Below are 144,179 nucleotides of genomic sequence, written 5' to 3' on the forward strand. Positions count from 1 at the left end.
CAACTTCTACTGTTTACATTACCATATGTAGGTTTATCCACTAGTGCAGATGCCGAAACCGGGATACAGTCTTTTTGTGTAAGTGTGACTCGATGTATGCTTGTATTCCCAATCTTCATAAACCAGACATCAACTGGTTCGTTGATAAGCATTTGAGAACTGAGGTGTGAAGCAGAATCTGAAATCCAAAATAAAATACCCTATAGCAGGCGTTATACATAGATGGGCGTTTTTCAATAAAAACGTACTTTCTTGTCCCAGCCACTTTAAAAAAAAATGTGTTTGATCTTTGCAAGTAATTTGTGCAGTCAGTACATTGAATTAGATTTAACATTTTTAAGCAAAGACACAGTTTATTTTTTAGAGGGATTGATCAGATATTGATTCCTGAATGGTCCAAAACAACCAAATTGGCATGTCCCTAGACCGCCTGTTCAACATTCATACTCTAAAATATCGTAAAAAAAATGTAGAAATAAATGTTATTTTTACTTAATACAAGTTCTTTAATAATTCAAAAGTATGTTTAGAGCCAACATATTTTAATAAACAGCTTTTAACATAGGATTGTTAATTTCAGAAGGGGTGTCCCTGACAAAATGTCCACTACGAAACGAAGTCATTAAAATTTGCTAATAAACAGTTTTATAAAATCAATGTAATTTTTGTTTGCAAGAGATATAAACATTAGGGTCTTACAAAAGAAGTGATGCTTTTACAACGGCAATTAAATTGTTGGTAAGAAAAATTCAGCACATCAAATGGACCAGAGTGATACCGTATTTTTGTTAATGTCCACTACGAAACGGGTGAAATCTCCTTCAGTATCTGGTTTCAAAATTATGAAAAAAATATCAGTGTACAGCTTTATACATGCTTTGATGAATACAGTCAGTCTTGTTACTATTGCGATATAGGGATTGTAGGGAAAAATAAAACATGTGAATATGTCCGCAACGAAACGGTCGCCTAAGAAACAAGTATGGGAGAAAAACGTTTCGTAGTGGACACTACCACTACCATACAGTCTTTTTTTACTCTTTTTTCAATAATATTCGTGCAAAACAAATAACAAGGGTTAGTTTCGTGTAATTTGTATTATGTTTGTATTAACATAGAATAGGGTTGATGTCAACTATGAAACTTTCTGTCCACTACGAAACGGTTTTGTCACCTACGAAACGCATCAAAATGTCCACTACGTAACATAACTATCATTTTAGAGAGTATTTAAGATTGCACTTTTTGTTTACAAACAGGTCTATAATAGAGGTATTCAAAATAACTCTTGAAATTAAACTCAAGTTGATTTTCCATTTTTTTAGGTCTGAAAGTTACGCTTTTATTGAAAAATGCCCATATATATGAATATGAAGTTAACCGTTATAGGCGAATCGGTGGCGGATGCAGGGGGCGGGCCCCCTATTGTGGGAAATATTTGGTTGATTATATAGGGAATCACTGAAGCAGTCTGCCCCCACCTTTTATGTAAGTTTCTGGATCCACCACTGTAAAAGTAATGAAGAAACACCATACCGTTACCATCACTAACAACAATTAATTTGAGGACACGTATGTCTTCTTTTTACAAACGTGTAAGAATAGTTGTTCACTGTGCAGATAATTTGCATGGTTGACTGTACAAATTGCAAGCTATGTTTTTAGGTTGTTCAGTGAGCTCTTACGTGAAAACTTTCGTTCGGCATGCAATTTAATGAAGATATGTACCAAGTTTCAGGTTTAAGTGACCACAACTTCATGGAAACTACATAAACTATCATTAACACGGATATACCAGACAAACGAACGGACGGGCGACAGTATGGCAATAAAACATACTGCCCATTTCTATCGAACGCCAGCCAGATATTTAAAAAAAAATGTATAGTAAGGCAATGCAACTCAACGCTATTCTCCTGAGAAAAGGGAGGTCGATCAGATTACTCTGTCATTAACTTATATTAAAAACATTTAGCCAAAAAAAACCATATTATAGATTCAAACCTGGTACACAAGGTGAAGGTATATCTTCAGTTAAGTCTGTTGTTGTACAGTTCTTCCCCTCAATGGTCCATGTCTTTTTCTACGTAAGTCAAGGTATAAACTTTTGTAGTAAATATATATATACGGACAAATATTAAACAGGATATTTTTGTATAAAGATACAAAATTATATCATTAAAATATATGGTGTGTCTTAAGAAATAATTCTGTCTTTGTTTTATAATTTATATTTTAAAAAGCGTTATTAAGATATGACCATTTTCATGAAATCCAATCTGCAGATTGATAAATAAACTCAACTGAAACTGCGGAATCAAACTAACTATCGGTTTTTATGTTGATTTTTTTTTATATCAAAAGCAAACATTCCCCCCCCCCCCCCCCCTATAAAGCAACAATGTATTCAAAAACTCAATGTTGAATTTGCTTCCCCCTTGTATACACGCATGCAGTTACACAAGAATATGACGACGAACATATGGATCTTATAACTAATATGTAGATCTTAAACCAATCAAAAAGAATTGTATCTAGAATGACACATATCACTATGCTTATAAATGTTCAAATATACAAGACAAATACTTACTAAATTATAATCCATTATCTGTTTGATATGCGTTATAACAGGCTGATCGCCAGTCTCGTTTGTCACTGTCTGTACAGAAGCTATCTTCTTGTTTGGGAAGTCATAATACACTCTGTTGTCCACTTCACTTAATCCGTAAAAGTCGGCATCTATATTGTATTCTCCGACCACTTGGGCCACCGCAGATGTCCATTGTTTTGGTCCACAGCATCGTGAGAAGGCATGTGCCGAACAAGCAAAAAAGCCTATGAACAAAATGGCAGAGAATACTGCGGTCATTTTGTACATTGTTTGCATTGGGTGAATTATGGAGCAAGGATAAATTTCTGATGTTATAATAAGATAAATTTATCACAGATTTGTTGATTTGTATATGTCATTTTCTTTTTATCGCCCAATAATGTTTATTTTGTGTAGGTTTAAAAAGATAAAGCAAAATTGATATCGCATTGTAATATATTTCAACGACCCCAGCAGTATAGACAAACAGCTAATAATCGGAAAAAAAAGAACCGGAAAACTGTTTACTATGCAACTAAACTATCATAAAAGAAAAAAAAAACCAAAGGATATTGGGTTTCCATCCATGACACTAAATTGGTACACATACAAGCAAAACAACACAGAAAAGGCAAAATAACAGCAGTTTGCTGTTCTTTATCTCAAAGTCGTAATGAGGCCCTCAACACTGAGCGAAAGAATCATGCACCTCTTCAAAAAGTCGTAATATTATTGATCGGGTCGGTATTCAAAAAAGCTTTGCTACTGAATGACAAATATACCTTGAAAGATGGACGAAAGATGCCAGAGGGACATTCAAACTCATAGATATAGAAAATAAACTAACGTGGATTAAAAAGAAAAAGACCATCAGACAAATAATAGTACACAAGACACAACATAGAAAACTATTTAAGATTAAGCAAAACGAACCCAATCAAAAACTAGGGGTGATCTCAGGTGCTCCGGAAGGGTAAACAGATCACAGAAATTGAAGATTCCTGCTGACTTTCCTTATTTCTTTGTTCAGGTACTGTGGTCAACATTTTGAGTAGTTTGTATTACCTACAAGTACATGCATGCATAGTGCTTTAGTCACTTTCGTGTGAAGTTATGGAATAAAAAAAAATACACAAACACAAAACAAAAATATAACAGCCAAAAATCTCTAAAGTTCTGACTACTAGTATCAGAATTCAGACTTAAATGTCTCGGTATATATAAATGATATATATGAGAGAATTATTTTACCGTACATTTCCACACTGCACCACAACTGATAATACTAAATCGCTTAAATTTCTTGCACAAAACTTACGCATACTTATATTAACAATAATTCTGTAGTGACCCGTGTAAGCGGGTGCATATTAGTGTATACATAGATGTAATACCCACATAACATCTATGGTGTATAGCAGTGGTGGATCCAGAACTTATCATAAAGGGGGAGGCGCTGCATGACTGACCTAAAAAGGGGGGGGGGGCTCCAGTCATGCTTCAGTGATTCCCTATATAATCATCCAACTTAGTTTCATTCAATCATGTATATTACTAGTATATAGAAAGTCCCTGATAAATGGATAACATTGATTAATAAGTCCCAACCTGGTGGATTCCGTTTATTATGGGGGGGGGGGGCTTTTTTTGTCTATTCAGTTTGGACACCGGGGACTCCACTGTAAGTATTCTTCATATTTTCATTCTGTATTTTTAATCCACTTTTCTTTACAAGGATTTTAAAACTTTACAAACCAAATTCTTTATAGATTTATATAGAAGAAAACACAATACGGATTTCATTTGCCCGTCAGACATTCTTATATTGTAATCCTTATCACGTGTTTATTACTGGTTCAAAACTTTGAATATTGAGTGACACAGGAACCAGAAGATGCCAAATTTCAATCTTTGTTCCAAAAGTACTGAGAATTATCTGTGTTTTCTTCTAAATCTTTCAATCAATTTCACAACGGTTAATATCCTAAGGTAAAAATATGGTAGTCGACTTTGGTATATTTTTTACCCGTTATTGATAGGATTTCAAACTCCTGTGGTTTGAGTTAATTAATCTTTACTTTTTAAGAGATGATGAAAATAATGTCCAGATAACATTATTAGCATGCCGTCTGCTGAGGCACATGCAGTGCACTTGTTTAAACGTTGATAGTAGGTCTTCCCATGGATAGAAACAAGTGCATGAAGTGCCTGTATGCTGAGGGATGAGAATTTAAAAAAAATATACTAGATTAGGACATGTAGGATCAGGGTTTCCCCGGTATCAGGTTCCGTTCGCGCCCAATATACTATAGCACCCGTCATATAGGCACGTTTGCCTCGGAGGTCTGTTCTCACTCTATGCAATCGCACACTATTTTTAATCAAATTCCAGTTGAATTATCATGATTATTAAAAAAATCATGGTTGTATTCGTTGTTAACCACGTTGGGAACAAACCCTATATTTATAGATGGTGTTTATTAAACATGTTATACATGTTATATACCTGTTAAGAGGTATAAAATTATCTCTCTATAGAGGGGTATTTTTGTTAAGACTGGATATAAAGCAAAGTAGGGCAGCTTTGGCATTGTCTAGTTATGTTAGTCCGAGATTACTCTGACGTTCAACGGCTGTTTTGCCAGACAAGCTGGGGCCGTTGGACGTCAGAGCTCGTCCCATATCAAAAACTGGATATTTGCTCACCCAAAATAGATGCGCTGCTTCGTCGGTTCTGGTGCCGATTGAGGGCCTTGGAATTATATAAATCGGGCATCAATCTGTTCATTTTTCATTTATCTCTTCATTTATCATGTTTATGTAAGTTTCACCTACCTGCCAACCTTTATTTTTCCATATTTTAACAGTTTTCACAGAGACCCATCGATTTCTGCATTTTGACAAATGGACGTCAAGTTACAAGACAGTTCGTGGCCTCGAGACTCAAATATGCAAATATTTATATTTTTTTCACCTCCTTTATAGGAGATAGAAGCCAACCACGATTTTTCACCTCCTGTACAGGAGATTGGTATTAAGCATTTAGTTACGACCACGATAACAATCGGAAGCTCTCGAACTTGGACGTCAGAGTAATCTCAGACTAAGCTATAAACTATAGAATTATATATATGCATCAATAATTGCACTTAACAAAAAATTAGGATGCCCAGTTTTCTTCTAAAGTTACAGAACTTTCAATCTAATGTATACCTATCTGAACTCCTGATCAACAACAAAAGGGACACTTGACCCTCAATTTAATGTTAAATCTAACAAAAAAAATAATACAAAAATGCAGCTATACACTTACCAAAACTCGATAAGAATTACTGTATTTGTAAATATTGCAATATAGATCATGAAATCGTCATTTTGACTTCTTAGAACATGAGATTCATCTTCAATAAGTTTATTGGATTTAAAGGACAATTTCCTCATTTTTCATTTTTCTGTTTTGAAAAGCTACATCATGTACATGTACATTGTACTTATTATGTTCAAATATTCCCTGAGGTTTGAAGTTTGTTTGGATGAACTTCAAAACCCACTAATTTTAGCAACTGGGTGAGGTGAGGCTCAGGGGGTTAACTTTCTGTTATTTTTCAAATATTGTATTTATTATTTATTTTGCAGGTGATTTTACAATTAATTTTTGTGTTTTTTAGTGCCTGCACCAAAGTGACCCAGGTTTTTTTTTTATTCTAATGTCATGAGAACTGTTTTTGCTGTCTAAATCGCCATAATTTTTTCCAAGTCACATAGGTGCATGCAATTAAATTTTAAGAAACAATGGCCAAAAATTGTTATTTTTCCTTCCTTTGACGTTTTTGATGCCCTTTTACCCCCCTCACCTCACCCATTTTCTGAAGTTAATGGTTTTGAAGTTCATCCAAACAAACTTCAAACCTAATGGAATATTTTAACGTGATAAGTAACTTTTCAAAACAAAATTTAGAAAATGAAAAAATAGGGGGGCCAAAAACAGGCCTTATTGTACCTTGTACTTTCCCTTCTGGATAAAGTTTAAGACTAACTGACTAAGGGCATATATTTTTCTTACTTTTGAATATATTTCTTCATAATAAGATTTTTCTTTTCTGGACCATCGTAAACTATTTTTTGAAGTAAAAATATGTGAGTTGCCAAAATGATTTTAAACATGTTAAAGTACTATCTCAACATTAATTATCTATCGGTGATCTATATCAAAGTCAAAGGAAAACGTTTTAAACAGCAGATTTTTGTCGAGCCTGCAACTTTTGTTGCAGAAAGCTCGACATAGGGATAGTGATCCGGCGGCTACGGCGGCGGTGTTAGCTCACTTCTTAAAAGCTATATATTTTAGAAGGTGGAAGACCTGGATGCTTCATATTTTGTATATAGATGCCTCATGTTACGAAGTTTCCGTCAGTCACATGTCCATTGTCCTTGACCTCATTTTCATGGTTCAGTGACCACTTGAAAAAAAAGTTAATATTTTTTGTAATGTTAAATTCTCTCTTACTGTAAGTAATAGGATAACTATATTTAGTATGTGCGTACCTTGCAAGGTCTTCATGCCCGTCAGACAGTTTTCACTTGACCTCAACCTCATTTCATGGATCAGTGAACAAGGTTAAGTTTTGGTGGTCAAGTCCATATCTCAGATACTATAAGCAATAGGTCTAGTATATTCGGTGTATGGAAGGACTGTAAGGTGTACATGTCCAACTGGCAGGTGTCATCTGACCTTGACCTCATTTTCATGGTTCAGTGGTTATAGTTAAGTTTTTGTGTTTTGGTCTGTTTTTCTCATACTTTATGCAATAGGTTTACTATATTTGTTGTATGGAATGATTGTAAGGTGTACATGTCCAACTGGCAGGTGTCATCTGACCTTGACCTCATTTTCATGGTTCAGTGGTTATAGTTAAGTTTTTGTGTTTTGGTCTGTTTTTCTCATACTTTATGCAATAGGTTTACTATATTTGTTGTATGGAATGATTGTAAGGTGTACATGTCCAACTGGCAGGTGTCATCTGACCTTGGCCTCATTTTCATGGTTCAGTGGTTATAGTTAAGTTTTTGTGTTTTGGTCTGTTTTTCTCATACTTTATGCAATGGGTTTACTATATTTGTTGTATGGAATGATTGTAAGGTGTACATGTCTAGCGGGCAGATGTCATCTGACCTTGACCTCATTTTCATGGTTCAGTGGTCAAAGTTAAGTTTTTGAGTTTTGGTCTTTTTATCTAATACTATATCTCATAGGTCAACTATATTTGGTGTAGGGAAATATTTTATGATCTATATGTCAGTGGTACAGGTTTTATTTGACCTTGACCTGGTTTTCACGGTTCATTGCTCAGTGTTAAGTTTTTGTGTTTTGGTCTATTTTCTTAAACTATAAGCAATAGGTCAACTATATTTGTTGTATGGAAGCATTGTTAGCTGTACATGTCTGCCTGGCATATGGTTCAACTGACCTTGACCTCATTTTCATTGTTCAGTTAAGTTTATGTGACAGTCATAATAAAGCTTTATATTTAGGAGTATCAACATAATATCAATGATTAGTAAAGAAGGCGAGACATTTCAGTGTGTGCACTCTTGTTCTTCTTTTTGTCTGTCTGTCTGTCGGGCGTAAACATGTCACACTGTTATTTGAGAACAACTTATCCAAATTTCATGAACTTAACATAGTAAATTATATCATGTATATACATTTACATTGTTTATGTATTTTGTTAGCATGGTTAGCAAACTTGCATTTATATATATATTCATTGAATCATAATGTAATTGGTTAACACCCTAATATCATGAATATGCTAATTGACTTTTTGTTTTATTTTTCAGAAGAACATTAGATAATTCAGGATGATTTTAATTATTAAACTTGCTGCACTGATGCTAGTCATATTCCTGCCACCATCGTCAACGACACAGACGTGTGATGAATACCATTTCTTCAATTTAGAGACATCCGAATGTACTAGATGTAAAACTTGTCGACAATTTGAAGTCCTTTTCTCAGAATGTGCTAAATTTAACGACTCTATTTGTATTAGTCTTAATTATAAGAACACTAGTATCTTACTTCAAGATATCTCCAGCTTAGAATTCTGGTTTGACAAACTACCCAAAGACAGTAGCCTTAACACCAAATATAAAGGACAAGATGCAACAATACAAGTTCCTGACACAAAAGTCAACATAGCAAATTGGAAGACATTGTCATATTCTTTGACTGGTGTCCTTGGCTTACTAGGAGTTGTTTCGACATTGGTGCTCCTATATCTCTGGAAGAGGAGACAGAATAACATAAAAGAATATGATAATCTTCAGAACAGATTAGGTAATATATATATGATACATGCCTTGTACATCATGTACATGTCTCTTCTAGATCTGTTTATATAACTTACAATCGTGACAATAGAAGCAAGCAATAATAATTGAAATGCATGAATAAATATAAACATACAGTCATGTACATTTGTACATGAACATATTAGATAAAATAGATAGATGTTTATGTCAGAAACTTATCAAGTAGCAACTAACCTTGAGGCTCGCAACACAAGGTTATCAGAAAACTTAATAGACATTAGCCAAATCAACAGGACAAGTTTTACAATTAGGGTTTAAGCATGTTAAAAGTTTTTCCACAATTTTAATTAAGTACATTGAATATGGTAGTTGGATGACCTTGTACATGTACTATGTTTGAATGTGTGGGGAATAAAAAAAATCCCCCCATTCATGATATTGTTTTTTTTGTAGAATAATTCTTACATGCACAGGACCATGTTGTAAGTTGCATATAAAATATAAAAACAAGTTATAGTAATGTTAATCTATCCAGTGAACCAGGTTGTATTGTTTCTTTAATTATGGCTATATTTATACATATATATTTTCTTTCTTTCAATAGGGAATGCTGAACTTGGAAATGAATACGTAGTATTCAGTCGTTTACCTCATCACACATCTTACGATGAAGAAAATGTGAGTGCCCTCCTTCCAAGACCACTAACACGAGGCTGTCGTGTGATTGACATTAATGTCAGAAAATATTCTCGCTACTACCGGAAACGGTTATATAAGCCACAGAGGCGGCTTCTACCAGAGGGTGTTGATGACGTATTTGAATCGGAAGACAGCGCTGGATCTCGCAGCTTACGTCTCCACACAATACCTGAAAGATCTGACAGCGATATTGATGATGTTTTAAATGCTGACAAAAAATTAAGCAACACTTCCGACAAAGATGCCAAAAATCACGAATCTGTGAATGAAGCTTGTGTAAATTCAGGGAAAATGAGCAGTTCATCAAAATGTAGTAGATCAAGTATTGAACATGGTGAAGGATCTCAAAAAGATGAAAATGACAAAGATGGAAGTAACGTCTGTTTGAACAACTCTTGCAGTGACATCAAAAATACACTAGATTCAAAACAGAATAACCACAACACAGAAACAGAAAATAGGAAACACAGCTTGGTTAGTTCACAAGAAAAAGAAGATATTTAAACCTGTTAAATCGTGGAATAAATGAATAATATTCTGTAATGTCAAATTCAAAATGTACACCAACAGTCGTATAAAATTTACTACGCAATGTTCATTTAGAAATTATAATTAAGCTAGTTTTTTACACTTCATTTATGAAACTTTTGAAGACCTGTTAATTCATCAAGACTCTTTTAATTCTATTGAAGCTTGAACATGTTGAAGGGTTTTCAAAATGAATGATTTCCCCCTGTTATTCATCTGATGTCGAAAAGTAATAAGAAAGTTGTCATTTAAAGCAGGGATATCTTTTATTATCATGATTATTTCAAATAGATACTCATACATGTCATATAAAAATATCAATTTTAAAATATCAAAAATATAATTTTTTTTATTGTTACTCTACATGATTATTGATACAGCATAGCAATTAAGAAATACAGTTATTTCCCTTTTCCCAGTATGTAATCAGTAATTTTAAATAAACAATTTTTCACAGCCATGTTTTTTACCTAAAAGCTGATAAGTTGTTTGGTGACATTGGTCAATGTTGGTATTGCCTAATATTAAATATTAGTATGAGACCTCATTATAGAATTTGCAGAGGGTCATGCTCATGATTTTTATAAATAAACAAAGAAATAATGAGACAATTATAAATTACCATGATAACGGTTCTCTACCCAATGCCAAATTAATATGTGATAAAAAAAAAACAGCGTCAATGAAGAAATATTTCTGAGATTCTAAAAAACTACATTCACACTATTTTCTATGAAATCTTGATTCCTTTAAATCTGATGCAACTTTCCATATAAAAAAACATGACCTACAGTTATCAATTGTATTATAAAACTGTTATTCATATGATGAAAAATAAATAACAAGGTTGTGATTAAAAACAGGTATACATGTCATGTACACTTTTGATTTTCATAATTATTTATATTTCAATTCTATTCCAAACTGCTACATGTATAACTACTCAGATAAAAAAAAACCATCTTAAGAAGAGTGATAGAACAGAATCAACGTTAACTATACCTTTTAAAAGCTTTTAACCAAAAACAAAAGATTTTTCTTAGTCTTATTCTTACATTCATTAGGACACTGAGCTGTGTTTCACATGTGTTTCACCAAAAAACTTAAACTTATCATAAACATACTGAATTGTGAAAGACAGAATCAATTTTAGTTGTAAAATTTTCTTGTGAAATTAATTGTTTTGGTCTACCACAAATATTGTTTTATATTTGAATAATGTATTTATATTTTTGTTTTTTCAGTAACATCCATGTATGATATCATGAAAATTTGGGATTATATTAAAGAAAAATACATGTAGCATGGTTATGATGATGATTGTTATATATGTATATCAGTAAGAAATAATTATAAGTACATGTGCATATATTTTTTGAATGAGTATGATGAGTGTTCTCCTCAAGGCATTAAAGCCTTGTGGTACCTTGTGCTATATTTTCTACCATGGTGCTATCTTGGAAGATTTTATAATACATGTAGAATGTTAACATGGTTAAGGGGCCATGGTGCTATATTTTTTGGAAAACCTGTGCTTGAATATATAATATCCATAGTGCTATTTGAAAATTATGGGAAGAACACGTAATTATATACTTTTATTTAACATAGATACAAGTTTTGGAAACCATTAAAATGAAATTAAAGGCAGCTATATGTACGTGATATAAAATTGTCAAAATATATTTTTGGAATAGCAAAGGTAAAAATATTTTTTAAAACTGTTCCTGTAACCGAAACAAATTGTGGAAGTTTTGTTACTCTTAGTATTTGTGCTATATATATATTATATATTCAGTGGTGGATCCAGAGGGTATTTTGGGGGATTTGAACCCCCTCCATTTTTGATGATCAATGCTTTTGAACATGTTGAATGGAAACATATGGTTGGAATCCCCCCTATTAAAATGACTGGATCTGCCCCTAAAAAAAATAATGGTTGTAGCTTTATTTTATAGACTTTATTTTGTAATAACAAAGTAAATATAATTACATCATCTAACAATACTAGAAGCAATGTATAGTAAATGTGTTCAAGAATATGTGCAATACATAAGTTATATATGGTTCTTAATAAAGTGTTCATAAATATACATTTTATACATGTACATTTGTACATCATTTTACAAAAAGGTTGTATTTAGTATTCTTTTGTGCCATTTATTGTATTTATGTGTTCATCTATATGTGTTCTTAAACATAGCAGAAAAGACATCGAAAAAGTGTTAGTAGATACGATGTGTTCATATTAGATGTTGGTTGTATGTGGGTATTTGAAACCCTGATTAAGTTTTTGTAAATATTTATTATACAAGAATCATTTTTTTAATTTTTTTTTTTTAAAACATGTCTTTTTCATAACAAAACAGTTCCATTGAATAGAAAGGATTCTATTGCTCTATAATTTCATTTTATATACTGGTAAATTTAATTAAGAAAAAAAGTTATAATAAATGTTGATTTTGTTCATGCTAAATTTACTTTTTCAAAGCACTTGAAGCTTTAAGTGTTTAAGTGCCAGTCTTTGTGAGGATCAGTCAATTCAAATAAAAATTTAAACATTGTTAAGAAAATAACTTGAAATAAGGTTTGATATTAAATACAGAGTTATCTCCCCTTAAATGTTAATTTATAGTGGTGGTACATTTTAACGAATTTGCATCTTCTATTACCAGAACAGGAAATGAAAAAGAGAGTTATTTTCATGCATAACTACCTATATCACTTATATATATATATATATATATATATATATAGCTAGTATAAACTTAAACTAATGTAAACGTCAGTGGGTTTTTGTTTGTCATGTTTTCACCACTGCCTGAGACATACTGTCACTTTTATATATTTTTTTTTGTATTTATTTATTAATTGTATATGAATTTTAAGGTAGTAGAATGCTAAGTGGAATGAGGATACATGTTAGACACATTTGACACATTCCCCATTTCCATTCTCTATTTTAAAGATAAAAGGGGAATTTTTTTTTATTTTAAGATACTTAATAACTTATGCTACAAAATTGATTCTGGTTTAAATGGGTAACAAATAAATCCCCTGAAACTACGAAGAGATTTAAAGGTGTCTTGTATTCCAATTGTTTGTTCAGTAAACATGTACTTCCATATAAATTTGCATGTAAAATCAAGAAATTTTTTAAATATTTTAAATATTTGGCAAAAATTGTAGAATCTAGAGGTCTTTTTAGAACTCTTTGTCTCATTCATAGATCTGGAGTGCATTCTGCAGATTTCAAAATGCAAAAGTCAACTTCATTCTAAAATTAATTGCATGATTGTATAGGATAAAAACCAAATTGCTCTATATTTGATATTTGCTAGTCATGGTTTGTTGAATATTTAACTAGTCTTGTTGATGATAAGAGTATTTAAGAATTGTTTATGTTAGTGTTGGTAAAGACTACCTAGTCCAGAAAACAACTTTGGGAAAGGACAGTACTTCCTGAAATAATATAATATGATTTTAACAAAAAATAGTAAAGAAATACAGTGGTTTAATAGTATTATTGCTAAATATATACATTTAATACAGATAATCTTATTCCCACTGTGCTGGGCAATACTAAAAAAATGAGTTTTTGTCAATCTTATGATATGTTCCTTCTGGTTATTTAAGGTGGTACGTAACACAACAGGGAGATAACTCTGTAAAATCACCTAAAAGTGTTAATCACATTGTATTGTTAAGAAAGTATTAAGCTCCTCAATGTTCAAATATAGTGTTTGTCAAACTGCTATATATCCAATGAAATTTTTCCAAGAAAGTGTGTGGTTCAAGTTTTTTGAAATTTTTATATTTTTGTCAAGGGTCAAAGTAAATATTTTGTCAAAATTTTATGAAATTAAAATTAATTTTAGTCAAAGTGTTTAATACCACCTTAAAATATGTAAGGTAAATAGATCTGTTGTTAAGAAACTTTAATCTAGATGTCTTTTGGTTATTTGTGTTGTTTTCTTGTTATTTTGCTGTCTCATTGACTAATACTCCATTTATTCACATTGGCCTACTTCGATTGGTCCAAATCGGGTAACCCAAGTTACTCGCGTTGCAATCGAAGTACCTAAGTTTTATCATTTTACAACCCTAGAGTTAACTCGATATCAACCCTGGCCCTGACCAGGTTTAATCGAGTCATGTTAAATGTCAAGATGGCGACGAAAGAGACGAGTGCTTTTCGAAAAATAGTTTTTATACGACCGCAAAATTTGAAAAATTTTTCGTCGTATATTGCTATCACATTGGCGTCGTCGTCGTCGTCGTCGTCCGAATACTTTAAGTTTTCGCACTCTAACTTTAGTAAAAGTGAATAGAAATCTATGAAATTTTAACACAAGGTTTATGACCACAAAAGGAAGGTTGGGATTGATTTTGGGAGTTTTGGTCCCAACATTTTAGGAATTAGGGGCCAAAAAGGGCCCAAATAAGCATTTTCTTGGTTTTCGCACTATAACTTTAGTTCAGGTGAATAGAAATCAATGAAATTTAAACACAAGGTTTATGACCACAAAAGGAAGGTTGGGATTGATTTTGGGGGTTTTGGTTCCAACAGTTTAGGAATTAGGGGCCAAAAAAGGGCCCAAATAAGCATTATTCTTGGTTTTCGCACAATAACTTTAGTATAAGTAAATAGAAATCAATGAAATTTAAACACAAGGTTTATGACCACAAAAGGAAGGTTGGGATTGATTTTTGGAGTTGAGGTCACAACAGTTTATGAATTAGGGGCCAAAAAGGGGCCCAAATAAGCATTATTTTTGGTTTTTGCACCATAACTTTAGTATAAGTCAATAGAAATCTATGAAATTTAAACACAAGGTTTATGACCACAAAAGGAAGGTTGGGATTGATTTTGGGAGTTTTGGTCCTAACAGTTTAGGAATAAGGGGCCCAAAGGGTCCAAAATTGAACTTTGTGTGATTTCATCAAAAATTGAATAATTGGGGTTCTTTGATATGCCGAATCTAACTATGTATGTAGATTCTTAATTTTTGGTCCCGTTTTCAAATTGGTCTACATTAAGGTCCAAAGGGTCCAAAATTAAACTTAGTTTGATTTTAACAAAAATTGAATCCTTGGGGTTCTTTGATATGCTGAATTTAAAAATGTACTTAGATTTTTAATTATTGGCCTAGTTTTCAAGTTGGTCCAAATGGGGGTCCAAAATTAAACTTTGTTTGATTTCATCAAAAATTGAATAAATGGGTTCTTTGATATGCCAAATCTAACTGTGTATGTAGATTCTTAATTTTTGGTCCAGTTTTCAAATTGGTCTACATTAAGGTCCAAAGGGTCCAAAATTAAACTAAGTTTAATTTTAACAAAAATTAAATTCTTGGGCTTATTTGATATGCTTTATCTAAATATGTACTTTGATTTTTGATTATGGGCCCAGTTTTCAAGTTGGTCCAAATCAGGATTCCATATCAAGTATTGTGCAATAGCAAGAAATTTTCAATTGCACAGTATTGCACAATAGCAAGAAATATCTAATTGCACAATATTGTGCAATAGCAATTAATTTTCAATTGGAGTTATCTTTCTTTGTATAGAATAGTAGTTGATAATATATGTTGGAAGTTTGCCAGACATGACTATGATGTCATTTTCTATTTTTATTTGCCAATAACTTTATGTAAATAACTTCATTGGAAATTTGCCAATATAAAATGTTGCTGATGAAGCTTTTTTTCCTTATCTTATCTAAAATGTTTTTAGATAATGTATGTTGGAAATTTGCCAGACATGACTATGATGTCATTTTCTATTTTTATTTGCCAATAACTTTATGTAAATAACTTCATTGGAAATTTGCCAATATAAAATGTGGCTGATGAAGTTTTTTTTATTGTTTTATACAATAAACAATGTATATTCACTTTTACTACCAACCAATCTTTACCATTCAGTGATAACAAGCACTTTATTTTACATTTTAATATTTTATGATGTATTTAAAAGAGTAGTTATTGTTCCAAATTCCATTAGAAATTTGAATTGATATCAGTTTTGGAAAAAGGGAAACGGAGATGTGAAAAAAGGGGGGGGGGTTTAAATTTTTCTCATTTCAGATTTCATAAATAAAAAGAAAATTTCTTCAAACATTTTTTTGAGAGGATTAATATTCAACAGCATAGTGAATTGCTCAAAGGCAAAAAAAAACTTTTAAGTTCATTAGACCACATTCATTCTGTGTCAGAAACCTATGCTGTGTCAACTATTTAATTTAAGATTTAAATAAGTTTGAAGAAGAAATCTTTAATTGATTTGTAAAATCTTGACATTTGTTTTGTGTAAAAAAAACCATGTAATGTCAAAAATTTGATCACAATCCAAATTCAGAGCTGTATCACGCTTGAATGTTTTGTCCATACTTGCCCCAACTGTTCAGGGTTCGACCTCTGCGGTCGTATAAAGCTGCGCCCTGCGGAGCACCTGGTTTACGATTTAAATGGATTTAAACCATTTTATGTGACGAAATAGAAGTTTAAGTGTTCAATTGCAATAGTCACATTAAAACACCACAATATATATCTATTGTATTACATCGATGTTCATCAATTGTAAATATTCGCTAATATATACACATGTGTACCTTCATTATACTTTTCAGAAAGGGGGCAAGGTGACGTTTGACTGTTCTTGTGTTCTGGGCGTTTTTTTATTCATTGTTATCGGCTATTGTGAATATTCGTATTTTTTTAGCTGTTAACTGTTATTGTCAAAATCAGTTCACTGTTCTGCTCTTATTGGGACACTTAGCGGCTGTGCCCCCTTTCCGTAATATATCCTATTTGATCAGCCTACACACACCCTTGTTTAGGGTTGTTATAAGGAGTCTGATCCTGGGATGCCAGGGAGAAAATATTGAATCCCAAGATTCGAAATGAATGAAAACTTTGCATTTTCCTGCGGAGGTAAAATGAAAAAGGTCCCTGGGCAACAAAGTTGTCAATAATTTTATTGTTAGAATCAATAATAAACTGACATGACTGAATTGCCATCTTTTATTCATCCTCACTAAAAAAAATGTTTTAGTATCGTAAATTCATCCATGTTGTTAAGGTAAACAATGGACATCGAGTAATACTCCACCAAAGTTTTTGATTCGATTGATACGCTCTTGACGCATGTGCAATCAAACCCAAAAATTTAACTTGGGTAACTCGAGTTGGACGAATCGAAGTAGGCCATTGTGTTTTTTGTAATATTGTAAATTCAGAAATTGAATTTTTTTATTTGCTAGGACATGTATTGCGCTAAACAGAAAAAATTATTTCTGATTGCTTGATATATATCATATATATGTAGCATTTTCTGAAATCACAAAATATAGAAAACAGTTTTGTCCATGAATCAAGAATCTCAATAGTTTATGTATGCAACAATTTCTGACTTACAGTATTATTATATTGGTAACCTTTTGTTATATGTATTTGAACTTATTATTTTGTATTTAAGGAAAAATATTTGGTTTGTTAAGCTAGAAAATAGTTAACTAGATTTTATTATTTTTTCTTTGAAATATTTTTTGTTTTTTGTATTATAGCTGATTAATTTAATCAAATTAAATATGCTTTTGAGGTGCCATCTTCATTCACTGTCATTTACACTATATACATGTATGTATTCATTTAATAACCCTTCAACCTTAATTATCTTTCTAAAGTATCACCAAGGAGGATCTAAATTAATTCTCAAGGCTATTCCATTAAAATGTTTGTGAGAGAGTAGGAATTCAAAATATCCCTACAACAAGAAGCATTTTTTTTTTTATTATTTTGCATACCGGTAATGGTTATACAGGCAAACTGAAAAAGACCCATGTCTAACATTCAATAATAAAACTTCCCTCACCATCCTCCCACTTATATTTTAATGGAATAGCCCAAACACATTTTGGTGTTGATGGATGGGACTAGTAAATGTAACAAACTGTTTAAATTCTAAATTATCTTGTGTGCAACTAAGGATAACCAACATTTTTAATTCCAAAATTTAACTGATATGTGATGTCTTCCAAATTAAATGAAATAGTCACATTTCTTTCCTGGAAATTTTCTTTTTTTGGTTAAATTTCAGAGTGTACAGTAATCCTTAAAACCGGGTACTGTTAGGTGTAGGTAATTCTGATTAAAAACAATTTTGTTCTATTAAAATAACATGTGTATGAACAGTTTCCAGTGAACATCTCTTTTCTGCTGTTTTGGATATTCTCTGTGTTTACAAGAACTGATGCACACAACATTTTTATCTAATTGAATCTAGTGTATTGAATGTTTCATTAGTCCTCAAAGCCATGTTTATGTTTTTTCATCAGTATTACATTATTTTAATATAATTTTCATTTCATAATTTGCCATTTCAGAATCTAATGAATTCTGGGTAGTTTATTTCAAATTGATATATATGAATGATGTCATTGGTTAACTACATCCTAAATAATTAGATATTGGTAAAATAAAATATTTTTATTTTCATTTTCCTGAAATGACATTAAAATTGCCTACAAACTGAAGATTCTGAGTTGGAAAATTGTGTGCTCTTTGATTTTGTTATGTATTTAAAAACTTTAAAATAGTCGAGATGACTATAGATTTTTGTAACAAAACATTTTTATCTTTGAATAGATTAGATTTATTAAAACCTTTAACTTTCCTTTTAGCATTATCATTGAGTAGTTTTATAATGGGGGTAGATATTACTTAAAAAGGATAACAAGAAATATCCAAAAATATTGGAACTCACAAAAAACACATCAAATCACTAACACCATACTTGGACTGAAAATACATGTACAAATATAAACAATAACCAAGGTCCATATTTAGCCCGTTTTAAAGGCCAGCTGAGGCCCACCTCCTGGTGTGGGATTTTCTTGCTGCATTGAAAACCCATTGATGACCTTCAGCTGCTAACTGCTCTTTGGTACAGTTGTTGTCTCTTTGGCATATAACCCATTTCACTTCCCAATTTTATCAATGTGGTACAGGCACATCATTTGTTGTGATTTAACACTTGTTTTTTAGCATTTAAGTACATTTATCTGTCAAATGTCCTTGACCTCTTTTTCATGTTACATGTTGTTTGGTCATGTTGAATTCTCACTTTATATAACTAGTAGTGAAAGGATAACTATATTTGGTATATAAATTCCCCGCTAGGTTTACATGTTCTGAATAACCTACAGGACTCCCTGACCTGGACCTCAATTTATGGATCAGTGATCAATGTTAAAATTAACATGGTGGAGTATGTATCTTGGATACTATTTGCAATAGGTCACCTATATTTGGTGTAGAACATGGATGACTGGCGGGTTTCATCTTGTGTTGATCTCATTTCCATGGTTCATCGGACAATTTTTAGTTTTTGTGGTTGTCTATTTTTCAGATGCTTTGCCAAATTTTGTGTTTGAAAGAATTGTAAAGATTTCATGTTGGTTTGTAAGGTTTCATATGACCTTGGCCTTATTTTCATGGTTCATTGGTCACTAATTAATTTTTCAAGGTCAATTATATTTGGTATATGGAATGATTACAAATAAACTCATCATAGATACCAGGACTAAATTTTATATATACGCCAGACGCGCGTACAATTATACTATATGTAAAAGTAATGCATTATTGATATACCGCAACAGGTCTTTTAAAAGGGTCTCCAGCGCCATGAAACGTTGCCAAGAAATCCTCGCTAAAAATTACAGTCGACCTACGGCACCCATTAGTAGTTAAAAAGATTTGGTTTCATTCAACAAATTAATTTATGACCTTCATGTACGTGTCGTTTAGAATACATCAATTTACCAAATGGTCATTATTAATCATCCATGGATTCAACGGAAGCATTTTCTTGGCATTGGAGAAAGGAAGAAAGACCATTCACAATATGTCTTACAGTTGTTTTTCTCTCTTTTAATTAATTTTTTAAAAAATCTTTCAAATAAAGAGTTCATAAGAATATTCCCTTTGGACCACCTCCCCCCCCCCCCCCCCCCCCCCCCCTTTTTTATTTTGTTTCGTGCTGTCTATTTTCAACCCTCAAATTAACATTTCCGATCTATTCATGTACCGGACAGGCAACTTTCTGTATCAAGAAGAAAATCTACAATGCCATTATACACATGCATGTTGTTTGCTGGGAGTCCCCGCCCGCAAAGAAAGAAATAGCCCATCTCCAAGATACTATATTCCTGCATCACGTGATTTTTACCACGCGGAGCTTACATGAGAACGAATACCTAATATGGAAAGTGAAACTACACTTCATTACATAAAGTCACACATGCATGTTGTTTGCTGGGAGTCCCCGCCCGCAAAGAAAGAAATAGCCCATCTCCAAGATACTATATTCCTGCATCACGTGATTTTTACCACGCGGAGCTTACATGAGAACGAATACCTAATATGGAAAGTGAAACTACACTTCATTACATAAAGTCCTAAAGCACATATAGGAAAATGAAGGTTTTTTTTTGTCAACGGATGCTGGGGTAATCCTCTCTGTGTTTGAAATATATACGAAATATTTGCCACTGCCCCTTTTTCTGTTCTATAAATTCTCTCAGAGTTTTCTATCTCTTACTCCCGTGAACATCCACCGTGGATCCGCCAATGCAAAAGGCAATTTGCAGGAGCTCAAAACTATCGTTAAAGTACTGTTTATTCTAATTATTCTAAACCAGTTTACATAATCGCAATTCGCCCTCATAATCAAAGAAAAGATATTTCTTAATACTTAGGGAAGAAAAATTTCTATCAATAATGACCAAGAATGACTTGTCTGACCTCTCCAGAGGCAGATTGAAGGGAAAACCCGCACCTTTTTGTGGAAACTTTCTGGTTGTTAATATAGGGAAAGGGCCTCTTAGGCAACAAGTGCCCCCCCCCCCCCCCCCAACTTATGAACATTTCTGGATCCGCCGCTGCTCTCTAAATGTATTTATACGGTTGTATGCTGTTTCCTCATTTAAAAATACAAAATTGTTAACAGTTTTATATTTATATATAAATTAAATTTTGAATAAAACATCGAGATCTGCATATTGTATAAAAATAAATTATAGTATGGATTTATATTGATTCGTATACCATGGTCGATTTTCGTATTACGAATCTCACGCCGAGGTAAATAGCGGTGCTTCACATTTGCTGGTTAACTTATTAATAACCAAAAATAAATTGAAATAATGTATAATGAGTGTTATTTTTAAAACGAATGAATACAAAGAATTAGAATTATGAATTTTAAATATTACTTTTTTTGTTATCATAATTAAGAAATTACGTACTCAAAAGAGACAACAAAAGTTATAATGTCCTTGCATACTTGAAAAAGATTATATACATTTTACTATGTATTTTTTTATGGATCGATATGCGTCCTCCTACATGTATAATACTTAGTACATGTATAATAACTCAAGTTTTTTTTTACGTAGTATTACAGTAGGAGTGCCGAGGGCGCGTGAGTCGTTTACTGAATAATCAAAAATAACTTAAATGTCATATAAACGTGTAGTCTTTCTACTTTAACAGGGTGTATAATTTCTGTTAGTTTACTAGTATATAAAATTAAAAATGACATAACAATGTCGTTATCAATTTCCTTTTACACTGAACATCGAGAATGTGCATATTTTCGAATTTTATAATTTTAATTGTTTAAGGCTTGTTAAAGACGGAAATAATAAGTACACAGTTTAAAACGAGAACTGACATGGTTAGATCACTTCCTTTATACGGAAGTCAGGTTTATTAGAGATATACTTTTCAACGAGGATGTTTAGTATTATACAAACATTGTAGTATATTTTTTTTTAGTGAAAACTGTGTCTTGGATAATCTTTTAAACATCTAAATATGTCCAAACCAAAGATACGGATTCTAGATATTGCAGCTTTTGTGTTGACTATTTTAGCAACTATTGTTCAATTTGCTGGATTTTTTTTACCCAACTGGTGGAGTTATAAGTCTGATACTACTGAATTCAAATTAGAATATGGAATGCTATTTTCAACGGAGTGTAGTGCTGCTGGAGATTGCAAAGAAAACACAGCCGTTGTTATCGAGGGAGGAAAAGGTGAGAGAGAAACATGTGTTATTTAAAAATTATTTTGACTCTCTCTCTCGCATGATTCTTCCCTTCTTCCTGGTATGATCTCACCTGACATTATTTACGTATATTTCATTATTTTTCTTTTTTCCTGGTTTACGTGTACCCGGCGTTTTTTTAACTAATGTACTTACTTCATTTTACCATCTAATTTAAATCATCTCTATACTAAAGCAAATATTAGTAGTTATTTAGCCAAATGAAATGACTAATGGTTTAGTCGATGAACCAAATCAATTTCAAAATAAAACATCATGGACATTAAAATCATACGTAGAAGAAAAGACCAACAAAAACAAAACATAAACAAATATTTAGAAATTTAAAAGATGAACAATATTACAGAGATAATTATCATGATAACAAATAATTTGAAATTAAAGCTTTACACCTAAACTGAGTATTTGCTTTTAAAAGTCCAGCGGCAAATAGTTCAGTCATAATATTCAGAAAGGAAACGGGAAAATATTCTTTCTTATCTAAATATTAGTTTAAACTGTTATCTTATTGGTGAAATTTTATTTGAGGATAAGTAAATTCGCTTTAAACAAAAATTTTGGTAAATTGTATATCCATTTTTGTAAAAATAAAATAAACGTCTTGTTGTAATATCTAGAATAGCTTTCACCGCGATATTGTCTTTTTGTGCTGATGTGGCGTAAAGCAATCAACAATCAATCAATCAATTATAATCTAGTAATGTGTCTCCTATGATGAAAAGGCAGGAAATTTAAACTGGCACTTGAAAACTAAGTTAAAGGATCCTTGAATAAGGGCAGAAATTTAGTCTTAACACTATATGAACACCTCGAAAATGTTTTGCAATAGATCTTCAAAGAAGAGAAAGTTTGGCTCTTTCAATATGAAATGTGCTATCGAAAACAACACTTTGAAACAAAAAAGAAATAATAATAAATGGAATAGGTGATGCACAAATGCCTCATTTTATCAAAATCAAATCCACTTAGTGATTTAGGACAACAAAATGATGTCCTTGTATTATAACATTCAGATTAAAAGAAAAGATAATCGGATACAGATTTAAAAAGAGGCACTAGCTGTCAAACTCATGTACACCATTTTGACTCAAATATTTATATTTGAATTATAACCATATGAAAAATTATTCCAAATTATAAAAAGTCTAACATAAACAATTTACGGGGCATGGGCTCGATAATATGTAGCTTCGTTTTGTGTACTAGAGTCTTGAAGCCATCTAATTAAGTATTGAGTTGACCTCCAATGATCATATCAGCAATTTAAACATAAATTTAAACATAAATAGAAATAGAGATAGAAAGTGAAAGTGAACGCGTGCAATTGGTTTTTCTAGGTCTGGGTAATTTTACCTGCATAAGAATGATTTTTTTTGTGTGGATCGAATCAGTCAATCAAATGATTCACCTTTGTTTCACTTTCAATGTTGACATTCTTTTCCTTTAAATAACAGAACACGCACAATTCATAAGCTAAGGGGTTAAATTGAAGTTCACATGAATATGGATTCAATAAGGTTAAATTATTCATTTGCAAGTGAATAATTCATCGTCAATGTTTCTTAGCTTAATTTGACAAAATTTTACCATACTGGCTGCTAAAAGCAAATTATTATTCCACTATTTCACTTTCATTATGATTGAACAAAAAACTCATACTAGATTTTTTATATATCTCGTAGCTAGTGCAAACAAATAAACAATATGGTGACCTATACAGTTGATAATTTCTGTGTCATTTGGTCTGTTGTAGAGAGTTGTCTCATTGGCAAACAGTTCACATCTTCTTATTTTTATACGCGCAGAATATATCTATGTTTGCATTTTGGAAATTTCATTCACATCAGTGTCAATTTTAGGTTGCTGATGAAAGATCATGAAACATTCAATTTGGAACCTCCAGTTTGAATTATACGTGAAATATTCACAAATGCCCACTATATGAAAACACCACTCAGTCCTTCACAGCTGTTGTTAAGTGGATTGATTTTGTTCAATATTTGTTAAATTGAAGGAAATCCGACCTAACAAACGACAACACAAAATAATTCCTTTGTTTTTGAAAAACAATAAGTTTTTCTCTCGATAAATATTTGTCCTTGTTCCACGTTTAATACGAACTCGTAACTTAAATCTATCAAAATTGATGTTTTACTTTGATCAATTAGAATTAAAATTTGACGAACAGTTTATAAGAATGGAAATGTTTTGTCACAACTACAAAGTACATAATTATGTTGAGCATAGAAATACCGGTATAGATACTGTGAATATAGATTGCAGTACTTTTTCCCAGACTTGGAGTCTTTTGGACTTTAATTGTTGACGATATTATATGATAATTCAATATAAAACGTAAATTACATGTAACACGGATAAAATCTCATTTATTGATAATACGGTGGGTATAGTTACATGAAATTTTTAGCCACTTATTTGAAACCAATATATACTTGAAATACTTTGTAATACAAGTTAGTACATATCAAATCATTGCTACTACATGTACTTATACAGGAAATACTACTAATAACGGAATGTGGCCATATTGTTGAATATTGAACAAGGTCACACCGTTAATCATGTTAAACTATTATTCATAAAATCCACAGAAGTTAATTGTGTCGCTATTATCAATATCAACATGATAAATTCTTTCTCAAATATTAAACTGAAGTCTTAGAGATAGTCGTAAAATTGTAAAGTACATGTTACAGTATACAAATGGTCCACCATCATTAATATAAGTCTTGGAATGCATGGGACAGGAATTGTGATGTTTAAGATGGGGGCAAAAATAAGGACATGCCTCATTTTACTGGAATTCTGTAAACCATTTAGGACTAGACTTATGTCATGTATATTGAAGGAAATACCCAATTCTCATATATATCTTGACAATGTATGATTTTTAATTTGATTCGGAGTTAAGTATGACGTCCATTATCACTGAACTAGTATACATATTAGTTTAGGGGCTAGCTGAAGGATGCCTCCGGGTGCAGGAGTTCTTGCTGCATTGAAGATCCATTGGTGGCATTTGGTTGTTGTCTTCTCTTTGGTCGGGTTGATGTTTCTTGGATTCATTCCCCATTTCAATTTTCAGTTTTATACATGCTGTCAAGGGACAGTTCAATGACATAAACCGAATTGAGATGTTGTCTGTGTGTTTTTTTTCTTACCAATGAAATAAATTGAACTTTGTAAACGACGCATTTCTGTCTAACATATAATAGCTCCTTCCGGCAACTTGTCAAATCGTAACTTAAATTACGTAAAAATAAACATTAATAACTTTTTGTCGTTATATTTGTTTTACAATTATACTTTTTAAATAGGAACAAGTTTTGGAAGTTTTTAATTCTTTTTTAACAAAAACTTGGAAATAGATTTAAACGGAATATTCAATATGATTTAGGTTTTGAGCATTTCAATCATAATCAATTTACACCAGAAAACTCAAATATGTATATATTATACTCAAATATGAATAAGTTTAAATTGAAAACAACGTCGTTCAAACCTAAGATTGCGTTGGATAAAAACCACAATTTTTATACATGTACGTGTGCATGCAAAACAAATCTCTTGGTAGAGGGATCTAAATACAGAACAAACAACATTTCCCAAAAGACAAAACAGGGAAAAAAGGGAAAATGTAAACAAAACGCATTTGACTAACAGGTCGAACCACGTAAACCCTGCTGACTGTGATTGGCGATTGCCAAATAAACACAAAAATATGTAATATGTATACTGCACACATATATCTGTTGAAAAACATAGTGTTAGTTCACACGAAATAACAACATATATATAATTCAATGCTATTATTTATTGCGGGTATACTCTTCTTTTATTTTTTGTTTTATAACACTTGTGATCAGTATAATTGAATATAAACGATAAGAAGAGAGGCGAAAGATGCTATAAAGGGATACGCAAACCCATAAGTTGAAAAATAAACTGCATGCCAATGTACGTCATGGTTAACAACGAAAAACGACAAAATAACACATTTGACTCAATTGAACATATTAGTACAGTGACGCAAAGATGACTAGTTAAACCTCAATTTGTCAGTACTTTCATAATAAGTAGACCCTTGATGGATACTTAACAACTTCAATGTTATGTTGTCCTACCCTTTGTTTTCTGATCAACACTTCAAAGTCCACATTGGACGGATTTTAATCAACCTACACGTATCACCGCTATCTATTTTCCAGACATGTGGGGTTATGCATCTTAAAATTTTATCAGTTTACATCATTAAAAGTCTCTTTACCAAATTTCTGAAACGATTTGACATTAGAGAACAACTAATTGAAAACTCCATAGATAATGCCATTTTCTGTGACGATTGTCACACTTTATTGACATTATTAAGCACAATCCCAAGTGTGACTGGGGCTAGTTTTAACGGTTTGATTATATACGTCAGGGCTCAATGCAAGAGATGTAATAAGAAAAATGTCATGCATTAAATTTCATTTTAAACACAATGCAACAATGTTTATGTGGAGGGTTTCGTATGTAGCTAGTTGTAAGAAAAACTTGACCATTTTTCTCTATTTCCTATATGTTTGGGCCTAATTACTCAGGCATTATTGTTTGCCTAATTGGTCCCTTTTCTATAGACCACACCAAACCATTAAACATTTGCCTCTAGATGTTTAATAAACAATTAACTTCAGTAAAAAGTAACTGTCCAATTTACCTATAAATATAAAAAAAAATCGGTTATTTTCTCCTTTTATAGAACTTGCAGATAGAAAAACTTACAGACTTTGCAGGGGCGGATCCAGCTTTTTTCAAAGGGGTGGTTCCAACCAAATGTCCCTTTTCAAAGGCATTGATCTTTTGAAAAAAGGTGGTCCCAACCCCTGGACCAACAAAGACTATTAATAAAATATATTGATTTTTATATGCTTTACGCTCTAGTTTAATTTTATGAGTGGCTGTATCACTTGGTTTTCATTTCTGTATCCTTATATGTTTAAAAGACAGCTCTTCATGTTTTAATGCTTCTTTATTCTTTTTTAGAATGGCTGTTTCTTACCAGAATATTTGAAGCATTTGGAGTGATCCTTTGCCTAATAGCATTAATCGTACATATAGTATTTTTACCTACTAGGAAGTATGCAGTACGAGCTGCCTCTATTTATACACTAGGTGCTGCAGGTAAGTCGTTTATATATACACGTACTTAGATACACACATGCAAATGGTTTTAGACATCATACATGTCGTGTTGCTTATACAAGTACAAATTTGTTAATAATGATAAGTGACTCTCATTATGTAAAAATTGAGAACAAGAGGGCGGATTTATGCATTTTACTTTTTGTTCTATACAATAAAATTGTACTATTATCCACAATGACTTCAAATAATTTACGGATCTGCCTTCTATACCCCATCCATAGAAGGCATGCCTTTAATGAGGACACCAATTGAAATTTGTGCATATGAACAACATAAAACAGAACTTCGAAATGTCATAAAAGTACATGTCATGATTCCCTATTTTTAAAGGGGATGGTTTTAACGACCACGAGGGTCTCACAATGTCATGATCCATAAAGGAGTGTCAATTTTAACAAATGAAATTTCTCATGTTGGACTACTATTTATTATTTATTTTTATTACAGGTCTTTTTGCTTTAGCAGGAGCCTTCCTGTTTGTTGCTAAGTATAGTGACCTTGGTTCCCAGTTACCCACTGGTAAAGAAGGATCGCCTGGTCCTGCTTTTGGAATATGTATATTAGCTGGAGTTCTCTCCATTGTAGCGGCAGTTATTACAGGGGTCGCCACTGTTAAGAAAGGAGATGATTATTATGATTAAACATTTTCTTAAGAAAGGAGATATTATTTTATACAATTGTTAATTTCGTAGTGTATTTTTTTATAACATTTCTATGATCTATATATAAAATTTAGGACTAAAATAAATAAAGATATGACAAATTCCTTCTACGGCTATACATATAAAAAAAGAAGATGTGGTATGATTGCCAATGAGACAACTATCCACAAAAGACCAAAATGACACAGACATTAACAACTATAGGTCACCGTACGGCCTTCAACAATGAGCAAAGCCCATACCGCATAGTCAGCTACAAAAGGCCCCGATAAGACAATGTAAAACAATTCAAACGAGAAAACTAACGGCCTTATTTATGTAAAAAAAAAATGAACGAAAAACAAATATGTAACACATAAACAAACGACAACCACTGAATATACAGGCTCCTGACTTGGGACAGGCACATACATAAAAAATGTGGCGGGGTTAAACATGTTAGCGGGATCCCAACCCTCCCCCTAACCTGGGACAGTGGTACAACAGTACAACATAAGAACGAACTATAAAAATCAGTTGAAAAAGGCTTAACTCATCAGATGGACAAAAATATAAGTGGACGTGGCCGGGTACTTATACATCCCGACACAAAAAGATACAATGAACAGATCTGAGAGTACTCGCAGTTATCTGACAGCTAGTTCAAAGCCACTAACAACTAATAAAAAAAATCATGCATCTAAGACTAAACTATCAATCCGTACACATCCAACATCCAATGGATTTAGTGTAAAGACATCATAAACAGCCAGAGAAAAACATGACCTTGTGCAATGCCAAGCTACAGGTATCAACAGATTGTAGATCCATGAATATGTATATATATAACATACTAGTAAAATTTAGTTAGCTTTTAATCTACTGATAACAAAATCAATATTTATTCCAATAAAAACAATATTCAATGATCTTATTACAGTGTTGAATAGGTAACCTTTTAGAATAAGTTTTTTTAAAGGAGCGACAAGTTTACATGGATCATTTCTAAATTTCCGGGCACGGTTAACAACATTTCCATAAAAATGAGGATGTGCTATCCCGTTTGAAATACGTTTTCTACAGGTACATCCAAACTTCAAAACCAAATCTTTATATCTATGGAAAAATTTAGTAAAGGTTTTCAGTAATTTATGGTAACGATATCCCTGGTTTAAAAATTTACCAGTAATACATAGGTTGCGTTCGTTAAAATCAAAAACGTCACAACAGACACGGGCATAGCGAACAAGTTGTGAAATATAAACACCGTAAGATGGTGCCAAAGGAACATCACCATCTAAAAATGGAAAATTAACAATAGGGAACGAAAAATCGTCTCTTTTGTCGTAAATTTTAGTGTGGAGTTTCCCATTTAAAACAGAAATATCTAAATCCAGGAAAGGACAGTTATTACCGAATAAATTTGAATGTATATGTTACTAACACGGAAGAAAAGGATTTGAGCTAGAACGTATTTAGGCGGGAAAAAATAGAATTTATATAGAATTAACACTTTAAATCGGAAGAGTTTTAGTTAAGGAACAATTTACGCTAAAACTATTGATAGGTTATGGAGCTCCTTTTCGAGATATGTTTTTGGCAAACAGGCGAGAAAAGGCTGACTCGGACTTTTACCTTATATTTGCATTGGTATTATTTGGGCCTCAAATGCAAGTTGAAAGAAAAGGAATCTAGAATCTCCTTAAACTTAAAAAAGTGACCTTTTATGAGTTATTGAAGTCTTATATGAAAAGAAAAATGGGTATTATGGAGCAAAACATTTTACCCCATATCGTAAAGGGGGGAGGACACCCAACACGTCATAAAAAAGTGACCTTTTATGAGTTATTGAAGTCTTATATGAAAAGAAAAATGGGTATTATGGAGCAAAACATTTTACCCCATATCGTAAAGGGGGGAGGACACCCAACATCTGACACGATTCCCAAGCCTGACCTAAGCACATCCTTAAAACGGGTTTTATTTCTGTCTGAGTTATTTTACATATTTTTCGTTAAGACTCATTTAAGGACAGCTATACATGTAGGTATTTAATTTCAGTATGATCACACTGAAAAGGAAGTTCGTGTTGCTCAACCTGTGTTCTCTGTAAATATCGGAGCAGCTGACAGCTGATAACAAGAATTTGAATAAAATATTGAATTGTAGAAGAGACCACACCAACCTTCAAACAACCGACTTTCTCAGAAAAAAATTTACAAATAGACAAACAACGTACAGTTGTGATAGATAAATTTGGTACTTGCACAAAATGGGGGATTGAACTTGTTTCACGTACGCAAAAGCAACCTAACTAACACTAACACTGAAAACTAACACAATGAAAATCCTGCTCAATGGAATTAGATTAAAATTTTAATGACAGATTTGCCACTTACGGTAACAAGGAACTAATAGACGACTCATACTTAGAAATCAAGTTGAAAATGCAAGAATGGTTAACTTCTAGTTGTTTTAGGGGTACATGCATGTACATAAGTTATTCTAGTGTATACTAGTATTTTCTTTTCCGTTTTAGTTTAAATACTGTTTCTTCTTTGAGGCGTGCCGACTGTCTCTAATAGTAAAGTGTGTAATCTTTGAGGTGTGCCGACTGTCTCTAACAGTAAAGTGTGTAATCTTTGAGGTGTGCCGATTGTCTCTAACAGTAAAGTGTGTAATCTTTGAGGTGTGCCGACTGTCTCTAATAGTAAAGTGTGTAATCTTTGAGGTGTGCCGACTGTCTCTAACAGTAAAGTGTGTAATCTTTGAGGTGTGCCGACTGTCTCTAATAGTAAAGTGTGTAATCTTTGAGGTATGCCGACTGTCTCTAACAGTAAAGTGTGTAATCTTTGAGGTATGCCGACTGTCTCTAACAGTAAAGTGTGTAATCTTTGAGGTGTGCCGACTGTCTCTAACAGTAAAGTGTGTAATCTTTGAGGTGTGCCGACTGTCTCTAACAGTAAAGTGTGTAATCTTTGAGGTGTGCCGATTGTCTCTAACAGTAAAGTGTGTAATCTTTGAGGTGTGCCGACTGTCTCTAACAGTAAAGTGTGTAATCTTTGAGGTGTGCCGACTGTCTCTAACAGTAAAGTGTGTAATCTTTGAGGTGTGCCGACTGTCTCTAACAGTAAAGTGTGTAATCTTTGAGGTGTGCCGACTGTCTCTAATAGTAAAGTGTGTAATCTTTGAGGTGTGCCGATTGTCTCTAACAGTAAAGTGTGTAATCTTTGAGGTGTGCCGACTGTCTCTAACAGTAAAGTGTGTAATCTTTGAGGTGTGCCGACTGTCTCTAACAGTAAAGTGTGTAATCTTTGAGGTGTGCCGACTGTCTCTAACAGTAAAGTGTGTAATCTTTGAGGTGTGCCGACTGTCTCTAACAGTAAAGTGTGTAATCTTTGAGGTATGCCGACTGTCTCTAATAGTAAAGTGTGTAATCTTTGAGGTGTGCCGACTGTCTCTAACAGTAAAGTGTGTAATCTCTGAGGTGTGCTGATTGTCTCTAACAGTAAAGTGTGTAATCTTTGAGGTGTGCCGACTGTCTCTAATAGTAAAGTGTGTAATCTTTGAGGTGTGCCGATTGTCTCTAACAGTAAAGTGTGTAATCTTTGAGGTGTGCCGACTGTCTCTAATAGTAAAGTGTGTAATCTTTGAGGTGTGCCGACTGTCTCTAACAGTAAAGTGTGTAATCTTTGAGGTGTGCCGACTGTCTCTAACAGTAAAGTGTGTAATCTCTGAGGTGTGCCGACTGTCTCTAACAGTAAAGTGTGTAATCTTTGAGGTATGCCGACTGTCTCTAACAGTAAAGTGTGTAATCGTCTTTGAGGTGTGTCGACTGTCTCTAACAGTAAAGTGTGTAATCTTTGATGTGTGCCGACTGTCTCTAACAGTAAAGTGTGTAATCTTTGAGGTATGCCGACTGTCTCTAACAGTAAAGTGTGTAATCTTTGAGGTGTGCCGACTGTCTCTAACAGTAAAGTGTGTAATCTTTGAGGTGTGCCGACTGTCTTTAACAGTAAAGTGTGTAATCTTTGATGTGTGCCGACTGTCTCTAACAGTAAAGTGTGTAATCTTTGAGGTGTGCCGACTGTCTCTAACAGTAAAGTGTGTAATCTTTGATGTGTGCAGACTGTCTCTAACAGTAAAGTGAGTAATCTTTGATGTGTGCCGACTGTCTCTAACAGTAAAGTGTGTAATCTTCTTTGAGGTGTGCCGACTGTCTCTAACAGTAAAGTGTGTAATCTTTGATGTGTGCCGACTGTCTCTAACAGTAAAGTGTGTAATCTTCTTTGAGGTGTGCCGACTGTCTCTAACAGTAAGATTCCATCATTATTAGTGATTTGTGAAATTGAGTTCAGTATTTACTCACAAAAACATCACAGGTCAAGTTGATTGACGTCAAATTAAATGCATTTAATATGTAATTAGAAATAGGATTTTTTCCCAGCGTCAAGAAAACCTATTCAAAATATTCCAATTTGAAATATTTTAAGATAACACTCTGTTTCAAACGGTGTTCTTCTTGCTCAGTCTTTGTATCGTTATGAGGGCTTTTTATTGTCTTATCGTCATTTTTTGTAGTTTTGTCGGTTTTTGTCTCGCTTGACGGAGTCAAAAAGCGAGACATAGGTATGCTGTTTCCGACATCGGCGACGATGACGACGACGGCGTCAACAATGTATTAGTTTGTGATTAGTTCTAGTTTATGGTTAACCACTAGATGTAGGTCAATGATATTTGGTATGCAGTTGTATTAGTATTGGCACATCTCATTACCAGGGAAATTGTTTGACCCGCCCCTTCAGTCATGGTCTATTGAATTTGAAACTTTTGCTTAGTTTTCATGTATAACTCGATGGTATTTGGAATGCGTTGTATAAGCATTGCCCCATCTCATTTCCATGGAGATTGTTTAGCCATGTACCTTCAGTCATAGTTTATTGACTTTCGATATTTACAAATCTTACATGTTAAAGTATTGCTATTTTAATTACAAATTTTGATCCTGGTATTTATGATGAGTTTATTAATTATACGACTGTATTTCTATAACCATCTAAAACACAAATTTATTTAGTTTAGAAAAACGTGTAATTCAAATCAAATCGGTACCGCTACACTAACTTCGAGGTTGCTCGACATATTATAACACAGTGCTTCAAAAGATAGCATACAAATAACCGTAGTTAAGTTAAGTCATCAGATTGGTTAATGGAATTTGGAAACTTCCTGAAAGTTTTGCAAATTAAGCTAGGGCAATCTATTCCTGAGATAGAAAAGCCTTAGTATTTAAAAAATTCCAAAGTTTTGTAATATTATAAATATGACCATATTAATGATAATTCATGTTAACACAGAAGTGCTGACTACTGGGCTGGTGATACAAAAGGGAGATAATTCATGTCAACACAGAAGTGCTGACTACTGGGCTGGTGATACAAAAGGGAGGCGAAAGATACCAAAGTTACATTCAACTTCAAGCGCAAAAGTTGAAATTAAACCGGCAATGTCAGACAATAATAAGAAAAACGAGTGGGCTTTGCTCATTGTTGAATGCCGTACGGTGACCTGCAGTTGTTAATTTCTGTGTCATTTGGTCTTGTGGAGAGTTGTGTCATTGGCACTCATACCACATCATCTTTTATCTATACTCACCAACACATCTGTTAGTGATCTTAGGTACATGTATATTTCGAGAGGCTACTGTTTATATCTAATATTTATAAGACCCTTTTTTGATTTTCTCTGAAACGTGTGATTCATGATGATTTTTATATATGAGTCTAAAAGATTGTGTAACAATACCGATAAATATTTATCGGTATTGTTACACAATCTTTTAGACTCATATAATTTTTCCTGTTTGTGTAGTATTGTCAACTTTGATGATCCAATACCTATTAAGTTTACTGGTTGGTAGATTCTTATAGACTTTATATATATATCTAATTGGTGTATTGACTGAAAAAGGAATTGTTTAACATTCATCAGATTGGTTAATGGATGTTGGAAATCTATAATCAGTGTCTAATTGTGGTAAAATCCTTTATAAGTTGATACTTTAAACATAAAAAAAAAATATTTCAATATAAAACAGATCAAAAAAAAGAAAGTTAGAAATGTTTTCACCGTTCTTGACTTTAATATGGATTCTGTTAACAACCATTTCATTTTCTGCTGCGTTTTTTGTTGGGAACGGAACTTTTGTAGTTGAGACCAATAAAAGAATAGTTTCATGGAACACAATACTTATAGCTCCAACAAGGGCAGACTGTTTACTTTTATGTACCACCAATGGTGTCTGTTGTTCTGCCAGCTACTACGAGAAAACTATGTTCTGTTATTTGAACAACGATTGCCCACCCGAAATGGAAAATGATACCAATTCCAAGACATTTATTAGAAAATCAGGTATCTGTTTAAAATAGTTTTATTCCACTTTTTAGTTAATTGTTCAATCTGTACATATTACTTCAATTACATGTAGTACGCGTGAAATAATTATTTTTGTTAAATTTGAAAAAAAGAAGAAAACAAACGATAAACGTTTTTGTTTCGTAATATTATTGTACTTTATTGCATTTCTACTCTAATGCATCCTGGGTATTATTCTCAAAAGTGTTTAAACAAAAACGTTGCGATTGGTTAAAAATGTCTTACACAGTAACTCAAACAAATAACGTGACGTTATTTTCATTTCGGGTATGGATAATTGACAAAAGTCCTTTAGATTCTAAAACGGCTGCTTTGCCTTCTTTATGGTTGCCTTTTATGGTTCTATTACCTTGTATCATGGATCTTTATCAAATCATAGAAAAACAGATCGACCGTTAAGCATGAACTTATGTATTTCAAATGTTAAATGTTAAGCAAGTTGATTGTTGAAGAAGTGGTTTTATGCCCTAGCAACTGAAAATTTTGGGAAAAAAGGGGGGTTGCTATGGCAAGCCGTTCTCGTCAAAACTATGTTTAAACCCTTTTTTCGAAAAAAATACACACTGAGATTTAAAAACCTAAAATAACACACTGAGAAATCGAAATTACACACTGAGATTAAAAAAAATAAAAAACACACACTGAGAATTTAAAATTACACACTGAGATTTTAAAAAGACACACTGAGATGAAATAAATTGAAAAACACATACTGAGAATTGTTAATTACACACTGAGATTTCAAAAATACACACTGAGATTTCAAAAATACACACTGAGATTAATATGCAAATTACTAATGAATATTCATGAGATGAATAATTCAACTGATTAATATCTTGATCTCAAGAACTCTTGTCATTATAATGAAATGCGATTCCTTCAACCAACATTCGTAATAAATTTCAAGACTTAACATCGCTTATATTCATAAGTTAGTTTGTTGCCTATAATTCAGATCATTACTACCAGTAATTAAACATGGGTCTCCCAACTGTTTCCCTGATTTCGCTAGTTAATCTTTTATATTTTTGTTACGTTTATATGCTATAATAGACACTTGAGTAAAAATTTCACTGCATTCTTTTGCAGATTGTTCCAATGTTTTCTTATAATTTTAATAAAGTTTTTCACCATTTGGTTATATTTTGTAATAAAAATAAGTGGGTATTTTTCTTGTTCTTGTATTTCTAAAGTTTTTTTTATTAATAATTTGGAACCAAATCGAAGGACTAACGAGTTCTGTCCCCTTGTTGTTTTCCTTAAGCTTGTAATAGATTCAGATGAAGTATGTTAATTAGATATGTGCGCATAAAAAGTGCACACAAATCTCAGTGTGTAATTTTAAATTCTCAGTGTGTAATTTCAAATTCTCAGTGTGTGTTTTCAGTTTATTTATTCTCAGTGTGTCTTTTTGAAATCTCAGTGTGTAATTTTCAATTCTCAGTGTGTAATTTTCAATTCTCAGTGTGCGTTTTTCATTTTTGTAATCTCAGTGCGTCTTTATGAAATCTCAGTGTGTAATTTTTAATTCTCAGTGTGTAATTTTCAATTCTCAGTGTGTAATTTTCGATTCTCAGTGTGCGTTTTGAAGTTTTTAAATCTCAGTGTGCTTTGTTGAAATTCTCAGTGTGCTTTGTTGAAATTCTCAGTGTGTAAATTATTCGAAAAATGTTTTAAACATAGTTTTGACGAGAACGGCTTGCCATAGGTTGCATACTGTTTTACCTCTGTCCGTCCGTTCCATTATGGGTATATATAGCTATACCATACAACTGCCACTACAGCATTTGTACAAGTTGAATGCAAGGAAGATTTCACTTTGCTGTCTGTTTATACATATTTTGAAGGAAGGTGTGCATATGGTCAGGGTTTTAATTTTATCTTAATTAAATTAATATTTTTTTCCTTTATTTAGAGAGTTGTACTTCGTCCTTTTTAGAGTATATACTTGCTTAGGAGGTTAATAGCGTTTCTGGATAACTCCTCCTACAGTGACTCATATATACCTAATAAGCTATGTGTTCCATTGCTCAGCTTTGTATATTTTGAAATAACACTTTGAATCTGCGGGGACATTATCAAGAAACACCAACAAAGCTAGATAATACAATTAATTATATAATTACTACTACAATTTAATATTAATTAGTATTATAATTTTCACTGTTATTAATATAAGTAAGATAAGTCATACAAATCTAATCCTGAATTTCATACAAATCTAATCTTGAATTTCATCCAAATTCTTTCATAATTTTCGGGACACGTTTTAGAAATTTAAATGTAACGTCACTTTGGGCGTTGCATTGACTATGGCTAACAGGGCTGTGATTTTGTAATGTATTCGTTTTTATTCTATAGCTAGTCACCACTTCAGTTTAATCATGTATATCTATTATACAGTCATTTTATAAAATTTACTGTTTGCAAAACTATGTATTATTCTTGATAATAATGATGACTTGTTTTTGTCCCAGGCGGATCACCCTGGACTCACAACTTTTTGGAAATGTTGGTTCTCGGCGATCTTCAACTTTGTAGTTGTTATGGCTTTCAAACTTTTTACATCTGATCATAGTTTTGTGTGGACGTAGCGCGCGTCTGACGTATACAAATATTTTTTAACCTGTTACCTTTTGATGGCTATTATTCTTTTGTTTCTCTGTCCTATTTTTTCTCCCATTTATCTGTTTATTTTATTGTAACCCTGTCGTGTAATGTTGTCATTTTAATGTTATAATTAACACTGCCATTAAAGCGCAGTGGCGTAGCTTGCATGTATGCTCGGATGCTCAAGCATCCACATCATTTTGACAAAAAAAAAAATAAAAAAAATATTATATGATTGCATGTGTTCACAGCAGATACACACGAAGGTATCCGAATGTAACAAGGGTGAGGATATGAGAACAGCGTCCAATCATTTCCGAAGCAGTATGCGTGGTTTTCCCTTTAGGATCGTTTAGTTTATGTAAACAAGATGGATAAATTGCCGAAAAGTGCTTTCGACTTTTTCGTAAAACTTTACGTCGTAGCGCGCAGTCAGCTGTGGCAAGCGCAGATTGTGATGATACATAGACCTGTAGACTTGTTTGGTTTAAAATTGAGCCAAGCAAAGCGATGACATAGCAAGATTACTAGTAAACAACTAAACAATCATATCCCGATATCGTTTCCTGTGACATGAAAGACGACGATATAAAAACTCTACTAGTATTTACTGTAATGGAGTGTGATAAATTCCCATTTCTATTAACTTAAAGGTTCAAATATTTAATTTTATTTTCAATAGAATAATAGAGTTTCAATGTCCCGCATTACACATATTATATATATCCAAGATACAAGGGCAATAACTAAAAAAGCACTTTTTTTACATTTATTTTAATATCTCAACATGCTCAAGAGAAATAAAAGCTTCATCTAGCAAACGGGATAGGATTTCCATTATCATTTTATGTTTCCACGGGGCATAATTGGTAAAAAATATTTAATCAGGACTTATTTTAGTTAGTGTCAAAGACATTTCTGATATAAGTTTCACACAAAGCTTGCAAGAATTGTACACGCGTTAACAAGACAGGACGGACGTCCGATATTTCCATGACCCCTGTATAACGCGTTAAGACAAGTCATCAAACAACCCATGGGTTGGATCAAATTCCGCTTCCTATATTTCGAAGTTCCATAAATAAATAAGTGCCGCTGTAATGGGTCAGTTTATGAGACTGATGTCAAATATAAGATTCGGTGTGAAACTCTTTCATCAAATATTTCTGAATTAAATGAAGGTAGTTTCGAGAAAACAATAAAATCTTTTTCGAAATATATATATTGGTGGGTATTTTGAAATTAAACAAAAATTTAGCCAGTGTCTGATTCTAGGGTAGTACACATGCATACAGGGAAAATCATCCGAAAAATATAATTTTCTGCATAAAATGGGCCCAAAAATTTCAGTTTCGCATCCACATCTATTTAACCCTGGCTACGCCACTGAAGCGTGAGGTTTGGCATGCCACAAAACCAGGTTCAACCCACCATTTTTTCATAAAATGCCCTGTCCCAAGTCAGGAAAATGGTCATTGTTACATTATAGCTCGTTTCGGTGTGTGTTACTTTTCGGTGTTGTGTCGTAGTTCTCTTATACAAATGTATTTGATACGTTTCCCTCAGTTTTAGTTTGTAACTCGGATTTGTTTTTCCTCTATCGATTTTGGAATTTTGAACAGCGGTATACTACTGTTGCCTTACATTGTCCTACATTGACCTTGTTATAATTGATTTACTTTAGAGTGGAAGTTCTTTGATTATAGTTTTGATTAAAGTAAGGTATACCACCAATTTAGGACGATTGAGTTAGACATCACATTGAAGAAACAAACTAATACATTTATTAGAAACATTCATGAGGTAACGGGAAACATGGCAAAGTGACAGCAACCCGAAAAAAAGCAGGTTATTAGTATTGCTACAGTCGTATTGATTCTCAGTCAGCTTTTGGTGGTCATTTATAAGGGCATACGATACAGTTACAGGGGAGATAATGACGTTGCTAACGTAAATTATTATTTTCGCGACGTCAAACTATGACTTATCGGAAAAAGATTCAGTTTTCGACTGATTTTTATCACTCAAACTTATCTAACTTGAAAACGAGTTCATGGGCCCCTCTTTTTTAAAAAATTCCGCTTGGTTTGATTACGTTAGAAGAATTATGTGTGCCAATTTTCATGAAAACGTAAATAGTGCATTATTTTTAAATTTGATAAATTACTGTTTTTTTCTACATTCGTGATCATTTGATAAATATGAGTTATTTTATAATCAAATTGCACATTTTAAGGACATTTATATAAAACAGAATTTACAAATAGTTTAACAAAAATCAGCCTGTGTTTATCTTTTTAAACAAAAAAGTTATGTATTTCTGTCGAAAAGAAACTTACGTTCACAAAACCGAATTTTGAGCAAATATATAAAATTTGGACCTCATTTTACTCAAAAAGTAGCACATAAAGGTATATTTTTTGTCATAACATATTTGATTTAATCAGGCAAAAAATAGCTAATATGCAAATTTTCAGCAAAATTTAAATACGGGACCAAAACAGTATCGTATGCCCTTAAAGTGACTGATTTATACATTTATCATGACATTGGTTTTTCATATTCATCTTGTATTGTGTCCTCGTACATACAGTCGTGTTTATTTTGATAGAGTTGTATAAGCCACTTAGCTTTTAGGGGAAAAGATTTTTTCAGTCGAAACCTATTCCTCCCAAATTGTACCGAGTGTATTTACTAAGCTTAATTTGATTTTTGTTTAAAAGTTAATCTAACTTGACAGAGCACCAGAATATTCTACCATAAAGTAAGTAGGTAACCTGTCGAATATTTATCCACTTATAAGTCAAATATTGTTATTAAGAAAGTTATACTATCGCAAATGCAGGGCCAATGTTAATAAATCGTTAGTATGTCTGCTGTTCAGACCACAGGGGCGGATCAAACCATTTTTAAAAGGGTAAGTGTTCTAATCATATGTCCCCATTCAGAAGCTATAGGTCTTAAAAAAAATCGTAACTATCGAAACCCCACCTCCTAGATTCGCCATTGTTTTAAAGCTATCTGAATCTCTCACTTGTACATTTGTATGACAGTTGCATAAAATTCCATTAAATTGACAATGATGTGTGAACAAATCAAACAGACAAAAGAGCTAAAAATGTCAAAAATTATATTCATCGTGTTTGAATTGAATCTTTTAAGAGGGGTCTTTTAAGTGAGTTCTGTTTACTATACACTTAATAGTTTGCAGTTGACAAATGACCGGAAGCCAAACAAACCACCTAAACATGTAACTGGTATGCATTAAAGTATCCAATTTAATCAAATACATGTCAATTGTTTCAAAATAATACGACAGTCGATATAATTGATTAAACTTAAATTTTGTTTTCATGAATAGAAAAGTAGAATAAAAAAGACGATAAGTACTGTTACACTGTTTAATGACTTTTCCGATAGAACTACTATTACAGTTTGCATATTGAGATTTGTTTTAGATTTGAGTGTTTGTTCGATCGGTCTAACAAGACTGTACATACATGTACAGTACTGGTTCACGTTAAACACAAAATACGGATCTTGTCAGGCATCCGGTGAATTTGAAAAGGAACAAACACATTTAGGACAACCATGTTGGAACAAGGAATTTGAGGTTCTTAAGGGGACAATAAGGCATTATACAAGCGTATCGGAGATATAGGGTTGCTAAGCTTCGACAGTGGAGCGCCACCTATAGTACACAATTATATCATATCATATAGCTTAGCTGATACTTTCATCAGAAAATTTGAAAGTCCACCCTACGTATTGGCTATCCAAAAGACACACACAACCCGTTTAAGTACCTATTCATCACTGTTTTTTGTTTTCCATAGTTTAAATACCATACTTTTAAAACAAGCAATTTCAAGATAAAAATAGAAAAAAAGGCGGGAAAATCTAAATATTGAACGAAAGATAGAAAACATTTGATTTTTGGTGGTCAACATGTCATATACTTGTATTTTGCCAAACCACGTGAAAGAGGGATGCAAGATTCCAGAGGGGGAGTCAAACTCATAGATAGAAATTAAACTGACAACGCCATGGCTAAAATTGAAAAGACAGACAGACAAATAAATATAGTACATGAACAGAAGACACAACATAGAAAACTTAAAACTATGCAACACGAACCCCACCAAAAACTGGGGATGATCGCAGGTGCTCCGGAAGGGTATTAAGCAGATCCTGCTTCACACGTGGCAACCGTCGTGTTGCTCATGTTGTGACAAATCCGGTAAATTGTCTAACTTGGTAGGTCACATTCGTGGAAAGGGAAGGGTATTGTAGTAACGACATAAGGAACATATCCGATATCATCTGTGAAACGGTTATTCCATAACGGTCAACCAACTCGTGATGGCGTCCGTAAAATTTACGAAGGGATGATTTCAACTTCACCATTTGGAACTCTTTGTTTAATCGCTTCCTTGTGAGTAGCAATCCTCTATGAAGGAAATCATGATAGAAATACAAGCCCGGGAATATCGTATCAATTGGGAGATATATACTCCGTATCTAGGCGCTGCTGGAATGTTGCTACATAGGAATGGAAAGTTCACAATTGGAAAGCTGACATCATCTCCTTGTCGTAAAGTTTTGTTTTGAAATTTTGGAATGGGGAATACTTGTGTAAAGTGTAGAAAATTCAAATGTTTTAATACTTTTGCAAGATGAAAGAGTCTTAGATTTAATATACTCTAAAAGATCTTCTAATGTTTAGTATCCATGCACATCTGATTCACGCCACCTGTAGAAAATGCAGTTTCACAATAACGTTGCAGCCCGGCTTTAATTGCTGATAAAATAGATGTTAATAATTTAGAAAGAGGTTTATAGGGGCACTTGGAAGACCCATCAATATACCGTTGTTTGTCAGGACACTTATGTAGTTTAGGTATCCAATGCAGTGATGGAAGATCCAGTTCTTCATCTTTAGTTGAAATTCCAAAGGAACATAGAACAGACATGTGGTTATCAAGGATTTCCTCTTTGGTAAGTGATTGATTGTATACTGGGTTTTATAAGAGGTATGTGAAGAGGGGCGGTACGTATAGGAAGGGATGTCATCCCGAATTCCCACCCACCCCAAACAAAAACAATTTTCCCCCAGATTCTGATAAACAAATTCCTGAGTCTTGAAGTGTAAATCCCGACCATTCGTGAAACTAAAGCCTCAATCCCTAAGTCCCACAAAACAATTAAAGGCCCAATTTCGACGTTCGACCTAACTGCATAGTTTTTGAATCATCGGCTTACAGTTTCAGATATTATTTTGTCCTTTAGTTATATTTAACGATTTTTTCATATTTTTTTGTGTTTAAGAATGCGAACATGACGGATATATATATCATACGAAAGCTAATGCATGCTTGAGGTTAATAGAATCACCAGGAATAACATGGATGAATGCAAGAACAGTATGCTTGGAAAACGGCGGGGATTTGGCCAGTATAAAAACTGTGGAGAAGATGGATTATATGCTGGATTTTATAAGAGGTATGCGATTAGTTACATTTAAGTAAGTTCTTAAAATTGCGTCAAGGCACAAATCCGGAGAACAACCATTTGTGTACGATGGATTTACTTTCCGTATCGACAGAAGTCTGCGGATATTTCATGCCGATGCACTGTAAATAATTGTAAAGGTACTACAACAAATTCCCTATTTCTTAAATGTCTTTAAGCATCACTACCGTCAGTAGAATATTTGAGTACTACAAATGGTCCGGAAACATAATGATTACTAAAAAAGACCCGGAATCATTCCACGCTCACTGCAAGGACCGTTTTTTTTAGCACATCTATGTACTTAAATTTGTGCACGTTACTACATGTACAATCCCTACATTTAATCTTTAGATTTACTATTTTTACTTGTAAACATTTCGAGGACTTTTGATGCTGGAACATTTTAGTTAGAAATTAATGAATAAGTATAATCTACCTCGACAAAAATGCGAATGTAATCGAAAGCTATGCGCAAATTTAAATGACGTTAGCCCGCAATTGTAAAGCACCAACCCAAACAATTACAACACCAACAACAACAAAAATATTCAAGTTGAAAAAAATCCTTTATCTATATATCATTTTTTTCAAATGAAATAATATGCATTCATTATCTGTGAAATTAGTATTCATGTATATATGGAACCACAATTATTTCAGAAACCGACCAAGTTTGGATTGGTCTCAGACAAGGACAATGGATGACAGGAGATATCTTTATGAATGTATATAACATAACTGTAACATTGAATAACATCGACACCACATACACACAAGACAGTGATGCTTCATGTGGTTTACTTAAATCGACTAGACTGAGGGACAGAAGTTGTAACTTTCGAAAAAAAAACCACTTTGTTTGCGAGATAGTACTCCAAGCGTAGAAAAACATATTACTAAATGGACACATACTAAAGTTGCAAAAAAAAAATAATCCCCGCCTTCCCACACCCAATTATTAAAAAAAAAATACCTACAGCTCATTTGGTATATTGTAGGCAAAATCAATAAAAATGATGTAGATTTTTTCAAATGCACAAACATTTAAAAACCGATAAAGCGATGCATATTACTTCAAAAGCACGAACATTTATTTTCAGTGTCAATAAAATTTGCATTATGACAAAATAAAAAAGAAAACTTCACTTTCGCGCTATTGCTTTCGAATGAAGAAGATCTGCATGCATCGGATACTATCAGAGATACCAGCCAGGATTGAAATTTTATATTTACGCCAGACGCACGTTTCGTCTACAAATTATTCAAAGATTCATCTGTGACTCTCGAATAAAAAAAAAGGCAAAAAAAAAAAAGGATGAAGTTGAAACGCAATGAGGACCGAAAATTCTAGAAGTTTTTTTTTAAATACAAATAAGGGATCAAAGGGATACTAAATAAATATTGACTATTCTGAACGATCAGGAAAAAATCAATCTAAGTACAGTAATGCAAATTAGGGTAACACTAGTTGTACAATCCCTCACGTAAGCGGTTTAGTATTATACCATCATAAAATATATGGAAAGCATGGTATATATGTATCCACTCTTTTAAAAGTAACGAAAACGTTTACATCCAAAATAAATTAAGTCTGTGAAAAAACATAAAATAAACATAAAAAAATGCAAATGAATGTTTCTTTTGTCCAAGGGAATAATTATACCAACATTAAAAATTAATTGACGTTACATAGCAGCTCAGTTTTCAGTGCAGCTAACCGAGCCTTCATACAATGTAACTATTGAAATGGAGAATGTTTACATTGTCTTCTGAATCATTTATTTGTTTGTTGACTGTTTCTGTTTTGTCATCGTAGATATTTCATCACGGCAGCGGTCAGTACAGATGTCATATGTTACGAATTTTTCGCGTTATATTTAATAATTGAATGCTTCTTTTTGTAAATTCATTGGGGTGTAAAAGCGTTGACCGAAGTACATTTTGTATATTGCGCGGAAGCGCTTAATTTCGTGTTAAAACTGTGCACACTGTTAACGCTTTTACAACCCTATGGATTTACAAAAAGAAGCATTCAATTCTTATAATTACGTCTTTTTAACTAGGAGCATGAAAACACTATTTCTATCAAGTTTTTCTATAATTTACCTGTGCACTTTATTGTGGGACCTCGTGTCAACTTTATTGTGGGACCTCGTGTCATCATGAATGTTATATTTTATTGTGTAATGAATGTCAATTTCAGAAGGAGGCGAGATTGCTGTATGTAAATCAAAATAACATATCATCATAATACATTTACATGATATATGCAATGTAATTATTTGCATATAAAACATAAAAGTTAGGGGATTTGATATGATTACCAATGAGACAACTATCCACCAAAGTTCAAATGAAGTGGATGTAAGCAATTATGGGTACCCGTTTGGATTCAACAACGAGAAAAACCCATACTATATGGTCAGCTCTTTGGTGCGACTGTCATACAAGTGAGAGGTTCGTCTTGCTATAGAACCAGGTGTAATCCGTCATTATCTATATAAGAACATGCTTTTACCAACTTGAAAGTCAGGAATATGACAGTTGTTATCCATTCGTTTGATGAGGTTAAGCTTTTGATTTTCCATTTGATTATGGACTTTCCGTTTTGAATTTTCCTTGGATTTTTGAGATTGTTTGATTTTTTCTATTAAAGACCCCGACATGAAAAATATGAAACAATTAAATTGAGAAAGGTTTGGGAGCGCTCAATTCTCCCCTTATCTGGGACAGTGGTACGTGTAACAATACAACATAAGAACCAAACTATCAATCTAATGAAAAACGCAGATGGATACAAATAGAAATACATCTAACAAAAACACACAGTGGACGTTAACGGGTACTTATACATCTGAAAAACAAGAAGACACTAATTACCGACCTTTGAGTACTCTTAGTTTTTGACAGCTAGTTAAAAGCCAATAAAACTTAATGAAAAAAATCATGTATCTAAGACCATGCTTGTTTAATAAATCTACTAAAGTTAGCTGAACAACTAGCGAACTGATCCCAAATTGATAATGGTGTTTTTTTATGTATTAGTCTTAGTGTTGCGGTTTAAGGATTTAATACTTTATATTAGGTTGAGAAACGAACGAGAAAACACGGCATATTTATGTTTCTATTACAATTTGTCGTGGCTGCTGTGTTTTCAAACAACCCGCACCTGCAAACGGACACCGCTCATATACCGTAATGTTATTATTAATGACTGCATGTACAATGTAACACATGCATCTGAGTGTTCAAATAAAATCTTTAATTTCATGATGGAAATATTATCATATGAGGACTAAGTGAATATTTCTTGACTGGAAGATAGGTCCGCTGCTGTATGCCCTGAGGTAATCGGTGCCCTCAGGTAATCGTGGTAATAGTGCCCATATGCATAGTAATAACATGATCTAAAACATTTTAAAAATAGAATAAACTAAAAAATACATTATTCTACTTTCTATTTAGACTGACAATACACAGGACTGGTTTAACAAAGGTTACCTCAGGTAATATGTTATGTTATGGAAACTGGTTCAATAAAGTCCACACGAAACTTATGTATGACGAAAGGTTTAATAAAAGTGACTTTGATATCAAACATATTTTATTTATGAAGATGAACAACAGGCACATTAGTGGGAGATATTATGGACATAATTGTGCAAATCGTGATACATGTACAAGCATGAAATTTGGTATATTGGTGGACTAAATGATAATTAAAAAAAATCAGCTGAAAAAAATCATTTTTTTCAAGATGGCCCCCGCTCATTTTGCAAATGGCGTCATGTATAATTGGTTACATTTCGTAAATCGTTTGAAAGTTGCACCCAAACAGAAAAATAAATGAACAAATTGCTTTCAAATCGTATTCAAATCTCTTTCAAATCGTGATTCTGCGATTTGTTAGTACCATTTGCTTGCGATTCATTAAACAAATCATAAACAAATCAGAATTTTCCAAATTCCCTAAAACTGATTTCTTTGCGATTTCTTTCTGTTGTATGATTTGTAAGCAATTTGTTTCTGTTTTAGTGTGATTTCTTTATGATTTGTTTACTTAGAATATCGTATGAAATGATTTGAAAGAGATTTGTTAACTTTGTAAGCTAGAATGGTGAGATTTCGTTATGATTTGTTAACTTAGAATATCATATGTAATGATTTGAAAATGATTTGTTAACTTAGAATATCATATGAAATGATTTGAAAATGATTTGTTAACTTTGTTAGCTATCATGGTGTGATTCATTGATGATTTGCTACAATGAATAAAATGTTAATGCATTCCAATTTTCTTTGTTTATCTATCTCTCTAACTTCCGGTTGAGGTCAAATTCAAATTTCAAATACTGTTCTATATTAACTGAACAAAGAAGGTTGCAAGATAAGGAGTTTTATTAAGTCTATGAAAGATGACGGTGGTAAGGAATCTCTATATTGATAATTTCACATATTCAACTAATACTATTCAAACATTAACCTTTAAAATTTAGAAACTGTGCATTTCAGTATCTCATTATAATCATGATAATTTTGTACTGTAAGGATCAATTTTCAAAATAAAAATGTGTAAAAGATGTGTAAACATATCGAAACATTCATTTAAAGACTCAGGCTTCTAGAGCCAGCAGACATAATACACTGGCAAGTTTAATGTTTTAATTGTGTATGATGTTTACTGACCAGGTCCCGGGCAAAATGGGCAAAGCTATATTACAATGTAGCAGATTTGGACCAAGACTAAGAGCCATCACCTATTCGACATCATTCTACTAAGTACACGCGGTTGCCCATGTTTTTTCAAATTTCGTTATAGTCAAATTCGGGAGAGAAGTAAGAGAAACTTACACAGAGTGAACAATTCATCACCACCGCAATCAAAGATAGTATTCCTTTTTACAATTAGAGGAGTAGCTATTTAAGGTAAAATGAGAACAATTGCGCTTCAAAGTTTAGTGGTTTCAGGGGCAGAACATATGTTTGATCTGGATGTTGATAATTTAATCTGTGAATTGTTGATTGATGCCAATTTATTTACGATTTGCTTATGATTTGCTTAAGGTAGGAATATATGATTTACTTCTGATTTGTTAAAGATTTGATAACAATTTGTTAATAATTTCTTAATAATTTGAAAACAATTTGTTTATGATTTGCTTGAGGTAGGAATATGATTTACTTCTGATTTGTTAAAGATTTGATAACAATTTCTTTACAATTTCTTTACGATTTGAAAACAATTTGTTTGTGATTTGCTTGAAGAAGGAAAGCAATTACCTCTGATTTGTTAATGATTTCAAAACAATTTCTTCACAATTTGTTTATGATTTGCTTATGAATTGTAAGCAATTTGTTAGTGGTTTGTTATTGTGATTTGTTAGCTCATTTGCATGTGAAATTTTATCACTTTCAAATCACAAAGAAATCATACGATTTGTTTATCATTTGTTACCATGATTTGTTCCTCAATTTTTTTTGTTTGGGGGGGGGGGGGGGGGGTTAAAGTTATAATCCAATGTAAAATTTGATAAAACTTAAATTACTGTTCCTAAAGTACGAAAAAAAACCATACCTACATGACTTCCGGTCCCAAAATGGCGGCAAAACGTCGAAAATGTAAATTTTATCATTTCTATCAACTTAACAAGAGATATCAATGATTTTGTTAAGTTCAAATGCATATATAGTTTGTTAAAAAAGATAGGTTGCTTATCTTATAATTATCTGACAGTTACATGTACCAATACACAAACCTGTACACGGAAGGCCAGAACGGTAGCATTTAAAGTTACCAAGTTGAACACAGCTGAATTTCTTGCATCCACATTTAAAAAAATCATGACACGAGGATCAACGGCCATCAACGAAGTCCATTTTGGGATACAATTGTCATTGTTTTTTTTTCTTTAAATCAACTTGTGTTCATGACTTGGTACATGAACCTGTCGAATGCATAAATCTGGACGAGCCTAAACATGTCCACCTTGATATGGTTCTCTTTCGATGTGCTCCAGAAGATTAAAATCGTTTGTAAGGAAGCAGCGGCCTTATGCTGCTATTCCGCCTACCTCAGGTAATGATAATGATTTTGTGGTAGGCAGAATAGCATCATAACTTAAGGCCGCTACTTCCTTGCAAACGATTTAAATCGTGTCTCCTTAACAGCAAACGGTGATGTTTCCGTACATGATGCAAACAAATATCTCTATGATGTCCATGTCTGTTTCTTCATACAAAATCTGGCAAAAACGTCCGTTACATCTGAAAATACATCCGTCTGCCAAGCTGACCTCTTCAATTTCCGATTAAATGCGTGTCACACTCACTAAATGCATGGAAGAAAGGAAAAGCTGCGACACGACGACCAAACGCATTTTAAATGACATATGTACAGGAAGCCAACGAAAGTCTTTATTCCTTCAAAAACCTATCCACAATTTGTCCACACCTAATCTTGCGAGTACTGCAATTCCTAAAACTACTACATCTATATCATAGCTACTTAAAATTACTTTTTACAACTAAATTTCAGCATTATGCTTATCATGGACAATCATTTGTGTATCTGCCTTTTCATGGTAACAAGGGAATAGCTGGGAAGTATCCGTATTGAAATTGCAAAGAATATTTTCACCTTAAGTAGCATAAGCATGTGCATTAGTTTCTAAAGAAGCAATTCTGTCGGCAAGAAACTTGAATAATTCCGTTTTGTTGTCATCTTCGCAGAGGAAACTACCAGAACCAACAACTTTCCGTCTAGCACCATTACTTTGCCTTTTGTTTTCGTCCCAGCCTTTATATAATAATTAATTTAGTAATCATCAAATCTATTTTTACTCTTGGATACTGATCGAAGGACGATTTTATGTAAGGCAGTATGATATCATTTGCATAATCATCAAATATGTTTACCCCAAGTGGTGGAAATAAATTAACCATTGCTGCCCCACCGACGATAAATGCGTCATAATTCGGATCAGTTGATGGCAAATCGCAGAATGTTTCAAGGATGTCCATTGGCTGCTATCTAATACCACATCCGGACACAAAAACGGAGGAGCAGTTTAGTTTCATGGCTAAAGAAGAAATGAAAAGTCTAGAAACGACATTGCAATCAGTGTTCGGGTTCTCTAGCTTTGTTTTTTGACATAGAAGTTTCCATTTTCATTTAACGGCTTTTATATGGAAACATTCTTTTTCATCTGGTTAAAAAAAGCAGATTCTCCTTCGTTTCCCAATTGCTTCAAAAGATTGTACTGTTTGGACCCAATATCTTGAAGTTTATAAACATATCTTACCTACTTCTGAATCAACAATTTCCTTAAAAGAGTAAATTTTGTACAAATCTGACGACTCTTCTAGAAATGGATTTCCAAACTCGTTCAACACTTTAGAAAGCCTTTAAAAATTTTTCTAAGAAATCCTTTTGTGTTTTCGTAGAGTCTTCATGGCGTCGATCATCTGTTGTAGAATGACTCAAACCACTAAATCTTTCAAATTCATCTACCAGTCTACTGACTTCTAGTCCAGTTACCACCCATCGTCTCGACGGGATCTTCAAATATACGTATGGTACCAACATCACCGTTCACTTCTCATTATTCTGTGCCTGATCAATTTTAATATAAGAAATATACTTAATGGTCTTACGAACAGTAAAAATTACCATTTACAAATTTCATTGCCACCTGTGGGTGATGTTCTTGGAGGGAAGCCATATCTTGGAGATGGATTGGTAACCATCGAGCATAATTTACACGATCAAGACCAAGATTGGTATCATGCTTGATATGGACTGTTTGTAAAGAACGATATCTGATTCACGAAAAGAGCGTATTACCGGGCATATGAAGTTCTTTATTCATAATTGAACGCCAGAAATTAAACTGTGGTCGATATAACTCTCTTTCCTTACACCCGTTGATCATAACTTGAACGTCACAGAGTCATGAACTATATTTTCTGTGTTTACGCTTCCATAACGGCTGGCATTATGAATTCAAGCAAACCACATGCAGTTATCTGATGCGCGTGTTTATTCCTAATTACATTTAAACATACATTAAAAGCATCTACCATTCTAGCTGTTGCAATATCGGCTGCAGTGAGGGCACATGTCCATCCGCTATCAAGCAATATATCACTCAGAATTTTAAAACAAGTCATTTTAATATACAATCCACCAAACATGACGATAAACTTATGTTCTCCGTACAAATCTGGCCATTCCAAATGAGATTGCTTAGCCAATACCAAAGGGTTTATCCGCAGCTATAATTGATGTTTCCCCGATATTTGGAAAGTAAACCACCTTTTTCACCTTAATCATCGAATGCTTGATCATTGCAACTGAAATGGCGTGTTTTCAAACAGTGGCATAAAAGAAGTAACACTTTATACTCGAACAGAAGAGCCTAGATGCTTAGAAGAATGAATGACGACCAAGATATGTTTAAGAAATTCAAATCCTCATCTGTTAGGTGAACTACGATTTCCATCATTGTGCCCTTGTAGTGCGTGTAATTCGTTCTTCATTTATAAATAGTTTGCGCATGCGCGAAATTGTTAAACACATGTGTATCATAACCTTAAAAAATGTCATCAAACAAATTCATAACATCATTAGAAATTGGAAAGCGCTAAGCATGTAAGAAATAATTTCAAATGTTTGTGTGTGAATTTTGTAACATTTTCATGCATACGCAAACATGTCAAATATTTAGTTCTAGTATATACGTTACATGTGAAGAAGTATCCACTAAACCTGATAATATTTTTTACTCAAAGAAGGTCAAAGAAAACGTTTTCCAGAAGAATAAGTATTTCAATCTGGAAAAAACAGCCATTTTAGAAAAGGTGGTGGCAATCTTGAAAAAATGAAATTTTCTTATGGCCAGCAGTTTTTTTTTTTTATTAAAAAGTATATAATAATGATGCTTTGTGCTAATTTTCGTGCTTGTATCAGCAATTGCAGAATTGCCTTGATTTTGATTGCTAATATCTTCCACTACATCATATAAAAGCGCTCTCTCCATATTACATGTACAAGATATAATTCAATTATCAACAACTGTATTTCAAATAATGTAATACTTATGAGCACACACGAGCAAATATGATGTGTTTACAGTGTTACTTACTAAATGTAAAGTATATTCAAATATACTTCAGATTATCTGATTTCACTTTCTTTCAACCAGTCTTCATACACTACAGATTACCCGAGGTACTCTTAATAAAACCAGTCGTCATACACAACAGACAATTTAAGGACAATAAAAGTAACAAGTCAATCGACGATTTGCGTTACTTTAGGTGGTACCAAACACCTTGACTAATATTAATTTGGCTCTTTTAATTTTCATAAAATTTCGACAAAATGTTATTTTTACCCTTTGACAAAAATATAAGAATTTCACAAAAATTGAACCAACCTTATCAGAAATATTTTATTGGTTATATTGCAGTTTGACAAAAACTAATTTTGATCATTGAGAAGCTTAATATATCATCAACAACACAACGTGATTAAAACATTTAGCCGACTTTTAGAGTTATTTCCCTGAAGTGTTAGGTACCACCTTATTTCAACGTAGACCTACGACTTGTTGATCGTTTTTGTTGCTATTGGTTTTACTTGTCAATTATGGCATAATCGATAATTTATAAAATACATAATTGTTTAACAATTGACTTTTATAGATTATTTGATCTGTATTTGGCAAATTAAAACGTTTCGGATTTCCCCCCTTCATTCTTCAACAAGGAATCAATCTAGGAAAACTTATCATAGATACCAGGATCAGATTGTTTTAAACCAAACGCACAGTTTGTCTTCAAAAGACTCATCAATGATGCTCGAATATAAAAAAAATAAAAGGCCAAATAAAGTTCGAATAGAGCTGAATAGCATATAGAGGACCCACTATACCAAAAAAGGTTAAAACTATAGTGTATACTTATTGAACTGGGGTAGTAAAAATAACGTATAGTTGATTTTGGTTTGCTGATCCTTTATTTCTATTCAAAAACATTGTATATTTAATTCATATTAAAGCTAAAAAAAAAAAATCAAAAAATCTTTTAATCATAATTTCTTCTTTCGAATTACGTCATATATATGACACTAAGTGCCTCTTACTAAGTATATACGATTATGAATTTCTAGTGCTATTAAAGTAACCAGATGTTAATTTTGTTCTACTAATATAAGTACCTACATCCAGTGTATATTTAAAGCTTTATTTCCTCGTATATATACATATATGTTAATTTATGATGGTGCAAATGGGATTTTCATGCTTTAATCTAAATTCAAATCTTTCTATCTGTCGGTACTCAGGCGTGGCTCACCGGGTAAGATTTGGGGAAGGTGTTGTAGAGGTGATCATGATCAGAACAATTTGATTAAAAAAAAAAATGGCTTTAATTTTACCTGTAAATTTGGCGGTGGGGAAGTGGAGACATGTCCGAATCTGCATATGGTAATAAGACATTTTAAAATTAAGATGAATACAATTCGATGAAAGGTATTTACCAATTAGACAGCAACCAAACGACAAAACAAAACTCAAATATACATCAATACATGCACGGCAACATGTACAGGTATCAATATATATACATAGTCAAGCGTATGATCTTAACGTAATGATTATTATTTTTCTTCGCCATTTTAAACCATCTGAATAATAGAAAATAATTCTAATATGATTTGTATATTAGGGAATACGTTGATATGATTGGTCGAGAGGACTTTCGGTAGTTGATCTTGACGGTTGGTTATTTTTCGATAGACGACGAGGCCTATTCAATGGACATAAATATACAATTTACGTGTGATAGAGGTAACTAGTGTGGAAAAATATATTCCCTGTCTCCAATTTTAAAGAATCATAAGGATTAAACGCCTTTTTAAAGGAATTTATTGGTGTATAAACTCGACCAATTCACTCACAAACAAATAAAACTTTAAGTCCCTTTTTATAGGAATTTATTGGTGCATAAACTGGAACAAGTCACTCGCAAACATCATAAAAGTCCTGTTTGTGAGTGAATTGGTCGAGTTTATACACCAATGAATTCCTTTAAAAAGGCGTTTAATCCTATAATAACATAAAAATTGAAAATGACAATTGATTTTGCTGTGATGTCCAAATTTATTGTACAGATAAGAATTAAAATACTGACATCACATTATAAAAAGCACATATTACCGTTTTCTAATCAAATCACCTAATATATGCAATTTATACCGTTTATAGCCTCAGTTGATTCCCGGTTTAAAAAACAAAATCTGAAATTTAATTTGAATTGAGGAAGTACTTTCTCTTCCAAATTGGCATATATTATAATAGTATTTTGTGAAGGATACATAAATCAGCATTCTTTATTAAGAAATATCATACAAAAGTTAAAATAGCATGGCACCAAAACCAAAGATCAGACACGTAGATTTAGCAGCTTTTTGTTTGACCATTATGGCTACAATAGTACAATTAGTGGGATTTGGTATTCCGAATTGGTGGACATTCGAATATTTTGACGGAAGGACATTGATAATTGGAATACTAAAGTCAGACGGGTGCGACCAGTTCACAAGATGTGACAAAACTTTTGTTGACGTTGATAATGGTACAGGTATGATGATTTTCCAGGGATATTTTTGAGATAATTCATTTTAAGTTTGTTTTTACCGGGAGCAGGATTTTCTAGGTGCGTTGAAGACCTATTTATGACCTTGGGCCGTTTCTGGTCGGGTTTTTGTCTCTTTGACACATTCCACGTTTTCATTAACATTTTATATAACAAAGTTTGATCCGGCACTTTTGTCGACAATTGATGAACCGATGTTTGTCACTCAGCTCACTAGCGACTAGGCTGGTCCTCTCCCTTGCAACATACGGTTATCACAGAGCCAAACAGATAAAGGACAGAGAACCAGTCTAATTAGCGACATGTTGTCGTGGTCTTAGAAGTTTAGATACAAAAAAATAGAAGGTGTGGCAATGAGACAATTCACTTTCCACAGGACAACAAAAAGACATAGAAATCAACAACTATGGTTTGGCCTTCAATAATGAGCAAAAACTAAATGTATGAATTATCAATTAACCGATTGTGTACTATTCCCTTTCGATTGAGTATTGATTCACATGGTTGGTGATGCCTGCATAACATGAGAAACATTATCTGAAAATAATTTTTTCCACTCCTCTAATTGGCCAAGTGGTCTAAGTAGTTAATGTACAGCTATCACACACGGATCAGCCTTGATCTCGTGGCAGGTGAGTTCAAATCCTATAATCTCAATTTTTCCAGCATACAAAATCTTGTTGCCACGATATCAATAAGAGTGTTGAAAGTGACTTCAATGTTGGTCTTTATTTTCCAAAATAATTATTTTCTTCAATCTCATACTCTCTAACTGTCACTATTTGCAAGGGTTTTACCCCATGGATGATCCCAATTAGAATGTTTGAAAGAGCAATTTTGTCCAAACTACCAATGTACTGTGGTTATGTGATTGTAAAAGATCGAAGAAGAAAATAAATATCATCAAAATTAATTTAATGGCCCCTGTAAAGGTTTTGTAGAACTTTGACAGCCATCTTGCACTTAAAACCCCCTTGGGCATTTTGAAATGTTGGCAGGTATGCAATCTAGTTGTCGAATAGTTTTTTTAGAATGAATAGTCAAATTCAATTGTAAATTTAATGTGAAAAGTATATTGATTGAATATTATTGCACGAGGAAATAAATATAAACTGCACGCTTGAAGTATATCCTGAGGGTTTGACCTTGACCTTTACTATTTTGATTTTTTATCAGTTTGTTAAAAAATACTAAACTGCAAAAAGGAGGAAGACTTGTACAAGTATATCCCCCGGATTATATTATGTAAAACATTTAATATACACAACATTTAAATATAAAGCAAATTGTAATTCAAAACTAAAATTGATCCATTACCGGTCTTTACGTTAGCTTTTGTACTCTTTATGCGTGTACTTGTACTTATTTTCTTTCATTTGTACATCTGTTTCGTGGTATTTGACTCCTTATTTTGTAGAACAGTGCTTTAACAGCACATCATAAAAACAAACTGTAAAGACCAGTGTGCAATGGCTTGACCAATCAGATCGAAACGAAGCACATAAACAACTTTCATTACGACAAAATATATAAAATATCGACCTAACAAAAAAATAATATTTATCAATTACCCAGCAACTCGAATAGAAAGAGATGTTCTGATAAAGTCCCCGAACACTATGTTCCCCTGTGATATAATAGACACACACCTCCATCTTTTAGCTACACCATTGACGAAGCCTCAAATCAACCGTAAAACTAAAACGGTCGAAGAGAAAGTACACGAAAACTCTTCAATTAATAATCTCTACTCATTCGTAACAGGTACAGCATTGTTTTGTATACATAACGAAAGTTAACCCTTTTTAATTTGACAAGAAGTACATAAAAAACAGTGCATGACATGAAATTGTCATTTGTCATTTGTCTTTCAGAATGGTTGTTCATGACAAGGATCTTTGAACTGTTTGGAGTGATACTTTGTTTGTTATCTACCATTGTCCACATAGCATTTTTTCCAACCAGAAATTTCACCATTCGGTCTGTAGCCATATATGCACTTGCTGCTGCTAGTAAGTGTTTCTTAATAATTAAAGTATTAAGTCTAACATATTACTAAATATTGAAGTTAATTTTGAAAATGTGTAGGCTGACATCTCAATTTATATAAAGGTTTATCATTACATATGTATCATAACTGAATCGAAATAAGTCTTCAATAAAAAAAATAACATGCATGGTTCAGTTTATATTTTCGCACCGAAGTTTCAGCCCCAATAAGCGTCTTAAACACAAACAAACACACACACACAACCAACAAACATTGAAAGAACTATAAACGCGTATACAATAACAGTTTTTAACATAAATATTTTACAGTATTACAACTTACAATGCATGTATGATTTGGTGTACCACGTGACGAATTATGCAAATAACCTTGATCACAGATACCAGGATTCACGTTGTATATTCTTATTATTTTCATCATTCAAAAATCACGTGATAAAAAATGTTCCCTCCTTAAATCAATATAAAAAGATAGGCAAAAGATACCTATGATACATTCAAGCCAATAAGTAAAATAATAACTGACAACGCCATGGCAAAAAAGAAAAAGAAAGAAAAGAAACGGAGCATAAGACAGACAATAGTAATAAAAAGCTAAAGACTGAGTCACACGAACACCATCAGAAACCGGTGTGATATCGGGTGCCTTGGGAGGATAAGCAAATCCTGTTGTACATGTAGCAGGCATCTTGTTGCTCATATTAGTACAAACCCTGTGATAAGTCTAACTTTGTTGGTCACATTCATGGAAAATGTAATTATTAGTAATGTGTTGTTTTTTTCAATATACCAGGTATTTTCATATTAGCTGGTTCTATCATTTTTGCTGTGATGCATACCAAACTTGTAACTACTGTAAATGAAAATAAAGGTCAACAAACAACAGGTCCTGGATTTGGACTTTGCATGTTTTCGGGACTTCTGGCTATGGCAGCGGCTATTGTCACAGGAGCAGTCACCGTACGAAAAGGCGAAGACTATTATATTATTAATGCTGTTTAAAGCTGATTTAGCACACAGATAAAATATCTATATTTGAAACACTTGATTTGTTGTAGTTTGTAAAACATATATTTCCTCTAGGTTCTGATCCATAGATTCTTCGTATAAATCTTTATGCCGGTGGTAGTAATATTTCAGATGATAAAAGGGAAAATGCATTATTGTTTCAAACTCCATTTATAGGTCAGCGAGCAAGTGTTGTATGCAAAATTTTATAACATCTGTGACAAAGCCTATTTACTGCATATTGAACTTAAAGGTTGCCATTTTATGCAAGAAATGATTTAAAATGATCTGTTACCAGACTTTAGTGTTTGCTTGAAAACACTAAAGACAATTATTTCTATATTCTAAGAGAAATAACCCAATTATCATAACGCACAATATTAAAAACTCATAAAATGATTATTTAAAAACGATACATAACATATCGTATGTCGTTCTTCAGTATAAAATATAAGGATGTAATTGCCAATGAGAGAACTCACAACCAGAGATCAAAATGACATAGCAGTTATTAACTATAGGTTACTGTTCGGCCTTAAACAATGAGCACAACCCATACGGCATAGTCAACTTTAAAAGGCCACGATATGACAAATGTAAAAAAATTCAAACGAGGCAACCAATAGCCTTATTAATGTAAAAAACAATGAAAAAATACAAAATTAATATGATATACAGCAACACACGACAACCATTGAATTATACAGACTCCTGTCTTTCCTGCTGGCTGGTACGTCCGTATATAAAACGTTCGTATATAAAACAAGGCAATCAAGAGAACATTTATACAAAAGCGTATAACTAGCACCAATAACAAAAAAAAAAAAAAAAAAAAAAAAAAACGCCATCAAGATGGGACAACACACAATCTGCACTACATATGTGTCAATAAAACGTGACACAGTTTACTTTACTTTTAATCTTTTCGATTCTAAAAGGAGTAAGCCCAGTAAGACCGCTTCTTGGATTCAATATATAGCGTTTTTACAAAGTTGTTAAATTGGTGTTAACTTTTACTTATTTATTGGAAAGTAACATGTTTTTCTTACAAAATTATGGGCTGTTTTAAATAAAGCAATGAACTTGCATCAGGTACTACCATCGTCATTGCATGCAAAAATACTGATATCTTCACAATTTAAACATTGTAAATTAATTTTGTGCTAATTTTAAGACGTTTTATGTTAACCGTACCTGCTTTGCGAATAAATTAAACATATAATTGAACAAATAAATATATAGTTCAGAAATATCTATCATGTCCTTAGATAACTGTAATATGAAATAAATTATTTTATTTTATTTGAAGTGACGATATTATCAATTTTATATAGATGGATAAAATAATTATCCTACATCTCAATTTTACGGAAGCCTTTAAGGGCCATGCTAATTTACTTTTTACAATTTGATATAACAAATTAAAAAAATCCAAATCAAAAATATACGTTGAAACAAATTTATTTAAGACAAATGCAATGATGAATTGACGAATGTTTAATAAATCTTTTCATGTTCCTATTGAAATTAATAAAGCAACATGCCAGTTAAGCATTTTTTTTATCCTTGCATGTTTATATGTTCCTAAAAACACCAGCATCTCAATAGAACTCTTCATTTCGTTTTGACTTGAAAATATGCAATATATATATTGATCAAATAGACCCCTTTTCTCTTTTATATTTGTTATTTCTAAGGCACCAGGTCCCATATGTGAAATTGAGAAACTAATCCAGAAAACTGTCTGAAATAAAGGGGAAAGGGAAGAGGGTTGGTTATAGAAACATTAAACCTGTAAATTGAGTTTTGAAAATGCATTACGGATATTTGTCACTGGACGTCAGATGAACAATCAATAAATACACGAAATGCGCCAGTTCGGGTTATACAACTTGTAATTAATCATTATTGATAATTTGTTATATCAAATAAATAATGTGTTATATCAAATTTATAATTTGTTTAAATTATCAAATTAATTTTTGTCATATCAAATTGATGATCTGTTATATCAAATAAATAATTAAGTATATCAGAATTGAAAATCTGTCATATCAAATTGATTATTTGTTATATCAAATTTGTAATTTGTTATATCAAATTGATAATCTGTTACATCAAATTAATAATTTATTATATCAAATTTAATTGTAAAGAGTTAATGAACATGGCCCTTAAAAGCTTCCGTACAATTTCACCGGTCTTGTAATTTCAAACAGAAAAAATAATAGCGTTAAATCAAAATTAAAAAGCTCTTAGACAGTTAGATATGAAAGTAAAAGTTTTACACTATTAACACATCATTGGTTTTTTTTTCTGTAACGTAATATAGCAATTATGTCATGTATGTTCAGCGATCAAATTAACAATAACCACATAAGGTAGGTTATGTTAAAGTGGTCGAACGGAATTAAGGGCGGGCAATTTTACTCACGTAAAAATTTTGGTATAAAGGATAGGAACAGATGGACCTCTCAAAGAGTCGTTTCAATATGTCTTAACGTTCAGAGATTTTAATAATATATCGACGAAAACTAGAGGCTTTGCAAGTGGAACATATCTTTGGTTATATGTAATAAAGATATTCTACATAAGTAAAACAATTGCAAATCATATTGCGTATATTTTCAAAAGAAGGTCTTCATTTTTCAAACTTGTCTTTAAAACTTCCCTTTAAAGTAGGAACTTTCATCTTTATCAAAGAAATTATGAGAGGGAACGCAACCCTGGTAACGCAACCCTTCGGATATTAGCCTTGTAAACAAAAACAAAAAAAAAACAAACTAAGAAGTATTCAGTGATAGGATTTTATCTACTTTATCAGCATCTTATGTTTGGGGGAAATGCCGTTTTCTTTTCATTGTTCTTACAGCTCATGAATGAAGTTTGAATAATAATACAATGGCGACAGTGTCCCTTATCAAAATATCAACTATCTGGAAAATGTCAGTTTGAAGAATATTTTTGAATAACCTTTTGGTATTTTTTTTTTCTCCTTAAATTTATATGTGTTCATGATGCGACCATTTTGGTAATGCAACAAATTTGACTTATTTTTGATATATGTCTTTAAATTTAACAGACAACACTCATACCACATCCTCTTATATCTATAGTCTATGATACAAAATGTAGTGACGTTAAATATTGTTATACTATATAATTCTATGACACGAAGAAAGAAATGCAGATCGATGATAATGTACTCTAATTAGTTATCAAAGGTACCAGGATTATAATTTAGTACGCCAGGCGCGCGTTTCATATACATAAGACTCATAAGTGACGCTCAAATCGAAATAGTTATAATGCCAAACAAGTACAAAGTTGAAGAGCAATGAGGATCCAAAATTCCAAAAAGTTTTGCCAAATACGGCTAAGGTAATCTATGTCTGAGAGATCTATGGATATTGTAATCATCAACATCGGATTCATATCGTATTCGATATTACAGTAGAAATTATACTCTCACGTCGAAGTATTGTTCGGATCGATGATATTTAAGGTAGCACAATACAAAGATTTTTCATCCCCAATCAGACACCTTTAAACTGATGTAATTCCACTCATCTTTCTTTAAATTTTATAAATGAGGTACCAAAAGAAAGAAGAAGGATTAATCTTTCAAATTGTGATAATTTCATTATGACATAATTATTACATAATTAATTGTTATGTAATAAGTTGCCATATTGTGATGTCCATACTTGAATGAATTTAGCTTCTTTGTTATTCATAGCATCCCAAAATATTTTATAGATTCTTGCACAACACAGTTTGACCTTCAAAACTGTGTCTCAGATTTTTCCTATTGCATTTCATTCTCTCATAAATCTTCAATGAAGTTTGCAACATCAATTCATAAGAGACCACTAAATTCAATTGGGTGTAAAATTTGTTCTATTGATGTTTTTGGAAATCTGAGACACAGTTTTGGAGGTGAAGCTGTGTTGTACAAGAATCTATAAAATATTTTGGGATGCTATGAAGAACAAAGACGCTAAATTCATTCAAGTGTGGACATCACAATATAGCAACTAATTACATAATAATTAATTATGTAATAATTATGTCATAATGACATTATCACAATTTGAAAGATAAATCTTTCTTCTTTCTTTTGGTACCTCATATATAAAATATAAAGAAGGATGAAATGAATTACATCAGTTTAAAGTTGACTGATTGGGAGTGAAAAAAATCTTTGTATTGTGCTACCTTAATGTTAATTATTTTGAAATTTCAGGTAGAATTAAGTATACCCACAGCAATGTAACGTTGTTTAAAAGGAGAAATATCAAGCATTCTTTATAACTATTTTGACCTGAGCGTCACTGATGAGTCTTATGTAGACGAAAAGCGCGTCTGGCGTACTAAATTATATGCCTGGTACCTTTGATAACAATTTACATCATTGGGTCGATTCCACTGCTGGTGGATGTTTCGTCCCCGATGGTATAACCAGCCCAGTAGTCAGCTCTTCTGTGTTAACATGAATATCAATTATATTGTCATTTTTATAAATTTCCTGTTTTCAAAAGTATGAATTTTCCAAATCCCAGCAATAGATTACCTTAGCCGTATTTGGCACACTTTTTTTTGGAATTATGGGTCCTCAATGCTCTTCAAATTTGAACTTTTTTGCTGGCTTTATAACTTTTTTGATCTGAGCGTCACTGATGAGTATTATGTAGAAGAAACGCGCGTCTGGCGTACTAGAGTATATGCCTGGTACCTTTGATAACAGTTTTGCTTGTTGGTACGTTCATCGGAACATTTATGGAGGAAGGGCATGTGCTTAACAACATTTTTGTTTTTGAAAGAAATATATAGATGCTCGATTACACTTGTTTTTTTAAATTATGATTTAAGTCAACTTTCTCATCAGAGCGTGTTTGTCTTTTTTACTAATATGTATATATTTTGTCATAGTGTCATAAAAATAATTTTTCATAACTCAAACACTAATAGGTTTTACCCCCTGTCATTGATTGCCTTTATACAAACGTGACAAATGTTCTTTGGATCTTGTATTAGATAAAATACAAAGGTAACAAAGAAACAGGCCGGTAACAACCGTTGCCGGATAGTTTTTCTGCACGAGCAGTCAGGTCAAGGTCCGAGGCGATAGCCGAGGACCTTGACCTGACTACAAGTGCAGAAAACTATTCGGCTGGTTGTTACCGGCCTGTTTCTTTTGTTACTTTTGTTTTTTTATCTGACTTGTACGACGTTTCAAGAAAGTAATAATACATTTTGCAAGACTAAGATTTGAGAAACTTAGATAGCCATAAAGCAGTAAATGTAAGTTATAATAGTATAAACACATTTTTTTTTCATTTCCCTACAACCGAGATTTTTTTTCAAGAAAAAAAATCAAGAATCTAACAATTTGATAAAAAAGAACCATTTCAAGTAAAAGATGAATGTTGTACACATTTAAGAACTTTTAAAATACAACTTCATAAAAAAGTAACATATTAAAAAAATATTTTAGTGGTAAATAGGATAACGTTTGATTTTTATGGATGAAACGGAATGCGGGGAGGGAGGGGGCGGGTAATTCATTTTAAAATAAACAGGCTGTGATCTTTATTTTTGATGAAAAAAGGAAAGGCAGGATGTGCCATTCCATCCCCCATTCCCCCTTGAAAAATCGTAGAAATCGCGCGTTTGTTGCAAAGTACATGAATTTAATATTCAGTTGTGGGGGGTCCCGGGGGTTGGAACAACCCTTTTTTGGACGATCAATGTATTTGAATTGGGACATAAAATTTGACCCCCCTGTTTTGTCCTGGATTTGGACCTGGATCCGCCACTGATATAAATTCGATAACAATATAAATGTATCAAAAGAATGAATTTCCTATTTTATTAGTGAATGAAATGTTTATGAAAAAATCGATTTTGTCTTAATATAATATATATTCAGGCATATACTTTATTTCTTTTTTAAATGCATGCTTGTCTCTAGATCTGCAAGTGTTGATCGGGATTAAACACGTGTTACATTATGATCCAATCGCAGCTTACCGCCCAAAATTGATGACATAAGTTGAATGATTTTCCTCTAGATTTGCTGCTTATTTGGACGTGTATTACATGAACACTTTTTGTTTATAGAATCAATCGTGCATTGGTGAGTTGATGGGGAGTTTATCTTTTGATTAGATTTGATTTTTTTTTTACTTATTTCCTGTCTTATTTTTATTGAAATATACACGTCGGTATCATCATTTCATTACTTCCAGCATTGTCCAAAATACTATTCATGTCCATATATCGAAGAAAACATTTATTGACCGAATATTTTGCTTCATACAGGGGGCGGTATGTTCTTTTTTGAGTATATCAACTATTTACTTTTCAACGCCATCACCCAAATGTTTTTGTTTAAATTAGCACTATTTACGGTATTCAGAAAATCAGGAATCATGCAAAACATTTGTCATCTGCTTGACCATAATATTTTTTTTCTCATAAAATTTGGGATCAAAATATCTGTTTGAGGAGAAACCACACCCCCCCCCTTTTTGAAGTTAAATGTCTAATCCCTTAGTGTACTGATATGAATAGTATTTTACTGGAAATGTTTGAAAAAAAAAATATTGATGCTAACGTAAATATTTTGTTCAATGAAAAGACAGGACATAAAAGTCGGTGAACCAAAACGTTCAAATCTAGTTGAAAGTTAAAGTGCCCATGAACTTACTGATCATGCACGAGTGATTCTATTCATAAAAAGTGTCCGTGTAACAACTAAAAAGAGTCCGTGTATCATTTAAAAAGAGTCCGTGTAACACCCGTTAATGTACTGTTTTTCTATAGCTCTGCGGGGGGCAAAGTCGTACAACTTGGTATAAACAATTTTCCACTAGTACTGCATGACCATTTTTCAATTTCCATGTTGTATGCATTTAATACATGAGTGAAAGTATTTAATAGAGGCAACAGTAGTATAGGACGCTGTCCAAGAGTCATAAATCGACTGAGAGAAAAAAATATCCGGGTTACAAACTAATTTATAACATAAAGATGATGTTCTTTCACTAAATTATTCAAAATTTGGTGACTATGTCGAACGCATCTATCCCATTGAACTAGAGATAACGGATACAACAGATACAGTTAAGTCGGCCTCATATCTTGACTTACATCTTATAATTGACAATGAAGGTCGATTGAAAACAAAACTTTACGACAAAAGAGATGATGTCAGCTTTCCAATTGTGCATTTTCCATTTTATTAGTAGCAACATTCCAGCAGCACCTGCATACGGTGTATATATCTCCCTATTGATACGATATTCCCGTGCTTGCATTTCTTATCATAATTTTCTTGAAAGAGAGAGGGTTGTTGCTCACAAGGAAGCTATTAAGTCAAGAGTTCCAAATGGTGAAGTTGAAACCATCTCTTCGTAAATTTTACGTTCGCCATCACGAGTTGGTTGATCGTTATGAAATAACCGTTTCACAAATGATATCGGATATGTTCCTTACGTCGTAACTACAATCCCCTACCCTTTCGTAAATGTGACCTACCGAATTAGACTATTTACCGGATTTGTTATCTCACAAGCAACGCGACGGGTGCGACATGTGGAGCAGGATCTGCTTACCCTTCCGGAGCACCTGCGATCACTCCTAGTGTTTTTGGTGGGGTTCGAGTTGTTCATTCTTTAGTTTTCTATGTTGTGTCATGTGTACTATTGTTTGTCTGTTTGTCTTTTTTTATTTTTAGCCATGGTGTTGTCAGCTTATTTTTGATTTATGAGTTTGACGCTATCAAACTGACGCTATGTGTCGTGCAGAAAATCAAACTGACATTATGTGTCGTGCGTGTAAGACTTGTAATATCAAACTGACGTTATGTGTCATGCGTGTAAGACTTTAAGATCTAACTGACGCTATGTGTCGTGCAGAAGATCAAACTGACATATGTGTCGTGCATGTGAGACTTTAAGATCAAACTGACGCTATGTGTCGTGCAGAAAATCAAGCTGACATTATGTGTCGTGCGTGTGAGACTTTAAGATCAAACTGATTTTATGTGTCGTGCAGAAGATCAAACTGACATTATGTTCGTGCGTGTAAAACTTGTAAGAATAAACTGACGCTATGTGTCGAGCGTGTAGGACTTGTAAGAATAAACTGACGCTATGTGTCGAGCGTGAAGGACTTGTAAGATCAAACTGATGCTGACTGTCGTGTATGTAAGACTTGTAAGATCAAACTCACGTTATGAAAAGATCGGAAAATACTGGGTCAATCACAAACCAAAAAACATAAATGAGAAAAAAAATAACAACCTGACCCACAAAATCACCCGAACAGTGATAAAGCCCTAATACATGTATAAATCCTATGATATTTGTTCCCAGAAAATTCGGGGATTAATCGAAAGGGTTCACCCAATTTCTGCTAAACAGCTGCATCCGTTTGGTTGTTATTTGTAACTTTGAAAAAACGTATTGATTACCTTGAGAAGACGCATATTTCGATTTGAAAATCTTCTAAAAAAGTCTTGGTCCCAGAGGGACTTTCCGTTTTGAATTTTTCTCTGATTTCGAGTCATACCTACACTTCTAGAAAGTGGAAAGGAAACTTGTTGCCTATGAAATGAAAATCAGCTAGCGATCTCCTGCCAGAAAGTCTTTATTATCATGATACAGAGTTTTTTCTCATTTATACATATTACACACAGGGATTATACCATACCCGTCTGATAAAGTTGACAGTTTGGATATTCTGTTCTATACATTTTGACTTTTTATCTCTCGATTTTTTTGATAATTTTGATTTTCCAAAATGGTGATCTCTTCCTTACCCGAAGTAAATGACATGCATTCTTGACTAGCAGCACGTGATGTTTGCATGATAATTATCACATAGGTTCTGTGACTACTACAATGTACCACTGGGTTGGTCCCTCAAATATTGCACTATTAGTGCCTCCGAGTATCATCTGGCCAATGGCCAGCACTACTATATGTTTTGACATGGCGAAAATATATTTTGTGTAAATTATCATTCATTTATTATGTAACACCATTGCGTGTACTTCTGTTGTCCAATTCACCATTTACCTGTTTACACTTTTGAGGTTTTTGACCCGATTTATAATGAATTTGGCTTTACCATTAATTTGGTAAATTAAATATGTGAATTTGCAAATAATCATTCACAAATTATTTAATAACTTTTTGACTACGCGTGTAAGATTAATTTTCAGCATAAAAATGGAAGCATATGTTATTAATATATTACTTAGGGATACCATACGCATATTTTGTTCATAGTGAAAAAGGTAAAACAAGTTTCACTATAAAACGACAAACCAGGTAATAATAAAATACGAAGAAACAGATCAACCAGTATAACAAAACGGAATCAAACGAGGAACGAGTGATAAGTATACTTGAGTTTCTTATGCATATTTGTTGAATTTGGAGTTCCTTCAGACATTTGTCGAAAAATGTATATCATTTAAGCTATCAAACGATACACTTCTGCTCCAATTATACCCGATAAAGGTATGTCCTACAGCTTTTCTTATATAGAATTTCCTGGAGCATATAACTTGATTTTGATAAATTCAATTTCATTAAAAAAGTGACATAATTGCTCATTTGAACGAAGATGAGTCTTGGGCAGGGTTTCCCCTGGGTCAATTATTTTTTTCGTCACCTCTTTCGCCAAAATAATATATTTTTCGCCACTTTATTATTTTTTTCGCCAAGTAACAAAATTTTTCGTTTAAAATTTAACTTTTTTTCACCCCTCCCCCTCCCTTAAATAAGATGGTTATGCCCCATCGTGTCTATGATTATTCTCTCAAACGTTTTTTAGAGTGAACATTTTAATGAATAAACACTAAACATTTACTTTAAAACAACAGATTTTTTTTTAACTTAAAACTTTTTTAAATGAGGGGCCACTATACTTTTAATAATAAAGAAGATATAAGTCCTGGAATATAACAAAATTAATGGATATGTTTTGATTATGAAATACCAGTATAGTTCGTAGGGAAAGTTCCTTTAAAAGAAAAATACTGATGTACCCTTTTGTACTAAGAAGTGGTTTGTACAACAAGACAAAAGCTTTTATCACATGAAATTGGTCCCTCATTTCATGTGTAGTCATTACATTGAAGGGTTACTCTCATTCGAGGGGTTGTACGACTGTTTTCTTTTCTTGACCATCGTAAATGAAAAGATTGAGACGTAAAACTATGCCTGAAACACGTGTGTCACTAAAACGACTTTAAAGTAGTCTCCCTACTCAATTACCTATATTAAAGTCAAAGGATATTTATATATTGACATGAATTCAACAGCTTGGGTAATTTCTTATTTATTTTGTATTGCAAGTTTCTGGTCAGACATAGATTTGATTGATTTTCTATTTTTGTCCAATACAGTTTGTTTGTTTTCTTAGTACCAAACATGTTTTGTTCAGGTTCCACTAAAGTCAGAATATAAGACACTTCATAAACATATAAACTTTGCCTGTATTTTTCAACCTATAATGCGTAAAGTCCTAAACTATGGGAACATATGTTCATTTAAACATACTCTACACATACACACTGTGAAAGTTGTAAATAAACTTGAAGTTTTTATGTTGTGGCCAAACCGGTTTTGGGGTGAACACTAAATTTTCCAAAAAATCTGGAGGCTTGCGAGATGACTTAATTTGTTTAACATTGGTATGAATGAATACTGTAACAAATAATGCAGTACAAGCTAATGTTGATTTTTAAGAAAATGTATTGATTTACGAGTTTCAGTTAAATTCATGTATCTAAGTGAACGCATATCAAAGGTACAATACAGAAATTGGACAAAAATGTCATTGAAACATATTAATTGACAAATAAACACTAGCTTGTACTGCATTACATGTAACAGTATTCGTCTATACCAATTTTAAACAAATTAAATTATCTCATAGGCCTCCAGATTTTTTGGAAAATTTTGTGTTCACCACCAAAACCGATTTGACCACAACATAAAAATTTCAAGTTTATTTGCTATTTTTACAGTGTGTATATGTAGAGTATGTTTAAATGAACATATGTTCCCATAGTTTAGGACTTTATTCAATATAGGTTGAAAAATACAGGCGAAGTTTAGATATTTCTGTAGTGTCCTATATTTTGACTTTAGTGGAACCTTAATTTGAAATTGGGGTTTTTTGTAATCTTATCATGTGCTTTGCTTTTCTCGATTTATTTCGTTTTGTTTTACTGGTTACTCTGTTTCTCCGTATTGTTTCATTACGTTGTTTGTCTTTGTCTTATCAATTTTAAAGGTTTGAATATCAGTAAAATACAATCGTCTTAAATTATTAACCTCTTTAATTTCAATTGAAATATTCGAGGTAAACTTTCCTGTTGAACACTTCATTAGTACTAAAACTTATGTTTTATCTGCCGTGGCTATGGACCATGTTGAAATTGAAAACATTGTTTTGATCGCTATCATGCATAATTATTGTTTTTATATAGTAATATGCGTTGTATTATATGTAATCATTATTAACATAGTGAGTTGTCTTTCATAACATCATTTCTGATTGGAAAATCAATTTGAGTCGTCAAGACATATACACAGAAGACACGTATCAATAAATAGTATGCATTATAGACAAATCACATTAATGCTATATTTTGTTGCATCTAACCGTACAAACTGTACAAAGCATTTTGACTTAATATAAAGTACACATTGACAATTAAACAGGAAGTTTTACAATTATGTATATTCATTTAGCAGTCAACACTTTTCAAATTATACTCAACGAAGACAATTAAAGACAAATATCCGATATGTTTCTACAACGTTGGAAACTTTTATTTTACCTGACTGCACTGCCGGATATAGTTGCTTCCCTAAAATCGAATCAACAAGCATTCAGTATCGAAATAAATAAAATGATACTTTCACATCATACAAGTTCAGTAGATAGTTCCATCATAGCTTGTGCAGTGTCATGCGTTTCCGATTATAACTGTTGTTCTGCAAGTTATAACGAAGACAGCAAGGTCTGTTTGCTGGGAAACCAATGTTCACCGGTGATGGAAGACTCGGCAAGTTTCAAGACGTTGACCAAACAACCTAGAGGTATTATACGTTATATAACATTAATTTACTATTTTTCTTTGCTTTCTTTACTGCAATAATCTAGTTTTTTTTTAGTATTTATAGAAAGTAGAATTATAATGTTGATTGAGATTATCCAGTTATTGGAACAGTGCAATCTTTTTTAGCTTCAAAATTGTTTTCTAAAGGAGTACATTTGTATCAAAACTCGTATGTTCCATTGAGATAGAAACATATGCTCATTTTGCTCGATTAAACTTTTGTAGTATGTACTTCCGATTGATTGTGAACTTGTTGTTGTTGTTATTGGTTTTGGTGGGCGGCTTACTTATATAGTAATTGCGCCTTAAATTCATATAACATAAATATTATGTATATATACTTTCAGTCCTTAACTTATTTTTAGTATAACGTTTTGGCGAGTAATTATATGAAACTTTGACGAGCATGGTTGACTGAGTTACTAAGAAATATATATATGTTGAGAGACAAAAAAAACACATAACAGAAAATACATGTAATAGGAAAACGAAAAGAAAAAAAAGCAAATAATAGTCCCTAATGAAATGTACATTGTGAACTTAACTTTTCAATATTGTCATCACATAACGATTGTTATCAATTGTTTGATGGACAACTACAAATGGGACCCTACACAAAAACAATAATTTAAACACAAGCGTAAGATAACTGCGCTTAAATTCATTAAAAAAGGTTATTGTAATCATTTATTTTTACACAACCTATTATTTATTTTCATTTGTTACAATAAACATTATTTCTAGATGTTGCCTATGGAAAGTCAGCCAAACAAAGTTCAGTGTTACACAATCGCCCTATAAACATTGCATCAAGGGCGGTTGACGGAGATTTAAATACATGGATGCACACTAAATGGGAGAATATGCCATTTTTGATTGTTGACTTGGGCAAAATATATAAAATCAAACGAATTGAAATCTTCAACAGAAAGTCAGTTATAAAAGAAGTTGGTGAGTGAAGTAAACATAGAGTTTATTCTTCGCTGATACGTATTTTGAGAGTTTATCATTGTCACAATTATTGTAACATTAATAATCATTTGTTAAATGCCAAATTAGTGCTTATCATTCGTGAAAATCAGAACAAACCAAATAACCATGATAACCGTGTTAAAGAAGAAAGGAAATCCGAACATGGGATGATAAGAATACAGTGACATAAGTGAAACACAAATTAGTATTTGGTCCAGAAAATAAAGACGTATACCAACAACAGAATTACTAACATTTAAAACTCTTTCATTATTCATTGCATAATAAAAGAGGGACGAAAGATACCAGAGGGACAGTCAAACTCATAAATTGAGAATAATCTGATAACGCCATGGCTAAATACGAAAAAGACAAACAGACAAACAATAGTACACATGACACAACATAGAAAACTAAAGAATAAGTAACACGAACCCAACTAAAAATAGGGGTGATCTTAACTGTTCCGGAAGGGTAAACATATCCTGCTCCACATGTGGCACATAATAAATGTATATGTTATAATTCGAATATAGCAATGAATGTAACAAATAAGGAGATGAAGTACGAATGCTATAGAGATAACTTTTCCCAAGAGATAAACAAACGAAAATGCAAATGTTTGCACCTGTCCTAAGTCAGGAATCTGATGTACAGTAGTTGTCGTTTGTTTATGTAATATATACGTGTTTCTCGTTTCTCGTTTTGTTTATATAGATTAGACCGTTGGTTTTCCCGTTTGAATGGTTTTACACTAGTAATTTTGGGGCCCTTTATAGCTTGTTGTTCGGTGTGAGCCAAGGCTCCGTGTTAAAGGCCGTACTTTAACCTATAATGGTTTACTTTTTAAATTGTTATTTGTATGGAGAGTTGTCTCATTGGCACTCACACCACATCTTCCTATATCTATAGAGTATGCAAACCCCTCATTGCAATTCAATGTTCGTTTAATTTTGAATTAACACACCAAACGTCATATAAATAAAGGCAACAGTAGATTACCGTTGTTCAATGAGATAAAAAGGCGACAGATGTCAAAGGAACATTTGACTTCATTAATAAATAACAAACGTTAAATACTATGGCGAAAAAACTATCAAAGACAAACAACAATATACAATAGACAGAAAAAAAGAATGATTTTCAGCATCTGTACATGACTGATAAACACATTTATTTTAAATGAACCGTTTTAGTAGACACTTGGTCTAGTAAGTAGAACAATAAATATTGTTGTGGGCGTTATGTGGGATAGTGACGATTTACACATTGATGAGACATAACCCGTATTATTTAATTTCCCCAGAAAATATAAAACAAGTATTTCTAGATAAAAATGAATTCACCGCTTCTACATGTTATTTTTTTTATATAGTAGAACGTCTACATGACTTGGACATAATTGTTGGACCGAAAGAGAATGAACTGCTACTATGCACTCATTACGTAGGACCGTCTCTAAACGGAGAGCATCTTGTGTTCGAATGCAAACAGGAAAATACACGTTATGTCAAGTTGATGATTAATGGTACTGAATTTTTGCACGTTGCTGAAGTTAAAGTGTATGCATGGTAGATAAGTTTATGAATATACAAAACTTGCATAATGTATTTTTACTAGCTAACATTACAATGTGTATTAAACAAACGATTTAGCCGATTATGCATATTAATATGTAGAGTTATAATAAAGTATAACACACCTAGTACACTGTTATGTTTAAGAGCCAGCTGCATTCTGCCTCCGGGTGCGGGAATTTCTCAATAAGTTGAAGACCAATCAGTGGCATTTTGCTGTTTTTTGCACTTTGGTCTGGTTGTTGTCCTTTCACACTTTCCTCATTGCCATTATCTATTTTAGTACTGTAGTATAAAAAAAACACAACACTAAAGGCTTAGCAACACGACACGCTTAAAAAAGGGGGTACTATAAAAAATAAATCACAAAAACTGAAAAAAATTCAGTACAGAAAAGCCTTTATCAACACATCAAACGAATGGTTAACAACTATCATATTCCTGACTTGGTACAGACATTTTCTTATGTAGGAAATGGTGGATTGAACCTGGTTTTATAGCTAGCTAAGTCTTTCACTTGTATGACAGTCGCATCAAATTCCATTATATTGACAACGATGCGTGAACGAAATAAACAGACTTAATAGGTAAAAATGACAATAATACAGCAGTCAACAGTGTGTTATAACCCTAATCATTAAAAAACATACAAACATGTAAGAAAGAAGCACATAATGGCATACAGGACAAGCATATTAGTAAGAGTTAAAGACAATAATACACAAATTACCAAAGTTCAATAACAAAATGACGCGATGTTTAAGTACAGAGCAAAGTCATATATATAACGAAGAAACATAAAAAGGCATATATATATGTGTCCTATGTGTGAATATGTATATAAAATGTACTCATATAATGAACTTTATGACTTTCGAACAGCAGTACACTGTGAAAGTAATTTTATTCGTGGGGAACCAATTTTCGTGGTTTTCTTGGATGACTTTATCCACGAATTCAAGTGTCCAACGAAATATAACAATTGTTGTCCTAATCAAGACATGGAATTGAAAGAAACTCATATAGGTTTGACTACCGATATGATCTAGAGAATACATTGAATATCGGCAATATGAGACTACTATAATGAAGTCTCAGGGCAAATGCACTATGAACTACAATCGAGGCAAGATTATACCCATTTCATCTTTAAAAACCTAAACTGTACAATTTTTGATCTTTTAATTCTCATGAAAAATATTTTTGATCGGTGAAAGTCAGATTTCCGGTGATGATCTGCTATGATAAAGTATTTATTTTATATCCTCACAATTCTCGTACGGGGAAAAAAGAATTTCATGCTGGGCTTGCTTTTGTTAAGAAATAATTTTATACATTTAAAGCATTTGTTTATGTTCCTGTTTTCGGTAAGTGTCATGTTTATGGTCTAATTAACACCTGGTGATCTTTCGTCTGTTGATCACTCGATATCGGGTTAATTAGTGTCATCACAACGCTTTACACGAGTGCAACAATTTAAATGTTTACTTTGCAATTTCCTTCAATCTAGACAATTTGTCATCTTTGTTTCTAATGGCTTCAATTCTTCGCTCTATATTTTATTTTGAAAACTAAAAACCACGAATTAAAAGCCCACGAACATGTAACTTTTGCTTAAACCCATTTGATACCCACTAATTGAAAGTATTTTCACAGTACTACTGTTGCCTTTATTTAAAATAAAAAAATGTTTAAAAAAACAATCACCATTAACAATTTGACAAATTCAAAGGCACTTATTAGAATTTCAAGTATTTTGTTTTTTCCCTTGTACATGTACAAGAATAAAGTTACACAAGTGTATTTGTTTGCGGGGATGAAAACAAGTGCACAGCAAAACTCAGTTGAGTTTTAATTATCCGGAACATACGTGTAAAAGAGGGACGAAAGATACCAGAGGGCCAGTCAAACTCATAAATCGAAAATAAACTGACAACGTCATGGCTAAAAATGAAAAGACAAAAAGACAAAAAATAGTACACATGACACAACATAGAAAACTAAAGAATAAACATCACGAACCCCAAGATGCATTTTAATTTTCTATTGTCAAGGTTATCCCATGCCTTTAAAAACTTCCATATTCAGAGCTTTTTCTGCACTCAGAGTAAACTATTGTAGTGTCAAAACGGCTAAAGGTCTAATTGAACCTAATCATAGTACAGTAATTCTTCTTGAACAATTATTCTAGCTGTATAATTTACTTGGGGGGGGGGGGGGTGTGGGGTGGGGGGGGGGGGGGTGGGGGTTATATTGTATCTAGTACTAATATTTGTCAAATGAAAAATAAACAACATAAAATCAATACATAAATCTTTGTTATTTGTTTTTGTTTAAAAAAACACCAATTTAAGACATAAATAGATATTCGTTCATTATTACTGAAAGAAAGATATATTTGGTTAATGAATAATAACATAAATGGCCATAACTCCTCTTAGTGACTAGATGGTTTGCTGATCTTTTGATATGACACGGAAAACAAGTTGAAAATATTATAAAAATAATAAAGTCATGTTTAGTTGTTGACATTATTCAGGTGATGAACACACAACAGAAAAAGCTTACACTGTCGACGCACCAGGTCTCGTTCTTAGATAACAATTTTTAAAGTTCTTGTTTGTCATCTTATTTTGTCTCGTCATAGTTGATTTATAAGATTTGGGTATCGACAACTTGCGGATTTCGTAATTTAGCGTTTTAAAATGAGCATTTCAGTTGTTAGATGAATATATTATGTGGCTGTTAATGATGCTTAAGTCGTTGAAAAGATTCCTTAACCTTAGAAACAAAACACTTACAACTATTCAGTGCTAGGACTTTATCTATTTGTCAGCATGTTATGTTTAAAGGGGCACTAGCTGTCAAATTCATGTTCACCGATTTTAATCAAATTCTCATATTTGATTTATAACAATGTAAAAAAATTATCCAAACTATTAAAAGTCTAAAATAAACAATTAACAGGCCACGGGCATGAAAAAAACGTAGCTATGTTTTGTGTGTTATTTAGTCAAGACGCCATCATTTATTTATCGAGTTGACGTCTAAAGTCATCGGATGACCATATAAGCGATGTAAACATAAATAAAGATATTAATAAAATTAAGCAAACTCGTGCTGTTGGATTATTCTAGGTCTATTTAATTTTATATTTTGGATGAAAAATGAATGTTTATCATCGTTTTTAGCTTACCTTTGTTTCACTTTTTATGTTGACATTCATTTCCTTTAAATAACTTTAAACATACAATTCACGTGTTTTTCGTCTAAACCTAAGGGGTTAAATTGAAGGTCACATGAATACGGATGCAATGAGGTCGAATTATTCACTTGTAAGTGAATAATTCATAATCAATGTTTTTTTAGCATATTTCGACAAAATTGAACCATACTGGCTGCTAAAAGCGAATTATTATTTCACTATTTGAATTTTATTAATGATTGAGCAAAACATATAATATATTTATTTTTTTATAAATCTCGTAGTTAGTGGCCCTTTAAGGATAACGCCGTTTTTTTTTATTATTCTTGAAGCTCTAGTATGAAGTAAGAATTATTATAAAAAAACATTGTCTTTATTCAAAATTTTAAATATTGGGAAACTGTCTGTTTGAGAAATAAGTTTGAATATCCTTTAAGAATTTTTTTGCTCCTCAACTTTGTAATTGTTTTTGGTTTCGAACTTTTTTGATTTGAGCGTCACTGATGAGTCTTATATCGATGAAATGCACGTTTGGCGTATAAGATTATAAGCCTGGTACCTTTGATCACTATTTAGCCTGTCTTTCTTCACCTCAAATTCATATTTGTTCTTGAGGCGGCCATTTTGTTAATGCAACAAAAATTGACTTATATTTGAAATATGTCTTGTAATTTAACATGCTGGTCTCTTTTGCAAAATGTAGCGATGTTCAATATTTGTTAACTTTCCTACAGGAGCATTTTTGTCTCTTTATTATTTTGTCTATTTTCTTGGCTAAATGGTATAAAATTATATTTTTTTGCAACTAATACACTAAGGGTTTTTACACTCAGACATTGATTGTCTAATTCGAAATTTGACACATCTTCTTTTGAACTTGTGGGTTTTAATGATTTTCAATCACGTTCACGATTCTGCAACTTCTAAGTTATATGCAATTGACATATAAGTAAAAAGTTTGAAAATCACAAAAACTCCTAGGAAAATTCAAAACGAAAAGTCCCTAAAAAAATGGCAAAATCAAATGATAAAGCACATCACAAAGATTATATTCCTGACTTGGTACAGGCACGATGCGTGAAAAAAACCAGACACAATAGGTAACAGTGTCAAAATATGGGTTCAGCAGTTATCCCTGTGTCACAATCTTAAAACAAACAGACATATTTAAAAAAAGAAGCACAAAAAGCATCTATCACATTTAACAACCACATTCATTGCTTACTAATATATGTATTTTATATCAACCCATAAACCATTGAAATATTTGACTGCTTTCACACCAACTCTTTGTGTATGTAGACTCGCGTGTTTCAGTCAGAAAATGAAAACGTCACACAGGAAGAAATATAAAATAATTTTGTCGTTCAAAGCATTTTCTAAATTATAATTTCACACGGGGAATGATGGTATACAGGGTTGAAAAATCTAATAATTTTGTAAGAACTAATTTCAGAAAAAGACCGAGATTTTAAATTATCCAGTAGTTCTTTAAAATTTTTTAGAATCCAAATATAGTTAATATCACTAAGCGAGTAAAATTGTGTCGTTCAAAGTATTTTCAAAATTATAATAGAACAATAACATTATGGCGGGATCTTTAAAAGTACAGAGCCACGTCATAAGTACCAAAGAAACACAAAAAGTCACACGTACAAAACACACCAGCAAAAATGAAAGATAATACAAACACATTGACGGGATTTATAAGTACCGAGCCACGTCAAATTGATATCACAGAAAACAAACCAAACAGTAAAAGTAATGTTAACAATAGAACAAAGACAAATAAAAGAACAATATAACAGGTTATTAAGATGATAAGTAACGTCAGAACGCAGAATCTATAGATAAAGACCATCATGTATTATTTGTGAAGTTGATACGGAATATTTATCAACAAGGTCTTGGTACCTCCCGATGAACTTAAGTAATTCAAAGATAGTGTACTAATACCAAATGACTGTTCGTGACTTCAATTCAAATATTTGTACTTTTAATGGACAGATTTTTTGTTATTTTTATCTACATTATTATATAATTTCCACTTCATGAGTTATAAGATTTTTTTTTATCCATATATCATTCACATTTTAACAAAATGAATCACCCAGAGACACTCAAATGCCTAATCGCAAATGAAGGTTCATGATTTTCAATTAAAGGATAACTTATCTGTACTTTTAAGCAAAGATAACATATTTTATCTCATAATACTCATATTTAATGAATAATAACTTTACCCTGATGTACAAAATGTACTAATATTTAATGACAGTTCATGATTTCCATAAACGTTGAGACATAGTTGCACTCTTATTTAACACCCACAAAATATGAAAAAAAGAAGACTTACCTTAACTCACTATGCTTGCTTAGAGACGACTTAATTTCCACCACATACCAGATGACAAAGAAGTTAGGAACTATAGTTCACCTTGGAGCCCTAAACACTCTCAAGCAATGCGAACAACATAACTGTTAATGATTACTAGTATATTGAATGTAAACACCATCCTGCGCAATATAAAATCCTGTAACTTGGTTTGTTGTTGTAAACAGTCAAATAAATAAAATGTTGTTAAAACATGATGTTGAACTACTTCAAAGGCAAACGAACGAATACAGCATGAAAGTTTAAATGATACAAATACAGACTGATATAATATGAATCGTCTAACTCCTTATTCATATAATAACTCTTTAGTATCGTCAATGCAAGACTAGTAAGATAGAACTGACGTTATGTGTCGTGCATGTAAAACTTGTAAGATAGAACTGACGTTATGTGTCGTGCGTGTAAGACTTGTAAGATCAAACTAACGCTATATGTCGTGCGTGTAAGACTTTGCAGATCAAACTGATGTTTTGTGTCGTGCGTGTAAGACTTGTACGATTAAACTGACGTTATGTGTCGTGCGTGTAAGACTTGTAAGATCAAACTAACGTTATGTGTCGTGCATGTAAAACTTGTAAGATAGAACTGACGTTATGTGTCGTGCGTGTAAGACTTTTAAGATCAAACTAACGCTATATGTCGTGCGTGTAAGACTTTGCAGATCAAACTGATGTTATGTGTCGTGCGTGTAAGACTTGTACGATTAAACTGACGTTATGTGCCGTGCGTGTAAGACTTGTAAGATCAAACTAACGTTATGTGTCGTGCATGTAAAACTTGTAAGATCAAACTAACGCTATATGTCGTGCGTGTAAGACTTTGCAGATCAAACTGATGTTTTGTGTCGTGCGTGTAAGACTTGTACGATTAAACTGACGTTATGTGTCGTGCGTGTAAGACTTGTAAGATCAAACTAACGTTATGTGTCGTGCGTGTAAGACTTGTAAGATAGAACTGACGTTATGTGTCGTGCGTGTAAGACTTCTAAGATCAAACTAACGCTATATGTCGTGCGTGTAAGACTTTTCAGATCAAACTGACGTTATGTGTCGTGCGTGTAAGACTTGTACGATTAAACTGACGTTATGTGTCGTGCGTGTAAGACTTGTAAGATCAAACTAACGTTATGTGTCGTGCATGTAAAACTTTTAAGATCAAACTGACGTGATGTATCGTGCGTGTAAGACTTGCAAGATCATCCTGACTTTATGGAAAAATCGGAAAATAAGGGTCAATCTCGAACCAAAAACATTACTGAATCACAAAATAACAACCTAGCCAAAAAGATGGGAAAAAACCCACAACAGTCTATAAGGCCCTAATACATGTAAAACAATGTATAAATCTAAACTTTCCCCAGATTCATCGTCAGGTTCCTAAAATCAATTTATGCGCCACAACTGCATCCGTCAAGACGCATTCTTGATTTTTTAAAATGTACGAAAATAATATCGGTTCTATAGGGACTTTCCGTTCGAATTCGAGTTCGAGTCATACATACATTGCCAGAAGTGTAAAAAAAACATTTTGTTTACGGAATGAACATTCAGTTTACGCACTACTGCCATACAGTTTGCATTATCATCACATATAGTCGTTTTTACATTTACACCTAGGGGTTCGTCAGTCAAAATTGAAATTAGATGGTTTGGGTATTCTGTTCTGACATTGTTTTCTTTTTATCTCTCGATTTGATGGCAATTTTTACTTTCCAAATTGTGTTATCTTACTTTCCCGATGAAAATGACATGTATTCTTGACTAGAAGAACGTAAGAACTTACCAAAACGATTTATTGATACCATTTGGTTTTGAACTATCAGTGCCTGCGAGTACCATACGGCTTATAACCATTAGTACTTTGTATTGACATGACGTAAATATATTTTGTGTAAACTATCAATCACAAATTATGTAAGACAATTGCGTGTACTTCTGTAGACCAATTTCAAATTTACCTCGCACGGTCGGACATACTTTTGATGTATTCGACCCGATTTGTAATACATTTGGCTTTTCAAAAGAAGCCAGTGCTTTGTATTAGTTTGCTCTATTTACATTTTCTGTAAATATAAAAAATTAGGGAGAAGTAGTATGATGCATCAAGTGCATATAATTATTATGATTTTGATAAATAAAATTTTCAAATTATCATTCACACATTACCTGATAGCTATTAAAAGTAACTCCTAAAGTATTGCTGATAAGGTATTTCCGAGGGCATATCTTGATTTTGATGAATTAAATTGAATTAATAATTGACAATAAGCTCATCTGAATGATGTGTTTATAATGACATGATTTCCACAGCTTGTTCAATTTATTATTTAATTTGTTAAGTACGTTTCTGGTCAGATTATAGACTTTATTGAATTTCATTTTCTTCAAATAGATTTTTTTTTACCACAATGGGTTTGTTAATTGGGAATGGCTGATTATAATTAAACGATATTCTGTATTCTTCTCGTGCAATTTTCTTTTCTCGTTTTATTTTGTTTTGTTTTACTAGTAGATTTGTTTGTCAGTTTTAGTTTTCAACGTGGTTTGTCTCTTTCTAACAAGTACTTGAACATCGGTAAACTACAATCGTCTCAATTTATAAACCTCTTTGAAACATTCGAAGTTTAATTACCTGACGAATACTGCAATTGTACTTGAATTTATGTTTCAACTGCCGAGGACCATGTCAAAATAAGAAAAAAATACTTTTATCCTTATGTTTATTTTAGTGTGGTATTTCAGGTAATTTGTTTAACAAAATGGATTGGCTTTTGATCTTAATCATGTATGGTTATATTCTAATCCAGTAATATGTGTTGCCTTTTATGACTATTAACTTTAAAAATTGGTCTCTCATAACAGCATTTCTGATTGGTAAATGAATTTGAGTCGTCAAAACGTAAATCAAGCAGCTACATATTAACAAATAGTATGTATTATAGACAAATCACATTAATGCTATATTTTGTTGCATCTAACCTTACAAACTGTATAGAGCATTCGGACTGCGGAATATAAAGTACATGTTTAGATAGTGAGTCAAACAAGGTTTTTTAAATCATATATCCATTTAGTAATCAGGCATTTGATAATATACCTAAGGAAGACCATTGAAGATAAAAAAATCCGATATGTTTCTACAATGTTGGAAAACCTTATGTTACATGACTGCACTGTTTTATAATGTTCGTTCCATGAAATCGAATCAGCAATCATTTATTATTGATGTAAATAAAATAATACGTTCACATCAAACACGTCTAGTGGATTGTTCGATCATAGCTTGTGCAGTTCTGTGCACGTCCGACTACAACTGTTGTGCTGCAAGTTATAACGAGGACAGTAAGATCTGTTTGTTGGGAAATCAATGCTCACCGGTGATGAAGGAATTGGCGAGTTTCAAGACGTTGACTAAACAACCTAGAGGTATGATATGTAATATGACATTAATTTATTATTTTTCTTTGTATTTCATCTTCTACAATAATATAGTGTTCCTTTACGATTTACAGACAAGAAGAATTATAATGTTGATTGAGATTATCCAGTTATTGGAACAGTGCAATTTTGTAGCTTTAAAATTATATTCTTAAGGAGTACATTTGTATTAAAACTCGTATGTTTCATTGAAATAGGAACGCACAAAAATGTTGCGTTATTAAACTTTTACTTCGTGTTTATCCGGTTTATTGTGAAACCAACATTTCAACATTATTATCACATAATCGTTATACATCAATACCAGATCATAAGAGGAGATGGCCAAAATATTTACATTAGTAGTTTAACTACATATTCTCCTCATCTTTGTCCAAACTAGAGCATATCGAGAGTGATAGCAGTTATATCTTTTTTTGTCTTTTAATTATAAAATTTTAAAGCTTTATATTATCTTTTTTTATTGACCCACTCAAATGAGATCTTACAAAAAAACTTATTTAATCACAACCTATTCTTTATGATTTTAACGTTAATATAGATATTTTCATTTATTACCTTTAACATTATTTCTAGATGTTGCTTATGGAAAGTCAGCCAAACAAAGTTCAGTTTTCGACAATCTCACTGTAAACATTGCATCAAGGGCTGTTGATGGAGATTTTAATACATTGATGCACACTGAACGAGAGTATATGCCATTTTGGGTTGTTGACTTGGGCAAAAAATATAAAATCAAACAGATTGAAATCTTCAACAGAAAGACAATTCTAAAAGTGGTTGGTGAGTGAAGTAAACGTATAGTTTAATCTTTGCTGATGCGTGTATTTAGAGTTTATCATTGTCATTATTAGAGCATTTGCATTATTCACGCATCTCGATACGTGCACGGGTCGACGTACACGTATCGGGCAGATTTGTATACATTAAAGATTTATACCTCAATTAAAACTGAATTAAAATTAAATCCATTATAAAATATTTTTATTGGGACCAACTTCGTCCCAGCTTCGTTACGGATACGCTAGTAAATACGTGAATTATGCAAATGCTATATTAGAAGTGGGACTTTTAAAGACGTATCGTATCTGTATCTGATACGTTGACGTATTTGAACGTATCTTTTGGTTATTGTTAAAATACATATAGCAATCGAGAAGAGTTGGAAACATAGTGAAAGGACGATAACATTTTGTGGTCTCGTTCATTTTTAATAAACGAATTGGTGTTTAAATAACTTTAATAGATGTATTAGATGGATTTACATAATTGCTTCTTGTATACCAAAATCCTGATTTTTATATCTATTATTGCCCTAAAAGTTATGTTTCTACGATACATATTCACACTACCTATAACACAATTATGATTGATTGATTGTTAGTTGCTTAACCATGTTAACGTCCAGTAGTAACACAATTAGTAAAACAGAAGCTAACATTTACACACATTTAACAATCACGTGTTTTTCGTGTCAAACCATATACTTAACACCCGATATTAAATCAGTAGAATAACCTAGGCTTGAAGTTGAATTATAAAACAAATAAAGTTAACGTTAAGAATATTTATACGCGTACTTTAAATTTGCTGATAAATGGGGACTGAATCATTCATCATCAGCAGAGTTAGATTGATGATTGATACCAATAATAATACATTTAGCAGGCAATACTTTTTTCAAATATTGAAAATGAAAGAGATCAAAAATTGTCACCACCCTTTCCCTTTTTGTTCCCTGTATTTTCCCTGTTCTCGCGCAATTTTTATCACAGTTTTTGACTCAATCATCAACATTTTCAGCGTTTTAATTTCAATTTATGTCTGAAAAGTGATGATTAAAGGTTTCAATATCGAGTGTTTAGTTATAAATGAGTAAACATAAATTAATTGAAAACTATTTTGTAATAAAAAGAGTGTGCTAATGACCGAAAGACATCTAACATAACAAAAAAAACAACATATAAACATGTACTATCTAAACACATAAATAATCAATTTTAAGCAATAACCCACAGATACGTTCATATACGTCAGCGTATCAGATACGGATACGATACGTCTTTAAATGTCCACTTCTATTATTACTAATATTATTATAATAATTATTATTATTATTATTATTATTTTTATTATTATTATTATTATTATTATTATTATTAATATTGGGATTACTATAATTGTGTGTGGACAAGCATATAAAGACTTATACAAACCAAAAAAATGAAATATAAAAATAACTTTAAAAATTAAATTACTGATTGCATAATGCATGTACCAACGCCATAATTCGAATATACTTATACATATAAAATTAAGGAGATGGAGTATAAATGCTATTGAGATAACTATCATTTATACAACAACAAACGAGTAATTTAACCTCTATAATTCATTAAACATGTACGTTTAATTTTGAATTAACAAAACAAACACCATTATATAAGAGAGAAAACGAAAAGAACAGTTTAACACTATATAACTTCCCAAAATTGAGTGTTATATGTGGTGGTGAAGATTCACAAATATAAATATAAATATAAAGTAAATAGATACAAAATGTAGTCCCCACATGATTGATTCAGATATACAACCATGGTATCTTTAATGAGTATTTTTCTAGTATGATTGTTGTGCTTATGAATGTACTTAGGTGAGGTTTTTGAATTTGTGTGAGATGTTCGGAATCCTTTTTTACCATACGATGCAAGGTAAAATATTTTGCCCAATAACACCCATTTATTTTTCATACAAAACTTAAAAGCTCATAAAAGAAAATTTGCCAAAATTTAAGCAGATTCTAGATTTTATTTCTTTTGTTTTGAGACCCAAATGATACCAATGCAAATATAAGGTAAAAGTCCGAGTCAGCCATTTTCCGCCATATTTTGAAAATGAAATATCTCGAAAAGGAGTCCGATGACCTAACAATATTTTAATCTTTTTTTGTTCCTTAGCTAATGCTCTACCTACTTATACTATGAATTTTAAATTCTTGATTTTTTTTATTTCACCTTAGTAGAGGGGGTGGACAGCTAAAAAAGAGAGGTGGGAGAAGAGGTGGTGGGAGGTGGGAAGCAAGGGGTTGGGAGGTGGGAGAAAGGAGAGAAGAATGTGGGAGAAAAAAAATATTTTCTATGTAAAATTAATCTAGAGCCGATTTAATCGAGAGTGACCATAAATGATATAAGATTGGTCTTTGATTTTCTTAAACTTTTATACAGCATTTAAAATCATTTAACATGATCTAACATCATTGTGATTCATTGTGGTTCATCATTGAAATCAATAACGGAAATTGTCATTGCATCCGGATTCGATATAATTTCACAATGACATACTGCTTAGCCTTTATTTTAAGATAATAATTGAATTATTTGTTGTGCTATAATGAATAATTATTCACATATAGAAGTTATTATTTTTAATAACTACCTGAGATTATTTGCGGCGTACCGATCTTGGGCTGGTGTGTTAATTACCTTTAAGATAAACACGCGAGGAAAATAAAACGAAAATAATCGTAATAAAAACGAGTTTTTATACAACCACAAAAAAATTTGCGGTCGTATATATTGCTATCACGTCGTCGTCCAAGTGAATGTATATCTATAAAATAGAACCACAAGATTCCATACTACAAAATAAAGGTTGGGATGATTTTGGGGGTTATGGTCCTAACCGTTTAGGAATTAGGGGCCAAAAAGGCCCAACAAAAAGGAATAATAACTTGAGTTTAAGTCTATGGATCTCTGTAAAATTATAACACAAGGTTCCATGCTAAATGAGGAGGGTTTGGATTGATGTTGAGGGTAATGGCCCTTACCGTTTTTGAGTCCCGTTTTCAAACTGGTCTTAGTATAGCCTTATGTGTTGGTTACAGATACGCTCACCATTACAATAAGTCTTCACTTACATTATTGTTATTAGAAAATGTTTATTTTGTATAGGAGAACGTCTGCATGACTTGGATATAACGGTTGGACCGACAGAAAATGAAATGATACTATGTGCTCATTACGTGGGACCGTCTAAAAGCGGAGAACATCTTGTGTTCGAATGCAAACAGGAAGATACACGTTATGTCAAGTTGATAATTAACGGTACTGAAATATTGCACGTTGCTGAAGTCAAAGTGTATGCATGGTAGATAAGTCTAAAAAATGTACAAAAACTTACATAATGTATTTTTACTAGCTAACATTAAAAAAATGTGTATTAAACAAATGATTTTGCCGATTATGTATAATATGTACAGTTATAATAAAGTATAACACACCTAGTACACTTTTTGTTTACAAGATCGTCAGCCAAGACGTTCATTCCAAAAAGCTTATAATTATACAAAGCGACTGAAAAGTTTATTACTGGTAAAGAAAATAACTAAATGTCAAGATACACTTTCAAAGAGACTTATCATTAAACAGTAATGTTCACATTTTTATAATCATTATATCAATATGAATAGTACAAAATAATTTAACATTTTCTTAGTGACTAATTAGCAAGTTGTTCAGTGTTTGTATACAGATTGACAAACATCAAAGTTTGTTCAAAATTTTCTTCACTTTTGCATATTTCAATTGCAAATTTATAAATATGTCGAGAGCGAAAATAATGTTTCACCTATTGACCGAGTACTCTTTTCCTCATTTTATCCATTGCCATGACCTGTAGTCCTTTATTTGTAGCTGAAATACAATATAATTCATGAGTGTCTGGGCATCAATAACATAAGTACACGAAATTAAGTAGCTACTCCTATCTAAAATGATAGGTTTGTGCCCATATTGAAATGGGATTTTTGAAAGTCACTACAAACGAGAAACATTGTTATGTTTGTTTGTTTTTATGTTTATTTATGTATTTGTTAATGCTGTTTTTTGTGTTTTTTTTTTTGTGTTTTTTTTGGCTTTTTCATTGATGTATAAAGATGTAAAGACGTTAAAAATGCACGACGATATGCCAGTATTTATGAACGCATGTTCTTCTCACATAAATTGAATTAACATTGGAACTTTTAATTACTCTACGATTTAAAGTTATATGTATATAAGAAACATAGTACATTAGAAACATAGTAAATGATTCTACTTTATACATCGAGTAAAACTCAGCTAAAAAAGTCCTGAATCAAGTTTGTCTTTTTTTAGTGTGTTTACATTACGATCTATCCATGTTTTATTATTTTAAAACAATAGATGAAACTATCAATATTGTTGTCAAACTGAATTTTGAACATTTGCTATCTACAGTCTATCATACTGAATATGTTTTGCTTGGTTTTGAATCTGATAACCAGTTTAGTCAATTTTGGAAGCATTGTGTACCAACATATATCGTTTCAGCTGTATTTAACAAATCATGTTCAATGTAAACAACATAACTCTTATGTAGTTTAAAACAATATAAATGACGAATAACTTATTCAGAAAATTTAATGTAAATGTTGAAGTACATGTAAGTACATATTGAAAATACTTTAGAAAGGGAATGAAATGAAATAAGAAAAAAAGTGTAACAATTTGTTGACGTCAAATGTAAAAATAAAACAATCCAATGATTTTCATTACGACAAGGCATTTATTATTTAGATTTGATTTGAAAAGTGATAACAGCTTAGTTAGAATATTACCTCATGTAAAGATATACAAAATATCTTACTAGGTACTAATTGCTTCATTATTGAATATATATGTCTTCCATAACTCTAAAAATTTGTTCTCAATTACCATGATATGATTACAACGGATAATATTATCGCATTTTCAAATGGGAATATGGTTCTAGATGTAAAAAGCGATCAGACACAAATTACAATTGGATAAAACATGATACTTTGATTATTTTCTCTTTACATTATAATGATATGCTATCTCATAAACAGGAACTGAATTGACCAAAAGCTAAGAAACATCAACTTCATGTATTTGTGGGACATACATGCATGTAGTAAACAATAAGTAACACTTAGGCTTCAGCTTGTCAATAAACTCATCATAGAAACCAGGAATTAAATTGTATATTTACGCCAGACGCGCGTTTCGTCTACAAAAGACTCATCAGTGACGCTCGAATCTAAAAATGTTTAAAAGGCCAAATAAAGTACGAAGTTGAAGAGCATTGAGGACCAAAAATTCCTAAAAGTTTTGCCAAATACAGCTAAGGTAATATAGTCCTTAGGTAGAAGAGCCTTAGTCTTTTATCATTGAAACTTTCAGTCTGGAAACTGTTATAAAACACCATACATGTCGACTATAAACAATAAAACACAAATAATGTGAACGTTTTTTTTCATGGGCAGTATTAAACTGACTTTCAAGAATACTTAAACATTTAACTAGTTTTTACTGAAAAATTATATACAAAAGATAAGCCACAAATCCTCTAAAACAAAATGATCAATTCATAAAAGAGATTATCAACATTTTATATTTAAATAATCTGGTTTAATTCAATCAAATATTTTGTGTGGATGTGTGGGTGTTCAAGCATTTAGCACATTGTCATATATGGCATGGCCATAATTGGCGCTGTCACATGGACATGGAATTTGAATTTGGGAATTCCCATATCGGCACTTGTTAATTTTCTGTCAACAACGAAGCAGGTGCTGCAGAAAATAGATGCCAAAACAAAATAAATGCCAGGAGATCGCCATCAAGGGTCATTAGAAAGAAGAGGAAGACGACCAGCAGGAAAGAGGGACAGGGAGTTCGGAACGTATACATCACTCAACAAAAGGACGGAGTTGGACGCAAACGAATGGACAGGAAAAGACACTTGTAGACACAAGGACCAGAGGCAAATGTTGAAATATCTTCAGGTAATGAGTCGGAGGAGGATTGACGAGCATTCTCTCTTTTAGGCACCACCTGTCACAAACAAATTATGAAATGGCAAATAATTCAATTGATTTCAACCCGACACAAGAAGCTAGCATTCATGACGCAGTGGAGGTACAAGTGCCTTTTAAAATTAAGGAAAAGATTTTGGAGGGAAAGTTTATTGAGCTACATTATCTTTTGAGAACGCAAAAAGAAATGAAGGAGGTTGACGAGGGCGATTTGAAATTAAAGAGGGGTCATATTTGCATTGAAAAGGATCGTCGGGTGTTTATTTGTCCAAAAATGAATGGACTTTAGCATTCATGGTTTTTATTAGTGTTTACATTGAGAAATATATTCATTAGGAAATACTCCTGTGTAGGTATCTGTCGTGGAAAGTTATAATGTTTTTATATCTCGGGAGATAAGTTCAAATTTCATCATCTTAATCTATCGACTTCTTCTATTGACTTATTATATTTACCCCATTCTCCGAATGATTGCTTATAGTAACTAGATAATGGTCACTTAAGTTTTGGTATTTCTTTCAATTGAACGACAGAAGTTCTCCACAATATAAAGTGCAATCACGAACAGATTAAATTGTCTCACATTTCTTAAATTTGGGTTCTTATGATATAATTCGACTGCTATTAACAAATCATCTTTAAAAAGGCGTACGTCTGACGTTCTAAATTGTAGTCCCGAAATATTTGATGACTCTCTTCAAGTTTTATTAACTGTTAGCGTTTTGACAATAAAATGCATTAATTAAGGTATACAATTTAAGAAATTGCCTGTACCAACTCAGGAATATGACGTTTGATGTGTTTGAGCTTTTGATTTTACCATTTAATTAGGAACTTTCCGTTTAGAATTATCCTAGGAGTTCGGTTATTTTGTTATTTTACTTTTTAAATGCATGATAGAAAAACGGGTTTCTTGACAACAGTATCCAAATTACAGTTGTAGCTACAGCATCTAGCATCCATCTTGTAGTAGCCATCACTATTACCCTGCTCTTTAAAAAATGTGTGTAAATATTTCATGCAGTTTCATTGCTAGTGTTATGGTGACCTGCTGGCTGATGCAATGCACATTATTTTATTTTATTACGTTCTTTGGTTTTCAATCCTATGTCTTACTTACCATTACAGACTGGTTTAACCGCACATTGTTTTTGCCCGGTAACAGATAATGATTGTTGGTCAATGTGTAATGTGTTGTACATTTTTTAAATATGTTCCAGAGTATTCGAGTATTTTTGGAGATTTGCTGGAACATTTTTTTGTCAATGACTTAGTTTGTTTTTGACTTCAAACTGCTTTAAAGCCCCAGTCCCACTAGACCACGATCGCACCACGCTCTACGCGATCTAAAATAACTTGAGATTTTGGTGAGGTCGCGGTATGAGCGGCATGAAAATGTAAATGTTCGTTGCTTTCACAATGATACTAGGTCCTCATTACGCTTCTACAACGATCCCGCTACGATTAAACCACGTTATCACCGCGCTTATTCTGCGACCTCACTACGCTTATCAAGATCTTTTTACGCTCATTACGTTCTCACTACGACCATACCACGAATTATCCGATTGCAACACGATCGTACAACGCTTCTACTGCGATTATAGCACGTTCTTACCACGATTATACTATGTTCATACCGAAATTACTACGTTCTCAGCAATAATATCAAAATCGTGTTCCATATCAATACAGTTCCATTCCTTCTATTTCTGATTAAACCCTAATCCAGCAAATATGTCGGAACGACCAATACAACCTGAATTACAAACTATTCCTGGTCCATCAAGCTCAAATTACGATATGTTAGTGAACGATAGTAGAGATGACAGAGATGTGTGAATATAATTTTTTTTAGAGGATGTGGTATGATTGCCAATGAGACAACTCTCCACTAGAGACCAGAATGACACAGAAATTAACAACTATAGGTCACCGGACGGCATTCAACAAAGAGCAAAGCCCATTCTGCATAGGTCTCGAAATGACAATGTAAAACAATTCAAACAAGAAAACTAACGGCTTTATCTATGTTCAAAAAATGAATGAAAAACATATATGTAACACATTAACAAACGACAATCACTGATTTGCAGGCTCCTGACTTGGGATAGGCACAAACATACATAATGTGGCATGGTTGAGCAGTTAGAGAAAGTGGAAAGAAATCCTTATTAGAAGAGAGATTTAATATATTTTATGTAGAAATGACAATTAGAATGAAAGTCGTAGTATGAACGTAGTCAGGTCGTAGGAAGAGCGCTATGAGGGCGGCAAGGTCGTGCTAGAATCGTACTGTGGTCTTGACAGCGTGGTGTAATGCCCGCGTCACACTGTCCCGATTTTTACGCCGATGGCAACACGATTATGGAAATTTTCAAAATCGGGAATGATCGTATCCAGATCGGGCTATTCGTAGTGCCATCTTTAACCATCGTAGAACCATCGGCCACTTTTTCTAGCCTTCGGGGACAACTTCGGGAAGGGTTCTAAATTTTTTAACATGTTAAAAAATCCCCGAAGGTGCGTCCGATGTTGAGGGTTCGTATTGAGTTCGTATCACCATCCTCACCATCGTAATATCACCGGGAATGCATTTTTGAACATCGTATTGCATTCGTGTTTCCATCGTTTCCATCGGGCAGTTTTGACATTACGATGTCTACACGAATGAATCACGAAGCTACCCGAAGGTCTTACGATGGCAACACGACTTCGTGAAGACCTCGTGATCCCGTCGTGATGCCATCGAATAAAAGTACGACGGTGACAGGATGGAACTACGACGGCAATAAATCCAGTTAAATGTAAGTTAATTTTCGCGCTTAATTACATTTAAAGTGCCATGCGCGATATGCACTGGTCAGTCTAATACGTCAGTTAAGAAAGACGTTCACAAAACATGGAGCTCATATCATATGATTCTATGAGAACAAGAAAGGCGACAGCGTTGTTTCTATTAATTCAAATTGAACAAGAAAAGCAGGTATTACAGGCTCAGGATTTACTTTTACAAATAAAATATAATTTTTTGTCAATTTTTCATATCAAATAACATAATGAAAATCATAAACGCGCCTCGTATACCAAAACTGCAGGTACACGTATATAGGGAAACCAACTTTTTCTTCATTATTCTTATTTTTTATGTATCGTCTGAGTTATTGTCACACGAATGTTTACTCCGTAAGCATTTTGTTTTCTATATGTCATATTTTGCCGCATTTATTGCTTTCCCCACATCCTTCCTTTAGTCTATATTATTATGATATTTTCCTGGAAAGAGCTCTTTTTGAATAAAAGTGATCAACGAACCCATTACCTTACCTTTAAGATAGATCAGTAAACATGGGCATAATTATGGGTGATTATTCAGACTAGTGCACACATTTTTCAGTTCAAACAAGGCAATGTCGAGCGTGGCATCCCTCGTATGTAACATATTGGGGACAAATATGTACACTATATGTGTATATGACACATGCAGAAAATGGTAAATTGAATACGCATATTTGATACATAAACTATTTTTTTTTTAGAAATCAACCAAATTATTCAGTAACTGGAAATACCCACGGTCTTCCGTCTTATGATTAAACCAAAAATTAAATGTACAATATAATATATATTCAATATTGATCAAACTATTTAAAACGCGTGATGCCTTCGGCATATAATTTAAATGCATCGTAAGCTGTACACGACGTCTTTTAGACATCGTATGGCCATCGCGCCATCATCGTTATCCATCGTGTAGCCTTCGTGATCCATCGTGTAGGCTTCGGCTGAGATATGAAGCTTAAATACCGTCTTCGGTTAACCTTTGTATGTCCATCTTTTGCTATCGTATATACTTTCGGCACCCTCGTATAGACTTCGTTATTCATCGTACTTGCTTCTGTCATTTTTTGGTATTTTAACGAGATCGGGACCAACTTCGTACGAACTTACAATTTTCGCATTCGCGTGTCCATCGTATATAAAAATCGGGATAGTGTGACGCGGGCATAAACGGGGTATATTCGTAGTGGAAGCGTAGTTGGGTCGCTGTGAGAACGTGATGGTCGTAGTGAGGTCGTAATAACGTCGCTGTGAGATCGTAGCGCAGTCTCTTCGAATAGAATCACGCTTTCGCTACGCTCTCGCTACGATGGTACAGCGACCTTTGCGATCTTTACACGATCTAACTGCGCTCTCACTACGCTTCTAATACGACCTGATTTCGCCCGACCGCACCACGATTGTTTGAACACGTTCAAAGTTGGCCACGCTCATCACGATCATCAAGACCTCACCACGACCGTACTACGACCTTACTGAACTTATCCGAATTTAAACATAAATACAAATCTATGTACTTTTAACATTACCATCATATTTTTACTGTAATGCCATATCATAATTGTTTATTGTATTTTAAATTGTACATAATCTTTCTTTACCATTATTGTTGATGCATTGTTTATTTGTTATGTAATTATTATTGTATTAAGAGAGCCTTATTGAAAATTGGTGTAATCCAAATGAGTTACTCTCTCTAAATAAAGATATTATTATTATTATTATTATTATTACTGCGATCTGCACGATCGCACTACTATCGTCAAAATTTCAACGAGCAATAATCGGCAATGTGTGAACCCCGCATTAGTCAAAGGCAAGGAACAGGTTTTTTTATTTCTATTGCGTTTTTTTCTATTATCTTGGTTAATAAATGTTTCCATGGGTTCAAGTTAGTATATTGAAATCGAAATGTTTTGTCCAGGTTCAGAACTAATATAAAATCAACAAACTAAAAATTAACACAAATACCGAAAAAGGGGCAGAATTATTAATTTACTAGTACACCTATTTTGTTCAGTGTTTCATTAGGCCCTTCTGTTTTGTTTTGTATTTTAAAACCATTCTTTCTGAAGTTGGAGAAAAAGAATGAATTTGAAAACGTGCAGATTTTATAGAATATAAAATACTGACCATAATCTGAACCAGTGAATCCATACATATCCCAACATCCATCGGCGTTTTTAGAATTAGGTACTGCTTGTGGATATAATATAATGATGTTATTCAACTCTCCAACTTCGTTATAACCTGTATGTTTTACATATACATCATCGATATAATGTCTGAAAGAGTAAAACAATTGTTAAGTTTATGAGGGTGTGGATTTGGGTTTGGAAAATAGAGAATAAAGGGCAAAATTATTAGGAAAACTTGCCCAAATAATTAGAGAATACAGAATAATGAGGTGCTAAAATATAGAGATATTATATATATACTGACTTGAAGCAATCATATTTTGCTTGATCTTAAATAGTACGTTAATAACGAAATCCAGGGAAAACTGCTGGCTTGAATATTACATAATTGATCTTGTTCTAGTTTGACGGATTTTGGCTTCTTTGTTTTGTATATGTTGTCATAGAAACCCATAACCAATCATGCATATATACATACCTGCCCATTTTGCATCCATGAAGTGCGATGTGAAGCTTACATTCTACAAAAAAAATAAAAAATAATAAGGTATGTCATTTATTAAATGGAGGGATTTTTTTTATATTGTACTTAAACAATTAATTTTAAAAATATATAAACAAGGGCACTTTTCCCACCCAGCATTACACCCCTTGACAAATTGACGCAAGTTTGGCAGTGCCGGATGTCAAATGGGGACCTTAAATTGCAACAACTCTTCGAGGATTCCGTAGGTGGCCTATATAATTGCGATATTTGATCTCTTTAAAATATACCGTCATTTCCCAGTGCACTTTTTTTTTCTTGTCTTATCCTTTCAATCATCTGTTTTATGTCTCCCCAAGGTTAGCACACTAGTAATATGCAGTAGATGCAATAAAATAGGGACAGAAAGTATACCCCCTTCGAGTATTAATACATCTATCTCTTTTACACATTCCTATGAAAACAATCAAAAGTTTAAGTATGAAAACTGCATGCCTCCATCATTCAAATGAATGTAGTATTATTCAACTATTCTATAGTTTATGGTATATCTGAACATTAAATGGTTTCTTTTTCAAAGTGGTCAAAATATCGTCACCTCCATTGACTACCTTATCCATTTTACTTTTTTTCATTGATCCACGGAAAATATGACATTGATATATCCTCGTTAATTTCAAAGAGGCTAGTATATAGTCCCTGACATGAAAAATTTGAAACAATCAACAAATTGAATACAATCAACGTCATTATTCATAATAAAATGAAAGCTTACTACTTGTATTATGAGAACATCCTGACGGAATATATACGTATCCTGTATTATCCATACTGTACCCCGATGTGGAGTTTTCTGTAAACTCTGACTGGTCAAAGGTCAAAAGCTAGGAATAACAAAATATAAAACAGTTTCATATGTCATTGACAAGCTTCGGGTGACGCCCACATCAGTAGAATTTTGGTATTGTATTTTTCTTTATTCATGGTGTTTGTTTGTAATCCCTTTCATTTTTCAATGTTTTATTATGGAACACACAAGTTTTGAGCCCTATCAGCTATTGCAATGCTTACATATGGGGATTTGTACAGTTCCCAAACAAGTCAATGAAATAATTTCCTCGAACTTGAAACAACAAAATACATTAAAACGTTGTTTTGACTTTTCTAGAAGATAATTTTCAAATTAAACTCGCCATGTACATGTATGAGATGTCTATAAAACTCCTTTTTTGTAGAGAAACTGTGATCAGCTAGTTAGTCTAACGTAAAACATGTTGATCTTACAAAAAAAGGACACTCGGTTATTACTTAAGTAGAAACAAATATTTTGTAGTGGAAAATTTTCAAGTGCATTTTCTAGTGATAACGTTTAGTTTAAACATATTTTATTTGCGTAAATGTGCAAAAGGGATGAGACACAAGTTAAACAAACATATATAGTCTTCTCCCATAACAATTTATAACAGTAGAATATTTACAAAGCATGCTTACAAACAATACATTATGTATATATATATATATATATAACATATTTGAACTCTGAAAAGATGGTGTGTGATAACGTTCTAATGAGTTCAAAATACTTCTGGAAATAACTTGTCATATTTATGTACATGTGTGTATCAAGGTGAATGTGTTCTACTTGCGTAATTCAAAATCAAGAATATACATACATATTACTACAGATGAATGCAAATATTCTTTAATAAGTTCTATTAGACATCGAAGCAAGCATTTTACGAACTTCAAGATATTTGTCTGACACATTTCAAATTGTTTGCGTAATTATACATGCCCCAATCTGTAAATGGGTTGTCTTACTTTTTGTAGAATAAGGAAAAATATAGCTTATAAGTAACAATCGTTTTCCTTACTGACCTTACCTGTCCGGACAAAATCGTGTTGGCTGTTGGTTTCTGGAATTAGTGTACAAATTATTATAATCAATAAGAATATGGAATGTGAATGGATTTAACTGAGAAAAAAAACACAATTTTAATTTGATACCTTAGTCAAGAACTGTTGTATCCTACACATTTTACATTGGATAATGGTTAATACTAACTATACTTCTACTGCCGTTGTTAGGTTTAAAAGTGTGGGATCCACCCCCCCCCCCCTTTTCCATTTTAAATTTGATATTGTATATGGTTTTTCGACTTGCAAAGCCTTACTCTACAGATTCAAGTCAAACATATTACGTTAGAAAAATGATAAATATCGTTTAGTACTGAATATCTTGTAAGTAAAGTGTAGTTTGTGTCTAAACAGAGCTACGGCGGGATTTTTTTAAAGTAACCAACTAGTTTTCAAAAGCTACAAATTCCTCAATGATACAGATCTTGACATTTAAAAATAAAAGAGAGAGGAAAGATATTAAACGGAAATTCAAACTCATCATTCGGAAAAACTGAAAACGACATGGCAAAAAACGAAAACCGGTAAAAATTAGATACAAACAACGTCATTTTGTCATTTGATCTCTTGACAATCATTGGCAATCATACCACATCTACTTTTTTATTTATACAAAATTAATACAACATAAACACAAAAACGAAAGACTGAGCAACACAAACTCCACTGAAATCGGCGGTAATCCAAGGTGTTCCGGAAGGGTATGCAGATCCTGCTCCAATATTGTCACCCGTCGTGTTGCTTGTGTATACATGTACAACTTACAGACTTCGAAACATGTATTAAATGATGAGAACTTACTGTTATATTTCCATAAATCCAATTCAACAAATCATAAGCTGCATTGTAACCACAATTGTTAATAAAATTACTGGACAACTTATTACAAGGTCCTCCATAATTGTCTGTTGGCTAAGTGTAGAAGAAAAAAAACATAACTAATTTTGTAAAATATTTCTACAAATAAATTTATTTTCTTTGTAAAAGGAAAATATCAAGCCTGTAATTGTTTCTTTTAAAATGGCAAACATCGTCATTAAAGGGCAATTACTTAAATAAGGAGTCGACTGACGATTTTGGACAATCGTCTAATTTATAGATCTAGTGTTGCTGCCTATTGTTTGGTCCTAAAAGGCTTCTCTTTGTCTTGCATACATTTAAGTTTGTTACAAATATATATCTTAGACAAAAATTAGTTTAAATGGGACACAATTTTCGTATATATAGGGGTGTTTAATATAAGAGATTTTTTTTTATTTGATCCCGATATTATGTTTTCAGCCATATTAGCCTTGTCGGTTGTAGGCAGAGTCATCGGTTATAATTTTTAAAAGCTGGATGCAGCAATAATAATTGTGGCCAAGTGTGGTAAAAGGTTTTAGCTGAGCCGATTTTTGTGTAAAAGTTTAACTGTCAAAGACGAAGACGAACAACAGACGACGGACGCCAATTTATGAGAAAATCTCACTTTGGTCCTTTTTTGACGGTGTACTTGTTATGTGTAAAATGTAGCATTGTTTCCCAAGCAATCTATAAACATACGTTACCATACAGTGCTGTGCATCCATGTTGAATACTGATTTAACATTGGAACTTGATACAAAGTTGTTGTAATATAACGCAATGTTGTGTCCATTTTCTGTAATATTATTCCTTATGTTGTATGTCAATTCATGTATTATTCTAATGCATATAAATTTTATTGTATGTCCCATGTTTATTCTAATTGTGCATATGAATTTGAAGGTTAGTTGCCTTTTCTACAACAATGGACAACGAAAGACAACTCTACAGTAGTTTGAAGGTATAAACTTTGTATCTGGTCAAAATTAAAGAACTAGCTAAATGCCAACTAACTTGATTTTATTAACATATTTTTTATCTTCTCCTAGAATATTGCAAAGTCTATAGTTTTTAAAGGACTTCATTTGGACGCTTAACAGCCATCCATTCATACATATCTATACATTTGTATTTAGAATTATTTATTATGAAGAAAAATCCAGGGGCGTGTTTTTTTGTTCTTCGGTAGTGAGCCAGAAGAGGTCCATTTCTATTTTTTTGCATTGGGAAGATCTTCTGGCTCTCTTCCACCTCTTCTTTTTAAATAGGTGGTTTAGACAGCAGAGGCACAAAACAAACATGGCGTCGTTTAGTCTAAATGACATTCATAAATTAATTAATGAAGATATACTAGAATGTGAGCTTTGTTATAAACGTTTTTATGGTATGACAGCCTTAGTAGGACATATCTGTAGGACGATAAGCTGGATGAATATAAGAACTACACGGACAGTAACAGTTAAGGGACAACTCTTTGAAATTCTAGAGACGGGATTTTGATTCTTCTTTAGGTACAGAAAACCATCAACATTTTGAAGATTACTTTCCGGCGCATGCCTGATTGAGGTTGCTAGTTCATTTCAATTTTTCTTTTATTTATTAAACTGTACAATTTTATTGAACTTTTAATTTTTTACATTTTCTTTATTATATTTTCATTAGTGATTAACGCTAATTTCAATACTCATGATTGGGCTAGTAGTCAGTTTAAATCAATAGATGAGGAATGAAGAAGGAAAGAGGACATCATTATTCATTTTAATTTGTCGCTAATCATGCCTATTTTTGTTTTGCTCTTACCAGGCAACCATATTCATAAACGAAAATCTCCTGTCCCCCATCCCAACAAATAAATAAATATCAGATGGTTTTTTCTTATTTAACACAAAATTGATGCTAATTTTTAACGCCCAGTGACAAATATTTCATGCATGTTCAGGAAAACACGAGAGAAAAAGTCGGGTATATAATATAAAAACGAAGAGATGTGATCTGATTGCTGATGACGCAACTATCATAATATGAAGTAGTGAATGAAAGCAATAATAGGAAACCGTAAGGACTTCAACAATAAAAAAAAACCGATACTGTAAAGCCGTTTATAAAACGACATGAAAGTGTGAAACAATTCAAACGATAAAACTAATACGGCCTAATTATACAAAACAAAACAATTTGAAAAATACCAAATATGAGTTGAGACATGAACCAACGACAAACACTAAACTACATGATCCTACATGCTCCTGACTTGGGACAGGTTCATAAAGAATATGGCAGAAGTTGATTATATAAAAACGAAGATGTGGTATGATTGCCAATGAGACAACTCTTCACAAGAGACCAAATGATACAAAAATTAACAGCCATAGGTCACCTGACCATACGGCTTTTAACAATAAGCAAAGCCAATACCACATAGTGAGCTATAAAAGGCCCCGAAATCACAAATGTAAAACAATTTAAAGGAGAAAACTAACGGCCTATATAATTAATGTATAAAATAAAGTGAACGAAAAACAAAGAAGTAACACAGCAACAAACGGCAACCACCGAGTTCCTGTCCCAAGTCAGTAGCCTGTAAGTCACTGACTTACAGGTTACTGACTTGGGACAGGCACATACATACTGAATGTGGCGGGATTAAACATAGTAGCGGGATCCCAACCATTTCCTATCCAGGGACAGTGATTTAACAGTACAACAACTAGTTTGTGAGCGCTCGATCCTCCTCGAGGCTGAAACAGTAGTGTAGCAGTACAATATAAGAACAACCTGTGCAAATCAGTTGCAATTTGATTAACTGAAAAGATCGGTACGAGATACTCAAAAGAAACCGGCCAACTAACATTAAGACTATAGACTCAAAACATCGAACAAAGAGTATTTGCAATTACTGGAAGTTTGTTCAAAGCTAGTTGCAACTAGTTCTGAAATAAATCTTGTTCTCCCAGACTGAAGTATCAATCAGTACACAACCAACTGTTAAAATTTATTAAAAAGAAAAGTATAGGAAACGTCTGGTTTACGTTGCATACTAACATATGGATCGATATATAATGAAAGCATTTGAAAAGTGGTAGTCCGAAGGTTTTGACCATCGAAATTTTGCATTAGAAATAATAGTTAGGACCTGGGGAGATTTTCTTCAAGGACCACCAGAAAAAAATGATTTTGAGAACTTCCTGAAAGCTTTGCTTTATACAAAAATAATCCAGTTCGGTTACTTTAAAAAATAAATAGATAGACTAAGATGTCCTTTTTGTAAATTGATCTGAGTCATATTCCAGACAAATATTAACGAATTCTTGTGCAGGATAAGATTGTTCTTAAAAATCAAATAGTGGGGGATAAAGCCTGATTTGTTTAGCAACATTGAATTGAAGAAAAGCATAAAGAAAATTGTAACGAACAGAGCACAATTTTACAGTCATGTCTACTGGACGTATCTTAATTTTCTTAAAAAAATCGTAAACTTAATTTAATTCATCCAACATAACAAGAACCTGCTGTATTCGACGGCAATTATTTTTTTTTATTTTATTGATCTTCCGTAGAATATCTCCAGAAGAGGTCCAGATTCATTTTTTTGAACTCTTCACCAGAAGACATTCTGGAGATGTACAGAAGAGACCAATAAAACACGCCCCTAATACATAAAGCTGTCTGTTATCGAATTTGTATAGGTTTTTAAGGTTTATGTACCCTTCTGTAGCCATTTTTGTACGAACTTTCCAAACTTCAATTGTATCAAAACTACAGATATAATGAATAATAGATATAGGCCATTTTGTACATATTCCAAGGGGAAACTTGATGCAAAGCATTATTTTTTACTGTTCCATTGCATTTAATAGAAAAAGAGGACTTTGTGGCAAATAAATCAAGATTTTTATAGAAAATCCACAGCCTTTATCCTTGTACTCTCATATTTGGCAATTTGATGACTGATAGATATAGGATTATTGCATGCAGTGCTAGCATTGATTTATATAGGATTATTGCATGCAGTGCTAGCATTGATTTCCTTAAAACAAGTTTATAAATGTAGTTATTGGTTAAGACAAGTATAAATATGGCCAAAATCAAGTACACCTTTTAAGGTGCGCTCGACTTTCGTGTCTCAGCACGAGGTGTTTTGGAATTTACAGGTTACTTAGAACTTTTTGTAAAAAATAAACACTAGCACATCATAGAAAATCAAGTAAGTAATTTATGTTTCAAAGGAGTAGGTCCGGTAAGGACCGATTTTGGCCTCAAATTTCAGGTTCATCTGACGAAAGATTTTGACCACTTTTTAAACACTTAAGTGTCTATTTTATTTGAATTAATTAGTTTATGTGAAAGATTTTAACAGAATTAGTCATTAAAAACGATCCGATTCAAGCTCAAATATGAAAAATCTACCTAATATGCCGAAAAATGTCACTTTTCAGATGGTTTTTGGTAAAAATGAAAGTGGCCGCATCCGTGTTCATCCTCAACCTTTATATATGTTATGTATTATCATAAAATACAACTTACATTTCAATATTAAGGATGAACACGAATGCGGCCACTTTCGTTTTACACGAAAACCGTCTAAAATTTAACTAAAATGCTAGAATTATGAGGATTTAAGTAATTTAGCATGACTTAATGGTGCTAGTACATGTACCGGATATATGTGCATTGTATAGTCAAAAACAGCCCATATTTATGTAGCAGAAGCATTCTACTGTCCAAAAAATAACGAAAGGTTTACATTTTAACAATTTCGTAAAACTGCTATATTTTGGGGCCAAAAAGGGGTCTTACTGAACCTACTCCTTTTATAACAAAAATCTCTGTATTAAAGGCTGTGGATTTTCTATAAAATTCTTGATTTATTTGCCACAAAGTCCTCTTTTTCTATCAAATGCAATGAAACAGTAAAAAATAATGCTTTACATCAAGTTTCCCCTTGTAACATGTACTAAATGGCCTATCTCTATTATTTATTATATCTTTAGTTTTGATACAATTAAGGTTTGAAAAATTCGTGCAAAAATGGCTACAGAAGGGTACATACACCTTAAGAAGTTTGAACTTGAACGTGGGTGTTGATTGCTTTTAATTTCATACAGAATATCCCATAAAAATTAGTATTATAATAAACATGTTCTTGGATTAATTTGCACTTCTCATAAGTGCAAATTGGAACCACACTTTTTTTTGTCGTAGAATCACCAAATTTGGCAATAATGTACCTCTGGGGATAAATAACACAATACAAAAAAAAAATTGGTGTGGCTCGCCCGGTTCGGCAACTGGAGTGAAAACAGTGACAAAATCCTGTAGGATATTTTTTTCTCCCATAGGATTTTTAAAAATCCTACAGGATTTTCAGAAATCCTATAGGATAAAGTCATAATCCCATAGGATATTTTTTATATCCTACAGGATATTTAAATCCTAAGGGATAATAAATCCCTTAGGAGAATAAAAATATCCTATAGGATATAGTTTCTCCCTTAGGATTAAAAAAATCCCTTAGGAAAAATAAAAGCATTTCCTATAGGATATTTTTTATCCTACAGGATATAAGTCTAATAAGATAATCCCATGGGATTAAAAATATCCGATAGGATTAATAAATATCCTAAGGGATTTCATTACAGAAAAAATATCCTGTGGGATAAAAAAGAATCCTAAGGGTAATAAATAAATCCTAAGGGAGATTAAAAATCCTGTGGGAGATCAAAGTAACACATAAGAGAGAAAAAATCCTATGGGAGAAAGAAATATCCTAAAGGAGAAATGAATATCCTATAGGAGAAATAAATATCCTATGGGAGAATGAAATATCTTATCAGAGATAAATCTATTTGTGAACAAAACCAAAGAACAGATAATAGTTTTATATGTTTTTGTAGTAAGTAAGGATATTATTTTATTGGACCAGACCAAATATTCCCAGATTTCATTGTTCAAGAATTGTTGATTTTTCTACCAATGACACAAATTCCCGATAATTTTACTTGGAGCTTGCATTGTGTTACTGCTACTGGTCCGTTTGTTATTTTATGTTTATTATTGCCATTTGCGTAGTTTCTTCTGTTACCTATTCCCACATCTGACTCTGGCTTCTTTTAAACCGAGTTTTCTCTTTTTTATGCATTGTGGTTGTTTATTCCTCATTTGCTAAAGGAATAGGGGCCGGTTGAGATATCAAAAGTCATGAATACACATTCATCGCCTGGTTCAAAGCAGAAACCTTTATCCTTTAGTAATATCATGTGGTTTTTTTTCAATTAAATTCAAAAGTGCATTCTAGTGTTTAGTGTAGCAATCATTTCACTGAACTGTTATACATTATTGTTTAATGACCAAAAGAGGTCCGCCTCCATGTGCGGAATTTTCTTTCTACATAGAGGACCCATCATTTTGAACTCATTAGGGTTCCTGTACTCACACGACTTGTTTTTTTTTACTGAGACATGACTGTGACACCATCTGAACAAAAACTGTGAATAAAATCAGAAGCAATTTTAAAACAACACATGGTGTTGGGGCTAAGAATACCACCAGCTTTTCATTGAAAGTAATGACAAGACAGAAACATGCGTCCAACGGGTATATCCAATACACTACAATTACTTAAACAACTTTGAAAATCGTACATAAGTGTTTTTGATTTTTATTAAATATAGCTTGCTTTCCGTGAAGATATTTTTATTGTGGAGATGCCTGAATAGATTTGCCAGTAGCCATACTTCTTCGATTGTGTCCTCAATATGCATGTAGTATTTGCAACTGAACATTTACATTAACTTTCAACAATAAATTCTTCAACAAAATTTGATAATAACTGAAATTTTATGGAACTAAAAACTAGATGTTCTAAAGACAGTATTGTTCACATTGGTCTATGTGCATCTCTGACAACAGACACATCAACACGTTAGGCTAGAATAACATTCGTAACTAAAACTTTCAAAAAAATCATTATTGCTGATAATTTCAGAGATTAAAAGGAGAAATCATTTTGCTTTTGTTTAATCCGCTTTCGTGCGCATGGCTTTGATGGACGCCAACTCTTAAGTTAGAATATGGTCAGCTTGTTAAAATGTTTATGTATTAAAAAGTTTTATCAAGAAAATGGAATAGAAATGTCGACAATAACAAATTGAGATATTATATGCTAAAAATAGATATAAATAAAGTCAGTGGTATGAGTGCTTATATTACAATTGATTTGGCAATGGAGAAAAAATGTTCCTATCCATCAATCTTTTAAAACTTTACACACTCTGTGTTCTCTTTGTTTTTTTTTTTTACATAAACCTATGTCAATTTCCAAGTTGTGGTCCCTTACGCGAAATTTTGTTAAAATTTGAAGACTATTAAAAATTAAATAGGTCAAAGAACAACCTTCAACATTTGAGGCTTTTTATAGCCAAGGCTTCGTTTAGTTTAAACATATTTTATCTAAAAAAAAAAAAAAAAACAGCCTTCAACACGGAGCCTTGGAAATTAGAAAATTTGCAGTTAGAGGCCGCAAGAATAGTAACAGGTCTACCAATATTTACAAAAACTGAAACTTTATATTCTGAGGTTGGCTTGGAATCTCTTTTTGAAAGAACAAAGAGAAAAAAATTACAGATGTTTTAAAACATTTAAAACCCGGCCACGTCCACTTGTATTTTTTGTCTATCTGACGAGTTAAGCCTTTTTCAACTGATTTTTATAGTTCGTTCTTATGTTGTACTGTTATACCACTCTCCAAGGTTAGGGGGAGGGTTGGGATCTCGCTAACATGTTTAACACCGCCACATTATTTATGTATGTGCCTGTCCCAAGTCAGGAGCCTGTAATTCAGTGGTTGTCGTTTGTTTATGTGTTGCATATTTGTTTTTCGTTCATTATTTTACATAAATAAGGCCGTTAGTTTTCTCGTTTGAATTGTTTTACATTGTCTTATCGGGGCCTTTTAAAGCTGACTATGCGGTATGGGCTTTGCTCATTGTTGAAGGCCGTACGGTGACCTATAGTTGTTAATGTTTGTGTCATTTTGGTCTTTTGTGGATAGTTGTATCATTGGCAATCATGCCACATCTTTTTTTATATGAACCAAAAGCATGCACCAGAATATCTATGTAATATTGTACCTCCTTGTGTACAAAGTACAACCAACTACCCGTTGCGAAATAGTCATGATATTATTGTTCCATTTTGTAGACTTTCCCTTACTACTGAATCGTTTATTCCCTCAACTATACGAGAATGGAATAAACTTAATCCAAAAAATCGCAGTGTCGACTCTATTTCTAAATTTAAGAAAGAATTAAAAAACGATAGTCTATTATGTAAAACTGAAACGTTTTATTTGTACGGCCCAATGAAATTAAATATTATCTTAACGCAATTTCTATGTTCCACTTCATTCTTAAACAATGACCTATTTAGAGCTAATATTATAAAGGATCCTTCTTGCCATTGTGGGTCCGATATTGAGGATGTCTACCATTACTTCTTCGTTTGCCCAAAATACACATTATGCAGAAAAACCTTATTCCATAACCTTAACTGGCTGTCTGAAAACTTTGTTTTAGATACAAAACTATTAATTTGCGGACACTTAGAACTTTTGAACGAACAAAATATCCAAATTTTCAAACAAGTTCAAAATTTTATAAAAAGGTCAAACAGATTGCTTATGCCTTGACAGAGCGTTATTATTACTGACACGGAACGTCGTCGTTGTCATCAATTCACAAGTCATCGTCACAGAATTATACGACTTTTCAAACTTTCTTTTCCTCTTTTTACTTTCTCTCCTCTTTGTTCACCTATGAAAGCTAGTATTTATTTGTATAAACTATTTGTTTTATGTGCATGTCCATTATATCATACAATTATTGTAACTTTATATTGTATTATGGAGAAGACTTCATAAGTATGATTTACTTGTGTCTAATCCATTTTTCTTTAATTCAGCAAATAAAATATGTCTAAACTAAACTGAGCCTTGTCTATAAAAAGCCTCAAATGACACATGAACAACCGTTCAAACAGGAAAACCAACGGTCGAATCTATAAGCGAAACTAGAATCACTTATGAACTATACATTAGCAAACGACACCCACTGAATAACAGATATCTGACATAGGACAGCTGCAAGCAAACAGTATAGGTGTATATGTTTAAAAGCCTTAAGTATACGGATAACTCAAAAGACTTAAGTTATAATATTCTTAATGTTACCAGAACCGTATATATATATGTTAATTAAGATATGATATTTCTAAAACAATTTCTCGTCCTAAATATGCATGAAATACTTGCCACTGGACATTAAGCAACCAACAATCAACCAATCAAATTGTACTTTAAAAATTAATTAAACAATATAAACCACAATTGTGTTCATCACTTGTTGTCAGTTGTCTGTTTGTACAAAATATACTGAATTCGTTTTTGTCCAGAAATATATCATTGAGACAAGTTCAAGTATGTAAATAAATGCATACGATATCGTGAGGTAGTTGAAATTATCCAGTAGAATCATTTTGTGTCCGTCGTCGTCTTTCATACATATCAAGTGTTGTATTCACTGTTAGCGTTAGGCATGGTCTCGAAATTATAGTCCCTATTTCGGTATTGACTAATCACGAAGGGGAAAAGGGGGGGGGGGGGGGTCCACGGGTCAAACACCTTTTTCTTTATTAACAATAAACACTTTTTTTTAAAATTAAATAAACCGATGTATACTTCAGATGTTGAATCAAAAAAAGATTTCAAAACAATAATAAATCTTAAATTCAAAAGTATTTTATGGTAAACATATTTAATGTTAAGGTTATATTCTATGCAGTTAGCAGTTATGTAATTTGACACTTGTCTTACGGTTTCGCTACTTTCGGCAAAATCTAAACATTGTTCAATAGGAAGTGTTTTTTTCTCTTTATCGTGTCTAGATTGTTTTGCACATTCGTTTATACTTTTATATATGTTGTTGTTTGTAATTTGATAATAGTGTTCCAAAAACGCAAATAGCTGGGTGACAACTATTATTTGCTTATGATAATGTCTTGGGATGACTCCGGACTCCGGACCATTATTTGTTCGCTTTGAATTACACGGAATTTCTGCCAAAGCTTAGTGAGTATTATTAGAATGTAGGACAAAAAGTCACAGGACCAAAAGTCACAGACTAAAAGTCACCAAAAAAAGTCACAGGTCAAAGTCAGAATTCATTTTTCTGATTATTTTCTTTGGGTAAAAAACGCTTATTTCTACAAAAATATGTTTGTATTGTTCTTGAACTATTATATATAAACCAACTTTGTAAACAACATGCATTTACCCAAAAAATATCAAAGATGATTAAATAATTGTTGAAAACAAACAAAATATTTCAAGATATTTCTTTTACATATTCAAAAACTAATCAACATTTTATTTGTGACTTTTTGTCCTACCACTTTTGTGACTTTATGTGCTGTGACTTTCTGTCCGTTTACCTATTATTCAACCAGGTAAGTTTTCGCAAAAATGTGCTATCGAAAATACAGGTGAACGCATTAATTCGGCACTAAAATGGTCTCTCATGTCGGCGCTATTATGTCCTTTAGTAGTTAAATTTTTTCCTCCAAAAATCGAATTTCACGTTTCGGCATTTTCGTGCATTACTTTTCCGAAATGAGTAGATACCACTTTTCCGCATTTTACCTGTATTTCACCTGTAAAAAGTGATAAAAACGATATATATATATAACTGAGCCTTACGGTCTTATTAGCTATAGCACCAGTTCGTAAAAATGACCGCGAACGAATTGAATTCGTATGTCCGAACAGTTTGTCAAGTATGGTAGAGAAGAGATTACGAGGTTAGACTTCATAAAGTCAGTTGGCTATAAGTTTTACACTTTGACCAATATGCATGTAAATTGGCTAAATTTACTGTAAAATACTTTACTGTCGTTTTCTGTTTTATCTGCATGCATAATTTTATATAAACTTTTAGCGCTGAATATTGACTTTAAATATTTGAATTTGATGTGACTTACTGTACATCCTTTTCCATGTTTTAGGGGGGGGGGGGATGGTTTGTTGGTGTGTGAGGGGGGTATGTCTTGTTTAATCGTAGAGAGACTTTATGATTGTAACTTTTCTGAAAATAAAAAGAATTGAAAAAGATAAAAACAAAAACAAACAAAAAAACCATCTCGATAGCTACAGATAAAAACGTAAAGTTACAAATAAAAATAGCTCGTTGGTGTAATTTAAAAAGACTAAATATTGATTTTAGTTATTGAACTTGAATAAGAATTTGTAACATTTATCCCACCTAGGACACCTCTTAAAAAAGATGACTGGTAATGCTTTACAAATTTAACGTGGCAGTTTCTGAGACATGGAACATTCTGTATAGGTAGTGATTTACTTTGACATGTTTGGGTATTACAGCAGCGTTACATGTATATTACTTGTATATGGTAAGGTATACATGTATATATCTATTCCGAATTTCGTGACAATTAGGTTTTATTACATTCACAATTCTGCATTTTCTGTATTCCAAATTCACATTTTTTTTCAAACCAAATATCATTGATGATATGTAATTTTTGAAGGAAACAATTTTGACTATCAAATTGATTTCGTTGTTACTATTATATGTATTAAGTCATTGAAATTAAAAAAAAAATCATACGGCTTGTCCACGAAGAACTGAAGCCGATATTATGGAGTATTACATGAATTGCATGGATGTAATAAAACAATCCAGTTAAGTGATATAAGTTAAGGTCCCTCTTAAATCATGAATGGTCATGCTATAAAATCGGGAGAGTTTCTTTGACATGGTATACATTCTGTTGTGATTCACATTGATATTTCCGGGTGTTACAGAGCTACATGCATGCTACCCGTAGATGATAAAATGCAGCCCCATAAGATCTTGCGTATAGAGGTTCACGTTAATATTGGTACTTAAAACTTCTTTTTTCAATCATTCAGTTATTTTCTCTCGTGTAAATAGCCAGATTCTAATTATAGCACTTGATTTTTAATGTTCCCAAGAATAGTTCTTCCTTTAAAAATTACCCGTTGTAATTCAATACAAAAATATTTTGGTTTTATAACTTCTTCTTAAGATTTGTAAATTTGAACATCATTTATCATTTTATGACATCGAATTTAACCATTCTAAATGTATATGTTCAAAATTATTATTTGGTAAACATCGGACCTTACCCTAAATATAATTCAATATTTCACAACGATCTATTTGTATTTGCCAACGTCTTTAATATGCAATTTAACTTGTGTATTGAACTCGACTTTATTACTTATTGTCCTTTCGAAATGACAGTCACACCTGACACGTGTACCCTAATGTGAGAATAATACACACATCGCATAGTTAAAGATAGTAAAAGGCAAATACTAAACTTAATTTGAAGATTTACTTCATTTGTCCACCATATATGTCGAGAAATCAAATATTAAAACAAAAAATAAAGATTTAATTTTTAACAAGGATCTCTAGTTTAGAATTTCACTTTACCTTAGTTACTTTCATGGAACATCCTGATCAACAAGAAAGTAATGATACATTTTGCAAGATTTGAGAGACTTAGATAGCCATAAAGCAGTAAATGTAAGTTATAAAAAATGTAGTATAGACCTAAACACATTTTTTTTTCATTTCCCTTCAGCCGAGATTTTTTCCAAGAAAAAAAATCAGGAATCTAATAAATTGATAAAAAAGAACCATTTCAAGTAAAAGATGAATGTTGTACGAATTTAAGACTTTTAAAATGCAACTTCGTAAAAAAGTAATATATTAAAGAAATATTTTAGTGGTTAGTAGGATAACGTTTGATATTTATGGATGAAACGGAAAGCGGGGAGGTGGGGGTGGAGATACAATTAATTTTATAATAAACAGGCTGTGATCTTTAATTTTGATGAAAAAATATAGGATGTGCCATTCCATCCCCCCCATCCCACCTTAAAAAATCGTAAAAATCGCACGTTTGTTGCCAAATACATGAATTTAATATTCAGTAGTGGGGGTCCCGGGGTTGGAACAACCCTTTTTTGGATGATCAATGCATTTAAATGGGACATAAAGTTGGACCCCACCCTTGTTTTGTCCTGGATTTTGACCTGGATCCGTCACTGATATATAAATTCGATAACAATATAAACGTTTCAAAAGAATGCATTTCCTACTTAATTAGTACATGAAATGTTTATAAAAAATGTTTTTGTCTTATTATATATATTCAGGCATATACTTTAATTTTTTTTTAATTCATGATCGGGAATAAACACGTGTTACATTATGATTCAATCGCAGCTTACCCGCGCCCAAAATTGATGACATAAGTTGAATGATTTTCTTCTAGATTTGCTGCTTATTTGGACGTGTATTACATGAACACTTTTTGTTTATAGGGATTCTATCTTATGATAAGATTTGAATTTTATTTACTTATTTCCTGTCTTATTTTTATTGAAATATACACGTCAGTATCATCATTTCTTTACTTTCAGCATTGTCCAAAATACTATTCATATCCATATATTGAAGAACAATTTAATGACCGAATATTTTGCTTCATAAAGGGGCGGTGTGTTCTTTTTTTTAGTGTATTACCTATTTACTTTTCAACGCCTTCACCCACTTTTTTTGGTTTAAATTAGCACTTTTACGGTATTCGGAAAATCAGGAGTTATGCAAAACATTAATTTGTCATCTGCTAGACCATAATAAATTATTTCTCATAAAATTTGGGATCAAAATAATTTTTTTTAGGAGAAAACCATACCCCCCCCCTTTTTTGAAGCCAAGTTAAATGTCCCTTAATTAGTGTATATAATATGAATAGTATTTTACTGGAAATGTTTGAAAAAAGATATTGATGCTAACGTAATTATTTTGTTCAATAAAAAGAAAGGAAATAAGCCGGTGAACCAAAAAGTTCAAATCTAATTGAAAGTTAAAGTGCCCATGAACTCACTGATTATGCACGAGTGATTCTATTCATATAAAGTGTCCGTGTAACAACTAAAAAGAGTCCGTGTATCATATGAAAAGAATCCGTGTAACACCCATTAATGTACTGTTTGTTCTATATCTCTGCGTGGGCAACGTCGTACAAATTATTGATATCAATAGGTCAATCGAAAAAAAACCTAAAATACTCCACTTATCATAAAAAGCTTCACAAATTCAAAGAAATGGTTTGACACGAAATCAATATATGTATCTGCTTTTAAACTATTCTATAATATATACATATAAATATATAACGTTAATTAAAACTGCGAAAAAAAACTGAATCCATTTGTCGGTAAAAAACGGACAAACGAAATTGTAAAAAATATATATATTATCTTTAAAATGTATTAGTATATTTATTCTAGTTTATTAATCAAATGTTGATCACCAGCAGTATGTGTGCCTTACTAGTTTAATGTCGTGGACTGTGATGTATGCTGTCACCTTCGAGACTTATTTGCAAACGGTTCATTAAAATAGATGGTCAGGATGGGGTCGATGAATAGAGAATAATGGATTAAAAGTGCCGAATAAAGGAAAAAAATAATGACTACAGAAAAATTAAGAAAAAAATAAGAAATAGAGAATGGCGAAGTGCTTATATATAGAGAACACAGAAAAAGACAGAAAAATTATAGTATTAAGGACCCCGTACAGGTCCTCATAAAATTGACACATCTTATTTTCACACCTAGCAGTTTCTGCGTATATACACATAGTGGTCAGTGTACATCTTCAATGTTCAATTAGGTGTGAAATTTTAATCTGGTAATTGAGATTAAATATAAAAGATGAATATTGTGTTTATTTCATTAAAGTGTCGCATATTGCTCTTATAGTTAAAACAAAAATCAATAACCAGCCTTCATAGAATTACGAGACACTAAATTGACAATAAAATTAATTAAAATATATATAATTATGAATAAGTTACAACAAGGATATGTAAAGTTAGACACACATCTTTATCAATGAAATCCAGGATTTGTATAGTATGTAAAATAATATCCACATTTTATATAAGTAAAAAAATGAACCAATAAAATCTTTATCAAAATGCTAATAATGGCTTGCTAATATTGTGATGATAGATATTATAATTAAAATTGTCAAGTGAAATGATCTTTTTAAAAGAAAATAAAGGTATATAAACTTGTCATATTATTTGAAGCACATCACAGTAACCTTTAAATAAGATACAAATATGCACATAGAAAGACAAAAAAAGTACTGAAGATATATTGGTTGTAAATCATAATTTCATAAAAACTTTTTTCTTCTAAGAAAAAAACTATTAAATGTACGAGCTAAAAACTTTTGTATGTATTTACAGTTCATATGAGCAATAACACCAAATCGTGCATTATACAAATCGCATTTTTTATTGATATTGTTTAAGGTTTTTTACATTTTTCTTCGGAAATATTAATATTTATGTGATTTAAAGGGAATTTTATGTCCTTTCTGCTCTTATCAAACTTCTTTGGTGTCCTTAGTGCTCCTTTGTGCACAAAGGAGGTCCTTTGCGGTGTTTTTAGAGACCCCATCTTTTCTATGTGTTCATTCTGTAATAGTCAATATGTTCACGTGATTTTTGAAAAAGTTCATATCGGAAGTCTGTATATAAAGGACAGATTATTAAAAAACGTATTTCGTTTTCCACACAGTTCGTACTACAAAATTTGCCAAGTCTATCACTAAATGGTATCTGCGGTATGGAATATCGTTCCGTTTTAACGGCTAGCGAAAATAACGATTTCGCAGATAAAAATATGAAAATGTTAAATAAAAATATTTAAACCTTTTTCACAAACTTTTTCCCAACGTGTACGCTTGGATGACATTTTTGTGACTTTCATCCTACTAATAAAAACATGTGCGACTTTTCCCTCAGCATACATGTGGATCATGGGATCCGTAGAAATACCGCAAAAGGACCTCCTTAGTGCACTAAAAACAAAAATGTGCACTAAGGACCTGAAGGAATGACACAACTATCGTAAAGGATATGGCATATTGAAATAGACTTTGTAAAAATTCGTAATTTCAAATTTTATAATTATGTCTTTTTAAATTAGACAGTTATCTAATATTTTCTCGACACGTGCCTCAATCAGTTGATTGGGCATCCCGTTGATTGTCACCTTTAGTGTAATCGGTAGAAATTCATGTTCGCTCAACCCTGACCCGTTTATAATCCGCTTGTATATACGAATTTTAACATGTATATGGTATTTCAAATTGTTCTTTTATTTTTTTCGTTTTTTTGTTTCTGCCGTGTTTATTCTGTCTGGTATAATTTTTACTTCTAAGGTAATAGCGTCTGTTCAACTCTTTTCAGTTTGGGAACTTTTTATCCTTTTAATTTTAAAAATACAAATAATTGTAAACACTTCACGGAAAGGTGAGGATTGATAGTTGGTTGCTTAACGTCCAGTAGCCAATACTTCATTCATTTTTCTGATGTCAGGAACCATGCCTTACCGCAAGGTTTTTAAAAGGATAGAACACAGGCAAATGCAAAAAGATTCTATTGACTATCTTTGCTGCCTAGGTCTCTATATAATGATTTATGTTTTATGGGATACTAAACTCCTGTTCTACAACAACAAATATATTCAGTTTAAGTAAGGTTTTAGTCTGATCTAAGTTCTGATGTGATTTACTGAAATTGTTTCACTCTATTGATAAGAGGCATGTTTACCTTTAACATGTGGTCAGGTTAAAAATACATATAGGGTTAAACACTTTCCTCGACATGTTTAGGAGAGGAACATATTTAGGGTTCGAACTTGTTTACAAATGCATTACAAGTATAAATATGTGTAGCTTTGTGTTTAGGCCCTAAACACATTTTTAAACTGTAAATATGACCTATTTATTTCTTACATCTACTTCAATTTTAACGTTTGTGGATAGGTGTTTCATTGACAGCCATACTACATCTCCTTTTGTTTATTTTTGTTGTATATATTTTTTTTCATTTTCCTTGTCTTTTAAAAAATATTTATTCCATTATAAATTTTATTTGATGCCGAAAATAAGAATACAGAGTTATTTGTTAAATGCTATAACTAAGCGAAGTAAAACAACCATTAATAATTGTGTATAAGAGCATTATAGATATTTATAAAATATTTAAAATACAAGCAGACATACCATTTGTGACACCAATTTCATTTATTTCCTAATCTTAAAGTCTTATATTTCCACAATTGTCCAGTTCTTTAGCGTCTCTTAATAATGGCAGAACGGGCTTTAGAGTCATATGATTAAGTTAACTAAATTATTTAGTTCTCCCACATTGTGAATTGTATTTCTTACATCACTGCTTATTACATTATACAATAAAATGGTATTCATCTTCAATTGTTGAATAAAGATGAATTGTTAAAAAAAAGCATTGACATCAGTTATAAAGTTATTGTTCATAGAAGACAGTTATGATTTATATTCTCTTTTAAAAAAGTAATATAGTATTTATCGCTTGGAGTTTTTCTATATTACATTTCTAGTCGGATTTCGAAGAACCCCACGGACGCCACATACTCTCATGTGTCTCTCAAGGTATAATGATAGTCTGTAAACTCTTGTGTTGTAGATAAGGAAATGAAATCGCAAAAGCTTTTTTTCTCAATTTATATCTCAAAATTGGCTTCTTTAAATAAACAAAGAAGCTTACATAGCAATTTCCTTAGAAACAAAATAAAACAAAGGCAAAGTAAACACAAATTTCATTTATTTTTATTTTTCTTTAATAAACTTGAAATTATGCCACGCTAAACCGTTAGGTTTATTCAACAACAACCATTAGTTAATCAATAAGTAACGATCAAAAGACAAATGTTTATTGGATAAGGTTGATCGAACATGATGATTTGAGATTTTGCAATAAGCCGTTGGTCACGTGCCGAGTGGCACGCGTTGATTAAAAAGTCATTTAACTTTACAATTACAATATTTATTGATACCAAACTTTATAGATATGAGGTATTAACTCATAGCCTCTTATATCCATGTTCTGTGTAATCTTAAAACATCGTTTTAGTGCAAAAAACATTCTTCTTAGTACACTAAGAAATCCTTTGCAGTATTTCTACACACCGGTAAATCATGTGGCCTATTCCCCCCATCCCGTTTATTAAAGTAAAAATGTATTACATGGTTGAGCAATATCGGGTAGTTATAATTTATGAATGCTATAGAATTCGTACAGATTAAAGACAAGGACTTATATACGTCCCTGTTAAAGATAAAGAATGAGAATATGCACCTTAAGTACTGTAGTTTTACTTAGTCATGAATTGTGGTTCCATTTTGCAGGCTTTACCTGAATCGTTTATTCATTCTATAGTTCATGAGTGGAATAAACCTGATACAAACCATTTCAGTGTCAACTCTATATCTAAATTTGAGAAAGAATTGAAAATAAAAAACAATATCTTTTAGTAGGAAATTAAATATTAATTTATCTTAACGCAATTGCGATGCTTCGCTTTATTCTAAAACTATGAAATTTTTCAAGCTTATATTACAAATGACCTTTCTTGCAAATGTGTGTCAGATATTGTGTATCGGTACGTCTAAAAAACAACACTGGACTTCCGGTACGAATGGGGACATAAAAAGTATACACAAGACAAGTTATAAATATGCATTCTACAGAAATTTAAATTTTTGATCTTATATTTTTTGTTTTGATAAAATCAATCCAATATTTGAGAAGCTATTTACAAAAACGTTAAATAAACTTTTCTTTTTGTTTCAACTTTATAATAAAACTAGTCCTCAATGTCACCTAATTTTACATAAAGTATATATAATAAATAAAATGTTCTCTCTATTAAATATTTTGCCATCTACCAATTTCAATAGACATTTTTTTTTATTGTGTTCCAAGTTCTAAATCTACAAAAGAATAACTATTTTTGTAACATTGAATACAAAAGAAAGCTTCGCAAGTTAGACTGTTTTTGGCATAATTGTTTTTATTCCACATTTTGTTTTAAAAATATATTTAGCCATTAAAACTCATCCTTGTCCCGTATGACATTTCCTGAACGAGTGAAAATCTGAAATAATTATTTTATTAAGCTTATCTTTATTGCGATAGCCTATTATTGAAAAAAGGGTCTAATTTAAAATTTCATGAAGTAAGATTCATACCACCAGAGACATTTAATATACTAGTAAACAATAGAAACGACACAAGGCAATATATTAATCATATAGAATAAAATTAGATACAACAGCTTTGCTCATTGTGGAAAGCCGTAAGATGACCTATAGTTGTTAATGTCTATGTCATTCGTCTCTTTGGCAATCATGCCACGTCTTCTTTTTTTTTTATATAATTTGCGTTCATCAGCTTCATGTGCACTTTGGTGGAAAGCAATAGTTTGAAGTTGTCTCATTCACAATCGAACCACATCTACTTCTTTTTATTCTATCCAAAACCGGGAATTATAGCTGCAATAGGAATTGTTTTTGAGCGGATTAAGTAAAGAGTGGACAATATTTCTGTACTCAAGTCTAACCAATGGGTTCGAAAAAAAGGGTATAAGAGTAAATATTGATGAGACAACAACCCAACAACACAGACAATCAAGACATTAAAAGTTAAAGGGAAACTTCGCAAAAAAATCAAAAATTGATATTATGTTCATTCTGTATAAAAATGCTCAAATTCATAGATATTAAAGTTTTATTCCGCTAGATAAGCGATCACCATCGATTTTAAATTTAGAGTATCAATTCTCTGCGATCCGCCATTTTGTCTTCTTTCCCGATTAATAAAAACGATATGTCTATAAACCACAAAGAAACAAAACTACAGTAACCGATGTAGTCGTAATTGCGTGTCGATATCTTGTCAATCGTACGGTTGTTTTATCCGACTAACTAACTTGATACGAAAAATATTCTTACTTTTTTTAAATTACCATGGTCTGTTGTTTTTAAACCGTTGATATTGGAATTAGGTGAAAAGTCAAAGTTGAAATCATAAATAAGTGTTCCGTGAAAATTGTTTTCGAAAATCTAATTTGTTCATAATTCTTTAAAGTAATAAACAAATATATTTTGATCTTCCCTCATCTGATCACCAGCATGGCTAAAGGTATTACTTCCAAAGTTATTGTGAGGGGTGTGAGGTGACACGTCCAGGTATTCAAGCGATTTCCTGTCGTGAAAAGGGTGAATTTGGGAAAATGTAATATATAGTCATTGTCAATAGTGAAGGACAGATTGGAACAGACCAGAAATATTGATTTAAAAAAATGTACGCACTTGCCGACGATTCGTTTATACGACTGGATAGAAAGTTACGGAACTATAGCGCAATTTAAAATATATACATGTATACATTGAACATAAGAAAAAAACATATATTTTGAATAAATAGGAGTAAAAGTGTTGTAAATAGACTAGTCCACGTATGCCAACAGTATGTAATCATCGAATGTCGATAGACTATTGTATACCAGAAGAAGAAGAGAACCAATTTGATTTAAATACAGGTCGATGTATAACTTTTGCTTTGGTTCATTGAAGCTGTGGACCTAGTAAAATCACAGATTTATATTTCAATAAGATTGTTCTCGAACAAAGGAAGTAATTCGTCATCACAATTGTTATATATGCCACTGGACGAACACTAATTATCCCCAGGGAATGTGAATATTTTGCTGGGAAACTTTTGAGTATCAAAGTTTCAAATTAATTTCGGGATTTATTTTCTTTCTTGGTATTCAATAACAGAAAAAAGAATAAATTACTTGTTCGCTAAATAGGGGTATTCTTGTCAGATAAAAGACTTTTAGTTATATTTAAAAAATAGGGAAATATGACATTAAATTGGTTCTGTCTTTTTTTTAAACATCGTTAAAAAGATGTGTGTCTAAGGTGAACGCCACAAGAACCCTGTAATACTAGTACGAGAGTATAGCATGTAAACATTCCTTCTCAATAATATGGTTGTATTGGAAATCTTTTCATACAGATTGACAACTCATTGTCCGATATGCATGTAATATTTGCCACATGACGCCCATAGTTCTTTCTACCATCATCATCTTATTCTGTGATATTGCTGTAAACATCGATGGTTCACACCCAAACAAAATGGGAGTAATGGACCTTCAGAGCTTCTCCGTGTTATACACTTGTGAAATATAGAGACGAAATTTCTGTATTGAAATGAATCTACATCTCACAAACAGGATTTTCAAATAACGATTGTGAGTAATCACCTTACAAACCAATATAAACGTATGGCAAGATATAACCATGAAGGAATTTAGTTTTTGTCAGACGCAAGAACTCATCACTATATATATCATAAACGTATACGTATATATATGCATACAGTTTCAAATATTAAGAACAAGCGGTCGATGTCGATAGTCTGTTTTCTAACTGTTCAGAGTTAGACATGTCACTTGTTCATTCTTGGAAGCCTTCATATTCCCCGTCTAACGATGGGAACTCTTTCTGATTGTGTTGACTATAAATGCTTGTATGGTAATTCTGTCGTTTATCTGTACAAGCGGTTGCATTTCCTCTCCTTTCCCAACAAACAAACGAACGAAACGCCACTAGTCTGATTTCTCTGGAGCTCATCCTCAATGGCTCTTATACGTCAGGAAACTTACATGTATACTAATAATGATTGTTTCAAGAACAACGATGTATAGACGAACTATTATAAATTCGTCAATATCAGTTATGCATGACTAAAATATAACTTTTATTACAACTACTGTATTACTTATTTGGATTAATGACGGCTATCATGTTCAACATTGCACAAATATTATCATAGAATTTTAAAAAAAATCCTCAAAAATCCTCAAAAGAAATAATGCCTTAGCTTAGATAATTGATATTCTTTTCACAAAAAGTTCGTGTAAATGATTGTCAAATGAATTTAATTATGTAAGAATAAAATGTTAAAAAGAAACTAAAAAAAAATCATGCATGTTGTATGTTGTATTTTTTTGTCAATTAAAAACTTTAAAATTGCAATAGTTTTATTAGCATTTAAACACAGCCAGATTTGAATACAAGTTAAGAAATTCCGGTAAAGTCAATGATGTACAATGGTATATCAAATTGGGTAATATTGCATTTAGTTTTTATAAAAGATTAAAACTACTATTTTTTGCTTCATATTTGAATCTTTACGCCAATTGCCGCTAAGAAAGTAATCAAAAATTGTTTCCTTTTATTTTTATACACTTTCGGAATTACGAATCTGAATTTTATTTTCAATTAATTTACACAATTTAATTATTGTATCTTTATTCTCATCGTGTATTAAATCTTAATGTATTAACATCGTGACAGCATACTCTTTCTAATCCTTTCTGTTTATCCTTTCCAAATAACAACATTTATACCTGTGTACGCTTGAACTCACACCTGCGGCTAAATAGCTACAAGGTAAACGAATTGACCTCAAGCCGAGAAATATACAGTGACCTTTACAAAATAATATACACACTCTGCTCACACACTAGTTGCATTGAAATGATTATAAAAACAATAACGGTAAATAGAACTGAAATATTTTCAGTTCAATATCAGTAAAAATGTTCAATAAATATTTTATGAAAAAAATCTCAACAATAATTAATTAAATTTATTCAAAAACATTTACTAGAGATAATTTTATAGGAGTTTAATTCAATCAATACAAAACGGTATATGCATATTCATTTTCGATCATTCTTATATTGTGGTTCATACCTTCGACCATTCGTCAGCTGTGCGCTTTTAATTACGTATATTGTTGATAAGCTATAAGAGTTAAACAGATTTTATTTTTTCCCAGAATTCAATAAATCGGGCTAATACGTCACGACCCACTCGAGAATTCAACCAAAAAAGTTACAAATACTTGATTTTCTCCGTTATTAGAAGGAATATAAATTTAAAACTTTGCAAATGTGTTTTTTATGTTAAGATGAACATAATTAGATGATAAGTAAAAAATCGCGGAATTTCCCTTTAACAGTCATATGTTTTTTTTTTTTATTATAGAGAGATCCCTATACAGATTCAGATTCAATATTTTATTAGAGTCTCACCACTTGCAATACATATAATACAATCACCATAATGTATACATTGAATAAAACAGTAATTTTATAAATTAAAATACAAGTGCCATTATATAAAGAATTATGAGAGACTATAGAAATCAATATAAATTATTAACTATATATTTATCATGTCTATAAAACATTTCCATTATGTAAAACTATGAAACTACATTTATCATGTCTATAAAATATTTCAGGTCTGTAAAAACATATTTATCAATTAAGCATATAAAAAACTATTTCTTCTACTTAAAATATTAAAGCAGGTCTTGGCAACCATATCAAAACAATCTGTACTTTTAAAAGGGTATATAAACTTCTCATACACCTTATCAAGCCAAAAAAAAAAAAACGTTCTATGTTTAAATAAAGTAAGGAGCTAATTTCATATTACCTGCCATTAAAAATATCACAAAAGGCACATATATATTTTGTGTGGATGAAAAGTTTAACCATACCATTTTTATAATATCAATTCGTGGAAATCAAACTAAGTACATGCAATAAAAATCAGAACAAGGAAAATACTTCTCTATTTATTAACTATAACTACTAGAGTAGATAATGATCGTTGAATATGCCTTATGTCAAGACCTGTCCAGAGACAAATTCAAGTTCCAAATGTTATATGAATATGAACCGTGCTCTAGACTGATAGTGTCGAGAAAGATTTTTAGCGTGCTAGTTCACAAGGTAACACTCCGTATTAAGACATCATTTAGCAACTCGAGCACATACCAGTCGAGTTTTTTTTACAGATATATCATGTAATGGAGGGAAGTATAACTAAATTATTAATGCCACTTGCTAAGCGGAGGAACAGCAATTCTAAATTTTGACGTATTTGGTTTGACCCGCACCAAGTGCAAAAACATAACCAAAAGAAATCTGAAGCTGTCAGAAAAATATAGTATCATACCAGATAAAACTACATTGTAAAATGCAATAAGTAACCCAAGCTCAAAGAATTTTCCCTTTTATTTTAGGCAGCAAAATGCATTTAACCAATTGATATTATTGAAAACTGTACTTGAAAAACGATGGTCGATTTAAGCGTAGATTTCATGCACGAACGCTTTCTGCACATTTGGTACTCTTGCAGCAATTAATTGAAGGATCCATGTGTGACCAGCTGTTGCAAGGCTAAACTCACGAAGTTCTTTTTTTTTATCCAATATATCCTCATTTTGCAAATTACCATTCCAAGTTCCATGTCCATTCTCCCAGTCGACCTTTTATATTTGCTATGAAAAGCCTACCTATTGTATTTAAGAAATAATTCATGGGGGCTTGAATATATCGTGATTTTACCACGGGTTGGCCCTTTATGACAAATATTTTACCCCTGAGCGATAGCGAGGGGTAAAATATCGGCATAAAGGGACAACCCGTGGTAAAATCTAGGTATATTCAAGCCCCATGAATTATTTCGATTCTGATAGGACAAATACGGCAATTCTTTTGGATCGAAGCGCTCTAGGTGTAGGCAAATATTTGCCGTTCCCATAAATAAACGCACTAATAAACTAGCGTAAAAGAACGGAGTAAACTGCATTAGTGACATGCTTAAACTATTTAAAATAATGTATTTAGACAGTTTTGGATGAATTTGAATGATAATTTATTTATATGTCTTATATGATGTACAATAAAGGGCTTTTGCCACATTTTAGCATCATTTGTGTATGTTTCCTTGTGATGATTTTCGGATTCACAAGCGTGTATTTTCCCGTAAAATGCTTACATTCTAACGTCATTGTTCTATGACGTCGGGTATCTCGTTCATAAAAAAGCATATGACGTGGGAGTACAATCGGAACAGCACTGGCAATATATTCATATTTTACCACGGGTGTGTACTCAAAGCGTTTGAAGGACGTCATGTTAGAATTATAATTAATGTGTTCTCGTTATGAACATACATGAAATATTTGCCACAGGACGTAAAACAAACAACATTTATTAAACACTCATTAATAATAAATATCATGAAAACCATATACGAAGGCAAGATTTGCACAATCCTATAAAGTAATATTTCCATGTATCCGTTTCGATACTTATGGAAACTTTAACGATCCTTTTCAGGTTTGCGTTCAATATCGTAGCAGCTACGTAGTGCGACGTAGATTTATGACTATTGAACGAGTAGCTAGCTTAGCTGCTATTAATATCTACGTAGCAGCTAGGCTAGCCACCCGTTCAATAGTCATAAATCTACATAGCCCTATATAGCCGATAAGATATTGAACGCAACCCAAGGTCGTATTCAATATCGTAGCGGCTACGTAGCTGGTATAAATATCGATGTAGCAGCTAGGCTAAATACAAAGGTTGAGTTCAATATCGTAGCAGCTACGTAGTGATCAATATATATGTAGCAACTGGGCTGAGTTCAATATCATAACATGCAGGTACGTAGCGGCTACATAGCTGCTATATATATCTATGTATATTGGTATTTTACAAACGTTAACAATCGTTAACGTTTGTAAAATACCAACAAAACTGACGAATTCATCTTAGATCACAATACGTATCAAAATTTAATCCTATGGGAGAAAAAATAATCCTATAGGACAAAGTTAATCCTAAGGGAAAACAAAATATCCGACAGGACAAAATTTATCCTAAGGGAGAGAAAAAAATCCGGTAGGAGAAAAAAATATCCTATGGGAGAAAAAACATCCCTCAGGACAAAATAAATCCCTTAGGAGAAAAAATTATCCTAAGGGACATTTGTTTCTGACAAAAAGTCGTTCATGATAATCCTATAGGATAAAAAAAATCCTATCGGATTTAACACTTTTTTTGAAAATCCTACGGGATTTTAAATCCCATAGGATATTAATTTTATCCCATAGGAGATAAATTTTCCTATAGGATAAATAAATCCGATAGGATTTATATATCCCGTAGGATATAAAAAATATCCTATGGGATTATGACTTTATCCTATAGGATTTCTGAAAATCCTGTAGGATTTTTAAAAATCCTATGGGAGAAAAAAATATCCTACAGGATTTTGTCACTGTTTTCACTCCAGTTGCCGAACCGGGCGAGCCACACCAAATTTTTTTTTGTATTGTGTTATTTATCCCCAGAGGTACATTATTGCCAAATTTGGTGATTCTACGACAAAAAAAAGTGTGGTTCCAATTTGCACTTATGAGAAGTGCAAATTAATCCAAGAACATGTTAATAGATGTTTTTCATTATCATTAATGAAATAAATTTCATACAAAAGAATTGACTGTCTTCAGTCTGTATCATGGTTCTTTCAGATCAGTAAAATATGTACCAACATTTTCAAAATTCTAGATGGACACCTTATTGAAAATACAAAACAACGCATAGCCTTAGGTTCTAAAAAATACACTTCGTTGAACATTAAAATTTATGGTTAACCTGTACCCACGAAATACACGAATATTGGTATTATACATATATTGATGAATCCACAGACTGAGTAGACTATATTTTATGAAATATAAATTGTCAATCATGGATTCTCATTGAAAATACATCATGTTACAGCTATATCGAGAGCCTCATACACTGTACACGTATACGCTAATTGGTGTAATGGTTCCAAGTATTCTAACATAAAAAGCTGACTTGAGTATAATATGTACGGGAATATCATGTGACAGTTTCAAACTTACGTGGGTTAATTTGGGTGTCTGCTCTTCCTGTAAAAACATATACTCTATCGTTTTTCATGTTTGAAACTGCATCAATATTGCCTTTACTGGCTTCAGAGACTGTGAGGTGCTCCATTGAGGAGACTGACTCAAACATTGGTATTTTCATGCATGCTAATGCAGCTATAGATGAACCATGAGCACAACCATAAGGAACTGGGGAAAAAAACGCAGCGTCAAAGTCTATTATACATGAATGCACCCTTTTGTCTCAATCAAAAAAGTTAAGAAAGTTACATCATGTTCAATGTAGAGTATGTTATTTTTAATGTGTTATTTCGTTTATAAGATATAAGAAGATGTGGTATGAGTGCAAATGAGACAACTCTCTATCAAAGTCAGAATTTATAAAATTAAACAACTATTGGTGTACGGTCTTCAAGTTCGATAAAAACACAAAAAGTTTGAAATGTTTTGCTCATTAGTTTGTTTTTTGAAATTATATACGATATATTGACCAAACAAAGAAAAATGACTAAGGCCGTGTTCACACCAAAACGCCGTGTACAGTAAACATCTTAACATTTGGTTTAATGTAATGTACACTAGTTTTACATTAAATTTAATAAAATTGAGAATGAAAATGGGGAATGTGCCAAAGAGACAACAACCCGACCATAGAAAAAAACAACAGCAGAAGGTCACCAACAGGTCTTCAATGTAGCAAGAAATTCCCGCACCCGGAGGCGTCCTTCAACTGACCCCTAAACAAATATATACTAGTTCAGTGATAATGAACGTTGTTCACATCTATACGACTTGTTTAGCTACCTGTACATATAATTTGTTCACACTTGTAAACCAACTATGGTTTCACGCCATTATTCCGACAGCCCATTAGTCCGACAACCCATTAGTCTACAACCCAATAGTCCGACAACCCATTGCTCCGACAACCCAATACTCTGACAACCCATAAGTCCGACACTTATCAAGTACAGGATATCAGGGTAAAATAAAATTTGTCTGTCTGTATTATTACGTTTAGATATGTAATAACATATTTTAAGAAATAACTCCGCATATATAACATAAGTTTAAGGTAGTTCGAATACTTTCTATATACTCAATTCGAAATCTGAATAAATATAACAGAAAAGAATATATACGCATTTTGACTGCTCAAATATTTCATTTTCCAAATTAAAGGATCTTTAAAGAGCATATAAATCAAGAACAACCATTGATGATACGAGCTACTGACGATACCCCGCCAAAACATTTCGGTAAACAGGAAGTTTTTGAGTTACGAATCTGAAAAAGCACCTCACAGTATAACTGACTTATTCAAACTTTAAAACCAAATTTCAGAAATCATTGTATTGTAGTTCCTGAGAAAAATGTGACGAAAATTTTCAACTTGGCTGTCATGTAATAAGTAATGAATTTGAAAACGCATCACACGATATAGACGACTTCAATAAACCTTTCAGTAATCCTTGTAATGTAGTTTATGAAAAAGATGAAACGAAAATAATTATGGACGGTTGGACGTATGGAAAGACAGAGGAAGAACAGTAAACACCCACTTTTTCGACGCGGCAGTCTAATGATTGGGTCAACATTAAGACATTCCAATACTAATATGATATAATTATCTTTATAGCAATATAAGCCTCAGTCACAATCGGATACAAAGACAAAATAGGAAAAAACAACTAACACATTGATATTAAATAACAGTCAGTATCAAGACATGTACTACATAATTAAAAAAAACTAACATTGTAAATAAATTATAATTTTCCCCCCATAATAGTAAAGTTTTCTTGTGTTAACATAGATAATTTATCATATTTATCTAACTTTTTAAAGTTCTTACATGTGCTAGAAATATGGTGAAAGAGTTCCTCCCTCAAATTATTATGAAGTGAGCATTCGATTGAAAAATGACGCTCATCCTCAACCTTATCAGCTGTACAATATGATATTTTGAGTATCTAGCATTTTCAATTCTTAATGTAATGGAAGAGCGGGCGTATGACATTTGCGCCAATTTAAAAAAAAATCATTCTTTCATTTGCGCAGATTTCATTTTTTTATTTGCGCCGATTTTATATTTGCTCCCAATTCGATTTACAGGTAAGTTCATACTTGTACATGTACTGATATGTATCTTTTAGGCCTTCGTTCACCTCCCCGTGGTGAACAGGGGACAACAATTATATACAAGTTATGATTGAAATTTATTACATTTGTACAAGTGGCTAACGGAAGAGGTCTATAATGATAAATGAAAAATAACATGGAGAGTTGTCTCATTGGCACTCATACCACATCTTTTTATATATATTCACCTGAAATTTACCTGTAAAAAAATAGGCGCAAATGAAAATGAAAATAGGCGCAAATGAAAATAAAAATCGGCGCAAATGAAATGCAGATCGGCGCAAATGCAAAAAAAGACAATTTGACAAAGACACAAGCGGGACAATAATGTCACACATTGTCTTCGATTTTTTACTAGTTTGTTATTGGCTTTTATACTGCACTCGTTCTAATTGAGCAGTCAAAATGCATAAATATTTATTTCTATGACATATACGGTCACTGACCCGATATCACTTTTCCTTATGAATATTAAGTTAGAAGTTGCCGAAATATTCATGTCCGTCATATATGTTTTTCGTAATAAGTTTTGTTGTAAATCATCATTCCTGCATCTCTACCAACCATAATAAAAGAGACATATTTTTTCTAGATTTTAAAATAAGCTCAGGATATAAAATCGGTATCCCTACAAATATATAAAGTTTCATCTCTCAGACTATGTCTGATCGATCGCTATTGGAAGTGCTTTGTACTGTCTCCGTATTTCGTGGATTCACATTCCCGAACATGATACCGTTTTCATAATTGGAATTGCTCATCTTTTCTGAGCACATATTTCATCCTATTTGTCATCTTATTTTTAAGGATCTGGGTATGTATTTGTCTCTTTGTTTTTCTCATTTTGACTGACGCTTCATTAGCCCATTATTTCTGCGACAAAATTTAAATAAAACTCAGATGAGTGATACAAGTGAGAAAGTGTTGCGACCAAAGAGGGCGGGTAGTGTTATATATCCAACTCCGATATATTTATTTATGTAGTTAATAGTGCGGATATGTCATTTAAATGTTCAATACGTAGAACCGAATTCAAATTTTTTAAGCAACTTTTCTAGCAGTTAGGGAACGACCATTTGACTTTAAATAAAAAGGGGGGATGGATTTTTCCACAATTTAATTAAAAAAAAAAATCGGGTCATACAGATGATTAGAATGAACAAATATTCTGAATCCAAAGTTTCCCCATACATTCAGTATAGTGTTAAATATTGAATTGGTACCATCGAAAACAAAACTAAATATAAACTTTCGCGCGAGAAAAAAAAATAGACCCAGAACACCCTTCCCCACTTTAAAAAAAAAAGTAAAGTGGTTGCTCCTTTAAGAAATTCATTTTGGAGGATTTGCAGTAGTTTAAAGATGTCTCGATTAAGCACTTAAAACGTAGGCTGCATCAGCGTGCTTACAGACGAAGAAAAAAGAATTGCGATGTTAAGGATCACTACATTTCTATCTTTTCTGTTTGTTTCAAATTGTATTTTTTCTCCAAGGAGTATTTTGCAAAGGGAGGGGGTAATAAGGCTACGTAAAGTGCTTTTATAACAAATACATATATCAAGTTTAGACAAGTATTTTTGTAAAGAACTTTATTAATAAGTGTTATAAGTATCAATTTTATATAAAAAATTATTATTATGTTTAGTTTATGTGTGGGTTACACTAACATAACACCGAGTTTAGGTCAATGTGAACACGGCCTAACATACGTTTCCGGAAGTACACTTGTTCTATGTCTCAAATGTATGTCTACCAAAACTTTTATTGAGATTTATTGAAGAAATGTTTGCAATAGAGAGAGACTAAGCTCTTAGACTAAGTCTGCACTCAAAACATTTTAATAATGTGGTGTGTTGCTTGTGTTGATTTAATTTGACGTTATATAAGTCACCTTGTATGAATATATGAACGGAGGAATTGTGCTTGATACATGTACTTACTTTTCGAGGGTGCTGTCAATTTTTGTTAAGTTAACTTTATTCTATTAACAGAGTATAGAGACTAGAGGGGATTGAATTATATTGGAAAATATGGTCGTCTGTACATACTTGTATTGGATAACAAATGCCTAGTATTATACATGAATGCATGTAATATGTAAATTTGTAGGTATGTATGAAAATTGTCCGTTACTCAAAAGCTATGTGTTCATAATGTAGTTCAATGGAATAAAATATACCGGTTTATTTAGAGAATCTTTGAGAAGAAAGGTACCCGTGTCACGACTTCAAAGAAGACAGTTAATTTGAAATTCGCTTGACTGATGTCTAATTGAATTCATAAGCGAATCTTTTAAAACATCTAGTTTGCAGATGTTGTTCACCAAATGGTATACAGGAATTAAATACGCACCTCCAGCAACCACTCCTACGCCAATAAAGGAAGCAGAATGTATCACGTGCATTTGTGTAGCGAATCCAGCACCAGAAGATATACCGGAAATAGAAACTTTGTCGACGTCAACATTGTAGGAACCTTAATTTATATAAAAAAAAATAATATAATTAATGTCGGTAAATCAACAATATGTAGCACTTTTTATGAATCCTAAAAACAACCGAAACTTTTAAAATTCTAATATTTCAATAACGCAAAAACGCGATTGCATCGTTTTCAACAATGAATGTGAAACAGGAAAATGATTTACATCTTAAAACATGATTAAAATCTCTAAAAATGATTTACATCTTAAAACATAATTAAAATCTCTAAAAATGATTTACATCTTAAAACATAATTAAAATCTCTAAAAATGATTTACATCTTAAAACATAATTAAAATCTCTAAAAATGATACATACCTAGTCGAGAAGATTTGCACTCTTTTAATAGAACTACTAGAAGAAGTGAAAAGAACAAACTTGTGCTTAGCATCGTCTTCTTGGCACTATTTCTGCTAATATATTATGTTGAATGTTTATGAACTATACTATATGTGAATTATTTATATAAGTTATTTGGCGGTCGAACCTTATCAGGTTAGTTCTGTATGACAATATAATCTCAACGGAGATTCACGTTTACTAGCACGTTACCATGCATGCGTAGACAAAGCAGTTACATAAACGGTACGCCAATAGTATTCCAAATGGAAAAAGTAAAGTAAAAAAAATACACAAGGAGATTTAATAAAATATTTTAGATTATTATTTTGATTTACTATACACCAAGCTCTGAGTCTTCACGTTTGTAGTTTTGAAAGTTACAAGAAAGGAACGTTTGTATAAAATATGAATAGTCCGATCAGCAAATACTATAATACAATGTTCAAAAGGAAAATTGAACAACAGTAGTATAAATTGATCAAAATATTAAACTATCCGCAAAACCGACTACTGTTGAAGACCGTACTTTGACCTATAACAATGGTTTACTTTTACAAATTGTGAATTGGATGGAAAGTTGTCTCATTTGCACTCATACCACAGCTTCTTAGATCTAACAATACAACTGTGTCCGTGCTGTTTGGTTGCTGATTTATTGACGAATCTCACACGAGGGTCTGGATGTGGGATGGGTGCTTCATTTCTTTATTCTTTAGTGTTTTGTGCCATTTTCTGAGCGGCAACTCAATTCTATTTTTTCGTTGTGCGTTATTTATTATTCTTTATGTTTCAGCATTATGATCAATTCGACAAAGAAGCAAAAATCAGATTTTTTTTATCTTATTTTAACCGCATGTTTCTCAAAACAAAAGACAGCTACTGCTACAGAAAAGATATAAAGAATAAATTTATTGATATTTTTTAAGCGAAATCAATTCTACACCAAACATATTTCCAAAATATTTTAGAAAAAGAAGATGTGGTATGATTGTTTATGAGAAAAATTCTTCACAAGAGACTAAATGACACAGATATCAATAACTATACATGTAGGTCACCGTACGGTCTTCAACAATGGACAAAACCCATACTTCATTGTCTATAAAAGGCCTCGAAATGACAGATGTAAAACAATTCAAACGATAAAACTAACGGTCTAATTTATGAACAAAATAATGAACGAAAAACTAATATGTAATATAACAGCAAACGACAACCACTGAATTTCAGGCTCCTGACTTGGGACACTCACGTAACGAATGTGGCGGGGTTAAACATTTCCTCTTTTGGGACAGTGGTACAAAACTAAATCCAAAAACTGTACAAGACAATAAACAAACAACGTAATTATCTAGAATAAGTACTCAACTGCAACAAACACCAACCACTCAATGACAGGCTCCTGACTTAGGAATGTCATATATATAGAATGTGGCGAGGGGTTAAACGTGTAAGGGGAAACCTACCTCCCCTAACCTGGGACAATTCATACACATTTTTGTAACGCTACACTTCTAAAATAGTAGACATTGACGAACATACAACATGTAACCGAAAATTTTACCTTTGACATTTAACCTAGACACACAGCAGCAATAATTATTGCCTTTCTTGTGGTTGTTATACATATAGCTTAATTCATGCATTATCGTTTAGGCCATCCACAGAGTTTTCATCCAGAAATTCCTCCAAGTCATTCAGGTATAAGGCAACGAGAAAAGGTGACATTTGTTTCTCCCTGTCTTACACCTACCTACCACGGGAAACAGTCTGTATTTAGTTCTCCATTTTTAATACAAGACTTAATATCCGTATACATGCTCAATATAACTTTGAAAATTTTCCCACCAATGTTATATTTTAATCATTTTTGCCATAGTCCCACCCTCAACACTGTATCAATAGCTTTTCGAAAATCTACAAAAGCGCAAAATAATTTCTTTTCCGAACTCAAAAGCATTCATGATAAACATACTATCTCGGATTATGCCTCTTTCCATACGTAGTTAACTGAAGTAAAATATGATTGGTTTGTGTGGCTGGTTATACTTTCTTATATTTATTGTAAATTGTTTAATCACTTTAGTGTATAACTAATAATCTTATAAATAACAAGTCATATTTATTTATTATATCTATCCGAAAGCAAAAAGAAAGAAATGTCATACCATATTTATCATGTTTATAAATCATACGCATTTAACCTACATTGTAATCCCTATTCTCATCTACAGCAGGGATTTATGTATAATTGTTCTTCGTGCATGTATTTGAGTCAACTGGTTCTTGTTTTCTAGAGCAAAAAAGTGCGAAAAGTCAAAGAGAGACAAACGATACTGAAAGGACATCCAAACTAATAAGTTATGTTAAAAAAAGGTAACAACTCAATTACAAAACACGACAAAATGCTATAGAAAAAAAAGGTATACCAAACACAACAAAAAAAACCAACTAAAGACTGCACCCCACCAACATAGAGGATGAACTTATGTGTTTCGGAAGAAGGGTCAGCATTTCCTAGTTTTAGGAGGTTTTTCATGTAATGTTTTCAAAGTTTAAAATATATTTTTGGTATTTAGGGGGAAAACGTTGCATTCATGATGGAAATTGTTTAAATCTTAATAATAAAATTATCTTTAAGCTAGAATAAGAGGACACCTTATCATCCTTAAGGTTAACTATTCATTAACAAACTGATTTTGAATTGCTACTTTTCTATTTAAACATTTAAAGGAATCAACAAAAATGTTTTTGACCTTTACAATACATGTACATGTAAACATACACTAAATCAATACACCATACATGCAATCTGCGTATTTACTTTTAACAACAGAAGTACAATGTACATGTATTGGTGGGCTATAAACGACTAATTCGAGATAGTCTTCTAACACAGACTTTACAATAACTTGTAATTGTGATAACAACAGAAGATAAAAGGTATTTATATCTAAGTCTTGGTTTTTCTTGATCTTTGTGTACGCATTTTATAATATTAAAATAACTACATGTATAAAACAAGTGCCTAACAAGATTGTGTGAGGTAGACGAAATTGACCTTAAAACGATCGCATTGTCTTTTGATGTCCAAAAATAGGCAGATCGTACATATAAGGATCTTATGACTACATAAATTTGGCATTTATTATTATTATACTGAATATTCGAATGAAACTGAAAAATGTATTTTTTTGTTAGGATAAACAACAATTTTACCTGGCGTAGCCGTGCGTAAAATGTTTTTTCTGCATTTATCGAAAAATGGCGTTTTTAATGGAATAGAACGTAAATACAGTAAACTTTCCCTTTTTTCTCCGCAATAGGCTTCAAAAATATTTTATCTAATGTGAATTCGAAAAATTATGTGAAAATATATAAAAGTGGCAATTGTTACCTTTCATACCTTAAGTTTCATTGATAAAACGTAATATGGACTGGTCCAGTGTCCAGTATGCATGTCATTTAATTTACTGTACACATTCACGCACGGTCTGATTTAATCAATATACTCGTACGAAAAGCATGAACAGTTTGAAGGTAATCAAAGTTGAAGAACTTAATCCAATCAAATTGCATAAGATTCAATAACAATGTCCAGTCCACATTATATTAAGTAATAAGGGTAAACTGCGTAGAAAAAAAAGACAGATATTTTAAGTTGATATTTATGCAATAACGAATTAAAATATGTCGACCAAAAGTTTTGGTACAATTTCAAAAATTCATCGTTCTGTATTGGTATAGTTTTCGGACCATTCATTGGCGTATTTAAAGCTATAAAAAGTTTGAGCTTCAAAAGTTCACACAATTATTGACTTTATACAGAAAATTCGTCCTTGTAAAACATTTAATAGTTCACAAATAGTACGTGATTTTAGAGTCAAATTATTTCTTAAAACACTGCAAAAAATTTCATTCATATTGATAAAGTGGTATCGTTATAAAGTGCGTTGAAATGAGCAGTGGTATAGCAAACATCGAATTCCCTCACAAAATGTTATCACACACTATAGGTAAAATTGTTGTATCTTACATTTGTTTTGACTATGCTTTAATTTTTCTTACGATTAGCCTCCAGTTATTCTGTTTATTCTTATTGTATTTTGTTTCTTTAAGGATGTATTCTTCTTGAAGTTCGAGTCTCGTTGAAATCTCGTTCTGGATTTTTTTTTTTTTTTGGCTAAAACATGTTGTAACAAAAATCGGTAATAGTTTATTTATTTCGATGTGAAATACCAGTTGTATTTCCCTATTAATTGTGTTTCTATATGTTTATAAGTTTCTCCATAGTTGGAGCACCGTCTATTTGTTAAAACACCCCTAAAGTTGGTATAATCTTATTTTTCACCCCTTCAAGTATAATGGACCGTTCCATATGGTAGTATATAAACCAGCTCAAGACAGAGAAACTTTGTCAGTTTTATGTGGACCGTTGAAGTGATAACATCAGGGATTATTTTCCAATTGGTAAGTAGAGTGAATTAAGTGATTCCAAAGGATATATAAATAGTGTTCGGATTTATATGTGGATATTGCAATAGTGATTGTGATACAATGTATAAAGTGAATCTGATATATATATAAGTGGTTATTGTATTAGTGAGAATACAATGTGTATACTTGCTGGTGTTGCAAGTTGTACTATGTGGAAGTGTGAATACTTCATAGATTTGTATTAGTGAGAATATAAGGTGTTTACTTGCTGGTGTTGCAAGTTGTTATATTGTGGAAGTGTATTAGTGAAGGTGCACTGTGTTAAACCTTACCAGTTGGATAATATTCATTGTATGGGAACTCAAAGGGATAGTTAGTGCGCGAGTTCAGCTGTGTTATATATATATTCCTTGTGAATTGAAACATTGTGCAAGTGTAATTGTGTCATTGTGTTATTGTGGTTAGTTGCAGACTAACAAGGTGATACTACATATTGGTTGTAAATAGAAGTTGTATATATGTGATTTTGTGTCCATACGATTTGTGTGAGACTTGCTTGATGCATGTTGCAAAGTAATCTGTTGGTGACATGGTGTAATAAAGGGCCGTATGCATGTTGTATAATAATCTGCTAGTGACATTGTGAATAAATCGGTCTGATGCATGTTGCATAGTGATTGCATAGTGACATTGTGTATATATATTATGTTATGATACAGAGTGTTTATGCATTGTGTATGAGGTACTTCACCTTGCATTTTGATTTATGTGCATTGTGCTGTGTATATAGTTTTTGTTGTGAATCAATTTAAGGATGTGTTAATTGTTTTGAATAGGGCAACTGGTTGTGGTGAAAAATTGATTTGAACACTTGAAATCCTGATTTATTCAGATACGGATCCATTGATCGCACGGTTACACGTTACAATGTGATACACGCGAAATATATTGGTGACTTAAAAAAATGTTATAATCAAATTTCACTTTGTGAAAAATATAATGTATTAAACTTTACAATAATTAGTATTTGAGGAAAACACATTCAAATTTTATAACCAATCAAGTCAGTTTCAACAGCCAAAATATTGCGAAAATGGGTAAAGGGTACAAGAAATGATTTTACAAGAAACATGTACATTCCATATCATTTTTTTTTCTTTTCAAATTTCTTAGATATTTTTCATTTTTAATCATTCATACCAAAGAAATTGAAATTAAAGGCTTGTTGTTCTTAAAAAAAAGAGAGAAAAATCACAAAGGAGTAGGTTCAGTATGATCCCTTTTTGGCCCCAAATATAGCAGTTTTGCAAACTTTATAAAATGTAAACTTTTAGATATTTATGGGAAAGAAGAATGCTTCTGTAACATAAATATGGGCTCTTTTTGGAAATACAATGCTTATGTTTCGGGTACTACAAATGTAGCTTCATTAAGTCGTGCTAAATTACAGAAATCTTCACAATTTTAGCATTTGAGGTAATTTTTAGACGGTTTCCGTCTTAAATGGAAGTGGCCGCATTTGTGTTCCTTCTTAATATCTAAATGTAAGTTGTATTTGATGATAATAAATAACATATATAAAGATTGAGGATGAAAACGGATGCGGTCACTTTCCTTTTTGACAAAAACCAAATGAAAAGTGACATATTAGACATACTGATAGATTTTTAATATTTAAGCTTGAATTTGAACGCTTTTAATGACTAAATCAGTTCAAATCTTTCACAGAAACTAATTGAATCTAATAACGTAGACACTTATTAAAATAGAACGAAATTCATAACAGTGTGGTCAACAGTAAAACGTTTATTAGTAATTGTACTGAAAAGTTTACCTTTAACTTGTTTGTCGTGGGCGATGATTTTATGCTCACTCAGTCTATCGGAGGCCTTCAAGTGGGGATTTAAATAATCATTTGTTACAAATTTTGATACATAAAATGAAACTTTTTTTTTACAAATCATTTAAGGAATTTATTTTAAATAATTGTTATACCATCACTTACAACAGTTTCACTTTTAAGAATATTAATGTCCAGAGCTGATATCAATAAATTATATATAAATATACTAAATAAATAAATGATTTGGAAAATACATTGAAGGTATAAAAAGTCATGAGAATTCCGAATGCAATTAGGTTATATCCGGGCACTCTGATTCTAAACCATGGTTCCATCTGGGTTTTCTGGTTCTGAACCTTGGTTCTTTGGTTCGAAACCATGGTAACTGGTTCAACATCCGGGTTGTTTGGTTAAGGCAACCCAACTTCTTGGTTCCATCTGGGTTCTATTCTAGAAGATTCTAATGTTCCCGTTGAACATAACAGAAAATAACCGCAAGTCTCCGAATAAAAAGGTAAAGTAGGTCAAAGACGCTAAAATTATTTTATAACATTAAACATTTTAGCATCGACGGTAAAGGAAGCTATAAGGTATTTATCTTCTCATTTTAATTATTTTGATAAGGAAACTAGATAAAAATAAAGCATCGTATAGATTTTTAAAACAAACCGAAGTATACAGTATATCGAACATCCTTTTATTTAATTCAGTCATTTTGTTTTCTTTTTTTTCCCTTTACTCATCCCTTATTTATGTAAATATGTCTAGACAGTGGTGGATCCAGAACTTTTCCTAAGGGGGGCCCGCTTCAGTCATGTTTCAATGATTCCCTATATAATCAACCAAATTTTTCCCACGAAGGACACCCCCCCCCCCCTGGATCCGCTCTTGGTTCCATCTTGGTTCTATTCTAGATCATTCTAATGTTCCCGTTGAACGTAACAGAAAATAACCGCAAGTCTCCGAATAAAAAGGTAAAGTAGGTCAAAGACGCTAAAATTATTTTATAACATTAAACATTTTAGCATCGAAGGTAAAGGAAGCTATAAGGTATTTATTTTCTCATTTTAATTATTTTGATAAGAAAACTAGATAAAAATAAGCATCGTATATATTTTTAAAACAAACCGAAGTATACAGTACATCGAACATCTTTTTATTTAATTCAGTCATGCTGTTTTCTTTTTTTTTCCTTTACTCATCCCTTATTTACGTAAATATGTCTAGACAGTGGCGGATCCAGAACTTTTCCTAAGGGGGCCCGCTTCATTCATGCTTCAATGATTCCCTATATAATCAACCAAATTTCCCCCACAAAGGGTTTGGGGGGCGCCCCCTGGATCCACCTATGCTAGAAGTTTTAAAACCACCCAATTAGGACATGTTGTTTATATGGCTAACGACATGTGCATCTAGCCACTTGACCAGTTGACGACTTGCATATATATTTGATTGCACATTTATTATCAAGTTCGACTGAATTTATTTAATGGATTTTTAATAATGTCAGATTTGAAAGAAATACATGTGAAGTATATGTTAGAAATCTTTTTGTTCAAAACAGAATGTTAAAAGACATATAAAGGAAAGTTATGATCAATAAGTTGGTAAGCTTTAATTAGTTGGAAAAAAAGTTATAAATATAATAAAATGTATAATTATGTACAATAAATTGGCAAATTTGATACTCATGCAGTCGTTGTGAAGGGCATGCATATAATCATTCGGCCAAAAATAAAGAAATCAAGATTAAGATTCAATATTATTTTTATAATAAAATTAATTGTACATGTGTTAATGACGGTGCTAGTGGGATATGTATCACCAGCACAATAGTAAGAACTTCTGTGTTGGCGCCATGATTTAGGAACATAAAGAGTTACACTAGTCCGTCTGTCCCGAATGTCCCATAAAAACGGGTTCTGCTCTTCTTACTTTAGTTTGCCTCAATCAAATACTTCAAAACCTAAACACAATATATAAAAGGAGCTGATGCATGAGTGCCAATGAGAACTCTCCACAAGAGACTAAATGACACAGAAATTAACAATTATACAATGTAGCCTAGGTCACCAACACGGTCTTCAACAATGGGCAAGGTTCATACCGCAAAGTCAGCTTTTAAAGGCACCGACATGACAATGTAAAACAATTCAAACGAGAAAACAAACGGTATAAGTTATGTACAAAAAATAAACGAAAAACAAAATAGGCACGTGCATATAAAATAAGGCGGGGTTAAACATGTTAGCGGGATCCCAACCCTCCCCCGTATGTGGCATGAGTGCCAATAAGAACTCTCCACAAAAGACCAGATCACACAAACACTAAAAACTATGGGTCATATGCAGCTTTCAACAATGAGCAAAGTCAATACCGCATATAGTTATCAATAAAAGGCACTGAAATGACATTGTAAAACAATATTCAAACGAGAAAAAAAACGAACAAATTTATGTAAAAAAAAATGAACGAAAAACAAGTATGTAACACATAAAAAACGACATTCATTGAATTACAGGCTCCTGACTTACCACAAGCACATACATACCGAATAAGGCGGGGTTGAACATGTAAGCAGGATCCCCACCTCAACACAAAATCAAATTTGAAATTTTTAAGTGTCACTTTTACCGTTCAAGAGTTATCATGTCCCTTTAAAAAATATAAGAAGTGCTGACTATCTCGTTACCTTTGTCTTAAATAAGGAGGCCCCTCATGGGGGGTCCTAGTAATCACATAATCACCATTTTTTTGCCAATATAATCACATAATCATTAAATATTTGCTTATCTTTAGTAATCAAATTATCATAAACTAAAAATACAGTCCTAGGTAATCAAATAATCATGAAATATTTGGCTTAATAATCAAATAATCATTAAAAAAACGGCCAAGTAATCACATAATCAAAAACCCCATGAGGGCCCTCAATAAGTCTGACTCAATCAAATGTTATGAACCTTATACGCGATTCACATTACCCCATAACACAGATATGTGAAGCTCAATATTGGGTCACGATGGCGTCACTGTTCATGTTTTTTTTATATGTAAAAAGTTGTGGTACGATTACCAATGATACAAATGTCAACCCGGAGCCTTGAGATAGGAAAACTGCTAAATCTATTGTTTCTGTTCTTTAACTTTAATTTGCCTCAGCCAAATGTTTTGAAACTTATTCACAATGCTTATGGTCACAAAACGGTCAAAATTACGCGAATCCTGCATCTATATGTGGAAGTTTACTCATTTTTTTCACAAGCAGGGGCATCTGTGATTAATAGACATATTCTACATTTACTTCAGTAATCAGCTTATTTTCTTCCATTGAATTCTTTTTTAAATAAACTGAACTTGCACATTTTTTTTCAGGATCTCGGTGCAGTTTGGTAACAGACAGTGATATCAAGTTAAATGTGACCAACTTAACAAAGTGTTTCACTTCTAGATTGAGCTCTCTGTCTAATTGTACTTTAATGGTTCTTAGCATTGAGTTCAGTTTATTGATATGCGTATACCTTCTGTGTGAATTTTTATGATGTAAAAGCAGACTATTCATACCTACATGTCCATGAAATGAAATCTAAGGTAAAATGATTGAAACATTTTGCATTATCTATCACAGCTGGCAGAACATGATGCTACTGAAGCAGTAAATTTTCTTACTTGATATTCACGGAAATTAAAGGATTTAGTTTCATCTGAACCAAACATTCTAAAAAATTGAGAATGGAAATGTGGAATGTGTAAAAGAGACAGTAACAATGTCAAAAGAGCAGAAAGCAGTCAAAGGCCATTTATGAGTCCTCATAGCTGACTATGCGGTATGGGCTTTGCTCATTGTTGAAAGCCGTACGGGGACCTATAGTTGTTAAAGTCTGTGTCATTTTAGTCTTTTGTGGATAGTTGTCCCATTGGCACCCATACCACATCTTCTTTTTTATATCTTCAACAAAGCGAGAAAATCCCTCTTCCAGAGGCGGGCTTCAGATGGCCCTTAACAAAATGTGTACCAGTTCAAACTTCAAATTATAAAATCAACTTACAATTAAAAATATACAAGACTAACAAAAACCAGAGACTCCTGACTTGACGTCAAGGTAATCATACCAAGAGACACATCCAATATGCAAAGGTCAAGAGTCAAAAAGTCATAGTCTGGTCAAGAGATTCTTGTGAAAAAATAAAGGATTTTGATAAAAGGGTCATTGTGGTACACTAAACTAACAATATATCTTATGTATCTAATATATCTTAGAAGATGTGGTACGAATGCCAATCATACAGTTAATTCTCCATTTAATTCAAACAAAATATGATACAAGTTTTACATTGAGGACAAAGGTCAAGCTCACATGAAGTTTCTCGTGCCAATAGACTCATATAGAAAACCTAGGGCAGAGACAGAAACACAAGACATATAATTGAATGGAACTTGTATTGCAGGTCACTACAATTGCCTTCAACAAAGAATATAAACTCTCGCAACAAAGCAAGATTAACCCCGTCTTTCACTAAAGTTTGAGCAGGATTCTTTGCAACGATTATCTTAACACATATAATTGAGAATCGAGTCGTGCAGTTATGTCAAGAAATTAAAACGGTAAGATTAAACATTAAAACAGTAAAAACTAGCCTAAGGGTTTACCATTAATTTTTAACCCAACCATATGCTAGATAGTACTATGGTAAACTTATGGATACACATGATACAGTCATGAAATTGAATATTTGAAATAGTACGACCAGAACAATACAAGACAGAGTTGTAAACAAAAGAAAGTAATGATGCATATCGAATTTTTAATTCCAATGCACAAATTAGGAACCGTAGTTTTCATTCAATTTATTTATCTAAAATGTACGCTTGGGTTAAACAATGGAAATTAACACTGTATATTTATATAAACGATCAATCTTGTAATAATAATAAAAAAAAAGTTTATTCATGGTAAAAAAAAACCAAAAAAACTTTTAAGTTAATAGTGACCCGCGTTATTTCAGAAAATATCTTATTGATTAAGAGAACAAAAACTTCTACGTTGTGATCATTTAAGAGTGGCCTTCTATTTATTCAATGCTAACCATGTGGGCTTTGTTTTTTTTTTTATTTACCATAAATCGATTCGTTCATTCAGATATTTTCTGTTTGCCTTGGCTCATGAAGTCCAACACACAACTTCTCACGAAATTGGTATTTTTCTTACAAAAATTACATCCATGTGATGTATTCTTTTCATGGAGAATGAATGTTACACCTTATTTTATTTGTTATCGTTTTTTTTTGTGTGTATCATTGACGTATAAGACAAACTGAATCTTCTTTATTCAAATTTAAAACATACGAGATGGCAATTATGACAAAATAACTAAATTAAACTTACAGCAGAAGAAAGATAATGAACATCGCTTTTATAGTCTTCTAAATATCGAAGACGCGTGGTCTTTTTAAAAATGATGTAAATTTATAAAGGAAACAACAAACAAAATAGTTCGAATATTTATATTGGAAAAAGTAACGGTGTGTAAATCATAACAATTATTTTATTTCAATGAAAATCAAACTGTTGAATTTTTCCCGCTGCGAGCAAATTTTTAATTTTGGTCGCATTTTGAAAATCAATAAATCTTGTATTCTTGTTGGAAGCTGCACTGTGTAGTTTATACCCGTTTTTTTCAATGCCACACAAATCCAACACAGACAAAAAAATGGTAGGTTCAAGAAATAATTGATGCAAACTATACTTTATTGTAGTTTTAACATGGGTAGGCATTATATTCGTGATTATTTTTGCCCGAGTGATATCGAAAAACTATTATAAAAAGTGTCCTAGTTCAGTGAAAATGTACGTCATACTTATTTCCTAAACAAATAAATAAACAAACATTAATTAATTAACATACAACACTACCAAAGGCCAGAGACTCCTTACTTGTATGATTTTGTAAAAAAAATGCATCTTTTTAAAACAGTCGAAAACAAAATTGTCTGTCCAATGGAAAAGTCGAAGCCCAAAAAAGATGAACAGTGCATTATAGAAACATAGAAGCTGGTTGCAAAAGTTGACGACAAGATCTATTTTATAACTTGAGTATGGCCTAATACTATTAACCTGAAATAAATATATTTATAGCAATTCCCTTGATACGAAAGATCTACATGTTGCCTTGGGCTTTTTTTTTCTTTTTTTTTTTTGCTCTTTGGTTGGGTTTTTGTCTCAATGACAATTCAATTTTCATTCTTATTATAGATATAACTGCATGTTAAAATAAGAATATGAAGTGTGATAGACAATCAGACCCATTCTTTCCAGGGACCAACAGGCGTTATCAAGCTATAGGTCCCCGTATGGCCTTCGACCATTAGCAAAATACACACTTTATAGAATGAAAGCTCCAAGAGGTCTTGGGATGAAAAAAAAAACAAACATAAAAGATGAGCGAGAAAAAAAATAGGGATACCGCATGGAAATTGGAAAATGGTCCGCAACATTAATTTAGTCAACTCACTTAGTTGAAATTAAAGACCTGGAGAATTTTAGCCTTTTGCAATGGATGTGATGTATGTTTAAAAAAAAATCATGGTTTGTTTGGACATTTTTATAAATCAAGTCTTGTTTTTAAATTATTTGCAAGTAAGTTTTAAGTCATGAACAAATAATCACTCACAGAAAGACGTCAAATCCATCAACAAAAGAAAAAAATTAATAGACGACCGACAACGCACAGAATATCATGTATGTGTTCCGGACCATACGAGTATTTGGACCATACGCATATATCATGACCATAAGGGTATACTAATATGGTCCAACCATACACGTATGGTCCAAATACTCATAAGGTCCGGAACATATTTTATTTGCGATCACAAATGCACGAAGACGTCCATTTCTATGTAAATTGGGTCGATTTTTTTATATAAATAAGATGAATGCGTTTCTGTTGCCAAGTGTTTTTCACAAGTATAGTAGCAGTATAGCAGAACGGTTTAAGTTTCCTATATACACCAAATGATACATTTTGCCAATACAATAACGTAAATGCATGCAAATTTCACAAGGTTTAATCCAAATAGCTTTCTTACTATCCAATAACTTTCAAGTACGAAAAAGACAGGGCAGAAGTATATTTTGTCTTTATGTTTCGTATTTGCACAACTTTTGAAAGTGGATTATGCATTCGTTCTAAAATAAAATTAGACCAGATAAAAGTTAAAAGATTACATAACTCGACAATCGCAATTGTTAAATCCGAAAAAGATAATCAATCAATACATGCATTCAGTAAGTCATTCTTTTTTCTGAAAGGACATGGCTTTGCGATATCTTATTATGAAAATTGATTGTCGAAACATAACAAAAACACAAGTAAAGGACGTTTAATTAATCAATATAAATCAAAACACAAATTCCTGATTAGTATTTCGAATTATTTTATATAGGCGTTGAGAACCTTTGGTGACCCCACGGTTTAAATGTTTATATTAAGGACGTCGTGAGCAATGGGCGTTATAGACGAACGTTCACCTAATCTGTCCCAGTCAATGGGATATTAAAGTGCGCCAATCAATGTCCATAGCCACACTGTTATGAATTCGATACTAAGTGTTTAAAAAGAGTAAAAAATCTTTCATTAGATGAACTTGAAGTTTCAGGCCAAAATCGGCCTTTAGCGGACCTACTCCTTTAAAAAATTGACAGCATGGTAAATTTTAAACGAAAATTCTAAAAAAAATTATAAAACTTTCTTCTTTTAACACCTATCTATAGTTTACTACAGTTAAATTCATTCAGAAAGGTCCCCCTCATCTTTAGTGAAAGTATATATAAAAAAGCTTAATGGTGAAACTGATTTATTTTCATGATAATAGCCCAAATAGGTAAAAATTATTGATAAAAAAATGTGAAAATCCTCAAAATTGGTTCATTTTATAATGTTTTGTGTATCACATTTCTATTGTTTGTAGTAGCAAAATGTTCGTCTCAGGTTTAGTAGCTATTGTAGCAACAAGTATGGTTTTTGTCCAATGTCATGATTGTAAAGATTTTGACCTATCGGCATCTGACCAGTCTTTTCTAATGAAGCATTACCTCCGTACCTCCAGAAAAGATGAGGGCCTTCCAATAGTAAATCCAGTACCCTCAGGTATGATCGTTAAATATGTTTAACCTTTTTAAAACTTAAGTGTCAAAGGCATCTGTTCATACTCTTTTCTGATGTTCTGCTTATTGTGAAACAGTACATACGTAAGACAATACTTTCAAAGTTTAAGTAAAACATGAAAAAGACCGAAAATACAACGGCTCATTTAAAAAAAAAACCACGAAACGACGCACTTTATTTTACAGTTGAAACATTGCACACACACAGATAAACACAAAATAATCTATGCCTGAGGTAGAAAAGCCTTAGTATTTCAAAAAATTCAAAAATTTGTAAACAGTAAATCTATAAATATAACAATATCAATGACAATTCATGTCAGCACAAAAAGTGCTGACTACTAGGCTTATGATACCCTCGGGGAAATAAATCTCCACCAGCAGTGGCATCGACCCAGTGGTTGTAAATAAACTCATCATAGATACCAGGATTAAATTTAGTATATACGCCAGACGCGCGTTTCGTCTACAAAAGACTCAATAGTGACGCTCGAATCCAAAAAAGTACGAAGTTGACGAGCATTGAGAACAAAAATTCCTAAAAGATTTGCCAAACACAGCTAAGGTAATCCATGCCTGAGATAGAGATGCACCTTGTGCAGTGTATAATTGAGATACATATTGTGCAGTTTATAATTGAGATGCATCTTGTGCAGTTTGTAATTGCGAAGCACCTTGTGCAGTGTATGATTGAGAGGTACCTTGTGCAGTTTATAATTGAGAAGCACCTTGTGCAGTTTATAATTGAGAGGCACCTTGTGCAGTTTATTATTGAGAAGCACCTTGTGTAGTTTATAATTACGAAGCACCTTGTGCAGTTTAAATGCATAAATGCACCTTGTGCAGACTTTAATTGAGAAGTACATTGTGCGGTTTAAGTACAAAAAATGCGCCTTGTGCGATTTAAAGGGGCACTAGCTGCCAAATTCATTGTAACCGATTTGACTCAAATTCTCATGTTTGGTTTATAACAATGTAAAACATTTATCCAAACTATCAAAAGTCTAAAATAAACAGTTTACAGAGCATGGGGTAGATAATATATAGGTTCGTTTCGTGTGTATTTTAGTCCAGACGCCATCTAATTAACTATCGATTTGACCTCAGATGACCATATAAGCGATGTAAACAAAAATAAAGATACGAATAGATTAAACCAACACGTGCAATTGCATTTTTATAGGTCTGTTTGATTTTATTTTATAGATTAAAAATAGATGTTTCTCATTGTTTTTAACCATATAAGAATGATTTTATGTGCATCGAATTAGTAATCAAATGATTTACCGTAGTTTCACTTTCATTGTTGACATTCTTTTTCTTTAAATAACCAGTACACGTACAATGCATGCGTTGTCAATCTCTAGCTAGGGGTTAACTTGAAGTTCACATGAATACCGGTTAGAATGATGATGACGTTTTCACTTGCAAGTGAATCAGTCAAAAATTATGTTTAATCGCTTATTTCAACAAAATTAAAGGAAATTGATTGCTAAAAGCAAATTATTATTTCATTATTCCAATTTGATTAATGATTGATCTTAAAAAAATCATACTTTATTTTTTTATATATCGTAGCTAGTGCCCCTTTAAAAATAAAAATGCACTTTGTGTAGTTTAAAGAAAGAAATTATATGCACCTTGTGCTGTTGTTTAAGATGCACTTTGCATGATTGTTATGTTATAGTGATAAATTTATATTTATTATTTACTAGCTAAGTTGTGCTTAGTTTTATTTATGTTTCATTATTACAGGACAGTGCAACATTGAGGGAAATTTC

At 32.3% G+C, this 144,179-nt stretch overlaps 5 protein-coding genes and 4 long non-coding RNA genes across 11 annotated transcripts in view; 6 read left to right on the top strand and 3 right to left on the bottom strand.

Annotated features, from left to right (window-relative positions):
• The window catches only part of LOC143081782 (uncharacterized), a 6,431-nt gene extending 3,519 nt beyond the window's left edge, over positions 1-2,912 (bottom strand). The window contains exons 1-3 of the mRNA XM_076257485.1: positions 2,594-2,912; positions 2,005-2,083; positions 23-178 (exon numbers count right to left, since the gene is read on the bottom strand). Coding sequence (XP_076113600.1) covers positions 23-178; positions 2,005-2,083; positions 2,594-2,890 — 532 coding nt within the window. The 5' untranslated portion in view covers positions 2,891-2,912. The remainder of the gene's footprint in view (positions 1-22; positions 179-2,004; positions 2,084-2,593) is intronic.
• Positions 2,913-4,442: 1,530 nt separating this feature from the next.
• Positions 4,443-12,471, top strand: LOC143083319 (uncharacterized). 3 transcript variants are annotated; one of them, XM_076259580.1, is made up of 3 exons: positions 4,443-4,582; positions 8,435-8,933; positions 9,513-12,471. In XM_076259580.1, the coding sequence occupies exons 2-3, from the start codon at positions 8,456-8,458 to the stop codon at positions 10,109-10,111; spliced, it is 1,077 nt and encodes a 358-aa protein (XP_076115695.1). In that variant the 5' UTR covers positions 4,443-4,582; positions 8,435-8,455; the 3' UTR covers positions 10,112-12,471. The 3 variants fall into 3 exon arrangements, with proteins under 3 accessions (XP_076115695.1, XP_076115697.1, XP_076115696.1); XM_076259582.1 differs by having other exon boundaries at positions 4,443-4,515; XM_076259581.1 differs by having other exon boundaries at positions 4,446-4,568.
• A 9,191-nt stretch (positions 12,472-21,662) lies between these two features.
• Positions 21,663-28,245, top strand: LOC143083320 (uncharacterized). Its single transcript, XM_076259583.1, has 3 exons — positions 21,663-22,237; positions 27,316-27,453; positions 27,925-28,245. The coding sequence occupies exons 1-3, from the start codon at positions 22,018-22,020 to the stop codon at positions 28,116-28,118; spliced, it is 552 nt and encodes a 183-aa protein (XP_076115698.1). The 5' UTR covers positions 21,663-22,017; the 3' UTR covers positions 28,119-28,245.
• A 2,252-nt stretch (positions 28,246-30,497) lies between these two features.
• LOC143084223 (uncharacterized) lies at positions 30,498-32,542 on the top strand. Its single transcript, XM_076260633.1, has 3 exons — positions 30,498-30,518; positions 30,808-31,437; positions 32,477-32,542. The coding sequence occupies exons 1-3, from the start codon at positions 30,498-30,500 to the stop codon at positions 32,540-32,542; spliced, it is 717 nt and encodes a 238-aa protein (XP_076116748.1).
• Positions 32,543-34,222: 1,680 nt separating this feature from the next.
• LOC143081783 (uncharacterized) lies at positions 34,223-43,866 on the top strand. The gene is made up of 3 exons (XR_012980085.1): positions 34,223-34,529; positions 42,495-42,668; positions 43,341-43,866. It is a non-coding gene; the product is annotated as an uncharacterized LOC143081783 (long non-coding RNA).
• Positions 43,867-54,021: 10,155 nt separating this feature from the next.
• Positions 54,022-57,389, top strand: LOC143081784 (uncharacterized). The gene is made up of 3 exons (XR_012980086.1): positions 54,022-54,323; positions 56,213-56,350; positions 57,142-57,389. It is a non-coding gene; the product is annotated as an uncharacterized LOC143081784 (long non-coding RNA).
• A 35,550-nt stretch (positions 57,390-92,939) lies between these two features.
• LOC143081785 (uncharacterized) lies at positions 92,940-94,298 on the bottom strand. The gene is made up of 3 exons (XR_012980087.1): positions 94,188-94,298; positions 93,407-93,449; positions 92,940-93,075 (listed from the first exon to the last, which is right to left on the bottom strand). It is a non-coding gene; the product is annotated as an uncharacterized LOC143081785 (long non-coding RNA).
• A 588-nt stretch (positions 94,299-94,886) lies between these two features.
• LOC143084224 (poly(3-hydroxybutyrate) depolymerase-like) lies at positions 94,887-127,999 on the bottom strand. The gene is made up of 7 exons (XM_076260634.1): positions 127,927-127,999; positions 127,478-127,600; positions 122,978-123,172; positions 96,877-96,968; positions 96,131-96,241; positions 95,296-95,328; positions 94,887-94,898 (listed from the first exon to the last, which is right to left on the bottom strand). The coding sequence occupies exons 1-7, from the start codon at positions 127,997-127,999 to the stop codon at positions 94,887-94,889; spliced, it is 639 nt and encodes a 212-aa protein (XP_076116749.1).
• An 8,943-nt stretch (positions 128,000-136,942) lies between these two features.
• Positions 136,943-138,867, top strand: LOC143081786 (uncharacterized). The gene is made up of 2 exons (XR_012980088.1): positions 136,943-137,821; positions 138,680-138,867. It is a non-coding gene; the product is annotated as an uncharacterized LOC143081786 (long non-coding RNA).
• The last annotated feature ends 5,312 nt before the right edge of the window (positions 138,868-144,179 follow it).

The sequence above is a fragment of the Mytilus galloprovincialis genome, chromosome 7 (assembly GCF_965363235.1).
Source record: "Mytilus galloprovincialis chromosome 7, xbMytGall1.hap1.1, whole genome shotgun sequence".
In the NCBI taxonomy this organism is placed as follows: domain Eukaryota; kingdom Metazoa; phylum Mollusca; class Bivalvia; order Mytilida; family Mytilidae; genus Mytilus; species Mytilus galloprovincialis.

What these genes read in the sequence shown, in the direction of transcription:
- LOC143083319 (XM_076259580.1), top strand. Translation starts at nt 8,456, where the DNA reads ATGATTTTAATTATTAAACTTGCTGCACTGATGCTAGTCATATTCCTG. An exon ending in TAATCTTCAGAACAGATTAG is followed by an intron (nt 8,934 to 9,512) that starts GTAATATATATA and finishes TTCTTTCAATAG; the next exon opens with GGAATGCTGAACTTGGAAAT.
- LOC143083320 (XM_076259583.1), top strand. Translation starts at nt 22,018, where the DNA reads ATGTCCAAACCAAAGATACGGATTCTAGATATTGCAGCTTTTGTGTTG. An exon ending in TGTTATCGAGGGAGGAAAAG is followed by an intron (nt 22,238 to 27,315) that starts GTGAGAGAGAAA and finishes ATTCTTTTTTAG; the next exon opens with AATGGCTGTTTCTTACCAGA. An exon ending in TTATACACTAGGTGCTGCAG is followed by an intron (nt 27,454 to 27,924) that starts GTAAGTCGTTTA and finishes TTTTTATTACAG; the next exon opens with GTCTTTTTGCTTTAGCAGGA.
- LOC143084223 (XM_076260633.1), top strand. Translation starts at nt 30,498, where the DNA reads ATGACAGATTTGCCACTTACG. An exon ending in TGACAGATTTGCCACTTACG is followed by an intron (nt 30,519 to 30,807) that starts GTAACAAGGAAC and finishes GTAATCTTTGAG; the next exon opens with GTGTGCCGACTGTCTCTAAT. An exon ending in TAAAGTGTGTAATCTTTGAG is followed by an intron (nt 31,438 to 32,476) that starts GTGTGCCGACTG and finishes AATTGAGTTCAG; the next exon opens with TATTTACTCACAAAAACATC.
- LOC143084224 (XM_076260634.1), bottom strand. Translation starts at nt 127,999, where the DNA reads ATGCTAAGCACAAGTTTGTTCTTTTCACTTCTTCTAGTAGTTCTATTA. An exon ending in GTGCAAATCTTCTCGACTAG is followed by an intron (nt 127,601 to 127,926) that starts GTATGTATCATT and finishes ATATAAATTAAG; the next exon opens with GTTCCTACAATGTTGACGTC. An exon ending in TGGATGCACAGCACTGTATG is followed by an intron (nt 96,242 to 96,876) that starts GTAACGTATGTT and finishes TTCTACACTTAG; the next exon opens with CCAACAGACAATTATGGAGG.